Source organism: Lonchura striata, chromosome 11, assembly GCF_050655825.1.
Source record: "Lonchura striata isolate lonStrDom1 chromosome 11, ASM5065582v1, whole genome shotgun sequence".
Taxonomy (NCBI): domain Eukaryota; kingdom Metazoa; phylum Chordata; class Aves; order Passeriformes; family Estrildidae; genus Lonchura; species Lonchura striata.
Window position 1 is genome coordinate 23,038,592 of NC_140713.1, and position 131,069 is coordinate 23,169,660.

Consider the following 131,069-nt stretch of genomic DNA (forward strand, 5'->3'; position numbering starts at 1 on the left):
ATTAAGACAAAACCAGTTTGGTTCAGCGGGACCTTCTGCCATCTCAGCATTGCTAAAATTGGCCACATGAAGGAGTGATTTACCCATATTGCAGAGGCATCCATGCTAAATAATCCCTGGAAAAATGAGAGTTCTGACCCATGGTGGCTTTGTTGTGTTTCATTTGGAGAAAGAACTGGAATATTACGTAGGAGATCCAGCCAAGGAGACTGACCCCAAGGCAGGAGCAGTCTGTGGGTGAGTTCTTGGGGGCAACCACCTGAATGAAGATTGCTTGAGCTCAGAATAGCTCTGTGAACGTGTCCTTCCTCCAAAATCCAAAATCAGGATCTCGGATGAGGAACCAGCCTGACTGTCAGCACGAAACCCCAAATTGCTTCCCCAGAAACTTCACACAAACACTATGATTGGGTTATCAGCCCAGCTGGGGGAAAAGCTGTTTGTGTAAAAGCAATATTCAGTTTAATTGGGAGCTAAAACAACTCCATGAACAAGTCCTGCAGCTCGGAGGGGGTTCAGAGTCTGGGATCAGCAGAACAGGGTCCTTTCATTTCTCAGCTGGCTTGAAGGAAAGACAATGAAATAAATGGGAAATGTTCCAGCTCCTCTTGTTCCTCTCCACCCTCTCCCATACCTTCCATCATTGCTGAGCTGTCCCTACGACCTCAGCCCATCCCCATGCCAAAACCATGTCAATTCTCTCTGCTGTTCCTTCAAATCCAGCAGGGATGGGATTTTTTTTCCCATTTTAAGGAAGCAATAAACATTTTTAATCACATTTTCGGGCAGCGCACCTGAGATTTCCACAGTGTTGCTTGTAGTTGTCCTTGCCAGGCAATTTTTGTACCCAAATCCCCACGGACACAGTGAAGACCTCAGGGAATCCTCCACCACCACAGCCCCTGGTGAGCCAGGAGAGATCCATGGATGTGGCTTTGTCCCGCCCTGTGCCTGCCCGTCCCTCCTGTCTTGCCAGCAGCAGCCTTGGTGCAGGAAACTCAATCCCAAGGCATGGTTTGAAGTGTAATTACAGTTTTTCCAGGCTTTCCCTGTGCCTAATTACGGTGGGCCTGTGAGGTAACCAGGTCTAGGTTTCAGGATTGGAGTAGTTTGGTGTGGAACAGCGATCCCGTGCTTGTTTGCAGGGAGTTGAAGGGAAATTGGCAGCTGCATTTGAGCACCGAGGGACTAAAAACAAAGCACAGTGTGGTTGTTAGTCCAGCTTCATCTCAGTAAGTGCCTTGTGATGCAGCTGAACTCACCTAAAATAAAAGGAAATAGCAGAAAATGACAGAATGGCAATTTTTTTTTTCCTGTGTTCGGCTCCCGTTGTGTCAAACCAAACTATCGCTGAAATCCACCCAAGAGCACCAACACCAAATCCTCTCTGTGATTCCAGTCCTGGATGACTTTTCTGATGCCACCAGGCTGTTTAGGAGGTTCTTGGTGTGGGGACTCTTACTTGGCATCTTTTGTACCCTTGTGAGCTGAAATCACTCAGTGATTTGCCATCTCCTTGAGTTCAGAGTGACCATTCCAGGCTTGAAGCCACCCACACACAGAAAAAAGACCTGGAAGGTTGAACCTGAATCCATAAAAAACCCCAGATTTTTTATCTTTTATCCATTTCCAAATTTCTTCCCATCAGATCCTACGGTGAATTCACCAGAAGGAACACATACAGAGAGAGAGCAAAATCACTTTCCTAAAGTCTGGAAAAAATAATCCATCTATGGCACATCAGGTTAAGGAAGAGACATCTGGCTTTGATTACGTTTTATAAGGTTGATAGCAAATAAGGGTATTAGAGTTAATTTACTTATTTAGAGAGAAACGACTCAATCACAGAAGCCGTGATTGTGCCTGCATGTTTGGAGAGCTCCAAAATTCCCTCCAACCTCCTCTGGGAGCGAAACGGTGCCAATGGGAAAGCAGAGTTTCTTTTCCACTGAGATATTCCCAAAGGGATGCAAAGATTAGAGGAAAAGCAGCAGGAGTGAGCCCTTCCCAGACTTCCTGGCTGCCCAGGAAAACGTGCCAGGGTGTCGTTTAGGGCTGGAGGTGTAGCTGGAGGGTGAGGAAAAAACTCGTGGAAGTGCTGGAATTTATGGAAGTGGAGATCCAAGGAGGATGAGATGCTACAGGTGAGACAGAGGAAAAAGGGAAGATTTGAGGTTGGATTTAAAGGGATTGAAAATGCAGTTTTGCTTGGAAGGAACATCTGGGAGGGGTGTTGATCAAAGCCAAAATGTCACCTTTAAGATGTCACATCCACGTGGCTTTCTGGACATGCCAGGGAGGAATTTTTCCTTCCAAATCCCATCCTGTGGCCGCTGCCCTTTGTGAATCTGTGAATCCAAGCACGGGCTTGCATTCCTCTATGCCACATCTATCCTGAAAACCCCAGAGAGGGAAGATGGGAGCTCCTGTGGAAATCTGCTCCCCTCAGGGGTCACTCCATCCCTGCTGGCACCTGATAGCCCCGAGGAAGTTTTCAAGGGCCCTTTCAGCGCAGCTCTGTCCCAGACACATCCATCCCAGGGCTCTCTGTCATCAGCTCTCTGCTGTTGCTTCAAATCCAGCAAGGATGGGATATTTTTCCCCATTTTAAGGACGCAATAAAATTTTTTAATCTCATTTTCAGGCAGCACACCTGAGATTTCCACAATGTTGCTTGTACTTATCCTTTCTAGTTTGGTTTTTTGTTTTGTTTTGTTTTGTTTTTTCCCCTCTCCTTTTAGTTTTCTCTTTAACTTTTGGTGGAAAAGAAATTGCTGCTGCCACCAGCTGGAGTTTTTGGGGAATAGCCTTGAAACGTTTCCTTCCAGCTGCCTGGACTTTTATTCCTGCTCATTGCAGTTAACTGGAAACAAATTTAAGCCCAGCTTGCTTCTTGGAGGCGCAGAACAAAATTATGTGACAGCTGATGAATTTTTTTCTTGAGCTGGATCCTCCTGTGCCAGGAATTCAGACAAATAAAATCCATTCTCAGATGTAATTTCATCATTAAAACAGTCGTGAACAAGTGGAATTTTGGAGTCAGAAGTGGTCTGAGGAGTGTGGTCCTATCCACATTTTTTTTTTTTTAATAAATAAACCTGGAGAAATAATTGAAATAAAATTCAGGATTATCCCCTGGTAGGTGGTGCTGCCTTTGAGGGTCACGGTTTACGGTGGATTTGGCAGTGCTGGGATTTTGGCAACCCCAGAGGTCTTTGCCAATTTAAATTAATCTATGGCTCTTTAGTTCTTCCTTCTCCCTCTTCCATGATTAATGTATTGATTGAAAGGGAAAAGCTGTGAATTTGGAAATAACCAGCAAAACACTGACGATGGCAGAGGCTGAAATTGATTTTAATGGAGCTGAGCAAAATTTTTCAGCGGATTTCAAGCCAAACTTCCAACTGCAGCCAGCAACAGCAGTAAAAAAACTCATCCAGAAGAAAAATCCACTTTCAATGCAACTCACTTGGATTTTTCACTCCGGATTTACACCACCAACACCGAGGAGCAGAGCTGGAAGAGCCAAGGCAGCCCTGGAAGCCCAAGCCCAGCCCAGGCCAGGTGATTTATGCCCAGAGCTGAGCCCCCAGATGGATGCTCGGGGCTGCTTTGCAGCAATGCCACTCGCAGATAATTTTTGATTTAATCCATGCCCCACAGGGCAGTGGCTGTGCTGACCCTTGGCTTTTAACCCTGAGACCTTGGCTGTTCTGGCTGGAGGAACTACAACTACTGTCTGTCCTCTGATAACCCACCCAGGGCTCGGCTGGGGCTGCTATCTCCCACGGGCGTTTGTTGATAACCGTGTGGAATCAGGGGGGCACGCCAGCAGCCAGAAATGACCACCCCGGCCAAGATTTTGTATTTAAACCCCAATCCAGGCAAGATTTTCTCTGCTTTTTTAGGCCTTGGGTGTATCCAGAATTTTGGGGACGCTCACATTTCCCAGCCGTGTTCAACACTTCAAAAGCTCTGCCCCTGCTCCTATTCCATCATAGGAGAGTCCCTGAAAATATTCCTATGCCACAAATCCCTTTCCCCATCCCTTTCCCCCCATGCACATATCTTATTTTTTATGTTTAATATTTATATGCCAGACCAGGCTTGGTTTCACCATTGTAAAATTTTAAAAACAGCCTCGATTTTAAAATATATTTCTCCTTCTACCAGCTCAAAGTGAATTTGGTTTTTCCAAGCCAAAGCCATCACTGCCTCCTGGTTGCCACTCCAGCTTCTCCCATTAGCCAAAGCATTTTGAATAATACCTTTTTAAAGTTATTAATCCATTCCTTTAATTTGTGTAATTAATTCTTTAATAGCTCTGTATCTAAATCCCATGGAATATTTTCATCTGCCATCCACGTGAGATCCAGCTCCATCCCCTCTCCTGTTTGCCCAGCTTAACAGGAGATGGGAGAGAAGCACTTGGAAGCATAATGAAACAAAAAAGGGGGGAAAGGGATGGAAAAAAGATTAAATATGGCCAGGAAGAGCAGGAATGCCTTGAGAAAGAGAAAACTGCTGGAAAAAAAACCCAAATTATGGTCAGAAAGATGAGGAATTCCTTGAGAAAGAGGAGCAGTGCCTGGAAAAGGAGGCGGTGCTGGCCATGCATTCCCCAGGGAGTGCGTGGTGGAGAAGAACTCGGGTCTCACCTACCCCTCACCTGGGTGGGATTTATCTCCTGCTCCAGGAAAGCCCAGGGATGATGGATTCGGTGCTCTGCTGGGAAAACAGCCCCGCTCCAGGAGCGACTGATGTGCTCAAGAATCAAAGAAGAATCAAGCAATTTTCAAGTGCAAGTAAACAGAAGTCCCATCAAGGACACATTGCAGAGAAACAGAATCCACTTGCTCACAGCCATGAAGATGTGGAAGGAATGAATAATCAGAGAAATCGGGTGTACATCTTAGTGATTCACTTGTCTCTACAGCAAAAACTGAAACGAACAGCAACACCTTATCTGTGAAGGTCCTTCAACTCCTAGTGAGTTGGGGTAGCACCTGGTCAGTTCAAACCTAACTGAGAAGGGCTTGAAAAATTGAGAAAGAGGAGCAGTGCCTGGAAAAGGAGGCGGTGCTGGCCCTGCATTCCCCAGGGAGTGCGTGGTGGAGAAGAACTCAGGTCTCACCTACCCCTCTCATGGGTGGGATTTATCTCCTGCTCCAGGAAAGCCCAGGGATGATGGATTCGGTGCTCTGCTGGGAAAACAGCCCCGCTCCGGGAGCGCCTGGCCACGGCCGGAGCCCGCGGAGCGCCGGCAGTGCGTGGGGGCTGGATGCGCTTGCTGATAAGGGAACGGGTTTTATCTCCAACAGAATTTTAGGCTAATCTGGGCTTTTAAAGAGAAATGTGTTTGGGAGAAGTCTGGCTGAGCCGCAGGTGGCTCTGGGGAGAGGGGGGTGCTGCTGGAGGGATGCTCGGCATTTTTTTGGGGAGGTGGGTTTGGGGTGGTCAGAGCCCAGGGTGGTCCTGGCAGGGCGCCGGGAGGGTTTCCATGGGGATCCAGCTGGATCTGCCATCCCTGGAGTGCAGATAACGCCCAACAGGGGTGCTCAGGGCTTCCTGCTCCGAGCAGGGATGCGCAGCGGCAGATTGGCAGGAGGGAGATAAGGTGCTGCCCTCCTTTTAAAAGGGAGCACAGGCAAAGCTTTCCAAAAATTGGGTTTGCCCAAATCCGCAAAGATCCATCACTCTCCCAGAGCTATGACAGTTTAAAGTCTGCTGTCTCCCCATCCCTCTCCACCCTTCTTATTCCAACATCTGAAGGAGGAACAGAGAGGAATGAAAGTGATAAAAAATTGCTATAAAATGTTTAATATCTATAAATCAAGTCTGCAGCTCCAGCGCTGCCTTTTGCCTTTCCCTCGCAAAGACTGAACGGTTGCACAAGAAAATATCTTCCAGTCTCAGCCATCCTGGCTGCAATCAATAATATCAGGAATTTATTTTGGGATTGAAGGGACATTTCTGTGCTTGAAGCAGGCAGGTGAGAGGCTTCAATTAAAAAATTAATTGAGGTTCATTTCGGTCACAAAAGGTGACATATTTCTTTATTCCGCTCTGTGACTGCAGGTATAAATCAAAGCTTTGGTATAAATAGGTTGGATAACTGGATCCTTGGCAGTGGAATTATGAGGAACTTTCTCACTGACAACAAGGCCTGAGCTCTGGAGTTTCCCAGTGTGCAAGGAGGGCCAGCCAGGCGGGTTCCAGTGTGGGAAATGCTGTACTGAGCTCAATAAACACCCCAGGTTTTATCAGGGGCTGGGGAGGAGAAGGAGGACACAGGGACTGAGGGATCCCTGTGCAGGGATTGTCCTTGGCAGAGTGCTCCATGCCCATAATGATGGAATGTTCCCGTTGGGCACAGGCTCCTCCTGCTCTCTCTGTGACATCGCACAACATCCCAAGTTACGATTTTGCCCTTCAGCAAATTTTATACAAGCAACACAATTACCCAGGATGGAGCAAATCCCTTGTTTCAGTGCTGTTTCTCCAGCTTCAGCTGGATGGGAGTCACCAATTCTGGTGGCAACAATCTCTCTTTCTTCCAAATCGTCATCCCTACATCTTCTTCTCTCCAGGATGTTTTCCCCCAAGGTCATATTCCAGCAGCTCTCTAGGTCATTCCCACTTAGCAACTCTGCAGGAAAGGAAATATTCAGAAATCATTCTGCTTATTTCTTGTCTTGTGTACAAAGATTTCTCAGGGCAGAAGGCAAACAGGTTGCCTAAAATTAAATTTATTTTCTTCTGTATTTTTATCTGTGGTTCTGAATTGCTTTTGAAATTTGTGGCTCACTGTGATGGTAAAAATTAGGGAAGAAAGGAGGTTAAAGTCACCTTTTACCTTTGCATTCCCCCATAGGGAACTTCTGGGGCTTTCTTTGTAGCTCTTTGCTCCATCTCTTCCCTCCACACCTGGAACAGTGGGACCTGGAGTCAGGATTTGGGGTTCCAGATGGAGCAGTGAGATACACAAGTGCCTCGAGGAACAGGAACTCTGACGCAGCTGCGGTGCCCAGCACTTGCCAAGTATTTACATTTACATATTTAAATTTTTTTTTTTTTTTAAATGTCACTGGTAAAGGTAAGCACAGAAGAAAAACTCGAGGGAAACATTTGGCAAAGCATGGTGGCCCAAGGAAAATCCAAACAATAGCCTGGGAGGAACAAGGGCAGGGGCGGAAGGGTAAGGCTGCGGATCCGTGTGCCGTGGGAAGGCTGGGATTCAACTGGAGCTGGCACCTCCTGGAGACAGAACCACAACCCCATTGTGTGGAGGCTCCTGAAGCTCTTGTGTGGAGGCTCCCTGTCCCGTTCCGTGGGGGTGACGTGGTTTTGGCTGGCCCAAAGTCTCCCTCTGCAGACCGATCCCCATCCCTGCCGCCATCGCCGGGTTCCTCTCTCTGCCGGCGGTTGGGATTTGTCGTTGTCTCTTTGGATCTCTGACAACGTGAGGTTTGCATGTTCATTTGCCTGTGCAAAGCCTTTCCTTGGGGCTCATCCATCATTTTCCAAGTTAAAACAGAGCTGCTTGTCCAGAGGAAGTCATTTGTCTCTCACGAAAGAATCGCCCTCCCACCCCCGCCAACCACTCCGTGGTGGTGCAAGCGAATCCATTAACTTCCCTGGAAAATGGATCGTCTGATGTGGGGACTAAACTTTAGACTAACAAACCCCTGGAGAGGACATGAAGGAGCCATCTCTGTCACCCTGCTCAGTGCTCAGGTCAAAGCCTGACCTCTCTTTCCATTAAATCTTTGACTTTTAAGGGAAAACATCACAAACTGGCAGCAGCTCCGGGTTTGGTGGCCGGAGCCGGCGCCCAGATTTCCAACCTCCCAAGGAGGTTCCTGGCTCTCTTTGAAACCCACCTCTGGAGCCGCTGCCTGTCCCCGCTCCCCTCCTGCTCCTCTCAGGGGAAAGCGGGAAGGAAATGCTCCTTGGAGGCGAATGGCTGCAAGATCCCAGAAATAAAGCCTGGGAGCAGGAGGAACCCTGCCCGTGGAGGAAGCAGCCACTCAGCCACCTCGCGGGAGCCGCGCCGCGGGCAGGGCTCCAGAGGAAACACCCCAAATCCCGTCCGAGCTTGTTTTCCGTCTGCTTAATCCCATCTTTTAATATTAACGAGTTTTCCACAGTTCCCCATCCCCAGACTTGCAGGCCTGGAAGAAGCACAGGAGATAAATTATCCCAGCCCAGCAGCCAAGCAGGACCCAGGATAATTTTTTTGTTCAGATAACCCCAGAAATAACATTTCCAAACATCTCCAGCTTTCCTTGGTCACAAATAAAGGAGATATCAACGGCCACACCTTCAAGTGGGAATTCCCATGTGCATCCAGGAGAAATTATTTTTCAGGGAATTTTATCCGCAATTCAGCATAATTTTGAAATTTTTGTCCTGAAAGTTTTCATTCATGTCAATTTTGTCTTTCATACCAGTGGAAAAGAAGAGCATTTATTCCATTAACTCTCACACTGAATGATGATTTTATATTATTTGTGAGTTTCTTTAAAATTTAACAGCCAAAGTTGAAATTATTAATAACCCACAAAGCCAAAAAACAAACAAAATTAGTTCTCTGCTCATCAAACTCTTTCCTTTTCTGGAAAATCACTTTTCATTCTTTGAAACTATTTTTCAGTTTTACTTTGCTCAAGAAACAAACCCCAAAAGGAATTATTCATTTAGGTTTAAAGAAAAGAAAGGAAAGACAAATTTTTCTCCCTCATCTGATTGGGAAGTGAACGGCCTTTTTATTATGTGTGCAAAATAAAATAATAAAATAAAATAAAATAATAAAATAAAATAAAATAAAATAAAATAAAATAAAATAAAATAAAATGTTTTAAAAAAAGAAAATTAATTACTAAAGAAATATTTTTAAATAAAATAAAATATTTTTTAAAATAAAATAAAATCTTAAGTAAAAATAGAGGAGGGAAATGAAAACTGATGAGAAACCCTGGTGAAAAATGAAAGATCTTGGAAAGTTCATTCCTGGTCTTTCTGGGACAGAGCCGTGAAAGCAAATCCAACTGAACTCCAGTAAGGTGGGGAACGCTGCTGCTTTGAGGCAGAGCTTGTAACAGATTCAGATTTAAAGACAACAACAACTTTATTTTTCTATGGCCTTGAGGGGATTAAGAGAGGAGAGGAGTGCTGCTCGCCACTGGGGATATAAATCCTGGCGGGTCACTCCGTAGCCATCCGTCAAGGCAGAGGAAGGGAGGAGGCAGAGTCATTTTCAGTAGTAAATTTGGGAAGAACAAGCACTAATGGCCTAAAATTAAGAAAGAAAAACATCAGGCTAAATAGTAGGAAATGCTTTATAATGGTGAGGTCAGGCAGACAATGGGGAAACCTGTCAGGGGAGGTCAGGGGCTCTCCAATAAGGGAGATGTTCAGGGATGGCCCGAGGAGCCACGGAAAGGGGGCTCTGCTGGAATCTCCTCCCTCGGGAATGTGTGTGATCCCAAGGTGCTGGATGCGGCAAGCACATTTCTCTCCCTCTCAGGATTTTTCATAGAGGTGCACAGAGAGAAATGAAAGAGAAAACAATTTCTATTTCTGCTCCTTGTTTTTCCCATGTGGAATGTGCTTGGAGAATTGTTTAGCTGGGGTGATGCTTGGTTGGATTCTGGTGAGGATTGTTTGAGCCTGATGACCAATCCAATCCAATCAATCCAATCCAATCCAATCCAATCCAATCCAATCCAATCCAATCCAATCCAATCCAATCCAATTCAATACAATACAATACAATACAATACAATACAATACAATACAATACAATACAATACAATCCACCTGTGTCTGGACTTTCAGAGAGGGTCACGAGTTGTGGGGAGTTAGAGTAAGAGAAAGCAGTATGTAGTTTTAGTATCCTCCTTTTATATAGTATATTGATGTATTTTAGCATAGTTATAATAAAGAAATAATTCAGCCTTCTGAATTGAGTCAGACATCGTCATTTCTTCCCATCGGGTTCGCCTGCATTTACAATAGCTGGAGATTTGGGGAGGAATTTCTCCCTGCCAGGTTTCTCACAAGCTTTCCTGCTGTCTCCCACCCACCCAGGAGCAAGGTGCAGGGTGGGCGAGGGGGCTCAGCTGCCGCCGGCGCTGCTCGGAGCAGCAGAGATCCGCCCCAGCTGTTCCCTTCTCCAAAGGAAAACAGAGGCTGTGTGAAGAGGTGGGATCATCCACGCGGGGAAGGAAGAAAGAAGCCTTTCAGCAGAGCCCTCCCGCCGGGACAGCGGGGGAGAGGGAGGCGGGGGTCGGGCCGGGGGTCCGCGCGGATTCCAGCGCCAGGCGCTTTCCTAAGGCTGTCAGGTTGATTTCCTGACGCTTCCCGCACGGACACCTGCGCTCCGTTCCCCACACGTCGTTAGGTTTTTCCAACTTCTGGTGTCCATCATCACCCCCAGGCAATCAGAGCGGAGCTGTGATAAATGATCCGCAGGCAGTTTATTATACACACTAAATCCTCTTCGCTTGGTGCTCCAAGGGTGGGCCTCATACATTTTATTCCTCTTCGGCTTGGATTTGGATCTTGGATCTGTTGGATACCTCTTGGTTAATGTGGGATAGGTGCTGCACACCGTGCATTGCTCCAAGCACAATTATTTCCCATCAGCTTGGATTTGGATCTTGGATCTGTTGGATACCTCTTGGTAAATGTGGGATTGGTGCTGCACACCGCGCATTGCTCCAAGCACAATTATTTCCCGTCATTTCTCTGGTGAGAAGTTGGTAACGCTGGAATTTTTCTGTATTCCTGGAAAATCTGGCCACGTCAGAAATGCCACCCAGCCAAAGCAGGGAATATCACTGCGACAGCCCAAATCTCCCTATGGAATGAGGCTGGAGGATGGAGATGCTGAGATCAGATTCAGGGAAACCAGAACAACTCACTCCTGTCGGAATGGACCATGCAGAAACCACCATAATTGTTTTTTTTTAAAACAGAGATAATTCATAAGTCTAAAAAGTTAAAAGCTTGGTGTGGGGCTGGCCTGAAAGGCAGCACAGGGACATCCATCCGTGTCCCCACAGCTGCCCTCTCCTCTGAGAGTCCTTCCTGCTTTGACGTGTTGTCCCAAACACCTCCCGAAGGTGACTGTGGTGGGCAAGGGATTGTTTCTAATGGAGAAGGTGGAACTGAGTGCTGGAAACACAGAGCAGAGGGCACAGCTCCCAAAAAAAGACTCTCCTTCCTCCAACTGCACCCTCCAACCCCACCAGAGCAGGTTTCCACCAGCCCATTGGTGCAAATTCCACAAAATTCTCCCTCCTTGTCAGGAGGAAAAGTGGGAAAGATATTTCCGCAGCGCTGCTGCCTCTCAGGCATTTGGAGATGCTGCTCCCGATTTTCCCTCTCCAGTATCAGCCTCTTGGTTCCAGGATGCTCCAGAACAAAGCCTTTGAGAAGCTGCCTGCTCATGATTTCTTGCCCAGGGAATTCAGTGGTTTTATGGAAGACAAGGATGGACAAACCCAGAGCACAGAGGGCTCCAGTGCCTGCAGGTCGTACGTAGGCGTGGAAATGGTTTGGCAAGTGACAGGAGGTGAAAAAACAAGCAGGGAGCACGCTGAGGAGGCTGAGGAGAAAGGAGGAACCTCAGAGGAATGGCACTGACTGCTAGACTAAAGGGCAGCTTTCCCCTCTCCAAAAGCTTTGTTTCTGTCCAGCTCCTGAGGGAGGAGAGTTGGCCTGGAGCTCCAGCAGTAACTTTGAGTAACTCCTCAGGAAACAGCTTATTTAGATAGCACTGCCTATTTTCAGAGGAGGGGAGAGAAGGACATATTGCCTGTTACTAATGAATGGCTTTTCCACGACTAATGATGTTTCCAGGGATGGATACTCCAAGGTCTCCCCAGTATCTCCACTAACAGGATGGATTTTGGCACCAGGAAAGCCAAGCTTTTCCACACACACACACACTCTGATAGGAGAGAGTTAAATCTCCTCTCTGCTTCTAATGGAAAATTAAGCAGGCATGACGCATCTGCTTAGAAGCCTTTTTCCTTATCTCCAGGATCAAAAAGAATTCCAGGGCTCCAAGAGCAGAAACTGAGAGCACTTCGTTCCCTGCCAGCGCGTGCAGACTGGAGGAGTTCAGGTTGGACACAAGTTAAGGGTTGGAGTCTCACTGCAATAAAGAGATTGTTTCCACTGCCTGCAGGAGGAACAACTTTGGATCTTGATTTCTCTGCTCGAGCTTGCAGTAAATAAAGCTTTAAGCAGAGCCCATTAAAGCTGTTTCAATTTCCAGGCTCTGGTCTTTCTAAAATTAACTCTTAGATAATTCAGTATACACAAACAACCCTTGGTTGAGGAGGAGAAGGATTCAGATCATCAAGTGTTCATCACGACCTTCTGGGTCAAGGATCTGCCAGGAATATGTCTGTGGGTTTGCTACCCAGCCTGGAAAAGGCTTCAGCGAGGAATTCTCAGACAAAATAAAGATTCTACAGTTAATGGATTTTGTTAAATCATGGAATCCAGATCCTCTTTTGCACAAGAACTGGTGCTCAGCCTCATATTCAGGTTCCTTTCAAGCCTCAATCCACAAAGCCAAACCGTTGGGAGCTCGTTCCACCTCAGCAGAGTTTTAGGATTGAGCTGAAAACCACAAACCCCAATCCCTGACGGACCTGAGAGCTCTGGGCAAGGCTTCTCCTCCTTTTACAAAGCACAGCCCCTCTGAAAGAAAGCAAACAAAACTTAATCGCTGCTACCTTGAAGCAGTCAGCCCCATGTCCCAAGGCAGAGCAGGTCCCTAACTCCGAATTGTTGGCTCTGGGAGTTTTTATCTCGGAGGGGTTTTGCTGCGTCTGGTTGTGCAAGTTTTTCTAACGTCATTTCTGATCAAGGTAGTTCCCAGTAACAACTTTCAGCATATTGCAGGTCAAGGTTAAGAGGGAAAGGGAAATTGCACAGGGGAGGTGCTCCTGCTGCTCTTCAAGGTGGCAGGGCCTGGGAGAGAGGGGATTGCTCAGGAATTAAAGGAGTTCTTGTAAAACCAGAGGAGCTGCTGCAAGGAAAGAGGAAAGCAACGTTTGTGACACCGTTAACAAATGATAGCAATGTGCAGATGCCTGGAAACGAAGCCAATGTCAGCTTTAAACCCATCCGTGGCAAATTGATTTCAAATCATCAGCTCTGCGCTCCAGCAAAGGCTTTTTTTTCCAGCAGGAACAGCCTGTGCAGTTGAAAATCACTTTAACCAAGTCTGGAAAACATCCTGCTAAGCAGGCCCTGCCTCCCAGCAGAGTCCAGGCTCACACAGATTTTGTGCTGGGCAGGTTGGGAGCAATCCTGATGTTAATTAATAGTAACTTGCCCAGAGAATCTGTGCTTGCCCCATCCCTGGTAGCATCCAAGGCCAGGCTGGATGAGATTTGGAGCACCCTGGGATAGTGGGAGGTGTCCCAGCCCGTGGAACTGGGTGATCTTTAAGGTCCCTTCCAACCCAAACCATTCCATGATTCTGTGATTCCCATTCAAAACTACATTCATGGTTTGTAGCATCATCCTCTCCAAGCTCAGGAGACCCACGTGGAAAAGCTGAGCTTGCAGCCGTCAGCTGAATTTCACATCTGAACATAAAAATGAACCCCCAGCTCCTTTTGCTGCCTGTAGCAGCTCGGATTTTTAAGGGGAAAAAGAAGCCCTAAATGAAAACTCCCAGGCACACGGAGGGTTTGCAGCACACGGAGCAAACACAGCCAGAACCTCATGGAAACCCCATCCCAGATGAATCAAACCCTCCTCCAAGCAGCCAAGGAAGACATTAAACCTTCAGGCTGCTGGGGAATTGCCAGAAGCCGGGAATGCCGGCACCAGCTCTAAAGAATAATTGGCAACGACAGCAAAATGTGATGTTATCCTTGCAAATTGTCCCTGTCAGCCCTGATGGGATTTAGGGATCACTGCAGCACAGAGGACAAGCTCCCTCTGCCGAGGCCATGGATGTGGAGGGCAGGATGCTCCACAAGAAAAGGGACACAGCTTTTCCATCTCCATCCTGACACAGGCGTCTTTCACACGGCAGGGCTGAACTGAAAAACAGGACCATAGGAATCATCTGGATGTACTGACAGGTAAAATGCTGTCCCCACTCGGTTTTGGGGAAGAATCCAAACCTTTTGCATTTCCATCTTCCCTTGGATTATAGCTTTATAGCTTGCATCCAGGTGTGGGTTTGTAACTGCAATAAAGGCAGACCCAGCTGCTGGAAAATTTGAAATCCAAACCACTCTGGTGGAAAAAATTCCTTGCTTGAAAAAAGTCCATGAGAATCATCAGCCCTCACCTGCATGGCCTGTGAACCTCACAGGACCCTCCTGTGCTCCTGAAACACCCCAAAATCCTTCCTGCTTCAAAGAACTTCCAGTGATGGGAAATTCAGAGCAACAACACAAAACCGTTTGAAACCAGAGAGGTGAAGGGAAGAAAAGGGAATTTTAGGAGCAGAAAGACCAGGCAGGAGGGAGGATTCAGTTAGGAGAGAAGCTTGGCACAGCTGCCACCTCTGTCTTCAGCCCTGGGGTTGGGTACCCACCTCTTTACCTGGCCAGGATTCCAGCAGGGAACAATGAGGAGATGCCATCATCCACCCAACATTCCCTCACTGCCAAGCAGTGTCTTACAGAGCAGTGGGAAAAGCTTTAAACAGCCCCTCAGAGGTGGTTTGGAGATCAATTTCAAGCCATGGCCTTGGTTGCTTGCCTCCCCAGTTACCTGGAGCAAGGCAGTTGATAAATTTGGGATGTTGAGGCGGTCTGACCTTACACAGCCAAGGCACATCTCCCCCAGTGCCCCCTGCTTTTCTCTCCCACACCCCTGAGAATGCCTTTCCTTGTTTCCCAGAGCCTCCTCATTGTTCCTGGCAGGATGGGCAGAGCACGGGGCACACAATGAGGTGCCCTCTGCTCAGGATGTACGTTGGTCATCCCAGGGCAGGAAAATGCTTACAGAGGGGCTTCCTCAGCCAGCTGCCTCCTCACTTTCCCTCCCCCTTCCCACCAGATCCTCAGCACGATCCTGGTGCTCTGATTACCAGCCACCCCTCACAGGAACTCGCTGCAGGTGACCAAAATGTTCATCCATGGAAGATCCCATGAATATTCAAAGCCCACCACAGGTAAATTAATCTCTCTCCCAAAACCTGCTTCCCACCCAGGGCTGGAAGAGTAATCTAGAGGGTTGGGGAAGAGAAATCCAGAGGTTTGTGTCCATTGTGTCCACCCCATCTGATGACAGGAGCCTCCATCCTCATCAACGTCATGTGTGCAGTAAATGAGTCCTGGAGTCCTTTCATCCCCTGCCAGCCTTTGTCCTTGGCACACATGAAACTCCTGGGCATCCTGAGCGTGGGGCCAGGACTGGTGTCCATCTGCTCAGCAGCCCGTGGAACAAAGACTTCTCTGGGTGTGCAGCTCTGCAAATGACATTAATTAGTCTATAATTAGCTCTTAGCCCCTCATGCTTCAGGACGGTGTGTCCACGTCAGCCCCGTGTCGTGGACATCCTCCCTGGGGGCTTGTACAACACAAGGAATTCACCCTGACATCACTGCTCCTCGTAAATCCCAGATCTGAGACGGCTTTTTCCATCTCTCAGGCCCGAGTTCATTTCCTGCCATGGCTCGTGGTAAATCAGGAATTGGGGGTTTGGGTGGCAATCCCACACACCAGGTTTCTGCAAAGTTCAGGGTAAAATACAGTCTGGATTTTCTCAGGGCAATAAGACTTGCTTCAGAGCTAAACAGCTCATCAATAATTATCTCTAAGTGCAAGCCAAGTCAGCCCTGCCAAGGACAAAAGCATCTACAAGGGCAGGAATCAAAGAATCACTCACTTAGAATCAAAGAATTCCATTTAGCTTGGAAGAAAGCTCCAAAATCACCAAGTCCAACCTATGACCCACCCCCAACTTGTCACCAAGCCCAGAGCACTGAGTGTCACATCCAGGCACTTATTGGGCTCCTCCAGGGATGGGGACTCCAAACCTCCCTGAGCAACCCATTCCAATGTTTGATCCCCTTTCTGGGAAGGAATTCCTCCTGATGTCCAACCTGACCCCCTTCAGCAGCGAGCAGTGCTGATGTGGGGCCGTGTGGATTTTGGGATCACATGGAGCTGCAAGCACTGAGACCCCAAAAACACGGTGGCTGCCTCACCAGAGATTTCCTTCACGCCTCCACTGCTCTCCTCACTCATCCAGAGGGAATTTCCTGGGGAGAATTAATTTCTATCTCAGGGCAGAATGTCCTCCTTCCTCACCTTCCCTTCACCTCACCACCACTGCTCTGGGGGGTGTCCTGAGGGAAGCCCAGGGGACGACCAAGGTTTGATCCCTGTTTGGGGTTGACTTTTTCAACAATACCATCTTTAAGGTCCATTCCGACCCAAACCATAAGATTTCATAAGATCATAAGATGAGATTCCAGCCCAAACCACTCCATGATTCTCTGCAGGGACCGGGGAGTTCCCACTGACTTTACACCATCCAGAAACTTCCCCGTGTCTTTCCAGAGGCTCAGCATCCAAGACCTTCCTTCAATTCATGTGCAGCCACACACCAGATGACCTACAGGGGTGATGGCTCAGCAAAACTCCTGAGTCTGCCCCCACCAGTGGGAAAGAATCAGTTAAAAATACCAGCGTGGCTTGAATCCCTTTTCCTCTGAGGCCTGAATGAGCCTGAGGGAGGAAAGTGCTCCTCAGGGCCCTGACATCTGAATGTGCTGCTGAGGAAGAGGTGTGTATCACATACACAATAATTCACCAGGGTTTGAAGGCTCTAAGTGGCCTTTGAATGACAATTTGCTCACAGAGGCCATAAATACACGCCGTGGTTCACAGGGCTTCAGTTAACATGGGAAACAACCCAAGAAAGGGATTTTGGAATTGTGGCTTTGCATTTTTTCATGTGTGTTCTGTCCAACCCGGGAGCCTGTGGAACAGCGGGGTTTGGGGAGGGGTGATCACTTGACCCAGCAGTGAAAAACAAGATTTTGAGTGCAATTAACAGCTCAGTTCGCTGTCTGTGGTCACTTTTATTTATTGATTAATTGGGTGCAACTGCCTGGTGGAGTTCCCAGATTTTGAGGAGGAAGAGATGTTGGAGAGATGGGAGGAAAAAAACAGGGATAGAGCCTAAAGGAACCTGGAGGATCCTTGTTCCACAGGACACTGCAGGACCCAGCAGGCACAGTCATGGGAAGATGCACCCATGGAAGTCACTGGCCAGCGGTTTCCAAGATGTTCCTCAGGTTTTCAAAAAAATATTTCTTTGCAAGCAGACAATATCTACTCAGAGGAAATATTTCCCCACAGCAGTTGATTGAAACCTCTTGGCCAGGTCCAAAATCCAGGGCAGATTTTCCAGTGATGTCCGTGCACCAGTTTAGACAGGCTGCAGAAAACTTCTCCAGGTCTCCAGAGTGGAAGCTCACCAGGTAACTCCTGGTTTCCATCATGCCCTTGAACCTCAGCCTCTTCCACCCCAGCTAAACCCAAATGGTTTGACTGCAAAGCCACCAAAAAAGGTGTTTTTTGTCCACTTTACCAAAACCCCTTCACTGCACCATGACTTTGTGCATGTGGGATGGAAAGGGGACACAGCCAAGAGACTTTACTGGAAGTTTCCCTGGATTTTTATCCCACTGACAAGAGATTAAACATCCTTTGTGGTGTCCCAGAAAAGGGCTGGAGCTCCTGGGTCTTGGCTAAGCAGAGGAAGACAAGAGCTTTGCAGGGATTTCATCCAAGGCTTTTTTTTTCCCCCAAAGCAAAACAAGAATATTCTCTGGAACCATCGAAGGCTTTTGCAAAGAGAAATAAAAGTTTCCAGCTTGGGTTTGGTTGGAGCCAAACCTGTGTCCTCATCCAGTGGGTGAGGAGCAAGGGTTAGGAGGAAAAAGTGCTTGGCTCTGGAGGAGAAAAGCCTCAGGCAAAGCAGAAATCAAATCAGAAATAATTTTGTACAATCCAAAAGGACGTCTCAGACCCCTCTTCATGATTCATGCCTGCAGCGTTATTTGCCAGAAATTATTCAGAATTACTCTTCTGGCCCATGCTGCTCTTCCCCACCTCTGGAATTCCCAAGTGTCCTGCTCTTCTGAGCATCCATAATCCTGGGGACCCCCAGCACCCACCTTGTTCCCACTCCAGAACCAAAATAACCCAGGAAAAATCCCTCTCTGGCAGATCCATAAGGAGAAAAACAGGGCACCCTTGTTTTCAGTATCTATTCAGTGGCTTAAAAGAGCAGGAAATTTGGGCCATTTGCTTTATCCATTGTATCTTCTGTTATTCATCAATTTTGGAAAACAGCCTCTAAAATTGTTTCCGCCTCTCCTTTCCCATGTAAATCACTCCAAGGTTTTGTGTTTTTGCCTTAAAAAAAGACAAGAAAAAAAAAAATAGCCAAACATTCTGTTGTTCGCAGCGATATTTTTTTCTTTTTTTTTTTTTCACTTCATTCCAATTTAGCAACTCCGTGGAGCTCCCCTTTCGCTAAAAGCCTGGAAACAGAGGAAGCAGTTCCTGCCTGCGGCTGCACGCAAGCAGCAAATGCCACAGCTGAATGTTGTTTTCCTGTCCCCTCTGTCCCCTCTGCCTGCTCCCTCAGCCCCGGGAATAACTCAGACTTCTCCAAGTGCTGACTCTGCTCCAGCCCCCGGGGATGGAAAAGGTTCCCTGCAGCCAGGGCGTGATGCTGCATTTTGGGAATTCAAGGCAGGTATTGAAATGTTTGGGTTGCAGGGAGAAAATCGGGATTTTTTTGGGGTTTTTTCCCCCCCTAGGTGTTTCTAGGTTTGGGAGGAGATGTGGAAAGGCAAATAAAAATGGGATGTGACCATAACCTGATCACGTGAAATGCAAGACACACGTGGAATTCTGGCTTGGATATTTCCTGAGGCAAGAGCCAGGGACCAGGTTTAACTGGGAATCCCAAGGATATAATTTAACTGGGAATCTCATGGACCAGGTTTAACTGGGAATCCCAAGGACCAGGTTTAACTGGGAATTCCAGAGAGCAGGTTTAACTGGGAATCCCAGGGACTAGGTTTAACTGGGAATCCCAGGGACCAGGTTTAACTGGGAATCCCAGGGACTAGGTTTAACTGGGAATCTCATGGACCAAGTTTAACTGGGAATCCCAGGGACTAGGTTTAACTGGGAATCCCAAGGACAGGTTTAACTGGGAATCCCAGGGACCTGGTTTAACTGGGAATCCCTTTGGTTTTCCACCAAGGTCCTGCCCTGCTGACCCCAGACTGGATCAACACATGGATATTTCAGGAGATACCTCACTTGCTGTTTCCCTCCAAGACCCAGCTTCAAGAATCATCTAAAAAGATTTTAAAATATATCATTAAAATCCATTTAAATTAGATTTTGGGAAGGAATCCTTGCCTTCCACTGGCACAGATTCCCAGAGAAGCTGTGGCCTGCTCCTGGATCCCTGGACGTGTCCAAGGTTGGACAGGGCTTGTGGCAACCTGGGCTAGTGGAAGGTCACCCTGCCCATGGAACTGGATGATTTTTAAGCTCCCTTCCAACCCAAACCATTCCATGATTTTATGATTTAGCTGCACCATTTCCTTCACCAAAGTGCAAGAAGATTCCCAGTGCATCCATGAGAAGCCTGGACCTCCTCTAACCTTTCCCAGAAGGATCAGAAGGAAGCTGGAATGATCTCGGGACGTGCAGAGTCAGACCAGCCAGTTTCCAGCAGGTTCACACACAGAGGAGAGGGAAAAAATAATAAAAAGAAATATTCCTGTTGAAACTTTTGCTTCTGGAAATCCCCCGTTTGACCCAGAGTGAGTCATGGGAATTGTTGACCTTGGAATTATGCTGGGAATGCTGTGTGACACGAAAGGAGAGCAGAGCTGGTGTGAGCCAGGAGCTGCTGAGCTCACAGCTCCCACCGTGCTGCAAGTGCAGGGGAGGTATTCCAGAAATTCCAGCAGAAAGGTAACCCCAGGGAAAACAGCTCCTCAGGGGCTGCACCCTGCATGGGAAGAGCCCACCAAACCCAGCTGGAATGGGTAAGAAATAGGTTGCCTGAATAGTTCAGCAGAGTATTCCCATTTTAATCGGATTTTTTCCAGGTTTTGAGGAAGCTCATCTATCATAAATGCAGGTGAACCCAGTGGGAAGAAATGCTGATATCTGACTCCAGTTCAGAAAGCTGAATTATTTATTATAACTATACTACAATACATTAATATACTATTTAAAGGAGATACTAAAACTACAAACCTACTTTTTCTAACTACCAAATCTAACTCACTCACACCTTGAGACCCTCTCTGAGAGTCCAGCCCCAGGTGGGTTGGATTGGATTGGATTGGATTGGATTGGATTGGATTGGATTGGATTGGATTGGATTGGGTTGGGTTGGGTTGAGTTGGATTGGATTGGATTGGATTGGATTGGATTGGATTGGATTGGATTGGATTGGATTGGATTGGATTGATTGGATTGGATTGGATTGGCCATCAGGCTCAAACAATCCTCACCAGAATCCAACCAAGCACTCACCCCAGGGAAACAATTCTCCAAGCACATTCCACATGGGAAAAACAAGGAGCAGAAATAGAAATTGTTTTCTCTTTCTTCTCTCTGTGCTCCTCTATGAAAAATCCTGAGAGAGAGAAGAATGTGCCTGCCTCACTCATCCAATGTCTCACGCCTCAAAGCAAGCAGAGAAAGAAAACCCAGTTAAATATATTTTGGCCAGGAAAAGTTTCTCAATAAAATATCCTGGCAAAGCCAAGCTAATTTTTGGACCAAGCTGACCCACCTAAGGACGTGTGGAATTGTGTAATTAACTAATTAATTGATTTCAGAGTTGTTGCCACTCTGGGAAGATAAGCAGGGAAGGAAGGTGGATTTTAGTTGCTGTCAGGAGAGAAAGATCAGATCCTGAAAGCTCATCCCACGCTGGGAACCCAGTTATGGGAACATGGGCTGGCCAGGCATATGTTCCTCCAGGTTTGGAATATTTGCCATGCACTGAGCTGTGGGTGGTAGGTCACCCTTCCTTCCTCTCAGACGGAATAATCCCCTCTTTTCCTGGAACAAGTGAAAATTAGTAGGAAATTGCAATGGCTTTTTTCCTTAAGTAATTTCTTTGGTTGCCAAGGGGAAAATCCAAACGGTCCAAACATCCAAGTCAGACCTTGGGAAGTTTTATTATGGATTTATCCTTGAAGTTATCACTGTCCCTCCTGATGTCCAGCAGCTCCCAAAGCACAATGGAACACGACTTTTTACTGGAAAATCCCCCTGATTACAGCCATGCTGGAATAAGGCAGGGATGAGAGAGTTTGGATTGCTCAGCTTGGAGAAGAGAAGGCACTGAGGAAACCTTGGAGCCCCTTCCAGTGCTTCGAGGGGCTCCAAGGCTCCAAGGTCCTCTCTCCCCAAAATTGCTGGAGAGGGACTTTGGAAAAAGACCTGGAGAGACAGAACAAGGGGGAATGGCCTCCCACTGGCACAGGGCAGGCTAGTTGGGATATTGAGGAGGAAAGTGGGTATTGGCAACTAGATCAGCTTTGAGATCTCTTCCAAACCATTCCATGATTCTGTGGCGAAGGGAATGAAGCCAGACCCGGCTGAGGAGTTGATGTGTGAGATTTTTGACGTCTCCCTCAGCATGGATTTTATTCACCTCCCGATTTCCCAGGAAGAGCAGAGGTGGGCTGCATACTTTGGACTGATAAGGGTAAAAATGAGTCCCTACGGCCTCAGCCTGACCTCAGCAATGGTGTCTCACTTCTACCTTCTCCTAAAGGCTCTGTGCCTGCTGCAATCGCCCTCCTGGCGTGTCCCGCGCCTCCTCCGCTCCAACCCCGGCCTCCTTCCGAGCAGGAGCAGGAGATAAGTGCTTAATGAGCGAGCAGAGCACATAGTTTCCCTGCAAGAAGCATCTCCCTGGGTTCCTGCCAGATTCTGAGCCTCTCCCCCGTGCAGACCGCCCTGGCAGGCAGGAATTTTCAGCGGATTTCGGAGACTTCCCACCGCGGCACCCAACAGGGAACCCGCAGCTGTTCCTCTCCTAACCCTACGTTTGGGGTGATGGTTTTTTTGGGGGGGAAAAGTCCCATTGGAGGTTTGGGACACATAAAAAAAAGAGATCCCTGGAGTTTAGGGATCTGGGTTTGTTAATTCCTGGAGCAGAGGAAGGCTTGGCCTCCATTCCTTAGGTCACAGCGACAGCGGAGGAAGTCTGGCAGGGCCACGCTGTGGGATGGAGATTGCTCTCCAGGGTGACTCCAAAAGGCAATAAAAAGAAAAGACAATAAGGAGAGAGATAATAAAAACCCTCCAGCTTTTGATTTTCTCCCGGCAATGCCAGGCTTTTCAGGAAGGCCTAATGTTTGCCTACAGATTTACTGTCCCCCAGGCACAGGGGGCAAAGGGACAGAGGTGACGGGACTTGGCAGCTCCAGCCAAGGATTTGCATCGAGCTGAGCAAAAATTGGTGGCTGGATAGAAATGGGGTCAGAATTATCTTTTCCCTGAAGAGCCCTGAAAAAGGAGCAAGACCTTAAATCAGAATTATTCCTGCTGGAGGCAGCTTTTCTTCCTATAACAAACACCAGCTTCTTCTGAGAGGAATAGGAGAGGCCCTGGACAAAGAGTGTCACAACCTCAGGGCATGCAGCTGGAGAGCCACCAGGAATCCTTGGGATGATAAAGCTGAGGCTGGCTATTCCAGGGGCCAACAGCAGCTCCAGTTGCTCACCTTGGCCTCCACCTCAGCAGAATTTCAGTCCTTGATGCAGCCAACACCCAGAGCTCAGCTCAGTCCTATGACCTCACCCTGAGCCCACAAAGAGGGAAAAAAACCTAAATCCAAAATCATCACAGAGCCTTGAAGGTCATCTCTGCTTGGAGAGCTTGGCTGGTCCCATGAGGATCTCCTTGGGGATGAACCAGGATGGTGGGATCTGATTTCCACCCATCCAGGAAACCCCACCCAGACTGGGCAGCAGATGAGGGAGGATGAGCAGCTGGAGCCAAACCTGGACACAAAGAATTCCTCTCACCTTTCCCAGCCCTGGCTCTCCAAACCTGGGTGCTGGACATTCCCAAGGGATGCTCCTGGAGGAGAACCAAGCTTTGCTGATGATGGGAAGGGATGGGCTGGGGAATGGGGTGAGGAAAAACCAAAAAACATCTTCTGAGAGGAGACTGGGAGTTTTGTTCTCACACTTCACCTTCTCTTCTTTCTTCCCCTTGGTACTGGAATGCCCAAGGAGATATACTGGAAATCACTGGAATGTTTTCTTCCAGAGCAATTGGAATATTATGCTGCTATTAAAGAATTATGGAATTCTATTAACAATATGAAAGGAGAAGGCTCAACTCATTTATTTTTTTTTAATTCTCCTCTTGATATAATTTGGTGAAACAAAATCCTTGACCTTCCTCAGAAGGATTTGATTGCAGCAAAGCCATTTCCCATGGAAAGCTGCTGTTCCTGGCTAACTGCAGTGCCAGGGATCATGGAATTACATGGATAATGGCCAATGTCATGGTGCTGAAAACACAGCACACGGAGCACCCAGGATGCTCATTTCTCACTGCCCTGGGGGAAACCCCTCCATCAGCTAAAAAATCAAACATTTGTCCTCACTGAGGTGATGCAATTCTTAGGTTTTTTTCCCTTTTATTATTTTTTTGGTGGCTGTAGTTGTTTTTTTTTTCTTTTGTCAGAGCTCTCCAACCACTGACTCTACCTCAAAAGCCAAAATCTTTCTCCACCTTGACCATGTTTTGGATGCCCCCCAGTGAGGCGACTCCACCGTGCCAGGAGTCATTTGCACACTTTATACACCCTGCCAAAAACGCCTGGATATGGGGAAAATCCTTAAAAAAAAAAAAAAAAAAAAGAAAAGCCAAACAAAACTAAAACTCCATGCCTTTTAGCTATGGATGTGTGGAAAAACACATTAATCTTGCAGAACACGGCCAGCAGACAGGAGCCAAAAGGTTGCCACCGGGGTGTGGTGAAGGGGAGACATTTCCATGCTATTGCTCAGCAGGTCACAGCAACAGGATGCTGATAACATCCTGCAAACTTCCTCCCTCAGCTGGCCTGGAAAAAAATCCCGAAAAGAACCAAGGCCCCGAGGCACATCACAAGCAGCAAACCATTCACAAATCCACCTTCTGGGAATGTTGTGTTTCAGGGCAGGCCGGGGATGCAGAGCTTTTCCCTGGTTGGAAAGAGGACAGCTGGAAAGGAAGGAAAAAAGGGAAAAAATGGAAAAAAGGGAAAACTAGGCAGAGCTCCATGGCCAGCAGGACTTTGGGGTGGTGGCTCCGTGCTGGCACAGCTGTTCCTTTTATTGTTCCAGATGGATTTTACATGGAAAAGATTTTTTTTTAATAGCTGGGTTTCCACTTTTTCCTCCTCCTTAAGAGCTCAAAGATGCTCAGAGTTATCCTCTCAGCCACACAGAGATAAATCCAGAGGAAGGCAAAGCGACAGGAGAGAATTTCCTCAAAAGGCAGGGAGAGCAGGAGATCCCACCATAAAATCCATAAAATTAATTCAATTCAAGCTTTGACAAGAGCCAAGCAGAATTTCTGCAGTGCAGTCGGACTGGTGGCAGGGGGCAGCAAGAAGAAAATGAGCACTGAGGGATTTCTTTTCTCCCTTTGAAAAGGAAAACACAAAGAGAGGCTCAGAAAGAGAAGCGAAACCTGCCTGCAAAGGAAAATGGCTGAGAATAAAAATCTAAAAAAAAAAAAATCTAAATATATCTTGCTTTGAGCAAAATAATTTCCTCCAACAAGGTCACTAAAATCCAATTCTTTCCAGTCATGATGCTCACTTGGTTCTCAGGGAGGATGGGACAAGGAGCTCTGTGAGGTGCCAGGGAAGGGATTTTTGCCTCTGAATGCGACTCAGTTCCCCCACACCCTGCACAAGCCATTTCCAAGCATTTCTTCTCTGTTTTTAACTCTCACCCCCCTCCCCAGGAAGGGAGAGCTTCTTCAGGAGGGTGAGGGACAGCGCTGGTGAGGGATTTCTTCTGCTCTCAGCAGTCACCGGTGCTGGGCCGCTGGTTCAACCACAAACCTGAGCTGTGGGGACACCAAACGTGCCACAAACACAAGGAAAACACAGCCCCACCCCTTAATTTCCTCCATTTGCTTGAAGCGGATGAAAATTGTGGAATTATAGAAGGGTTTGGATTGGAGGAGACCTTCAAACTCATCCAGTTCCATCTCCTGCCACAGCAGGGACACCTCCCGCCGTCCCAGGCTGCTCCAAACCCAGCCTTGGGCACTTCCAGGAATCCAGGAGCAGCCACAGCTTCTCTGGGAATTCCACCCCAGTCCTTCCCAGCCGGGAATTCTTCCCAACATCCCGTCCCACTCAGTTTGAAGCCATTCCCACTCTCGCACAGCAGCTCCCCATCCCTCCCCCCACCCAAGACACCAACTTTGGGTCTCTGCCGCTGAACTTCCAGCCCCGGGGATGAGATTGTTCCCAAAAAAGGGGACCAGCTGGGGACAGCGTCCCTGCGGTTATCTCCCACCCCAATTAACACCTTTGAGCGGCCGCCAGCCGGGCTGGGAAGTCAGCTTTGCTCTGAAGGCCAATCCTGGAGCAGAGGGAGCTTGGCAGCCCCTGCCTCCCCCCTGCCCCCCTTATCTCCCCCCGGAGCTTTCCTGTTTACATTTCCCCTTAGATCCCTGTAATTAATGCACTGACAGCGCAGGCTGCTCGGGAATGCTGCTGGGTGCCACTCGCCGTGAGCAGCACCCCCACACACACCTGGAGATGCCACCAGAAATTTGGGGTGACACCCCCCCCTATAAGGCTGATCACGCCTGGTTTTGTTTCCATTAGGAAGGAAGGACCGGCCCAAAATGCACCCAGAGGGATCTGCCTTAGGAAGGATGCAAATATTCCCGATAAATCATTTGCAAACAAAAAAATTCCCTGTGCTGGGGGTGCAGTTTTGGCCGCACACCCCAAAACTCCAGCTCCAGGCAGCCTTGGCACAAGGGGAGCAGCCTGGGACCACGCAGTGGGCACCGTAAAACCTGGCACAGGGAGACCCCCTGATCCTTTAATCCCTCAGGAGCTGCAGTTAATGCCCAGCATGAAAGTATTCGTAGCCCTGCACGGCACAATGCTGCTTTTCCCAGAAAATGCTCAAATTCTCCCTATTTTCTCTCATTTCCCCCCTTTTACCCTGCAGCAAATAGAAAAGTTCGAGCACTCAGACACAGCTGCTGGTGTCTGTGCCATCCCAGGGTGGGGAAGGGGGGATGGAGAAGCATTAAAAACTCTTTTAAACACTGCTTTTACACATTTTATTCCATTCCTATTTCCCAAACTACCCCTAATTTCCAACAAAACGTGCCCCAGCCATGCCCAGCTCTTGATCTAGGAGTGGATCAGGCTCCAAGACCACCAGGCAGAAGAAGAAGAAAAAGAGAAGAAGAAAGAAAAACCTGCCCAGATTTTGCCATAGGGAAAAAAAAAAAAAAAAAAAAAAAAAAAAAAAAAAAAAAAAAAACCAAAAAACCCACAACTCCATGGCTCCATCCCGGCGTTCGGATCCCAAAAAACATCCCGTGCCATTCCTTGTGACGCCAGCGGGGGGAAACCAGAGCCATAAAACCCCATCCCTCCCCCTGGACTGCAGATCCCTATCGGAATCAAAGGCCGCAGCTGCTGGTGTGGGGCAGGGATGCTTTGGTGGGAACAGCCCCTCGCTGTTATATGGCACCCAGGGGAGCTGGGGCTGTCGCCTTTCCACTCCTCAGGAACCCCAGGGGGAATTTTTGGGAGCTGCAGCACCAGCTGTGCCTGCCCTCATCCATAGCCAGGCAGCAGGGTGAGAGGTGCCGCATAAAAGAGCAGGGCGGGGGCAGATATGGATCTTCAAGGAGGGAAATTTGGCAGGAGGGTGAAGTAAAACAAGGAGGAAAAGAGGGAGAAAAAAGGGAAAAGGAAAAAAAAAGGAAGATTTGAAACCACTGGTTGATCCCACCTGGAGGTTGGGGAGATGAGAAGGGAAGGGTGGGTTGGGAAGGGAAAGGGGAAAAATACCAAAAAAAAGGAAGATTTGAAACCAAAGCCCTCGTTGATCCTACCTGGAGGTTGGGGAGATGGGAAGAGTGGGTTGGGAAGGGAAAGGGGGGGAAAAAAACAAAAAAAAGGAAGATTTGAAACAAAAGCCCTGGTTGATCCCACCTGGAGGTTGGGGAGATGAGAAGGGAAGGGTGGGGTGGGAAGGGAAAGGCACCCCTGGGACGGGGATGGGGATGGGGATGGGGATGGGGATGGGGATGGGGATGGGGTTGTTGTTAACACCTTTTGGAGGTGCACACACAGAGATCACATCAGACAGAGTTCTGCTAAAGGCGTCCTTAAGGAAAATCCATTTGGTTGCAGTGTCTGGGAGCTCTTCTACTTAACTGATATAACCCCAAAGCATCAATATTCAGCCTTTATTAATATGTGGCAGAAGCTCAGCAGAAATAAACCCAAACCTGGAGGGAGGGGTAGAAATTTGATGCTTCAAAATCCAGAAAACAGCAAAACTGCGCTCTGGGTTTGGCCCACAATATTGACTTTTCTACTACCTGAGATTACAGACCTACTCCTGCTCTGTTGCTGCCCTTTATTCCCTCCAGCCCCCATTTTCCTAGCACGCTCAGCTCATTTCTTTTTTGCCTTCCATGCAATAAATCCTGCTCAATCTCTGGGTGTGACCAGCCCCTGCTGCCATTCCCACATTTCTCGCCCGTGCCCAACCCTCACTTGGGGTTCCTTTCCAGCTACCAGAAACCTGAAAAAAAAAATCCTTTTCCTTTGGAAATCCCTCCAGCTGCTGAGACAGAAGGTTTGGAAATGACCTCTGTCCCTGCTCCTGTTCCACATCTCCCCCAGCTGTAAGTTCTGCCTCCAGCAGCACTGACCCCGAGCTGGATCTGCAGCCCCGGGGCTCGCTGGTGCTGTGGGAGGGGAATTAACCTTTTTGCAAGGATGAGTGAGGAAATTGCTGGTCTTGGTTTGCTCTTTTCCTCCAGCAAACCTCGCTGCGAGCTCTGCAGCAGCCCGAGCTCCTCTGGCTGGAAAAATCCTGCTCCTTGCTGCCGGGACAATAAATATTTTCCCTCCCTCCACGCAGCTGGGTTAAGAACCTTGAGGTCAGGCTGGAGGAGCTGAGGGTGCTGGTTGCTCACTGCCCTGCGAGTTTCCAGCCCCATCCCCCCCGCTGCTGCCCATTTAGGATGGCCTCCAAATGTTGGGAATGAAGAGACTCAGATTAGAAGGCTGTGAGAGTAAAACTCTGATTTCTTTAAAATACACTGCTATTTTATACAGAGCTTCGAGAGGACCAAATTCATCGCTCCTGAAGTGAAAACAACTTATACTATTGGTGCAGAGTGCTTGACGCACAGTGATAGAACTTAACTATAAACAATGTGAAAAACAAGAGAGACAAAGAATTATTTGTGTTCTTTTCCAGCTCTTTTCTAGGCTTTTGCCTGGGTAGAAACTCTCAGTTTCTTTCTTTGACTGAATCTGAGTCCCACATCCAAACCCTTTGGAGTCAGCCTGTGAGAACCCCGGGCTTGCTCTGGGGTCTCATGTGGTGGTGAAATTCCTCCTCCAACCCGTGCTCCCAAAGAAAAACTGTGCAGGCTCTTGTTGTCTGGTCTCAAGGCAGTTTACTGTGAGTTATCTAAAAGATTTTCTTCTCAGGCTGTGGCTGCTTGATCAGCAGCCCAGGCAGAGGCACACACACACACTGACATCCTCTCTATCTGCTGTCTTCTTCTTCTCTCCCCACCCAGGGCTGCTGCTATCTTTTCTATGATATATTACATATTACATGTTTATAGTTTTTCCCCAATACCTACTACCTGTATTACAAGGTGCCTTTCTACTCTAAACCAACCCATAAGTGCCAACATCACCAAGAACATGGAGGCAAGGAAGGAGAAGGAGGAAGGACAGGATCAGCCCACTTTCCTCCATCTTAGAACTTCTGACCCCCATGTACAAAATAATAACCCCCCTGCACAGGTGCCAAAACCCCCCTGTACAATACTAAAAAAATTTCCCCTCTGTTTTTTAACTACTTTTACTATGCTATCTTACCCTTTGTGACTGCTTGTTCCACCTCCAAAGTTGGTAACTCATCCCATGGCTCAAACCCAAAATCACAGCTGTTTCCAGCTGCCTGCCAGGGTCTCAAATGCTTCTGACCAAGGTCTGGAACCTCTAAAAATGTCTGAGAGACATTTTGAGCTCCAACACCAGGCAGGCTGTGCCAGGAGAGAGGCTCGGCCAAGGGAGAGGGCGAGGAGCAGGAGCGGGACAGGCTCAGGTGCTGCCCGTGCCCTGCCCGCTGCCCCGGAGGATGGAGAGCATCCTCGGGTGTGCGAGCTCTGATTTCCCTGCGCTGGTTGCTAAGGGCAGCCCGGAGGAGCCGAGCTGCCGGCGAGCCCCTGAGGATGTGGGGAAATTATCCAGCTCGTTTGATGAAATCCTACCCTGGCTGGCAAAGGAAAAATCCGGCAGCACGACAAATCCTGCCTGGGGGGGCTCTGGGATCGGATTAAAAACACGGCGGCCACTTGACGCAAAGAGGCAGCTCGGGATCAATTCGGGCTGCTGGTTCACAGCTGCGTGCTGGCAGAGCCGGGAATTGTTCGTGTCCTTCCACCTTCCTGCCCCCGACACCTCCTCTCGTCCCCGGCAGCACCGCCAGGCGTGAAATCGCCCTGCAAGGTGGGTGAGGGGTGGGCGAGGTGATCCTCAAGGACCTTTCCCACCCAAACCAGGCCAGGATTCTGCGGGCACGGCGCTCAAAGCGGTGCCGGGTCCAGGACCCGCACCTGAGGCTCTGCCCCGGCAGCTGGGTGTGTGCAGTGCAGAGCCACAGACATCCACAGCACCCAAAATGTGCACAGCACCCTTGGGACGTGATGGAGAGCACCCAAAATGTGCACAGCACCCTTGGGACCTGATGAAGAGCATCCAAAGTGTGCACAGAACCCTCAGTGAGCTCAAATTGGCATCCAAAATGTGCACAGCACCCATGGGATGTGATGGAGAGCACCCAAAATGTGCACAGCACCCTCAGTGGGCTCAAACCGGCATCCAGAGTGTGCACAGCAACCTTGGGACGTGATGGAGAGCACCCAAAATGAGCACAGAACCCTCAGTGGGTTCAAACTGGCACCCATAATATGCACAGCACCCTTGGGATGTGATGGAGGGCACCCAAAATGAGCATAGAACCCTTAGAACCTGCTGGAGAGCACCCAAAACGCGCACAGCACCCCTGGCATGCCCTGCAGAGCACCCGGGGCTCCCCGCAGCATCCCGCAGAGCTGCCGGCCCGGCGTGCGGGTGGCTTCGGCTCTCACTAGAGGGAGGCAGCCGCCAAGAGAAGCCGCAGGAGGAGCTACCCGGGCTCCCCCAGCTCCCCCAGCTCCCCGGGCTCCCCCAGCTCCCCCAGCTCCCCGGGCTCCCCCAGCTCCCCCAGCTCCCCCAGCTCCCCCAGCTCCCCGAGCTCCCCCAGCTCCCCCAGCTCCCCCAGCTCCCCCAGCTCCCCCAGCTCCCCGAGCATCCCCAGCTCCCCCAGCTCCCCCAGCTCCCCCAGCTCCCCCAGCTCCCCCAGCTCCCCCAGCTCCCCGAGCTCCCCCAGCTCCCCGAGCATCCCCAGCTCCCCCAGCTCCCCGAGCTCCCCGAGCATCCCGAGCATCCCGAGCTCCCCGAGCATCCCCAGCTCCCCCAGCTCCCCCAGCTCCCCGAGCTCCCCCAGCTCCCCGAGCATCCCCAGCTCCCCCAGCTCCCCGAGCATCCCCAGCTCCCCGAGCTCCCCGAGCATCCCCAGCTCCCCCAGCTCCCCCAGCTCCCCCAGCTCCCCGAGCATCCCCAGCTCCCCCAGCTCCCCCAGCTCCCCGAGCATCCCGAGCATCCCGAGCTCCCCGAGCATCCCCAGCTCCCCCAGCTCCCCCAGCTCCCCGAGCTCCCCCAGCTCCCCGGGCTCCCCCAGCTCCCCCAGCTCCCCCGAGCTCCCCGAGCTCCCCAAGCATCCCCAGCTCCCCCAGCTCCCCCAGCTCCCCCAGCTCCCCCAGCTCCCCGAGCTCCCCGAGCATCCCGAGCTCCCCGGGCTCCCCCAGCTCCCCCAGCTCCCCCAGCCCCCCCCGCTCCCCGAGCATCCCCAGCTCCCCCAGCTCCCCCAGCTCCCCGAGCATCCCCAGCTCCCCCAGCTCCCCCAGCTCCCCCGAGCTCCCCGAGCTCCCCGAGCATCCCCAGCTCCCCCAGCTCCCCGAGCATCCCCAGCTCCCCGGGCTCCCCCAGCTCCCCCAGCTCCCCCAGCTCCCCGGGCTCCCCCAGCCGCTGAAGAGGGACCCCTGGCAGCCTTCGAGGATGGGCTGAGCTCCTGCTCCTGCCCCAAGCGCTTCCCAGCTCTGAAGATCCCCGGGATGGGATCTGGGCAGGTTCATGGAGAGTCCGGCTCGATTTTGGGGAGCTGGGGTGTCCCCGAGTTCCTAAATCTCCCTCAATTCCCTCATCCCTCAAAAGGCTGGAAAGAGGCAGCGCCGCTCAGCAGGGATGCTGGTGAGCATCCTCAGCCAGGATGAAAATCGGGACATTGAGGGGTTGGCCTCAATTCCTGCTCCAAATGGGTTTGGTTTGGGATTTGCAGGCTGGAACGGACCCAGGTTTGGCACAGTCCTGGCTCCATCTGATCCCATTTCCGTCCATCCCTTAAAGAGCAGAGAAAAATCCCTGGGAATCAGCCCCGTGTGGGTTGAAGCAGGAATTCAAATGCTTTGGGATCCAAGTTGGTTTAGAGCAGCATAGGAAAAGAGCATTTCCCCTAAATTTGTTATAAAAGGATAAATCTGTTCGAGCCGGGTAGTAAATTTGCTAATTGCCAGCCAGAGCAAGCAGGAAAGGAGGAATAGGGGTGATAAATCCATCTTCTCATTGCACCAGGACTTCCTGAAGGAAAAAGAACTATGCAGCTGCTGGGAAGTGGCTTTTTAAAGAAGGCAAAATTGGTAGAAAATCAGAAAATTGAGGGGCTTGCCTCAATTCCTTCTACAAATGGGTTTGATTGGGGATGGGTTTTAGCTGGGACATTAAAGTTTGGAAAGGTTTGTAAAGAGTTTTATTCATAGATAGACAGGTATTGTGTTAAAGGCATAAAATATGGATGGATGAATGGATGGATGGATATACAAAATCCAAAAATAAAATATAAATGTGACCATTCTCCCCAGGTTTTCAGGAACAAGGAGCAATTTTAAAAACACAATATAATTTCTACATTAAGAAAATCAGAAACTTAATTGCCAGACTGTTACACTTTTAATGATTAGATGATACTCAGAGGGGTAAAGAATAAAAAGTTACAGAGACTTGATGCAAAAGCCCTTTTTTAAGCTAAATCCTGAGTGTTTCTGAAGAAAAGCAGATATTTAAAAATCAATAGGAGTAGATGGTTCCACTTCCCCTCTCGCCTTAGGGAAAGGAAGCGCCCAGGAAAGGAATAAGTTAAATTTTTAAGGAAGTCTGACAAAAGGTTCGATTTTGAAACTCCAGCGTGCCTTTTCTAGGCTGATTTAGGGGAAAAAGCAGAATTTCTGCTTTCTCATTAGCACTCAGGGGGACATTTCTGCTGCTCAGCTGCCAGGGCTGCACCTCCTCCAGCTGAGCTTGTGCAAAATCCCTCCTCCAGCAGCTTCCCAAGGGAAAGGACCTCTGGGGCTCCTCTAATCAACATCCCTGCAATTAACAGGGAAATTTTCAACCTGCACAACCTGACCTTGAGTGTTCTTAGGGCAGCCACCACCACCTTGAGTTTTTCCACGCTTTTGGAATAATCTTCCTCTTTTTATCCAATTATTGTTTGCAAAAAGTGCCTGGTCCCACCAATATTCCAGATATTTTCAGAGGTGCAGCCAGCACAGCTTTGACCTTCCCCAACGCTGCTCTGCCTTTCAACACACAGAATTCACAGCAGCCCGGGCTGTAATATCACCAAAAAAAAAAAAAAAAAAAGTTATTTTCTCCCCACTAAAGGCAGAACAAAGGGGGTGCAGAGTCAGAGTTTCTCAAACCCAGCCAGGCTGTGCTTGTCCCCAGCTCAGCAGCGCATCCCACAGAAAGAGGAAATGGTTTGGAGGCTGCAAATCTTCTTTTTGTTGTTGTTTTTTTGCTTTTTTTTTTTTTTTTTTTTTTTTTTTTTCAGATGAACCGAGTGTAAATGAAATGCTGACCAACAGGGAAGGAGTTTTTGCACTGGGAGAAAGTTTAGCAGTGGTCAAGCAGTTCCCACGGGTGATTTTGTGCAGGAGGGGGATCAGCTGTGCTGCAGGGCACGAGGTTTTGGGGAGGAAATGTTCCTCCAGTGCTGCCCTGGGGTGCCCAGACAGCTTCAGAGCCAGAAGCTGAGAAAACCAGCGCTGGGATTTAGTGCTGCAATAACCAGAATTGGGAAATTTTTTTGCTTTAGAAAGCAGCAGGTGAGTCCTGCAAGCAGGCAGCTGAGCAGAGGTTTGAGATTAAACCCTTGTGCCCAAAGAGCAGGATTTATTTATAATAAAAGGTGCACATTATTATTTATTTGCAATAAAATGTGTGCTTTATTTATTTATAATAAAATGTGAAAATAATTTCTTTTTAATCCAGCGCTTTGCCTGAATTGCACCTCAGATCAGAAATGAATTTTCAGTAGCAGCCCCCACGGGTCCCCCCAGATTTGCAGCCCTGCTCAGGTGTGCTTTGGTGAAGGAGGAGGACAGAGAGGCAGCAGCACCCAGGGGTGCCCCAGGCAGCTGGTCTGGCGCTGTTCCCATCACCTGTGGGATGGAGAAGGGAAGGGCTGCCCAATTTTTTTTTTAATTTATTCATTTATCAGCTCACACAGACACTTCTCTGCTTTTCCAAGCAGCAAACCCCCGAGGAGGGGAGGAGAGCAGAGCAGAGGGGACACCCCCACCCCCAGGATAGGGACAAAATCCAGACAGGGGCAGCAGCAATCCCCTCTCCAGCCGCCCTGGAGCAGTCCCCACTCCACCAGGAAGGATTTCTGCACTCCCACTTATCTCCCTGCAGCTCCAGGATCAGGGAATTTATGCTCCACTGCAAGTCTTAAAGAAAATCTGCCAGCAGCCATTAACTCTGATAAGGCTCCCCCCGGGCTCAGGCAGCTCTGCCTCAGCAACTGCCTCTTCTTCCAAGCGTTTCCAAGAGCTGCAGAGCACATTTCAAATGAAATCCAGGGAATTTGCTGCCCTGCCTGCCGCTGGGAGCAAAAAGGAACAAGCAGCTGGCTCAGCAAACACCTACAACCCTTGTAGGTTCCAGCCTCACACGGCACACGAGCTGCTCCAACCACTGAAGCATCAAGAAAAAAAAAAATAAAATTATAATGATGCTGCAGCAAGAGCATTTCCTTTCCTCTGCTCCTAATTAGCCTCATTAACAACAGCAAGGTGCACTGTGCTGTATTGGAAGGGTTTGTGGTTAAATAGGTGTGTGGGAGAGGTGTCTGTATAAAGGTGAGCATTGTTTGCTGAGTAAGAAATGGAAATAGGATTTTAAAAGGTGTTTTAGGAGTAGGGCTAGTGCTGTTGTAGGTAAACTGAATAATTCTACTAATTGACTATGATTTCTAGAGATAAAAATACATAAATATAAAATATACCTTTCTAAAAAAAAAAAATCCCACGGCAGAGAAGTGTTTTTGCTGAGGGGATTTTGCTGTTTCCATTCCAGGCAGAAAATTCGTGAGGGCCAAAAATGAGCCCCAGTGTGGGAGGGACCAGCTGGAAAAGCATCAAAGCCCATGTCCCTGGTGCCTGGGACATCTCTGGCGTGTTCTCTGTGACAAAAACGTGCAGCAGATTTAGAAATTATACCCAGATTTGTTCTTTGGTATGACCCGAGAAGAGGAATAAGCTCAGGGGGGGAAAAGGAGGTTGGACTTTTAACCTTCAGAGGTTCTTCTCAACCCTAAAATTCTGTGGTTTTATGAAAAGGGAGCCTTGGAGATGTGAGCATAATTAATTCCCCTTTTCCTGAGGAGTGGGTCTGCCAGCTCCTGTCAGGATGTGGCCCAAGGTGTAGCAGCAAGGTTTCCTCAGAGCTGCAGAGCTCCCCTGCAGCAGCAGCAGCAGCAACGTGCATTAAAAAAAAAAAATTTAAAAAATCAGTTTTTTGTCCCTCCAAGGCAGCCAAATCCCTCTGGCTGGGAAAGAAGTGCCCGCGGGTTTCAGGGTCCCTGATGGAGGGAAAAGCCAGGGCTTTTCTGCGCTCGGAGCAGCGATTTTTGGGGCGTTTGCAAGGCAGAGCAGCTCGGGGCGAGCAGCCACTGGGTGGCAATCGCCATCCGGCTGCGGCGCCGGGATACCAGCATCGCTCCCCTCCGCCCCGCATGCAAATACGGGAACATCTGGCAGCGAGGACTTGCAAAGATAGCCCTCAGCTAAGCAAATACAGGAACAGGGGTTCAACCAAGCTGTCATGTCGTTAAAGCGATTTTTTTTTAATATATAATTATGCTTTTTTTTTTTTCCCTCCAATGCTCATTTGCCTGTTGTTGTTCGCCCCGCTGCATCTTGCTGGGTTTTATGGGCTGTCTGCAGGGGCTGTGGGGTGGCACAGGGTCACAGAGCCGTGGATTTGGGTTGGAAGGGACTTTCAACATCATTCAACTCATTATTCAATCCCAGCTCTGTGCCACAGGCAGGGACATCTCCCGCTGGGCTGCTCTGAGCCCCATCCATACCCATCTTCATCCTGCCAGGGAAAAGTGCTCCTCGTCATTTGAATTATCCTCAAAATTCCCAGTTTGCTCTCCCTGGCTGCTTTGGACAGGGTTGGGTGTCCCTTGCCCCAGGCTGTGCCCAGGATTGGGCTTGGCAGCATCCTGGGGGCACTCAGGCAATGCTCAGGAGGCTGCTCTGAAAACGCAGCCAAGGCATTTGTGCAACTCCTCCTCGCTCTCTGCAGGCTGGTTTGGGGTTAGGCTGAAGGACTGGGAAGGAAATCTGTGGTCTGGGAGTCTGGAGCCTGCTTAGGGTGGGAGCTGGAGTGGATTCACTGAGCTCCTGCCCAGGCTTCCCGTGCAGCAATAGGAAAATCCCTTTGTGTCCCCTGTCACAGCCAGCGCCGTGGGACATCAGCACAAATCCTGGCCCAGGGAGGAATTCTGAGGGCAAGGGAATATCTGAAACACCCAGAGAGCTTCAGCTGTACTTCCAGCAAGTCTTGTCTCTTATCCTGCAGAACAACCCAGTTTAGACCCAAACCCTGGTGATTCAAGCCTAACTCAGCAAGAGGCAAACCACCACACTGAGCATCCCTTGGGCTGCCTCTGCCCAGGTATGCAGAGCTGCAGCTTCCAGAGCTGCTTCAGCACCAGTGTTCCTCTGAGCCACACTGACAACAACCCTGCAACCACCACCTCCATCCCTGAGCCACACTGACAACAACCCTGCAACCACCACCTTCATCCTGAGCCACACTGACAACAACCCTGCAACCACCACCTTCATCCCTGAGCCACACCAACAACAAACCTACAACCACCATCTTCATCCTGAACCACATCAATGTCAAACTTTCAACCACCTCCATCCCTGAGCCATACCAAAAACAAACCTTCAACCACCACCTTCATCCCTGAACTACATCGAGGACAAACCTGTAACAATCACCTCCATCCCTGAGCCACACAACAACCCTGAAACCACCACCTCCATCCCTGAACCACACTGACAACAAACCTGTAACAACCACCTCCATCCCTGAGCCACACTGACAACAACCCTGCAACCACCACCTTCATCCCTGAGCCACACTGACAACAAACCTGTAACAACCATCTTCATCCCTGAACCACAGACAACAAACCTGTAACAACCATCTTCATCCCTGAACCACAGACAACAAACCTTCACCACCTCCTTCATTTATCTCTGCCTCACAGAGATGCCTCAACCAGAGCTGGGATTGTGCAGCCAAGGCTGGGTTTGGAGAGCCCCAAGATGTTGGGTTGGTGGCCATGGGGGACACTCCAGAGCAGGCACTCACAGCCACCTCTTCCCCCTGTCCCCAAACCACTGCCCAGCGGGAAGGAGGCGATGGGGCAGCATCACTCGGGTGATTCCAGTGAGTAAGAGGCTGTGGTTCCCCTCTGGTTTTGTGGGGCCAGGCACCATGGTTGCGATGCTGCGATAGGTCCTGGGAGCCACCACTGTGGTCAGCACTGAAGAAATAGTGCAGTGGAGCAGGCAGAGAAAGTGCAGTGGGTGCTGGAGTGAGGAGAACCAAGGAACTGCTGCCACGGGACAGCTCAAGGTACCTGGGACTGGGGCAGGAGCAGAGGAAGGGGCCTGGTGGGAGAGGGAGCGGTGGGGTGGTGGTGCTGGACCACCCCAGGGTGGCTGGTGCTTATCTGAAATGGGAAAAAGGGAGACTGGAAGGAAGGGTGGATATGAGGAGGAATGGGGAGGAAAGTTGAAGTTGAAGAAAGTTGAAGAAAGTTGAAGAAAGGTGAACAGAGCCAGGTGAGACAGCTGTGCAGTCACCTGCAAGGTGCATCTCTGTGGGCTTGGATGGACTTGCCAAAGGAGCCAGCAATGGACTCGATGCTGCCTGGAGCATCCAGTGAGGGGGCACGCACAGCCCACTCCAGTTCAGGGAAGGAACCACAGGCTGCCAGCCTCACTTCTTCTGGGAGGTGGTCAAAGCCAGGCTGCCTCGTTCCTCAGGCTGGGTTCTCCTCTCCTGGTCACAGGTGGCCCCGCTGCCACCCTGAGCACACAAACAAAGCACGTGTTTGTCATCACCTCAGAGACAAGAGCCTATTTCCAACTCCAAGAACAACATTAACCATAAAACCATCTTGTTCTTATTGGATGAAGACACCAAATGAAGGATTTGCATGGGTGTGGCATTCCCAGAAGGGGTGCGGCAAACATCTCCTCTCTCTGTGCTCACGGAGACAAATGCCCTAAATCAGCTGTCACATTTCTCATGCTAAGTGTTAAAGAGAAAACTATCTCCATGGCTTACAAGAACTTCGCTGATGACCAACATCTGCTCCCAAAGTATGGCTGCCAAAGTTTCCAGGAAACCCTCCAAGCATTTTTTGTCATATTTACTCAGTGTCGTAGCTCAGTGCTAGTGGCACTTTTTAGGAGAGTGTCTCAAGGGATTAAAGCCCTGGTTTTAAAACCATGCAAATGATCTAACAGGGGTTAGGTGGAAGACATGTTTAGGCACGAAGGGACTTTGTCCTGCTGGATTTTCAGACATGGATCTGCAGATGCTCAACCACAACAAACTGTTGCTCAGGCTCCCCGGCCTAGAAGATGACAGAGGTTGATTGCAGATCTGGTTTCTGGCCAACTGCTCCTCCAGTTCCATCTCCAGATGTTACCTCAGGTAACATCAGCTGGTCATGGCTGCAGAGATGGCCTCACAGGAGGGGGGTACAATTGTTTTTCTCAACCAACCTGACCACCACCTCCTCCCTGCTAACATCCTGGAGATGTTATCTTAATTGGCATCAGCTGGTTGTGTCTGCAGAGAGGTTTTATGGGAACCAGGAGCTCTGTGTGGCTGTGCCCATGTGGAAGTGAGGGCCCTCCTGCAGTTTCATGCAGGTGGAACCAAGAGCAACGGGAGGCACCAGCACCGAAAGTCCTGTCTTGGTTTCAATGGTGAACCACATGGTTTTGTTGTATTGTTTTTATTCTCAGGCCCAAAAATGACTCCCATCTGGTTATTTCCCCCGAAACCATCACGAATCGGCACTCAGCCAATCGGAGCAGGGCTCCTCGCCCAAAATTCCGTTCTTCCCTTTTATGGTCATAATCTGGTCTCTCCAAAGATAAAAAAAGGTAGGTACGGACCACGCCAAGATGCAGGCGGTTGGTTCCACATGACAGGTTGTTCCGTGACCTGCTCCCGTCAGGCCACCGCAGGGCCAGAAAAGGGGAAAGAGCCCAGCGGGCAGAAGGTGATAATAACACTTTTGGGCTCAAAAAAAGCAGAGTGCCAGCAGACATCCGAGGTGGTGGGACACAGGGAGTTCTGGGGGATGAGGTGTCAGCTTCCCCGACCACCCCTGCTAATGACCACGCTGATTGGGGCCTGGAATACAGCACTGGGCACCATGGTTGGCACTGGGCATGGTTCCGTGGTTCTGGGGAGACTTTCAAGGCTTGGCCCACAGTTGGGTACTTGTTGCTCTTGTTGTCCAGCTGGTGTGGGTGGGGAAATCTAATGGAGGTAGCTTGATCCAGTGAGGAAAGGGTTTTCCTCCTCCCAGCCACGATCATGGGAACTGCCAGACATTGATTTCTGTTCATGTGCTCATTTTGATGGCATTTCCTGCCCTCAGCCTCTAAGGCCTCGGCATGCAACACCTTGGGCCCACCTGGATCAATTCATGATCAAAGCCTGATCCAAGACTCGTCTGCAAATTCAGACCTGGCTGATGACAACAGAGGTCAAACCCCACCGCCAAGTGCCAGCCCAAACCTTCCCAGAATCTGAGGTGCTTGGATCTTCAGGTGTTTTTTGAGCTCTTGCTGGTTCCCAACCAGGAGATGATACATCAGTCTCTGCTTGTCTCATCCTGCACTCAGAGGAGGCCGATAACCACCGAGCCAGAAAGGAAACTACTTTCACACCCTGACCCTGAGCAGCCTCCCTGAGGGCCTTTAGGAGCACTGGATTCTGACAGGATTTGCAATTATTTGCTCTCTTCAAGCAGGATTAGCTACCAGAAGCAGCCGTGGAGGATCAGGGACCCAAATCCTGGACTCAGACCAGGCAACTCCACCAGATCCACATCCACCCACCAGTACTCACCATGCAGCTGCCTCCTCCTGCCCTTCAAAAAATGCAGAACATTTCCCAAGCACAATCCCTCGTCATGGTTTGTGACTCTCTTAATTCCGTCCTCAGACAGAAATAGAAACAAAATACTGGAAGAGGCAAAGCACCCTTAGAGCAACATTTGACTCCTCTCTGAGCCAATCCTTAATCTGGGCAGCCCTGTAAGATAAACAGATAAACGCCCTGGAATGTGTTTATTCCCAGCACCCCGAAGTATTTCCTCATACTGATCATATTTAAATCTCTTCTCCTGGCATGAGTGCATTTGAGTATTTGGTTAGAAGGTGGATTCATCTGCCAAACAGAAAAAAAAAAAAGAGGTGGCATTGCTTAAAGAGGATTTCATGGAAGTCGTCTTGGGTTTGGGCTGAGTTTTTGTCACTTTAAAGCACTGTAACCAAGGCAGGAAATTTGGTATTAATGAGCAGGAGAGCAGCTCTGAGTTTCATCAGCCCTTCTAGGGCAGCACAGGCACCCCAAAGCTGTGAAGGAGATCTCATTTCTCTCATGTGCTGCTTCTGACAGTCCTGTCATGTAAAATTAGAACACGGGAAGTTTCAGGAACGAATTCTCAAATGTGCTTCAGTTGCAAGAAGTAGAAGAAATTAATACCATGGGGAAAATTTCCTCCCAGGCTGAAACTCTTGCTTGACAAATGAGAGAAATGCTCTGCAGAGTCATGGGCAGAGAAAGTGGGGAAGGGTGGAGGAGGCCGAATATTTAATCTAATTTTAATCTCCGAAATTCTTGACTCAGACTTTTGTGGCTCTTTATACCAAGAGTGCAACTCCTGCTTTGCCAATTCCTGCTTCTTAAAGGGATGCAGGGACAGAAGGAGCATTTCTGGGCAGCCAAATCAGCCCCGAGACTCGTCTGCAAAGCCTGGGTAATGCCACTGTATAAATTCATGAGCCCATTCCTCTGGGGAGCCGGGCTTTAGTGCCAAAAGATATTGCAGAATTACAGCAATCAGAAAACAATAAAGAGCTTGGGAAAACGCTGATGAGGGAAACAGGAGAAATTAGGTAGTTAGAAAGACAAATGAGAAGGAATAAAACCCAGGTATTAAATAATTGGTGGGAGGCAGGAGGCAGATTAAGAGCTGTTTTCATGGCTTGGAACCCCGAGCACAAGGAACCATTAGATGAAAGGAATAGATGGGAAATCAAACTCCCCCAAAGGGCAGCACTTGCACTTGGCAGAGGTAATTAGAGCAGGGAGTTCAGGCTGAAGCCACCATCTGAAGAGGTTCACTAGAGCAGCGAGAATTCCATGTGCTCTGCCATTGACAGCAACAAAAGCAGCTCTGAAAGGGCTCTCAGAAGCCCGGCCTGGCCCCCTCCTCTCTCGCTTTTTTCCTTTCAACATCTGCAGGGAAGCAGCTGCTGGACCACAAGACTGAAGCAAGAGCCTGGTGAAGTCTTGGCATTGGCCAAGAGAGACCTCAACCACAGCAGGCACTGCTGGCACCCATGGGAGTCTTCCCCCACAGCCAGCCTTGACCCACTCTGGCCTGGAGATATTTCAGACCAAGCCCATTATTCATCCCTACGGATGACCTAAACTCAGCAGGTTTCTGGGAATCCAGCCCTGTGACAGCTCATTAATGTTTAACTCCAGATCAGGAGGTTGCTGCTATCAGGGCACAGGGGAGGCAATCCTCCCCTGAGCTCTGATAAGAGATAGCACATCTTACTCCAGGAGTTAAATAATCAGGGATTAAATAATCAGGGGCTAAAAAACACACCGGGGCTGATGGAGTTTGTAGCCTGACTCGCTCGTTCTTTGCCTCATATTGATACAATCCTATAAACCAAAGAAGAAAAGTGAGAGTCCCCTATTGCAGCAGTGGTTGACAGGACCAGAAGGAAGCACAGGTGATTATTCACCCCTTTAGGATGAGTTGTACAATACTTGTTAATTCTCTTTCCCTGTAAATCTCCAGCTCCCAGAGTCCTGTCATTGCATGAGAATATCACTCTTCCCTTTTTTGAGAAACAAGAACTGCCAAGGCTCCCTGAATGGAGGGACAAGACACAAACGGGTATTTTTTGCCAAGATTATGCCTTTTAACCCAAATTTTTTGGGTTCTCTCGAGGCTGACTTGTGGCATTCTGAGACACCTTGATTTTTTTTTTTTTTTTTTTTTGCGTAATTCCTGACCTTGGCAAGAGCACAGTGAGATGGTGGCCAGCAAGATAAAATAATGGGGGTGGTTTATGCTGCCTGTTTAATTCTGCCAAACTTTATAAACAGCTTGACCTCAGCAGGCAGGAGCTCGAAAGCGAAAATAAAAGCCAGGACAAAGGTCACTTATTCCATGCTGGGAGGGGCAGAATTTGCTTGGCTTTCACAAATACTCTCCCAGAAGTTTTATGAATGACTTTGTCAGATTTCTCAGCTGGGACCAGTCCAGATCCAGCACTCGGGGATCCCAAAGTGGGACAGACACAGCAGGGGCATCCCTATGCCTGCATCATGGGTTGAAAATGGGATTTCCTCCCCACTTCATTCCAAACTTCCAGCTGAACAAGTATTTTAAAGGAAGAAGGGAATGGATGCAATCTCTGCATTTCCAGCCTCTCTACCTCTCCAAACATCAGGAGGTGACATTTGAAGGAGAACAACCCAAACACTGAGGACCTTGACATTCAAAGCTGCATTGCAGATGTCCTTCTCTAAACAGTATTTTTAGTTCAAGAGCAGCGGCTCCATCTGCTTCTTCCTCCTTTCCTATAAGTTAAATAAAACCCAAATTCCTGGAATCTCAGCTCCTCGTTTATTTAAGTGAGCTACAGTTTTAAAATCCCATCACGTTTTGATTTTTCTCCTTCCAGTCCCATCAGTTTCCTTTACTACTAATGGCCAATTTTCCAGCAACCCCAAGTACCTGGAATTTAGGATGTCATTTTCTCCTCTGTTATTTCCCTCTCTCCAATCAGCAAAACATTTTCCTTTAGATGAGGAGAAAATGTCACGCTGTACAGGGCTTCTATCACATCCTGGGGGCCAAAGGACACCTGAAACCGGGTTTTTTACATGGGGTAACAATTTTTTTAGCTCATGACCCATGGTAAAAAATCACAGACATTTGTAGATGTGCCTGATGATATCCCAGCATCTGCCCCATCCCCTGGAAGTGCCACCAGGTCTGCCTTGGAGATTGGCATTTTGTGACATGTGCCTGCTCTAGGGCCACTTCACAAGTTTTGCCTTCATCTTCTGTGGGGTTTTTCTGTTCTTTGGAAGGTTTCAGGCAGAAATAGTGTTTCCCCAAGCCAAAAATAGGCTTTCAAATGTGTAATTATTTTCAGGGTGCCTGCAGAGAGAGAGAAAGCTGCTGTGAAAACCATGGTGCACCAGGGACATATCCTTCCCCCACTGCTTTGGGCCAGCAAGTGGAAACACCAATAAATCAAAGGAAAAAAAGAAAAATTGATGGGAGTAGTACCCCAAAAACTCTCATTCCCCATAGTGCTGGAAGTCTGCTTGGTTTCGAATTGAATTTTTTGAGGCACACGAGCATCTTTGAGAGGAAGCACAGACACTCCTTACACTTCCCAGCCCCGCTGCTCTTCGGCGGGGTTTGACGCGCCGTTCCGCAGGTTTGCTCCCCGCTTCCACGGCACCACCACCCAGGCCAAGGCAGGCAGAGGCCGAGCAGAGCCGTTGGAGCCCTTGCAAAGGCCCTTCAGCCCGGCTGGGTTGTGTTTCCTTTCCTGGGAGGGCAGTGGACACGATGCCAAGAGCTCACAAGTGGAGTTGCACAACCCCAGGCCAGCGCCGGCTCCCAACCGTCAGCGCTCGGAGGCGGCAGCGGCGGCGGGAGGGGGGGGACGTGCAAAGCCTTTTGTGCCCCCCCCAACCCTCCCCCAGGCTCTTTTTATACTTTAGAGAAGTTGGGTTCATCCCTAAGTTCCTCTCCCACAGATTGTTCCTGTTGCTGTCGCTGCTCCGACCTCACAGATCATGTGGCTCGGGGTGACCTGGGCGCAGCCAAGGCGGTGGCTGGGAGCTCCTGGTGGGGACACTGGGGACACTGGGGATGGAGGTCCCTGTGGCTCCACAGCCTCATGCTTTTTGCCTCTTCACCACCTCCTCATTTCAGCTTTAGCTAACTTGCCACGAAGCTGTGACTGAATACTGTGGAGCTCTTATTGTTTCACTAAGGTGTAATGATTTTCCTCACCATCACAGCTGCTTATTGCATGCAAAATTCACAACGTTCTAGGATAATAAAACAGAGATAGATCTCGGCTTTGAGGCTGTGGGCTATAAAAAATCATGGCAGATTGTCGCCCTGATTCTTAAGATTTTTCTAAAGCCTTCTGAGTTTACATTCTGTTAGAAAATTTTCTCACAGGATTTTCTATAAACAATCTATTGTTTTGCATTCCTTCATAGGGGTGGAGAAACTTGATGTACTAGTAGTTTGTCCAATGCCTTTGGAGAGGTGACACATTCACTCTCCAATCCACTGTCACCTTTGGAAAAGTATAAAAGTTGGAGTCAGAAAATCAACCTTCTTCTTTACCTTGCAAATAGCAGTGGCTCACGCTGTGCTTTCACGCGTCCTATAGCGACAGCAAATAATCCATGTTTACTTGGTGTGTTGTTTTCTTCTTTAAACTCTCTGTCATCATCTTCAAAAGTCAAAGAAACAAGGATTAGACAGAATTAAAACTTGGAGACAAGCAGGATTCCGATTTATTACAATATCCAGGCTATTCTGTTCAAGAATAATTTAAAGATCCCAATCAACATTTATTAAACCTGTAGAAAGCTTTTGAGCACAATTGACAGCACATCCCTTTAGGGAACTCACTCCTGCTTTAACTTCCTAAACACCAAGCTCTCTCTGCTCCTCTACCACCTCTACCTTGGCAGCTGTGCCAGGGAAACCTCTGGCTTCCAGCACCCCAAAAAGCTGCTGGATGAGCAGAGAGAAGGGATTTCATTTTTGGAGAGCATCCCTTGAACACGCTTGGCAGGAAGGGCAGAGTCGTGGTTAATGGTGAAGCTTTCCCTCCCACTGCTGAGTACCTTCCAGATTTTATCGGCTGCATCGTGGCTGGGTTCAAATTCCCGGTTGTTTGGGTGCAATAAACCCTGATTTATTTGTGGGATCGGGGATTGCTTGAGGATTCAGCCAGGAAACTGAGCTGCAGCCCTGCTTTGATGCACACCTGGGCACGGCCACCCCTCTCGGTCCCAGGGCCTGCAGGGGACACGGAGCTGGGAGCAGAAGGGAATAAACTGATGGAATGAACACCCATGGAATAAACTGAGCTCAAAGGGACCCACAAGAGGCAGCGAGCCCTGCTCCTGACTCTGCTCTGGACAGTCCCAAGAATCACTTCAGGCTCTTGAGAGCATTCTCCAAACCCACATCCCTGCTCCCAGAGCTTTAAAACCCAGAGCAAGGGCAGGCAGACCTTTGCTGTGGAACAGGTGATTAGCAGGTGATTAAGCAGCCGTGATTAAGCAGCTGATGGGATCCTTGGGATGGCTCTGGGGCAGCCATTCCCCCCAGAGCTCCATTTGGAGCTGCTGGGCTTGGATGGGCACTCAGGGGTCTTTTCCAAGGTTTCCAGTGCTGGTGGCCAGCGATGAATCTCATTCCCTTTGCCTCCCACCAGCTCCCAGGAGCACAGAGTGGATTTTAACACCAAAAAATCTATTTGTCTAGGGAAAAAAACCCCAAAGAGCAGAGCAGACAGTGGAGCCCTGCAAACCAGCAGGTGCAAACCAGCCCATCCCATCGAATATTTGGTATTTTCCATGCTGGTGACCACTTCCTGCATTAACTGGATGGATTGACAGCACAATTCCTGCTGGAGGGAGCAGTCGGCGAGTCAAAAGAGCAAACTTGGTCATTGTATAAAACCGGATGAGCAATCGTGGTGAGACTCTGACCGTGCCGTTACATTTATGGCTGCAGCACGTGGACAAGGGGATCAAGGTGTGCAGGGAGGAGGGACAGAGCCAAAACAGCCCCAAATCATGAAAAAAAACACAGCAAAAGGATGGTGGATGAGTTTTTTGCCATCTCCCAGTGATGCCTTGTGAAGTCTCAGTGAAGAACAGAGTTACAGAATAAAGCAGGGATTTATTAAAGGATCTCCTCCATGGATCCACCTTGGGCAGCACCAGAGCCCAGCCAGGGCTGCACCCAAGATGAACCAAAATGGTCCCAAAATGAACCCAAGGTGAACCAAAATGAGCCCAAGGTGAGCCAAAATGGTCCCAAAATGAACTCAAGATGAACCAAAATGGTCCCAAAATGAACCCAAGGTGAACCAAAATGGTCCCAAAATGAACCCAAGATGAACCAAAATGGTCCCAAAATGAACCCAAGGTGAACCAAAACGCTCCCAAAATGCCCGAGCGCTCCCGGGGCTCTCCCTGGGATCAGTTCTGCTCCATTGGCAGCTTGGAGTTCATTGTCCCATTCCAGCTCCAGCCCATCAGTCCCACCCTGCTTGTTTTTCTCTCTCCAGCCCACGCTGTTTGTGCTCCTGGGCTGAGGTTTGGATCATTTGTCCTTGGTGCCCAGCTGGAGCAGGAATTGTTTTGTGTCCCTGCTCTGTGCACAGAGCTCACCATCCCCTAAATTTGAAGCCCAGACCCACACACCAAAGCAGCACAGAATGTGAAAAATATAAAATTAAAACCTGAGGTATCACCAGCCCCTAATCGAGCTATGGGAGGTGGTGATGGAGATCTGCTCCTGGTGTTGCAGAAGGCACCAGAAGGCCCAGCTGGGATTGTCACTGCATTGGGAATTTATGGCCGCAAAAAGAAAATCATGGAAAAGTCGTGAAATCAGAAGTTTCAGGGCTTGGAGAAAGGGGCAGGGAGATGGCTCCCAGTGGAACGGCCTCTCTGCTGAGCCCCTGAGGTTTTCCATCCTCTGAGCAGCAGAAAGCACATTCCAAAGGCCCTGTGGAGCTGCTTCCCAGGCTGCCAGAGCCCTCCCTCACTGGGATTTTCTCCGCTTTCTCCACATTTTCCCTCAGTAACAGATCTGGTTTGTGCCCATCTGGTTTTTACGGAACCTTCCAGTGGAGAAAGAGCAGTGAGGATCTGGGGGAGTGATTTTCCACAGCCCTGCTGGATCCAGCCAGGAGCTCTGCCTGGGGAGGGATGGAGGATTGAATTCTCCATTCCCTCTCTCCCACCTTTTGAGGACTTGGAGCCACTTTCCTGCCTTCACATTCCTGGGATGCACATCCCTGGCAGAGGAGGGGATCTCCCAGGAGAGGATTCCCCATCACCCTCTGAGGAGGCTGGATCTGCAGAACAGGGGCACCACCTCCAGCAATTGGGGTTGATCCCCAATTCCACGTTCCTCCATCACTCAGAACCATGGAAAATCGCACCTGCTCGTGCATTTGTATTTTTTGTTCATTTTTTCCCCCCTCTAACTGTAGTTTTCCCAGTGACTTCTCTCAGCAGTTCTGCCAGGCTCGTGCCAGACTATGTTCTCAGTCAATCAGCCCTAATTAACACTGACTCTAATGGTTCCGTGGCTGTGTAATCTTCCTGTTCAGGCAGAATATTCCTTCCCACTGTTCATTTCCCAGGCTGTGCTTGTTTTTAGCGAGATCTTTTCCCCTATGAAGGGAGAAATCCAGAAGGATTTGAAGCTCCTAATTTCAGAGATTTGCTTAGAAGTCGTGTTTTTCACACTGTGCTATTTATTACAAACAGAAAACCACATTTTTTTCCAAGCAAATACCAAGAATAAGCAGCTAAAAAAGAAAACAGCACCCTGAACAAGCCCCTGTGATGTTTTAGCAACACTGGAATTGGGATACTTGCATTTTGTTAAGGTGTGAGCAAAGTTTATTAGCAGCAAAATAATTCCCAGGCTCTCTATAAAACCCTCAGTACAAACATTCCCACTTCCAGTGATCCAGGGGGTTGTTTTGGGGGTGGAATTCAGAGGAATCCACACAGAGAAATGTTTTTAGCCCCTGGAAGCACTAAGGAAATATTTAATACACGTGGAGGGAGGGGTTTTGCTGGGGAAATGCACCAGGGAATGTGGGATTCATGGCAGACATCAAGGAATGCACCAGGGGTTGTCTACAAGCCTTGATGATCCACATAAATAGAGGGAAAACCCTCTGGATTTGTTATTGGTGAGCTTAATCTCATCTGTGCAGGGTTTATGGGTTACAGGGGGGATGATTTAAGGATTATCACAGCCTGGAAAGGGGGGTAGTGTATAATTTATGGAATGGTTTGGGCTGGAAATGGGCAAGGACACTTTCCTAATCGATCAGAGATCCCACAAGTTTGTTGGGAGCAGCACAGTGTTCCACCCAACCTGCTGGAGAGACGGTCACGAGTTGTGAGGAGTTAGATATGATAGTTAGAAAAAGTAGGTTTGTCGTTTCAGTGCTTTAAATAGCATATTATAGTAAAGAAATCATTCACCCTTCTGAGCTGGAGTCAGACATCAACATTTCTTCCCACCAGGTTCACCTGCATTTACAATAAGCTGGGCTTGCTCAGCCTGGGAAAGGGAAGATTCAGGGTGGTTTAATTGTGGCCTGAAGGGAACCCACAGGAAAGGTGGAGAGAGATTTTGGGCAAGAGCTGAGTAACAGGAAAGGGGGAATGGCCTCACACTGATGGGGCAGGGTCAGATGGGAATTTGGGAAGGAATTGTTCCCTGGAAAGGTGGGCAGGCCCTGGCACAGGTGCCCAGAGCAGCTGTGGCTGCTCCTGGATCCCTGGCAGTGCCCAAAACCAGGCTGGACAGGACTTGGAGAAACCTGGGACAATGGAAGGTCTCCCTGCCATGGCAGGGGTGGAATGAGATGAAATTTAAGATCCCTCCCATCCCAAACCAACCCATGGTTTATGATCCCACTCCCAGTGCTGCTCTGGCTGTATCCCCTCCTCACCTCACTCTCAGGCCCCCCTCCCTGGCCAAAAGCCACCTCAGAGCCAGCCCAAATGGAGTTTCAGTGTCCCTCGGTGCCAAGCATCCCCCACCCTGCCCACCCTGAGCAGCCCTGGCGCGTCCCGGCCGGGAAAGCGGTCGGAAAATGAAAATGAACTTTCCCTCAGCAGCAGAAACTCCGGGGGGAGGTTTGATTATTTTGGGTGGCAGCTGCAGCCAAGCAGAACCAGGAGTGGGCTGTCCCCACCTTCGAGCAGCACCCGCTGTGCTCTCACCCCTCTCTAGCGTGGTTCCTGCCAGCACCCAGCCCTGCCCGGGGAGGCTTTTGCCACTCATCCCCAGCTGGGTGCCACGAGGGAGGCACCCAAACCCCACCAGCACCATGCCCTGACTCCCCTCAGCACCCCCAGCAAGATCAAGGAGTGATCAGCACCAGGCACAGCCAGAAAAATTTCTTTATTTCCTTATAAGCGCCATAATTTCCACTCAAATCTCATTTTTTCCACCCCCACGCTGTGGCTTCGGGCACGCAAGGAGTGTTTTCTTGAGAAAGCCGTGGCTCAGGGGGGATTTTGGAGGGTGGGTGACCTGTCCTGAGCTGTCCCCACAGAGGGGTGGAATAGGGAAACGCTCCTGAGATGCTGCACCCAAAGGTGGAGCCGGGTTTTGAGAAAGATTTTTAATTTTCTTTCCAGTTTCGCACTACCTTGCGGCTTCGTGGGAACTCATCTTTGGGCACCGAGCATTTTCATTAAGGAACAAGAATCCTGGTGTTTTTTACAGCCCTTCCTCATCACCCAAACCCAAAGGGAAGAACGAAGATTATCACCCAGGAGACAACGAAAGTGGAGCCTTCCTAAATCTGGGCTTTGCAGCTCGTGGCTCCCTGCAAGAGCTGCAAAACCCCTGGGTGAGGATGGGATGAGGCTGGGATGCTCCAGTCCCAGAGCCTGGCAGGGCTCTTCTGCCCTGAGAGGCATCTCCAGCTCTGTTTGGGCCAAAAAAATGAGATTTTGGGGCTGGGAAAAGCCCCACAGTCTATGTAACCACCCCCCTCATGTTTCCTAATTGCCTTTCTGCAGGGGTTATTATTGAGTAATGTCTATTTGGGTGAAAAATTGCACCATAAACAGCCAACAGGGAAGGAAATAAATAATTGCTAATAAATGTCAAAGTGGATTAGCAAAGCAGAAAAACCAAGAAAGAGCAAATTTTTTTATTTCTTTCTCTTTTTTCTTTTTTTTTTTAATTTTTTTTTTTTTTTGCTTGGAAAACAACTCCTTGCAAAGATTGGGTTTAATGAAAACTATTTCAGTGCCATGCAGGGGAGCTAATGCTTTGTCATTTCCTCAGAGTGGGTTAAAATCTGTCTCACTCCCCCACAGTCTACAGCCAGCCTGGAAAAACAGTTTTTTCTTCTGTAAAACAAGGAAAAAGCATAAAAAATGGATGTATTTCTCCCAAGCACACCAGAAGCTTGGAATATTGGATGCAAAGAGCTCAAGCATTGAGAAAATTGGGAAATTTGTCAGGTTTAGTGACACTCCAGGGTTTGAAATTTCACAAGATGATGTGCATCTCACTGATATTTAGCAAAAAATCAACTTCCAGGTCCATTCAAAAGTGGGGGGAATAGGACTGAAAGCCTTAAATAAAGTGTAAAACCAGATGTAAATTAGGAAAAAGTGAAATATCAAAGGTGACAATGATTCTCCTTCCCAGCCAGGCAGTGTTTGGGAGTTTTCTGTGCAGCCCCTTTCTGGAAGGAGACACCAGCTTTGCTTTGGCCACCACAAACCTTTGATTTACAGACTCATTAACATCCCTGCAAGGCTGTGCTTGCCAGGCTGGCTGCTGGGAGCTCGAAAAGTGACTTATGGAGAAGGGAAAAATGGGAAAAATAAGAAAAATCTCCTCCTCAGCTCTGCCCTTGGAGCAGCAGCACCATCCCAGGGTGTCCCCCTTCAGCAGGCAGGGCTGGTTCCTCTGGTTGCTGCAATGATCTCAGCTTTTTAACCTCAAAAAACTGATTTTTATTATTTTTTTTTAAACCAGAATGCAAAGAGGCAGCCCCATTTTGAGCTACTTCAGCACAAATCCTGGGCAATCCTTTTTTTTTTTTCCCTTTTCATTTTCTCCTCTTTCTCTCAGAAACTCACATTGCCCTGCTGTTGTACTGAAGCAATAAAATCCTCAAGAGAGCAGAGGATGCTGAAATGAATGGCCAACCCCTCTGTTATTCCTCGTGGCTCCCCTAACTCCTGCCAGCTCAACTTGTGGTTGAGATTACAGCGATAAATCACAAGCTTCTCTTTGAAATAACAGCTCTGATTTCACCCAGGCTGAGGAAGGAGAAGGAGCCACTGGGTTGTGCAAGGTGGGGGGACGGGCATGGGATGGATTCCCCTCGGTTTGGTGGGGAATAGAGAGGTCCCAAACCCACATATGGGAAGGAACAGAACTTTCATCTTCGTTATTTCACTTTTTCCTAATTTAATAATCTGCTTTCACACTTTATTTAAGGCTTTCAATCCTACTCCCCCCACTTTTGAATGGACCTGGAAGCTGATTTTTGCTAAATATCAGTGAGATGCACATCATCTTGTTAAGTTTCAAGCCCTGGACAGTCACTAAACCTGACAAATTTCCCAATTTTCTCAATGCTTGAGCTCTTTGCATCCAATATTCCAAGCTCCTGGTGTGCTCAGGGGATCCCACACAAAATTCCAGGTGTATTCTCATGGGTGGAAACATCAGAAAGGGATTTTCATGCTCCAGCTGCTGTCCTTGTGTAAGGATGGAGAGTTTAGGCAGGATGGGGCTCAGCTATACTGGAATGCTGGGCTGGACCCTCTGTATGAAGCAAAGGTGCCAAACCTGCAGATTTCTCCCAAAAAAACCCCAAAATTTGTGGATACAGCACAGCTTCAGCACTTTTGAGGCCCCAAAATGCAGCTCCCTGCGAGGGTGGTGACCCTCTGTATGAGGCAAAGGTGCCAAACCAGCAGATTGTTCCCAAAAAACCCAAAATCTGTGGATACAGCACAGCTTCACCATTTTTGAGGCCCAGAATGCAGCTCCCTGCAAGGGTGGTGACTCTGTATGAGGCAAAGGTGCCAAACCTGCATATTTCTCCCAAAAAAACCAAAATCTGTGCATACAGCACAGCTTCAGCACGTTTGAGGCCCAGAATGCAGCTCCCTGTGAGGGGGGTGACTCTGTATGAGGCAAAGGCGCCAAGCCTGCAAATTTCTCCCAAAAAAACCCCAAAATCTGTGCATACAGCACAGCTTCAGCACTTTTGAGGCCCCAGAATGCAGCTCCCTGCAAGGGTGGTGACTCTCTGTACGAGCCAAAGGTGCCAAACCTGCATATTTCTCCCAAAAAACCCCAAAACCTGTGGATACCACAGAACTTCAGCACATTTGAGGCCCAGAATGCAGCTCCCTGAGACAGTGGTGTCCCTCTGTATGAGGCAAAGGTGCCAAACCTGCAGATTTCTCCCAAAAAAACCCCAAAATCTATGGATACAGCACAGCTTCAGCACTTTTGGGCCCCAGAATGCAGCTCCCGTGAGGGTGGTGACCCCACAAAGCAAAGGTGGCCCTGAGGTGATGGGGAGACCCTCACCAAACCCATGCCCAAGAGGGCTGCCCCATCCCTCCCGCTGATCCCCCCCAAGCAGGAACAACCCCAAAGACACCCTCAGCTTTTCAGTTAACCCAGACAGAGTTTCACCTCACGCTTTGGCATCCTCAGAAACTTGCACCACACCCCTATTTTTAGCCTGTCCCCCCCAGCTGCTCTGGCTGGGAGACCCTCGCAGGACTCCTGTGGCCAGGCGTTATTTTGGGGTGTTTTTAGTCGTGTCCATCTGTGCTGGGCCAGGCTGGGTGAAGGAACGTGTGGTTTGAGCATCTGTGAGCAGCGCAGGCCGGGCAGGAGGAGCAGAAACGGCTCCAAGGGCTTTTTGGCCGTGGCCAGCAGCAAATGTGGAAGTGGCTCCTCCATCCTGGGGTCGGGGAGGGTTAAATAAAGAAAAGGGTCGCTGTGCCCGGTGGGTTTTGGTGCAGCTGAGCCCGACCTCACTAGCAGGAGGGGAGAGGCTCAGCAGCTCCGTGCCCAAACCCATCCGTGCTCCTAATGGGGCAGAGAGAGAAGACAAAGGGTTTCTCCTCTTCTGTGTCACCCCAATATCTCCTCCCGCAGCTCCTGGCTCTGCCACAGGGTCTTCAGCATCGCTGTTGAATCACCCCAGCCCTGGTACAACCCTGGGTGCTGGAGTTCACCCCAGTTTTGCTGTCCCGAGGGGCAGATCCACAACTCCCCAGAAGCCACGGCCCCAGCGCTTCCCTTTTCTCAGAATAAAGGGAGATGTTTCTCCAAGAACAACAACAACAACATTAAAAAAGAAACCACGGCCCCAAAAAAAGCAACGCTGGAACTTTTACTTTCCCTGTGCCTTTTGCTAAATTTCAGGTGGGATTTGGGAAGTTGCTGCAGGTTCAGAGGCTTTCGACTTCGTGTTTTCACTTTTTAACGCCCGCTGCGGTGACTGAGATCTGCCTACCTCTCTCACACTACCTTTGCCTGGAAATACCCATTGCTACATGGAAAATATTAAATAAACATCTCCAAAGGAGCCTCTGGTTTATCTGATGGTCTCACCAGGGTCACTGGTGGGACCAGGAGCCCATGGGTTGGAGGGAGGCAGCTCTGATGCTGTCAGGGACATGAGCAGCTTCTCCAGAGGTGGTGGCGACTCCAGGGGTGGACATGGAGTAGCCACCTGACCTTGCTGATCTTGGATTCTTGGAATGGTTTGGGTTGGAAAGCACCTTAAAGATCATCTCATTCCAACCTCTGCCACGGGCAGGGACAACTTCCACTATCCAAGATGGCTCCAAGCCCTGTCCAACCTGGCTTTAAACACTTCCAGGAATCCAATCCTGGATCTGAATCCTGGATCTCTTCCACCGGGCAGCCACTGGCAGAACAAGAGGACACAGTCTCAAGCTACATCAGGGAAGGTACAGGTTGGATATTAGGAAAAAAATTTTCACTGAAAGAATAATAAAATACTGGAATTGTCTTCCCAGGGAGGTGGTGGAATCACCATCTCTGGATATGTTTAAAAAAAGACTGGACTTGGCACTTGGTGCTATAGTCTGGTTGTGGTGTTAGGGCACAGGTTGGACTTGATGATCTTAGAGGTCTCTTCCAACCTCATTATTCTGTGATTTTGTGTGAATCCCTCATCATCCAGCCTCTGTGGGGACACTGAGCCAGCCAGGGTTTCAGCCTCAGCCAGGCAACGTAGCTTGGATTTCAGCACCACCTTCCACCATCATCCACACAGGAGAGGCCCATGAGCTCCTGAGTGGAGTCTCCACGCCAAAACTGCTCACCCAGAGCTGTCCCATTCAAGCCCCACCATCTCAGCTGGCCACTTCCACCTGGACATCACTCCAGGTGATGGCATGGAGCATCCAAGCCTGCCCTAATCCCACCCCACACACCAGAGCTGAACTTTGGTCCACACCCTGCCGACTGCCCTTCCCCTCACCCTTCCCAACCGGGGCTTGTCTTCAAAGCACACAGCTCGGGATTTATAAATAAAAGAAATAAATAAGGTCTTTTTTTCTGTTCAAATTTAGCCCGGGGCAGACAATGTGTCCGCGCGGTGAAAGACTCGGTTTCCTGTCTGTTTGTCGGGGCTCCTTAGAAGCTTCCTCTGCATAACAAGCCCGGCTGGAGGGCGGAAAGGGTAAGGACCGAGCTGAAAAGTGAACAGTGGGATTGCACAACACCCCTGGCCACCAGCAGCCTCCAGGCTCTGCGATCCAGTGGGATCTGGAGGATGAGGCTGTGGTGTCCTCCATGCGCCCACCTGCCCCGGCTGGCTGGAGATGCCCGGGCAGCATCCGCAGGGCAGCACACCGGGAGAGGCGCACGCCCCGGCCCAAAAATAGTTCTTGGGATCCACAAAATGAGTCACTTGATTTCTCGCCCAAAAATATCTCCCTGCTCAACGCTCGGGGCTGGAAGGAAAAAGCCGGGCGGCGTCCGCGCCCGGGCGCTGCTCGGCGGTGCCGCAGCCGGTGCCGGCGGATCCGCAGCCTGGAGGAGGTTCGGGAGGTTGATCCCTGCTGGGAGTGTGGGAAGAGCAGAGCCAGAGCTGAGAATGATGATGCAGCGTTGTTCTTGTGGTATTTCTGGCCCAGCCAGAAGTGGGAAGTATCAGAAATCTCACGAGGCGCGAGTCGGCCTTGTGAGATTTCCAGCTCTTTTGCAAACCCCCTGAGGCCTGGATTCATCTCTGACCTGGTTTGCTCTCTCTTTTCTTGCTGTTTATTCCTATCAAACACCCTTTTGCCCTGAAGGGATGCTCAGTTCTGTCTTCCACCTGGGTGTAGATACAAGGGCATGGAAGAAGGACAAGGATTAATGTTCCATTCTACCCTGCAACATCTTGCACCAAAAACGGCGGGGGGAAAAGGGACAATAACAGCATGAAAAAGGAAATAAAGCAGGAAAAATAGATTTCCCTTATTCCCTGGCACACTCAATATGGCAGAATTACGACTCCTCCCCAGCCCTGCAGCTTGTCTGACACAGCATTTATTGGTTAAGGAAAGTTTGGGATGCCAAAAAAAGCTCCTTCATTAAGGACTCCATTAAATATGTCTTTTTCCACATGAATGTCCCCAAGCTCAGCTCCTGCACCCATGCCCAGCAAGTTGGGGCTTCAGGGACATGGGATCAGCATTCCAGGGTTAGCCCAAGAGAATCCATTTCCAAGCATGACTGGAGCACCAGCTCCCCTCCACAAAACACTTTTATTTCTTTCGGGTCCAAAGACTTGGACAAAATACCTTGGGGAATTTTCCTTGGAGAATTTTGTTTGCTCCAAGCCCCATCCAACACTTCCAAGAATGGAGCAAACCTCCTGGGAGGAGCAAACATGACATTAAAATCATTTAGGTCAGAAAAGATCTCTAAGATCATTAAGCCCAGATGTTTAATGAGCCAAGGCCACCACGAATAGAGGTGACAAAGGAGAGGCTCAACCCCATTAGAGGACACCAGCCAACCCACCCACAAGGAAAAGAGGTTTGGCAGCTCTCAGGACTTTTCCCCCTTCAAGATCTTGTTCCAGCCCTGGGAGACACCAAACCAACAGGGGGTTTTAGGGCCAAGCCTGGCGCTGACAGGAAAGCAGCTCACGGTCCACTTCTCACCCGTAAATGTAAATGAGCCCCGAGGCCACTCCTGCACCCACTCCGGCACTCATCATTTTTTCTGCCAGAATTTCTGCAAGGAAATTCTGTTTTTTATAGCAGGGGCACCCCGGGCTCGGCGTGCCACGGTGCAAAACCCAGGAGCTGAAATCTCACTAAGAGCAGAGCGCTGCAGATTAATGAATTAATTCTTGGCAGAAGCCAAAGCCTGAACTCAAGGCTTGTTTTGTCACAGGGAATGGATCTCATCCTGACTCAACCCAGCAGGAAAAGTCCTATTTGACTATTTAGAAAGCTTCAGTAGAATAAAATAAATATTTATTTAGTGACTCTTATTTTTCCCTGCACGTGGGTTTTGTGCACTGCAGCTCATTGGTTTAATTTTTTTTTCTACTTGCTTTTGAAAATTTGGTCTCAAGCCAGAATTCCTCTTAAACTCCAGATTCAGGAGGAGGCTGTAATACAAGCACATAATAAATATCTGAAAATGAGAGGGGCTACAGGATGGGGAGGACTTTTTTTTCAGCTCATTTCAGTGAAACTCCAGGTTTTGCTTGTACAGAACTGAGAGCAGCTCCTGATGTTGGGGAAAGGAGTTGGGGAACTCTTTTTGCAGCTCTGTGAATATTCAGAGCTTAAGAACTTGCCTTTTGTAGGCAGTGGAGCTACCTCAGAGCCAGATGAGATGATCACACCTGCAGACTCCGAAGCTGAAGCATGTGATGCAAAAATGCTGGTTTTGGGGAGAATTGGCTCTGTCCCAAATCCAGCCCCCCCAAAAAAAAAGATGATTTAATGTACAGGACAGCAGCTCTGACTCTGCCAGCCTCCACTTGTAACCAAAAAAGCCCTACTAAAATAGGTAAAACAGCAGGAAGGTAGGGAATGGCAGAGATATGATCAGCTCACCACTGTTTCTTATCTCAGCAAAGAACAGAGGGGTGCTAAATCAGCTCAGATTGGGGTCACAGGTCCACGGGCCACCGCAGGAACAATTCCTGGAACCCCAGGGTTACCACATCGTGCCCAACTGACAGCTCAGGCTGGAGGTGAGCCTTTACAGCACGCCAATAAAAGGGAAAACAAACGTTACCATTCATTCCCATCCTCCTGTTTCAAGATCTGGCCCTGCCCTGAAATCAGATCCCATCTCTGGCAGCACCTCAGCGTCCACCGGTGACGGCCACACAAATCAAGAGTGAATTATTAAATTCTCCGGGCTGCTTTCCAGCCTCACCTCTCCTGATAGCCCTGCGGGGCTGATAAGGAGCAGGATGTCTCAAGGACTGGGCTGTGATGAATCAGCTCCTCCTGAACAGCTCCTGGTTGTTTGGAGAGGAACAAACTCACCCTGAGGCAAGGTGAGAACCGGCCCCGGGGTATTCAGCTTCTGGAAAATGAGCCTTCATGGGCAGGCAAAGATTTTTCTGCACCTGAGGTTGGAGCTTCTGTGTAAAAATGCTCCAGAAGCTGCAGGCATCGTTTATTGCCTTCCTTTCATTTCTCACTTTAGAAAGAGGCTGCTACAAATTCCACCAGTTTCATTAAAATTATAGGGAAATCCTCAGTTTTCCACTGCTGTGTTGAAGTGTTTAAACTCTTCAAAACGTGGCTGCCCCATCCGTGGAAGTGCCCAAGGCCAGGTTGGAAGGGGCTTGGAGCAACCTGGGATGGTGGAAGGTGTCCCTGCCATAGCAGGGGTGGGGTGGGATGAGCCTTAAAATTCCTTCCAACCCAAACCTTTCTGGAATTCTGTGAGTAAGAACCCAAATTAAGAGACAGGACCAGAAATAACACAGTGACACTTTTTCCTGCAGCAGCTCAAAAAGATGATGTCACTTTACCAGAAATACGGAATAATTTCTCAACAAGGCAAAACCAAGGCCAGGTTTTGCTTTCACATCAAGACCTCTGCAGTTTCAAATTCACAGCAGGAAGAGTTCCAGGCCAGGGAAAATAATTTGGGACAGAAGGGATTATTAAAGGTCATCTAGTTCAAACTCGATGGCCCAAGGCCATCCAAATGGGATGGGTGCTGGCCAACCAGCCTGGCCAGACACCTGCCTGCCACACAAAATCCTCCCTGGTACTCAAAACCCTCCTGATACCTCTTGGCTTCATGACTCACCCTTACAGCAAGAAGCTTCACCCAGAAAATCTGGGGGAAATTAAAAAATTGTGCCTTTTCTAAACACCCCAAACCATTGCCCTCCTTGAGAACCAACTTGCCCTGAGCCATCTCTGCTCTGTATTTCATCAGAGGGCAAAGCCCTCAGCCTGAGAAGGTGGGAAAGGACATTCCAGAGGATCACAGTCCTGAGGGCTCACACTGATCCTGCCCTGCTCCAGCTGGCACTCGATGTTTCTCCTGGGGGAGTTGCACCCCATGACTTTGAGTGCCCAGCACAGCCAAGCTGTAAAACCCCTCGGTTTCTCACAACCCACAGCAAGGTTAAAATTACCCCAGAATTTCCAGACTCTTGTCGAGACCGAGAGTTTCCCACATCCACCCCGCGGGGAGAGCCACCCAGGGTGGGGACAGGGATTTGTTTCCCCGCCATTCAGCCTGATCTTGGTCTCCTGCCTGATCTCAGCCCCACAAAAGGAGAGGCAGCACCGCCACTGGCTGTGGGCAGGAAAGAGGAATCGAGCAGGCACCGTGCAGCAGAGATGCTCCTCAGGAGGAACCCAGGAGACTCCCCCTCTTGCAGGAGAGACTGCTGCTGTGTCCTGCCCAACGGGTGGAACCCCTCTCTCCTTTCTGATCCCATCCCCATGTCATCCAGCTCTTTCTTGGCCATCACTCCACAGGGGTTGGTCCCCACAGCCAGGAGCAGGTTGAGGGCATTGAAGTTGTCCATGGAGCAGCCACAGCCCACGGCCCAGGCTTCCCTCAGGTTTTGGGGTTCAGCTCAGCCACGCTGGCTCCTTCCCCTTCCAGGGATGTGTTGGACGATGTTTGTAGGACCACAGCTGGGCATTTGGCAGGGTAGATGTTCGCCCTTCTCCTGAGCTGCAGCAGCAATGAACCTCCCTCCAACCACCACCATCTCTCATTTTCACCCACCTTTTCCGTCTCCTGCTCGGTGGTGAACCCCACAGACCACCTTCCCCACCTTCCCCACCACAAGCCTCCTTCCTCCAGGCTCTCCTTGCCCTTGCTGCTGGCACCACAAGTGAACGTTTCCTGCTGAATTTTCCCTTCCTTGCCTTAAATGGAAGCAAGTGGTCCCTTCCCTTCTCCACCTGAAGAAAGAGGCTCTTCTCATCTCTCCTTGGACCAGGTCTCCTTCAGACCTCACCATCTGCCCAAGGAAGGACTGGAGGCCACATTGGTCATGAGCATTTGGGACCAAACAGAGAAAACTTTGGTTGAAGCAGCAAAGCAAATCAGCAAATTTGAAATATTTGGTATTTTTACCAAAGAGGTGTCCAGACCCTCCTCCAAAAACAAAACCAGACTGTGTTTCTGGGACAGAGGTGTAAAAACATTCCCCAAAATGATCCCTCTTGCTCTTTTCTAGCCATGATCCCTGGGAAGACCAACCTGCCTTCTGCACCCTGCAGACCTGTCCATGAGCCAGATTTATCTCGGAGAGAAGTGGTTACTCCTCAAATACAGAACAGAAAGACACGGGCAGGGAATCACTCGTTTCAAACCACTGCTGCTTCCACATCCCTCAGTCCTCACAGAAGAAGCCCAACAGAAGAAAAAAGCAAGAACCATGGGATGCTCGAAATTGATATTATTGAAACAAATTGCTCCAAAGACTAAAAATCTTGTAATTCTTTTGGGGTTTTGAGTAGCTGGGTCCAGTGGAAGGTATTTCAGCCTCTAGGGAGAGGTTGGAATGAGATGAGCTTTAAGGTCCCTTCCAACCCAAATCCTTCCATGTTTCTGTGATTTGCATTTCTCTGAAAAACACCCAGCACAGAGTAAGGAGGTTTTACATAACCCATGTGAATTATTCTCTCAGCAAGAGCTGGAGCAACTCTTCTGAACACTCAACTACATTCACACATTGGGGTGAAAAAGAAGGAAAGGGAATATTTTTCCAGCTTGGAGTATTTTTTTTTAACCACCACATTGCAAAGATCTCCTTGTGCAATGGCCTGAAATGCCCTTTTGCTTCTTCCCATTTCCATTTGAGGGCTGAGACCAAATCCCTCTAAGGAAGAGCAGCAGAGGCCCAGGTTACCTGGTGGCTCTGGGTTATCCAGACCCACACAAAAATCTCCCACTGACTTTTATGACTCCTGGATGCATCCAGGTGTTTTGTCATTACAAACAAATCACCTGCAATAAAAATATGCCAGGGCAGCACACAGCCCCTGAGCACATGCAGACTGAGGGGGAAGGGAGGGGATTTCAGCCTGGATGTGGTTTCAGGCTCGGTCTCATAACAAACCCAAAGTTCTGAACAAATATCGCCGTGTTTCTCCTCATCCCTGTGCTGTCTCTGCTGCTGGGGCTCGGGTGGAGCCTCTTTCCAGGACTTGGGGTCTGGTGTTCAGGCAGAGACCTGCAGAGGGAAAGGGCACCTGGCAAAAGCTGATTCTGAAAATTAAGTGGCTGTCACGTTTTCTGGGGTTTGGGATCCCATTTCCTCTGAACAAAAGCTTCCTGCAGCCAAGTCCAGCTGGAGGAATTCCTGCAGCTTCAGCCTCCCCACCCTCAGCTCTTTCTCTTTTGATCGAGCTGCGGAGCTGCCTTTGGCCGATCCTCATGTTGCCTCCACAGCTCTGACCTCATGGTTTGGCCCTGGAACCAAGTCCCACCATCCACAACTGAAAAATGTCACGTGAAACCGTGTCAAGAAAACGGTCACAAAATGGAGCAAAGCCCTTGAGATCCACCAAAGGCAACACTTGGATGGGTTTTCCTGCCAGGTTTCCATCACAAATCATCATCCTTGGCCATAAAACCACCCAAGGGGGTATAAATGTTATTGTCTTCCCAGGGAGGTGGTGGAATCATCATCTCTGGATATGTTTAAAAAAAGACTGGACTTGGCACTCGGTGCTATAGTCTGGTTGTGGTGTTAGGGCACAGGTTGGACTTGATGATCTTAGAGGTCTCTTCCAAGCTCATCATTCTGTGATTCTGATTAAATGCCTTTGGAAAAGGAGGTGGGACCCTCCATGCAGCTCTCCTGCCTTGCCAAGGAGAAATCCTGCTGGCCCATGAGGAGGGGGCTGCTCCCAGATTACAACACGCTGGCAGGAAGAGCCCGGAGAAGCTGGCTCTGGACAGGCTGCTGTGCTGAAACGGGGGCATTGAGCAATCAAACCAGTTGGAGAGGCTGGTGTCTAGAAATAAAAAGTGACTGTTTGTTTTCTAACGCCTCGAGAGGCGCCTGGGGGGCCGGTGCCAAGCGGGGGCAGGTTGGAGGAAGCAGCTGGAGCTGGTGGCTCTTGGATTCCCGAGCAGTTCAACTGTGAGCTGGGACCTGCCACTGACTTGTGGTTGCAGAGCACTGGATGGAGACGCCTGCAGAGCTTTTCCTCTTTCTCCAGGTTGAGCTGGGGTAAATCTCAGGATTTAGCTGGGACAAACCTCGCCCTCCTCCTCCCCAGCCCACCAAACTTGGTCTTCACACAAATTTGGCACTAGGTAACTCCTCACATTGGGTTTCAGGCATGTGGGAGTGGTGGGCAGACACTTGTTGGACTCTTGGATGCTGAATTCTTCTCCTGAAGCCACCTTCAGTGGCGCTTTTGGTATTTGGTGAGGGGCGTGTCCTGGGAAACTCCAGCACCACGTGATGAACAAGATTAATACAACCCAGGATATAAACCAGCTCATTTTCTCCCAAGGAAAATGCTTCCCAGAGGCCCAGCTGCCTTCCAGCCACAAATCTCAGGAGAAAGCTTGGCTTTGGACCCAAATTACAGCCCTGAGTCAGTGAACAAAACATCAAGGGGCTGCAGTATTGATCACATCCTTTGCAGCACCCAGAAATCAAAATGTTCCTCTACCATGGAGTAGACATCTTTAAGTTGGAAAATCTTAGAAAATTTCCCCAAATTTCCTGCCCTGGTCCAGCCTTCCCTGCCAGATGTCAGGAGGATTTGGTAATTCCAAATATTCTTGAGGGAGCCCTGTATGTCCTGCAAGTTAAGGTTTCCTTCATGGAAACCAAGCTCCACTCCTTCCCATGTGGAACCTTCTACTCCTGAAGGCAGGAATTCAGCCTGGGCAACTCCCAGAAATTCCCTTCCATTCCCACAGGCCTTCCTGGGAAGCAAGGAGATGCCTTGACATCAAGAAGGAGTTTGATGCTGCTGCTGCTCTGACTCCAAGCGTGGGAAACCAGCAAAAAAAAGCAGCAAGAATTTTGGGCAGGGCAGTCCGAGCATCTCATTTACGCTTCAGTATCCTCCTACACCAGGAGGATCACTCAGCGGAGGAGATGCAGGGGATAAATCACCCCCAGGGTTTGGGGACAGCATCCTCAGCCAAAAACTTTTGGGACTTGCCAGCAGACAAGACAGAGAGGAGCCAATGCTGGCACTGAGGTTTCGCTTCAGGGAGGTGACAGAGAGGAACCCAAATGAACAGAAACCAACGAAAGTATTTGAGTCACCAGTCGCCCAAAACCACCAGGACAGGGCACAGCTGCAGCAGCAGCGCCCTGGGGCTGCCCGGCACCGGGCAAGGTGCAGGGATGGGTGCCTGGGATGCAGGCACTGCCTCTGGACTGGGGCTCCTCCAGACCCCACCAGATGGGGATGGCAGTGCCATTCCTGCCTGGCTTGCAGGAGAACTGCAGGAATTCCTTCTGGAATTTCACAAAAGCCGCGGTGACTCTGAGCCGGGACACCCCTGTGTGAAATCAGTGCACTTACCTGGAAATCTGTGCTGGAGCTTCAGCCTCGGAGGCTTCCTCATGGTGGATTGCAGGATGGGGAAATCCAGGTTAGACCTAAACCCAAGCCAGATCCAAGCATTAAACCTAAGCCCAAAACACTTCTGCCAACCCCACCTGAGCCAAAACAGGACCCCTGCCCACAATCACATGCCCACCTCATTACCCTTCTTGCATCCCAGTCCCTCCTCACCCACCAGGTATTTCCTCTTGGAATCTCTTTGGGATGGAAGCCATGGCGCTGGTTAAGGTCCCAAACCGAGCTGTGGGCTCTGAGACACGCTGACAAAACTAAAAATAACCAGTGCAGCACGAGGCACCTCAGCTCCCCACGGCTCTTCCGCGGTCTGGGGTGGAAATTGAAAGAGCCCTGGGTAGGAGCAGGTGGCTCCAGGCGAGCTCAAGGTGGTGGTTTCTGGGGAAGGACTTGGCCCTGCACATCTGGGGAAACCACGAGTGGGGTTTCTGCTGTCCCAGCTCCATTCCAGCATGTGTTGTTCCAGCACAGCCCACAGCAGGTGCCTCGCTCCCACCTCCACCCTGCCAGGCCCTCAGGTGATGCCTCAGGTTTTAATTTTATATTTTTCACATTCCGTGCTGCTTTGGTGTGTGGGTCTGGGCTTCAAATTTAGGGGATGGTGAGCTCTGTGCACAGAGCAGGGACACAAAACAATTCCTGCTCCAGCTGGGCACCAAGGACAAATTATCCAAATCTCAGCCCAGGAACACAAACAGCGTGGGCTGGAGAGAGAAAAACAAGCAGGGTGGGACTGCCTGGGCTGGAGCTGGAATGGGACAATGAACTCCAAGGTGCCAATGGAGCAGAACTGATCCCAGGGAGAGCCCCGGGAGCGCTCGGGCATTTTGGGAGCGTTTTGGTTCACCTTGGGTTCATTTTGGTTCACCTTGGGTTCCTTTTGGGACCATTTTGGTTCATTTGGGTGCAGCCCTGGCTGGGCTCTGGTGATGCCCAGGGTGGATCCATGGAGGAGATCCTTTAATAAATCTCTGCTTTATTCTTTAGCTCAGCTTTCACAAGGCATCACAGGAGGTGAAGCTTCCTCACCCTCTGAGGGAGCAGCGAGGGCTGGAGCAGGATTAAAGCTGTGGGCTGCTCAGGAAGAGCAGAGAAAGGCTGAGCAGTGCTCACAGAGCACCCACAGCTGCCATCCCCACCCCAGTGGCACAGATCCCACAGGAGCTTACAGGAGTTGGGGTCTCCTTTGCCTTTAGGATCTTGGTGCATTCTAAATTGTGGTGTGCAGCCAGTTCTCCCCACAAGCACGGAATCCAAGCACTGAAATTCCTGCAGAGGATGTGCACAAGGGCACAGGCAGCACCATGAGCATCCCACCACCAGGGCTGGGCCAAGGATGGAGGAATTCCCTCAATCCTCATGCTTGATCACAAAGCTCAAGTTCTCCCATCTCAGGGCACCCCCCTAGACCAGAACCCTGAGAAATCTGGATGGAGAAGTGTCCTGGTTTGTGCTGGGATAAAGTTCATTTTCCTCTCAGTAGTATTGTGCCTCACCTGCTTCCCTTCACTTTTACTCCTCTTTCCCTTTCATTGCAATTGCTATACTTGATATTTTTATAATTGGAATCCCTGAATGGTTTGTGCTGGAAGGGACCTTAAAACTCATCTCATCCCACCCCTTGCCATGGGCAGGGACACCCTCCACTGTCCCAGACTGCTCCAAGTACCTTCAAACTTTGCCTTGAGTATTTCCAGGGATCCAGGGCTTTTCTGTGTCTCACCTCCCTCGCGGGGAAGAATTTCTTCCCCAAGAATTTTCTTCCAAATATTAAACTGATGTCAATCCACAAAGCTTTTCTTTGCAACTCCCCTCCTATGAAGGGGTCACATGGAATGAGGGAGGCACCCGGCTGCCAGCTGGGATTGCACCACAACAGGACAGTGGGGAAACACTCCCCTTTCCCATGGGAAAAGGCAAAGAGGAAGTTCTTGGACACAGCCATAAAAAACTGCCCCCACCCCATGGCCTTGGAGCGTCACACGCAGCTCAGGGCTGTGGCAGATGAGCAGGGACACATCTTCCTCCTCCCTGGAATGGGGGGGCTCCAAGTGACCCCATTTCCCTCCCTCCATTGCATTACAGCATTTTGACTCCTTTTTTTCCTGCCTGGAGATGAATCCAGGAAGTCCAGGAAGAGGAAGGAGATGAGTGAGGCTTAACACAGACCCCACCACCAAAACCAAATTAGGGGCAAGGCAAAGGTCCCAGACTCCTCCCAGCAGCTCCGAGACCCCACTCCTTGCACCCAAAAACCACATTGCAAGAGGAATACAAAATATAGCACTTTAATTGCAGGGAGATATAAAAATTTACCCAAAAAAATTAATAAATCTCAGGCATACAATAAATAGGCAGCTTTGGTGGCACGCACACACGTGCAGTCCTGCTTTGGGAGGCACGAGCAGCTCCCCAGAGCTGGGGGCACACACAGAGGCTGTGAAAATGAGGATTTACACATGGATGACGCTGCCTGGACACGCTTGGGAGAGCCCCACACGTGTGTTTGGGAGGGTGAAGCCAAGCTATTCACACTATGCTGCAATCTTGAAAAATTAAAATTCTATATATTTATAGAAACTCTGGCTCTGGTCAGGAAAAATTAAGATTCCCAAGTTTTCATAGTCAGTATTTGCATATAGAACCTCTGCATCAGTTTCCAAATTTCAATCCACTTTGGTGTGAAAGAGAAACACATAAATCTCACAGCAAAAATAAAGAGAGATCTCAGGAGTTCTCTTTGGAAGGCACATCCTGCCTTTCACCAGCAGGAGTCTTTGAAGGGGGAAAGCTGATTCCTGGATATAATTTCCTAAATTTGAGCATTCTAAGGCTTTTCCAAAAGTCAACTCTTATCAAATTGCTGCTCTCAGCAAGGTCTGAGTTGCAGATTGTTGGGGCAGGTGGTTACAGCTGTTGATTTTTAGTTCTGCCTGACTGGCCATTAACAAAGGCAACACAAAGCAAAGCCAGCCCTGACCTTCCTGCACAGCTTGGATGCTCTAGACAGTCCTGGGACTAAAACAGTCACTTTTATCATCATAAATCATTTACAGGACAAACACTGAACATCCAACCCGTTTGCTCACGGCAATTTCCACCTCTGGATTTCTACAGACTGGAAACGGCAAAGAACAAAACCCAACTTTCCAAAAGTAAAAAAAAAAAAAGAAAAAAAACTAAAGGACTCTTTTGAGTGTCGCATTTTAGGACACTTGGGCACTGATGGGATTAATGTGGGCGTGGGTGAGCCCAGGCCAGCAGGCTGGGAGGGGGACAGGGCTCAGACTGCGATCTGCTGGTTCTCTCGGAAGAGCGGCCGTGTTGTGCAGACGTCCTGGAAGATCCGGTAGCCCTGCTCGTGCTGGGGCTCCTCAGCCACGGGCAGCATGGGGCTGGAGCTGCAGCTCTTCCCAGCCTCGTCCACCACCTGCCTCAGGTACAGCTGCTCCACCTGGGGCAAAGGAAAAAGGTCAGGGATTGAGTGAGGAGTGTTCGCTTTGGGCATCTGCTGCTGCTCCATCCAGTGGAGATGGGGTGGGGGGCACACAGCAGAGCACAGCGGGGCAGGTCCTGCCAGCACAGCAGGTCTGGCTCCACAAGCACCTCCAGGAAATAAAGGAGCAGCCCCAGGAGCTCCTGCCAGCAGGGATATTGAGGTGCAAGGACAGGCTGGGGGATGTCCCAGCACATCCAGAGTGATCCGCTGGGGCAGACATCCCAGACAACAGGAGGTGATGAGGTCAGGAGTTGTGCAGGAGGCACAGGACCATCTCTGGTCTTGTAAAATCCCCACAGGACCTCACAGACCTGGTGGGTTTCTGCTTGCTCGAGAGGGGATGCCACAGCCTCCCTGTGCCCTCCCTGTCACATCCCAAGAGGCTCCAGAAACCCCTGTCCTGAGCCTTTTCAACCCTACAGCTGCTGCAGCTTCTCCAAGGAGACTCTGACCAGAGCCACGAGGGCTGACTGCACATCCCATCCCCTTCTTCACCCTCCTAAGATCTCCCAACCCCACTGCTGCCAATCACAGCTGCTGGCCACATCACTGACGGATCTGAAATCCACCAGTCCAGGGATTTACTTCCCCATTTCCCACAGGAAAAGGCACAAGTCCCAACACCAATGCAGGATCAGAGGTAGGAAACACTTCCCTGCAGCTCACAAAACTCATGCCATTGGGGAGTTTCATTTGCCAACCCAGCTCCAGGAATTTGACCATCAGCAGCCCAAGCAGCTCTCAGGAGGTTGTGGAAAAGCACCACACTTCCACCCCAATCCAGGCACCCAAATGCCCCGTGGCTGCAGGGCGTGGAGCTCTGCTGGCAGAATTCCCACCCTGTCTGGGTCCCTTTTCCTGGCAGCCCCCCGTACCTGGACAAGGATGAGTTTACACCTCAGTGGCACGGCATCTGGGAACTCCTCCCCGAAGCACAGCATGACCCTGCTGTCTGGGAAGCGGCCCTGGTTGTTGTAGTACTGCTGCAGCTCTGCAAGGACAAAGGAAAACTTGGGATTTGCCCTCCAGAGGCTGCCAGCCTTCGTTACACGGCCCTGCCATCAAACACCCCGCAAGGAAGCTGTGGGCTCAAGCAAAGCCTCCAGTTTTGGGATTTGCCACGTGATCCCAAACGCCACACTGTCCTTTCCTAGGCCTGGTGGTGTCACCTGCTCCTCCTTGGGAATGCAGCAGCAAGGGATTCAGAGTGCTGCAAGGAAAAAGGGCTCCACCCTTCCAACCCCACCACAGGGCCCAAGGGGGTCTCATGCCGAGTTCAAGCTCCAGAAACCCTCTGTGCATGGTCCCAAGGCTTTAGGATCCCAGAATTACCTCAGCTTTTCCAGGGAGCTTCTGGCCAGAGTCAAATCCCTGTTCTCCCATCCTCTCCTCCACCCTCCTGAAGGTTTCCCCACCCCAAACTGCTGCCACCCAGCCTTGTCCACCACATCTGCTGGCTGATCACCTTCAACCAACCAATAAAGGGATTTATTTCCCCACAGGCAAGAGAAGAAACCCCAACACCAAAGAAACCAGGAGGCCCCTCACAAACCTCGGAAGAACAAGTTGGTGTCAAAGATCTTCACCACCTCCTCCCGGTCCAGTTTGTTGGGCCTGTCCTTGTAGGCCATGGTGTTGCCACTCCAGAAGACCCTGCCCTGGCACAGCCTCTTGATGAAGATGCCCTGCTTGTTGCTGTGCAGGAGGACACCCCTCTCCAGGTGCCCGAAGAGCTTCCTGGTGATCTGCTTCTGCCGGTCGTTCTGGATGGCGTCGGCTGAGGGGAACCGGACGTGCTCCAGGGCATCGGGGGCGTAGAGCTTCTCCCCGTGGCCCGAGGGCTGCCCCAGGGAGATCCTGCAGCCCTCGGAGCACGAGGTGCTGACGTGGCCCACCAGCCTCCCGCTGTAGTAGAAGCTGATCACCATCTGGGAGTAACCTGGGAGGCGATGGAAGTGCATCAGGAAAGGACCAACCTGCTCCTCGCTGCCCTGCCCACGTCCCCAAATCTCCTGGGAGCGATTCTCTCTTGGTGGAGGGACATCTCCAGGGCTGGCCAGCAAGGGACAGCTCCCAGTATTTACAGGATTGTGGAATGGTTGGGGTTGGAAGGGACGTCTGGGCCAGTCAAGCCCCCTGCCCAGGCAGGGTCACCTGGAGCAGGTGACACAGGAACAAATCCAGGTGGGGTTTGTTCCAGGAATTCCTCTCTGAACGTTCCACAACTCCCTGGGCAGCTGTTCCAACACTCTGACAACCTCCACGGGAAGTTTTACCTCGTGTTGAGGTGGAACTTCTGGTGGTTTAGTTTGTGGCTGTGAAATATATTGAACTTGTTCCTCCTGCCTTTGCTCCACACCCTCCCCATGCCACAGGCAGATCCCCCCATTCCAAAGGCTGCCTGATCCCACCATCCCAAGCAACTGCTGCTCTCTGCCCCCATGGCACCCAGGATTCATCCCAGCGTGGAAATGTGGATCATCAGGAGGGTGCAGCACCTCCTAAACCCAAAGCTATGCACGCTTAAAGGTGGGGGACAGAGCCAGAGCCACCTCCTGCCACCAGCACCGGAGAGGAGCACCTGGTGGCCAGGTGAGGTGCCTTACCTGAGTGATACTGCTCGTAGCTGGAGTATCCACTCATCAGGGGCAACGCTGCGGGCACAGAAAGCCAAGCTGAGCCTGAATTCCCAAATCCCAATCCCCCAGCTCCCCCCACCAACCCCTCCATTTTCTATCCCACCCCCAACATGGGAAATGCCAGCAAAAAGCTCCCAGCTGCATTTCTTGATGGGTGCTTCCAACATTCGTAATGAGGAAGACAAAATAAACTGCTCCCCATTCCGTATCCCCGCACAGGAAGATTTTTCCTGCCCCAAAAAAATCTCCCAAATACCACACAAGCTGCTGGCTGCTTACCAGGGCTGGGCTGCTGCACCCACCAGTCGGGGATTGGGGGGTTCCTGCAGGTCTCCTGGGGGGGTGAGGGGCTCCTCTTGATGATGCCCAGGTATTCATCCACACAGGAGGGCTGGGGGACAGCAGACACCAGGATCAGAGCAGCTCTGATGCCTCCAGCAAGAGTGAAACTTGAAGTCTCACTCAGGTGAAACGTGGATGAAAAATTAAACTCTACAATTCTAATAGAGATTTGTAGGGAATAGTTATGTTTATTTACAGTGTTTTGGACGTAGCTTGGGACTTACTGTTTTTTAATGAGCATGTGTACTTTTGCTCTTACTAATTTCTATATGTATAGAATTTTCTAACAGGTTAATGCATATTCATTCTGCTGATTTCACATTACACTTATAGTTAGTTCCACTTGTACTCAGTTTTTGTCAGAAAGTATAGAAAGAACTCCTGGGTTACTTTGCCCTGTCTGTTTCAAGGTTTGAGGAGTCTTTCTTATCTTATTTTTTAGTGTGGAAATTTGTATTCTTTTTCTTTAGCTGGGGTAGTTGTGTTAGTGTCGTAGTTACTAGACTAAGCAATATATTTAGCAAGTTTCAAGTGGTACATTTTACTAAAATTTCAATGGATTTCTACCGTGTTAAATTTTCACTCTGTCTCACAGGGTTTACAGTTTTCCCCAATGCCTATTACCTATATTAAATGGTGCTTTTCTATCTTTTATATGGTACATTACGTATTACATGTTTACAGTTTTCCCCATGCCTATTACCTATATTAAATGGTGCTTTTCTACTCTAAACCAATCTGTGAGTGCCAACATCACCAAGAACATGGAGGTGAGGAAGAAGAAAGAGGGAGGACAGGGCAGGCCCAGATCCCAAATCCATCTTAAAACCTCTGACCCCCATGTACAAAACCAAAACCCCCCTGTACAGCACTCAAAAATTCTTCCCTCTACTTTGTGGCTACTTCTACTCTAATATCTAAACTTTTGTGACTTCTTGTTCTTCCTGCAAGGTTGGTAAATCATTCCATGGTTCAAACCCAAAATCACAGCTGTTTGCAGCTGCCTGCCAGGGTCTCAAATGCTTCCGACCCAAAACATCCAAAAATGTCTGAGGGACATTTTGAGTTCCCACACCACCTGAACGAGCTGCAAACCCAACGCTGCAGCTTTGCAGAGGAAATTTGGGCAGTGCTGTCCCAAACCAGACCCTCACCTCTTTGATGAGGTCCTCGATGGCAGAGGAGCTGCAGTCCATGTCGCTGACATCAGCCAGGCTGCTCCCGTTGGCAACCCCTGCTTTGCCTGGAGGGAGAGGTGGGGCTGCAGTCAGCACAGCCACACATGCCAAGCACAGCTCCTCTGGAAGGGTTTTGGAAACCTTTCACCCAGTGAAAGTCAGGAAAGCAGGAACCACAGCAGAGCCATGTAACAGCACCTTGGAGAAGCTCACAGCCCCTCCAGAGCTGCTTGTTTGGGGTAAAAAATCACTTTACAACTCATTTTTCCCCCCAGCGCAGGGACCAGCAGCAAGAAAAATCAAAAGCCTGCCTGGTGACAGAGAAAGAGCTGGAGCAGAGGAGAGAGTTTGGGGTTTTTTTGAGCACCCCAGAGACTGGGGCTGGGGCTGCTGCTTCTCTTTTTTCCACCAGCCCTCCCCAGTGCAGTGCTGCTGCTGGTGGGAACCTGCAGTGCCATTTGCATAGTGGCAGCACAGCCCCTGTGTGAACGGGCTGGAGGGGACAGAGATGCTAAAGGCAGATTTCCTGACTGCAAAACTCATTCTTTTTTTGGTTTTTTTGTAAGTTTTTAACTTAAAAAGGACAAAGCACACAGCCTCCCCTAACCACAAATAGAGTTAGTGTGAGCTGAGCCACACCGGACACCAGGGCAGCTCTCTGCAAAATTATTGCTCCTCCAGCAAGAAAAGGGATTTATTGCAGCTCCCCACCATCCTCAAGCAAGAAAAGGGATTTATTGCAGCTCCCCACCATCCTCACAGAGGGGTTGGGAGGAAAAAAAGGTTGAGGCTCATGTCCCTCCCCCAGGCAGGGAAAGTGGAATTTTCCCCTACAACATCCTTAGGGAATGGGAGCTCCCAGGAGGCTGCAGCCGTCCTGTATCTCCTAGGGGTTTAAGGTGTTAAAAAACCCAACCTAACCTTTCTCCAGGTTAAATAAACCCAACCTAAGCTTTCTCCTCCCCTCCCTGCCACCCCGGGGGACACCAGCAGAGCAGGTGCAGGGGCTGGCCAGGACGGCTCGCTCAGGTGCAGGGCTCAGTCCTCTCCTGGGCAACTCACACTTCTGCTCCTCCTCTGGCACAATCCTGTAGACCTTGTAGGGCTCGGAGATGTCCAGCTGGGACCTGTCTGTCACCTCCTCAAAGTCGGGGCTCTTGTTCAGGGCGCAGCGAAGCCGCGTCTTCCACGTGGCCGGCTCCGCTTTGTCGCCTTCCTTGAACTTGCCTTTGAAAACAGCCCAAGCCTAAAGCAAAGAATGAACAAAAAACCCTCACAAAATCCTCCCCGTGAGCCCTACAGAGCCTCTCAGGGAGGAAGAGCTGGGGTGGCACATTTTGCATCTTGCACCCCTTCTCAAGCATCTCTTGGGGATTTGCTGTTTCACTCCTAGACTGCACAGCCACCACACCTGGGGGGGTTTTGGGGTGCAGAGCAGCACTGCCTGCCTCAGAAATGCAAAAAAAAGGCTTTTAAAAGCCAGGTTTTTCAAAAAGCAGAGGGCAAAATCATCACCCGTGACTTCACTTCTGCACCTACGGGTCAGGAGATGCTGGGAGCACAAGGAATATCTGCTCAATTAAAAATCAAGATAAACCTCATTTTTCAGCTCCTGGCTGATAAGTTAATAAATAAATAAATAGGTTTTCCCAAGATCAGAACTTAATTTGTGCCTTTGGTAGAACAACGTATTTTACCACTGAAGGAAGAATGAAAAATGTCGCATATTTTTTAAAATATACATATTGATTTCTTTTATAGATATTTCAAGGCTATCCTCAGAACTCAGTGCTCCCAAACCATTCAGTAATTTCTTACTGAAATTAACTCCTTCACCAGTACAGATACTTGGAAGTGGGGTCAGAGAGAAGGGAATTCCTAGAGAAGACCTGAAAATTTTGCTTCAGGATAGAATTTTCCCTTTTCCAAAACTGGAACCCCACCCTTCAGTGAAATCCTTCCTGCCTACCTACAAAATCTTTTTAGTTTTTTTAATATAAATCCAGCATTTTATCAAGAGAAGTGGATGAGAAGTTTAGAGCAGGTCAAAAGCTGCTTCTCACATCACACCTGGATTCAAACAGGATGAAAACAAACCTAAAACTAGTCCTAATTTTTAATAAAAATTAATAAATCATCAAGAGCAGCTGATAAGAAGTTTAGAGCAGGTCAAAAGATGCTTCTCATGTCAAACCTGGATTCAAACATGCTGAAAACAAACCTAAAACTGGTCCTAACTATGGATAAAAAGGAATAAATCATCAAGAGCTGATAAGAAGTTTAGAGCAGGTCAAAAGCCACTTCTCACATCACACCTGCTTCTCACAAACAGGATTCATCCTGTTTGAGTCCTGAAACCTAAAACTGGTCCTAATTTTTAATAAAAATTAATAAATCAAGAGAAGCTGATGAGAAGTTTAGAGCAGGTCAAAAGCTGCTTCTCACATCACACCTGGATTCAAACATGCTGAAAACAAACCTAAAACTGGTCCTAATTTTTGATAAAAAGGAATAAATCATCAAGAGCAGCTGATAAGAAGTTTAAAGGAGGTCAAAAGCCGCTCCTCACGACACAGGAGAAAACCTAAAACTGGTCCTAATTTTTGATAAAAAGGAATAAATCATCCCAAAAAAAAAAAAAAAAAAGAAAAACCACCCTGCGAAACCAAGTGCAGCATCTCCTGCAAGGTTCAAAGCCGTAAAACCCAGCGAGAGCGTGGCACAAAACCAACAGCACCAAGAGAAGGCATCACCAAGCCGTCCCTACCTTGAAGATGGAAGCATCCACCTCCTGGTTGTAGTCCTGCTTGCCGGCGTGCTTCCAGGGGATGCGGAACATGGACTTCTCCTCGTTCTCCCACACCAGCCCCGCGTAGAGCTCGCTGTCGATCTGCTCGATCAGCCACTGCCGCAGCCGCCGCCCGCCGTTGCGGTCACACATCCTGCAGGGATCATCCAAACCCCGTCAGCTCTCCCATTTCCATCCCAGCACAGAGATTTGGGATGGTTTTCCCCCAGCTCAGCTGGCGCCTGCAGCTTTTGGAAGCCCCCCGTGCCAATGTCTGCCCGTGGAATGAGATTATCTTTAGCGTCCCTTCCAGCCCAAACCCTTCTGGGATCCCACGCTTCCATAATTCTGAGATCAGAACATCTCCACCCCACATCTCCACCCTACCCCCTGCTTCTTCTAAAATAAAAAAAATAAAAAATTTAAAAATCAAGGCAATTTCCTTCTGAGTTACTACAAACTCTACCAAAGTTCCTCTCCCAAAAGAAGCTGACTCAGTGCTCTGCTCATTCCTATTTTGCTGCAGGATAAATCACAGAGGAAGCAGAGGGATGGATGGGGATTCAAGCCCCCAGCTCTGCTGTCACCCAAGCAAGTGACACCGGGCAGGCCATGCTGGGGGACCAGAGCTGTCCCTGGCTGCTCTTGGCACAAGGATTTGTCCCAGATGGGGCTGCAGCTCCTCTCACCCAGCACTATTTGGGGAGCAAACGGCAGCTCCAAACTGCATCCCAAATCCTCACAGGGATACGGAACACAAAGTGCCAGGCTCAAGCCTCCCCGTCACCTCCATGCCACGACAGGAGCTGCTGGCCTGGCAGAAGTGATCAGCAGCTCCTGAATCAACTTCCCAGGCATTTTGGGCTCTGCATTTCACAGGACTGCCTCTCCCTTGTTCATTTGTTATTTACTGCCCCACTGGAAGAATTTTGGGTGGAAAACAAGGATGCTCCCAGCACAACCTGAGAACCAGTGGTGCCTGCTTTGCCATGGGCTCCCACCAGCTCCACCAAATTCCATCCCTTCTAGACAGCCCTGGCTGCTCAAGCCCTGGTTTTTAGGGATGGCCAAAGCACCACAGAGGGCACAGCTCTGCGTGCCAGCTGGGTGTCCCAAAGGACATGCCACAGCCCATCCCTGGAGGAACGGGGGCACATGCAGTTTCTCCGGGGACTCCAGCACCCAACTGAGTGATGCCAAAACTGAGAAATCCCGCAGAAACAGGACGCTTCTTCTTCTAGAAAGCTCCTTCCCAACACCGCCAGAGGCCGGAGCTCCATCTCCCTCCCCGAGAGGGAATCACACGCTCGGGACACATCAAGGAGCCCCGCGGCTGCCCCCCGCCCATCCCGGGCTCGGGGACCACACGACGGGGACTTCCCGCATCCCTTCCCGGGAGGGCTCGGGACCTGCCCCCGCCTTTCCGCCGCTCGCTGCCGGTGCCTTGCCGGTATCCTCTCACAGGGGATGCCGGTACAGGACGAGATCCTGCGGCCGGTCCCTGCCCTCCTCCGGGGGATGCCGGTGCCGGTACCTGTCCCCCGGCCGGTCCCTGACCTTGCCCGGAGGATACCGGTACCTGCTCCCTGCTCCCCGGCCGCTCCCGGTGCCGGTCCCTGTTCCTGCCCTCCCGGGAGGATGCCGGTACCTGTTCCCTGTTCCCTGGCCGCTGCCGGTGCCGTTCCCGTGTTCCCCGGCCGGTCCCGGTACCTGCTCCCCGACCGCTCCCGGTGCCGGTACCTGTTCCTACCCTCCCCTGGAGGATGCCGGTACCTGTTCCCCTGGCTGCTCCCGGTGCCTGTTTCCCGGCCGGTTCCTGCCCTCCCCGGAGGATGCCGGTACCTGTTCCCTGCTCCCCGGCCAGTCCCGGTGCCGGTCCCTTTTCCTGCCCTCCCCGGAGGATGCCGGTACCTGATCCCTGTTTCCCGGCTGCTCCAGGTGCCTGTTCCCCGTTTCCCGGCCGCTCCCGGTGCCTGTACCGGTTCCCCTCCCTGTTCCGTTCCCCTTTCCGCGCTCCCGGCGCCGCGCCCGCCGTTTCCCCGCGCTCACCTTATAAAGCAGCGATATTGCGTGGCCACGCCCACCGCCACGCCCTCTCTAAGCTCCGCCAATCACCGGCTCCTCCCCTCTCCCGCCCTACCCAATGAGGAGGCGGGGCCGCGCGGAGCTGGCCAATGAGGAGCGTCCCGGCGGGGCGCGCGCCGCAGTTTCTCTTAAAGCGCGGCTTTCCCCGAAATCAGCTGACCCGGGGGCGGGGCCTGACCCGGGGGCGGGGCCTGGGCGGGAGGGGGCGTGGCCATCCCGCCCCTATCCCGGGTCTGTCCCGGGCCGGTCCCGAGTGATCCAGTCCCAGTTCCAGCCCAGCTCCCCAGTGCCAGAGCAGTGCCAGGTCAGCCCATCCCCAGTCCCAGTTCCAGCCTGGTTCCCCAGTGCCAGAGCAGTGCCAGGGCCAGACTGGTCCCTCACCAGTCCCAGGTCAGCCCAATCCCAGGTCAGCCTATCCCCATCTCAGACCAATTCCCCAGTCCCAGACTAATTCCCCAGTCCCAGACCAATCCATCCCCAGCCCATGATCAGTATATGCCCAAATAAATCTCCACAGTCCCAGATCAGTGTAGTTCCAGACCAGTCTCCCAGTTCCAGACCAGTCTCCCAGTCCCAGATCAGTTTCCCCAATCCCAAATCAGTTTCCCCAATCCCAAATCAGTTCCCCAGTCCTGAATCAGTTTCCCCAATCCCAAATCAGTTTCCCCAATCCCAAATCAGTTTCCCCAATCCCGAATCAGTTTCCCCAATCCCCAATCAGTTCCCCCAATCCCAAATCAGTTTCCCCAATCCCCAATCAGTTCCCCCAATCCCAAATCAGTTTCCCCAATCCCAAATCAGTTCCCCAGTCCTGAATCAGTTTCCCCAATCCCGAATCAGTTTCCCCAATCTCCAATCAGTTTCCCCAATCTCCAATCAGTTTCCCCAATCCCCAATCAGTTCCCCCAATCCCAAATCAGTTTCCCCAGTCCCAGACTGGTCATTCTCCAGTTATCCCAGGTCATTCTATCCCCAATTCCAAATCAGCCTTCCCAGTCTCAGACCAGTATTCCCAGTCCAAGACCAATCCATCCCCAGTCCATAAACAGTATATTCCCAAACAAACCTCCCAAGTTCCAGACCAGTCTCCCAGTCCCAGACCAGTCTCCCCAGTCCCAAATCAGTTTCCCCAGTCCCAGACCAGTTTCCCCAGTCCCAGACCAGTCTCCCTAGTCCCAGACCAGTTTCCCCAGTCCCAGACCAGTTTCCCCAGTCCCAAATCAGTTTCCCCAGTCCCAAATCAGTTTCCCCAATCCCAAATCAGTTTTCCCAGCCCCAAATCAGCCTTCCCAGTCTCAGATCAGTGTCCCCAGGCCCAGCCCAGCCCATTCCCAGTCCCAGGCCACTTTCCCCAGTCCCAGACTGGTCCATGCCCAATCCCAGTTTAGTCCAGGGGGTTCCCAGTTCTTTTCTGGATCGAGGCCAGTCCTGGATCGTTCCCTCCCTGCCTGCCCAGCAGTTCCCAGTGTTCCCAGTACAGATTTGGTGTCCTGACTTTGCCCCAGCCCAGCCAAACCCAGCCAGAGCCACCAGAGCATGAAGCCCCATCTGCAGCCTGACTTCAGAGGGGCTTTTTTGGGATTACCAGATTACACACACATTTCTTGGAAGAAAACCATAATTACTCCCACGTGGGCAATACAGAGAAATGGGAAATGGATGGAGCTGCACAGATGGTTTAATAAAAATAACGCTCTGAGGTGCACAACCTTTCCTGGCATTTCTAATAAAGAACGGCTGGAATGAGCCTTGATTTTAAGTTTTTTAAGCACCCCCCCACTGATCCTCATTGGATCCCCCCCAGGAGATTTGGAGTGAGCCAAAAAACATCTTCTGCCATCAGATACAGTCAGGAGGATTCATGTTCTTTTTTGACCAAAAATACAATTTTAATCTTTGCTTATCGGTGGGGTTTTGCATCACCACCTCCCCTTGCCAGACAGAGACCCTCCTGTAAAAACCTTTTTTTTTTGTTAAAATTCTGGGCAATTTGTGATATTTTAAAGGGTCTGCACACAACCAAACTCTCCATCCCCTCTGGGGATCCACTGCACTGCAGTGAGGTGACTTCATCATCCCCACCTTCATTTTGGCTCTGCAGCTTCAGGTAAATCCAAATTCCCTGCGGGGAAGATAAAAAATGAGCCCCATTAAAATAGGGTTTCAGGCAATTGAAACAGGCTGGGAGCAGAGCCCATTTCCCCGTGCCAGAGGCACCAGGATTTTGGGAAGGCTGATGTGGGATAGTGTTGCTTTAATTTTTTTACCAAAACAAAAATTAAAATTAAATATATATAAATTATTACAAAAATATAAACTCAAAAAACTCTAAAAACTCATAAAAATTCAAAACAACAGGGCAGCAGAGCCCAGCAGCCAAGCGTGAGGTGCTCTTGGCAATGGCCAAAAAGTGGAAATCCAGCCCAGTTTTGCCTGTTTGGGGTTTGCCTCCCAGCTCCCAGAATTCCTAAAGCCACCTCAGGTCCTGCTGATGGAAGCCAGAGTGGAAAAACAGATATATTCACCTGGGATAGCCCTGAAAGGCAGGGAAATTTGGGTGAGGAGGGGATTTTGGGGCTTGGCTGTGGCTGGGATGTCAGGCACGGCGGGGGTGCTGCTCTGGGGAAGAATTCCCTGGGATTCCCCAAATCTGGGGGATTTTTCCAGCTCTGCCTTTGGTGCCGTGGTTCCCTGGGGGTGTTTGAAGCTCGGGCTGTGGAGTTTATCACACCTCCTGCACCTCTAATCTCTGCTTATCACCCATCTCCAATGACTTCCTATTAACTCCCCTGCCTTCTCTTTTCTCTTCCTGCCTGCAAGTTCCATTTTTTTCTGCTTCCTAAAATGAAAACAGAGCCTTTAAATCCAATATTGATCCCTGAGCCCACCCCATCAACAGCCTCCAGCTCATTATTTGCTTTCCCTTTGCTTCCATGTGGAATAAAACCCACAGGGACCCTTTTCTCCATCTAAATAAATGGGGAAAAAACCCTTTTTTTTCCCCCCCCTGGAATTCTATATCATGGCTAAACGTGGAATATTTAAATCTTTTCATCTTGCTGGTGGTTCTCATCAAGAAAATGGGAAGCAGGGTGGTTTTTTCAGTCCATCTCTGTATTCCCACCAGGAACACCACAAATCAAGTCCAGGCACCCTCAGGATTTAATCACTCTCTTCTTTATTAGGAGCTGAGTCACCCCTGGTGCTGTCACACCACAAGTACCCGAAAATCTCCATCAAAGAGAATTCCTAGAAATGTTTTGAATCCCTTTTTTCTTAGAAGGAGTTGCAGAGCAGAGATTTTTATTTGAGTGGACAAACAGGGTAATTATAATAAAAGGCATGGAAGGGTTGGAGGTTTCCATGTGGAAGGGCTGAATCCACGGGATGGGACCCTCCTTGTAAGGCAGATGGGAGAAATTCCTGACAAAATAAAAACTCTGGAAAAGCACAATCCGAGTTTGGGATGAAAAACTGGACATGGGCACGGGGTTTGGGTATTAAAAAGGCTTTTGGAGAGGGACAGAGTTAAATTGGTCCATGGGTAAAGGTAAATTTAGATTGCCTTTTTCCCCCTACCTGGGGCTGGGATAAGGAAAATGCCAGCTAAAAGGAAAATTTGGATTTACCTTTCCCCTCATCTTTGGGATTGGGATGAGGAAAATGCCAGCTGAAAGGTAAATTTGGATTTACCTTTCCCCTCATCTTTGGGATTGGGATGAGGAAAATGCCAGCTGAAAGGTAAATTTGGATTTACCTTTCCCCTTATTCCTGGGGTTGGGATAAGGAAAATGCCAGCTAAAAGGTAAATTTGGATTTACCTTTCCCATTATTCCTGGGATTGGGATAAGGAAAATGCCAGCTAAAAGGAAAATTTGGATTTACTTATAATATTTGTGTTGAACAGTGTGTTTTTAGCTTAAACTAATAGAAAAATGCCAACACTACAGTGAAACATGGAGGGTGTGAGGAAGAAGAAAAAGGACAAGACATACCTAATTTTTTTTGTTGTTGTTTCTTTTTGGACTCCTAATTTAGAATCTTAAAATTTTACTTTTGCACCCGTGCCACACTTAATTATTCCTTATATCAAACACTCAGAGCTGGTAATTGATCCTGTAAGATTGAAAACTCTTTCCATGGCCAGAGATCACAGCCAGTGTCTCTGGGGGCTCTGTCCAGGGGGGTTCCTGAGCCCTGCCAGGGTCCCAGGGCAGCCAGAGGGAAGCTCTGGATTCCCAGAGCCCAGCAGCTGCTGCAGCTCCTGCTGGTCCTGGAAGGGGTTCCTGCCGTAATCCCGGCGGATCCAGGCGCGGTACTGCCGGGGAAAAAAGGCAGAGGAGGATTTTGGGGTGAGCTGGGCAGTGAGAGAGCCCAGAGAGAGCAGGGCTGTAGCAGCTCCAGTGGAAAGCAGCGAGCAAAGCAATTCCTGCTGCGTCCCCAGCACAGCCGGCGTGCAGGAAGCTCCCAGTCCCACCGAGCACCCCACAGATGCTCTGGGATCCCCATCCCAGCACCCCCACATCCCCAGAGCTGGCAGCACCCTCGGCTTCCCAGCCCACGCTGGCCGCAGCTGGCACAGCAGCTTTATTTATTCCTGCTTGCCAAGAAGCTGCTGCTGCTCCCCGTGTGCTTGAATTCCCGTAAGGAATGCTTCCCGAAGCTTTTTTTTTATTTTCTTTTTTTTTTTTCCCCCACTACAAGCAGCACGGCCGAGTTGGTCCTTGCAAGGTGAGGCAGGTTTGTTGTCAGAGCACCTCAGGAGGTTTTGAGGAGCCTCTGACCCCACTGATCCCCATTACTGCTGGTGGCCAGGGGCCAGCTGGCAGCAGGCTGAGGGCTGGAAGCCAGGGATGATCCAGAGAAACCATTCGCGTTATTGCTGGGATGAGGAAACAGCCAGACAGTCCCAAATTGCAGCACGGAGCAGCGTGGGGCAGCTCTGCCAGGATTCACCACTCCAGGCTCACAGGGAATCTCCCTGAGGAGCTGGGATCCAGCTGCTCCCGCGTGGAAATACCGGGATGAGTGACAGGAGCACCCCCAGCAGCACCAACCACCCCGAGGAAAGGATGGAGGGCGCCTGTGGGTGCGAAGGGTGCGGAGAGGGACCGAGAATTGGAGCCCTGGGATGGGGACAGGGATGGGATGGGATGGGATGGGATGGGATGGGATGGGATGGGATGGGATGGGATGGGATGGGATGGGATGGGATGGGATGGGATGGGATGGGATGCAGCCAGGGCATCCAGAGGGAGAGGGAAGCAGCTCCCGTGAGCTGCCCAGCCTCGGCACCCCCAGGCTGAGGTGCCCTCGCTGTGGATTTGGGCTCCTGGATGGGCAGGAGCCACCCAGCTCCCAGAAAATGTTGGGATGAGGGGCAGCAGGATTGGCAGCTCAGCACTGGATCAGTCACAAGAGGAAAAAAAAAAATGTTTTAGACTGACCCTGGTGATATAATCCCCTCCTGCGGCCAGGGAAAATCAGCTGGGACAGGGGGGATTTCCACTGGGAATGTCTGGATTTCCCAGCTCCACCCCCTCCCACAGCAGGGCTGTCACACCTGCAGGCAGGGACATCCCTGCCCAGGGCAGCCCTGAGAGCCACACCTGTATTCCTTGAGGAAAAACACCCCTGGAACGCGAGACCCACAAGGTTTGGGACAGGATTTGGGGCAAGACCCACGCCAGGATCTCCTGGGGGGCACATCCCTTCTGTGCCAGCCGTGCAGAGGGATGGAGCGCCGTGGGAAGGGCGCCCTGGCACCCAGCAGGGCTCAGCACCCAGCCTGGAGCTGGTCCCACCGCCCAGGGAAGAGGGCAGGGCTGGCTGGGAGATGGGGGGAGCTGCCAGGCATTTCCTCCTAAAGCCAGAGCAAGAAGTGGTTCCAGCCCATTTCCTCCAGTGCTGAGCACCAGCCCATCGCCCTCCTCCTCCTCCTCCTCCTCCTCCTCTCCCAGCCATTCGGGTCAAAGGCAGCCTGGCCACGGTGTGCCAGCACCATGGGGGACAGCTCTGCCACCAGAATGCCCATCGGTGCCCTCTGTGCCATCCACACTGCGCCCACTGACTTCCTTTTCTAACCTTACCCCTCATCCTGCTGCTGCCCTCGGTCCCTTCCTTCTTTTTTTTATCCCTCCAGCCCAGGGAAGCCCCATTTGCCAGCTTGAAACCACAGCTGCACACCCCATCCCTTCCTCCCAGCTCAGCTCCCTGAGGTGAAGGAAACTGAGGCACCGCAGCCCCAGAAGGTCCCAGAAGGTCCAAGGAGGTCCCCAAAAGGTCCAAGAAGGTCCAAGCTGTTCCTCACAGCTTTCACCACCAAGGATTGAGGCTTCCCACCCACGAGGGCCGTTCTCTGGCCAGTGCTGACATCACAGGGAGCACGGGTGGGAGTTTCAAGGAAAAGGCAACTCTTGCTAAATCCCACGGACAGGAAAACACATCCCAGCACCTCCACCCTCAGCTGTGCCTTGGCTGTTCCAGGGAAAGCGTTGCAAAGCCACTGGCAAAAACTGTGAGGTGATGGAAAAGCGGCTCCCAAGGGAAAGGGAGGGAATTGTGGCATCCATTGAGCCCAGCGTGGATTTTGGGAGCAGGAGGAATCGGGGGGATGGAGGGAGGGCACGGCAAAGCCCAGAGCAGGGTCTGTGCTGGGCCAGAGCGTGGGAAGGGCTGGGGAGAGCTGGCCCAGCCGGGGGAAGCCCCGCAGGGAATCTCCAGCCCCGCGGGTGTTTTGTCATCCCCGGGAGCGTTTTCCAGCCTCCTCCAGGGGCGTTTCTGGTGACACCGGGGCAGAGCCACATCCCTCATGTGACAGCACCCGGGTGTGGGTCTCAAATTCAGTCAAAGAAAGAAACTGAGAATTTCTAGCCAGGCAGAAGCCTGGGAAAGAACTGGGAAAAATTATAAATTATTCTTTATCTCTCTTGTTTTTCACATTGTTTATAGTTAAGTTCTATCACTGTGCGTCAAGCACTCTGCACCAATGGTGTGAGTTGCTTTCACTTCAGAGCCAATGGATTTGATCCTTGCGAAGCTCTGTATAAAAGAGTGGGGCATTTTGAATAAATGGGAGTTTTACTATTACAGCCTTCCGAGTCAGAGTCTCTTCATTCCCGCCCTGCCTCGACAGCAACACCCGGGGAAGGGAACTTGGCACTGGGATGGGGCTGGCCTTGGGGACAGTGTCACAGGCTGTCCTGCTCGCCGTGCGAGGGCAGGAATCCCCTCCGAGCGCTCCGAGGGTCCCGCTTGCCGCGGGGACATGGCGCGGTGGCTGCGGAGCACGGGCGGCTCTGCCAGCGGGGCTGGCACCGGGCTGAGGGGGCACAGGGGCTGTGACATCCCTCGCACACGTCCTGTCCAGGGTTTCCCTCTCCTTGCAGAGGTGTCTGTGCCCCATGGGAAGTTTGGGAGGCCAGGGATGGGTGGAGGAGCAGAGTCCGGAGTGGGAGGCTGGAGAGCCAGGTGGGAGCTGTGATTTAAAAGCCTTTTTCTTGTCTTTTTAAGGTCTTTCCCTTTGCCTTTCAAGGCCTTTCCCTCTGCTTCCGAAGGTTTTTGGGTCAAAAGTGCAGCTCTGACCTCTGCACTGAGTGCTCTCCCAGCTGCTGGGATCCAGCTCGGCGCTGCTCCATCCTCCCTGCCCCGGCCAGCCCGAGCTCCTGCTCTCCCAAAACCTGCTGCCCCAGCTCGGTTTGGGGAGGAAATGGGAGATTTCTCCACCCACACCTGCTCCTGCCTCTGGGAGCAGGGCACTGGCAGATCCCAGCGTGCCCAGGCATCCCGAAACTCCTCACAAGAGCCTTCCTCCCTCTCCGTGCTGCATTCCCGGGAATCGGCCCAGCTCCTTCCCGAGCTCCCCAAGGGCCAAACTGCTCAACCATCCCTCCCGCTGCATCCCAACTCGAGAAAACAAGTTCAGCGTTTTTCAGACCTTTTTAAAGCTTACTCACACGATATCACGGCGATTTTTTTTTTTTTTTTTAATTCCTTTCTGTTTTTGCACACAAATTCCCCAAATCCCGCTGGGGCAAACAGAGAGCTGCGTGCAGAGGAGCCGTGCCCGGTTGCAAAGCCTTCCAAAACACCCCTCAAGGGGACCTTACCTGGGGGAGCAGGGTGCTCTGGTACTCCTGCAGCTGCTGCTGGAAGCCGGAGTTGGGGCTGGCGTAGGAGCGCACGGCTCTGGTGGCAGCCAGGCAGCTCTGCCAGCCCAGCTCTGTCACTGTCATCAGGTATGCCACCAGCACCGTGCTGCTGCGGGACACCCCGGCCAGGCTGGGCGCCACAGCGGGGGCATCAGGGAGGGGATCCCGCAGGAATCACCCCTGGGATGCAGAATCCCTCGCTGGGGTGTGGGCAGAGGGGACAAGGAGCTTTCTCACACTGCTGTTGTCACCTCCCTGTCCCCTCCTCACGCCTGTCCCACATCCTGGATGCTCGGGTGGTCAGTGCAAGGATCCCATCCCTGAGGATCCAAAGTCCTTCCCATGGCTCTCCCTGCTGCTCTGTGCCTCCTCCTCTCCTTCCTCCCCCTCCTCAGTGATGCTCAACACCAAGGACAGTTTTTGGGAGCCCACACCTGATGCCGCAAGTTTTAGCTTTTCTATTTTTCACATTCTGTGCTGCTTTAGAGTGCAGTTCTGAGCTTCACATGAGGGGATGCTGAGCTCTGTGCACAGAACAGGGAGACAAAACAATTCCTGCTCCAGCTGGGCACCAAGGACAAATGATCCAAACCTCAGCCCAGGAGCACAAACAGCGTGGGCTGGAGAGAGAAAAACAAGCAGGATGGGACTGATGGGCTGGAGCTGGAATGGGACAATGAACTCCAAGGTGCCAATGGAGCAGAACTGATCCCAGGGAGAGCCCCGGGAGCGCTCGTGCATTTTGGGAGCGTTTTGGTTCACCTTGGGTTCATTTTGGGACCATTTTTGTTCATCTTGGGTTCATTTTGGGACCATTTTGGTTCACCTTGGGTCCATTTTGGGACCATTTTGGTTCACCTTGGGTCCATTTTGGGACCATTTTGGTTCACCTTGGGTTCATTTTGGGAGCGTTTTGTTTCATCTTGGGTTCATTTTGGGACCACTTTGGTTCACCTTGGGTTCACTTTGGGACCATTTTGGTTCATCTTGGGTTCACGTTGGGACCATTTTTGTGCACCTTGGGTTCATTTTGGGCCCATTTTGGTTCATCTTAGGTTCATTTCGGGACTATTTTGGTTCACCTTGGGTTCCTTTCAGAACCATTTTTGTACCATTTTGATATGAACCTATTTCTGGAGGTACCCAAAATGAACCTTTTGAAATGGTCATTTTGGGTACCTCCAGCAAGAGCCTGGCTGGGCTCTGGTGCTGCCCAAGGTGGATCCATGGAGGAGATCCTTTAATAAATCCCTGCTTTATTCTGTGACCCTGCCCAGCTCTCCTTCCCCAGGCACCACCCCCAGCTCCCAGAGGACGGGTGGGGTGGGGGGTCACTGCAGCTCTCACCAGTGCACCAGGCAGGCTCCCCCTCCCAGCCGGCACTCGTGGATGAACTGGATGCACTCCTTGAAATGCTGCAGCCTGCAGGGAGACAGGCACAGGTGAGGAGGGAAGGGCACGCCGAGCCCTGGGGCAGTTTTGGGGCAGAAAAATCTGTTTTTCACCACTTGTCCTCCCTGGCCACCCAGCCCTGGGTTTTCCAGGAGGAGAAGTGTTGAGAATTTTAGACTTTTTGTACTAGAAGGCACTGACCCCCAAGAGAACACAACATTTGACCTTAAACCATAGGAAAAGCTTCCAAAATTAAATACTAAAACTAAAGTGATGAGTGTGTAGTTTAAACTAAAGGATGTAATATCACATAGTAGAAAACTTAAAGGTTTTAGAATGTAGTAATATATGTAAAACAACATAAAAGCTTTAAAAATAAAAACTAGTCCTTCACCTTCTTCTTCCTAAGTTTAAGTAGTATTGTGTAATTAAATAAAAAATTCACATCACAAGTCACAAGTATTAAGTTAAAAATTAGTTATTAAGTTAAAAATCAGTTATAAAATAGTTAAGTTAAAAATAAAAATAATTTAAGTATAATTTCTTAATGAAAGAATTTATCCTTAAGAAACCTTCTAAGAAAAGAGACACAACTCCATTTTTAACTCATTAAAACACTATCAAACTCACAAGTTGTGAAACTGGAATGTAAATAAAAAACAATCAACATCTCAACCCAAACAGAAAAATACCATCTCACACATTTAATCCAAAAAAAATAAATAAAATTAAAAAAAAAAAATCCAGAGAGAAGAGGGTCGCTTTGGCAGCACCTCTGCTGCGGTGCTGGACTTCCTCTGCTCTGCGTGACGGGGTGGGCGTGAGCCCACGGAGCCTTCCTGATTTCTCAGCAGCCAAGGCTTGACCTCCCACAGTCATTCCCACTGGTGCCTTGCCACGGGAGCTGCTTTCCCCCTGGGAACTCTCCAGAACCTCCTCCATCACTGCTAGCCCATGGAAAAGGCTGTTTGTTCCTCAGCCTGCCCTGGGAGCGCTGGGCTCGGCGCTGTGCAAGGAGCCGAAAATGAGTTTATGCAGGAATTGCAGGGGTTCTGCTTCCCAGGAACAGGAGCAGAGATGAGGGAGTGTCTGACATCGTGATCGGGTTAAAAATCCCGAGCCTCTCATTCCTGGAAGGAGATGTCAGTCCAAGGAGCCTCCAGCAAATGGAGCATCAACATCTGGGAGGATTTTCTCTGCCCAAAGTGACGCCTCAGTTTTTAGGTTTTATATTTTCCACATTCTGTGCTGCTTTGGTGTGTGGGTCTGGGCTTCAAATTTAGGGGATGGTGAGCTCTGTGCACAGAGCAGGGAAACAAAACAATTCCTGCTCCAGCTGGGCACCAAGGACAAATGATCCAAACCTCAGCCCAGGAGCACAAACAGCGTGGGCTGGAGAGAGAAAAACAAGCAGGGTGGGACTGATGGGCTGGAGCTGGAATGGGACAATGAACTCCAAGGTGCCAATGGAGCAGAACTGATCCCAGGGAGAGCCCCGGGAGCGCTCGGGCATTTTGGGAGCGTTTTGGTTCACCTTGGGTTCATTTTGGGACCATTTTGGTCCACCTTGGGTTCCTTTTGGGACCACTTTGGTTCATCTTGGGCTCATTTTGGTTCACCTTGGGTTCATCTTGGGCTCATTTTGGTTCACCTTGGGTTCATTTCGGGACCATTTTGGTTCATCTTGGGTTCATTTTGGGACCACTTTGGTTCACCTTGGGTTCATTTTGGGACCACTTTGGTTCATCTTGGGTTCATTTTGGGACCATTTTGGTTCACCTTGGGCTCATTTTGGGATCATTTTGGTTCACTTGGGTGCAGCCCTGGCTGGGCTCTGGTGCTGCCCAAGGTGGATCCATGGAGGAGATCCTTTAATAAAACCCTGATTTATACTGTAACTCTGCCCAGCCTCTGTTCCAGCTCAGCCTTCCCAAGGCATCCAAATCTCGTCCCAGAGGATTTCCCTGCTTGTCCTGCTGCTCTCCACAGAGCAGACATCATCCCCCAGGGCCTGCAGGTGCTGCCCACTCAGCCCCAAACTCTGCAGATCCCAGTCCTCCCCTTCAGCCCCTCGGCAGGAGCAGCAGGAATGTTCTTGCCTTGCAAGGACACGATGCTCGTGCCCCCAGCCTGCATCCCTCTCCCAGCCCACCCCAAAAGGAATTTGGCTCCCCCCATCCATCCTCACCCACTCCACGGGTGTTTTTCCCACAGGGAAAGCTCTGCCTGTGCTTTTCCAGCCTCCAAGCGTGGGATCAGGGAGTGGAATTAATGCTGAGAGCTGCTGAGCTCCCGAATCTCAAGCAGGGACACAAAGTTCACCAAGATTGTGAAATCCAAGGCATAAACTGACGAGCAGAAAATAGTTTCTTGAATAACTCTTCCTTCCTGCAGGCAGCCTTATCTTCTTTTTTTTTTTTCCTCCTTTTCTTTATCTTTTTTTTTTTTTTTCCTTTCGTAGACACGCCACAAGCGCAAAGAAATGAGCAAAGGGGGAAAAAATAACAGCCAAAAATCCCAGTTCTTGCTGAGGCAGGGTTTTCTTGTAAAGCTTCTCTTTCCGCTCAGCCAGAGCATGAGCAAGCAGGATTCCACCCCCGGGCACGGCTGCTCCCAAGGATGCTGGAAAATCCAGCACCTCCACAGGCAGGGCCTTGGAAATTAAGTTTTGATGCTTTTTAGGGTTTGATTGGAGAGAAAAATCCCATGGATTTGCCAATTTGCTGGTGCAAATGGATAAATTTGGATAAATTATGGGTGCCCGTCACCCAAAGCAGCAGCATCCCACAAAATCCTGGGAATTCCTCCCAGCAACTTCATCTCCACAATAGTATTCCAAGAGTTATGAGCATGGGTGCTTTATATGGCAAAAATAATTTATACTTTAATAAATTTCTCTTTAATTAAAAAAAAAACAAACCTTGAAGACTGACACAAATCATCTTTCTAACGTTCCAATTTTCAATCCTGCGTGGTGGAATAACTCTGAAACTTGACGAAAAATTACATTTCCTGACTGCAAGCACACATTAAAACTAGATTTTAAGCCCTAAAATGTTCTTTACCACACAAAAATGAGCCCGAGCTCCTGGAAAATTCGGGGATTATGTGAAATTTCACAGCGTGAATGGACTAAACCTTCATCCTGCAGAAGAGCTGAGCTTTTATTGACCAACAGCTGCCAACAGGAAAAAGGATGGGAAATCACTTACAGGTTTTGACTGGATGAATCTGAGGCCGAGATACACAGATAGGTCATGTCCTGCAATACCAAATAAAACAGCCATGAAATACCTGCAAGAATCACAAAATCCTCCATTTCTCCCTCTTTTTTTTTTCCTTCCTCGGTTGGCCTTGAGGGGAGAAGAAAGCTGAAAACCACTTTGGGGTTTGCCATGGATGGGTGCATCCATCCCACCCCGTTGATTTCCTCTCAATCCCACAGTACAGGATTTTGGGGGGCAACTAAAATATTCAGGAGCCCCCCAGAACAGAGGCAGAGAGCCCCAAATTCCACCAGGAAGACGTGCACTGACAAAGCCACCCTCATCCATGAGTTATTTCCTCCTCGTCCTTTTAATACCCCATAAATCATCTGCTGCCTGCTGGCCGAGGTCAGATTGCTTTCCTCTCCTTAAAACATCGCTTCCTCGATCCTCCCTGTTCGGAGCTAAATTTAGATCCTTTTTATCTGAGGGTTGGGACTTTTTTTAATCTTTTCTTAGCAAAATTGAGGGGGGAAATCCTGCAGCTAGAGCGCCAGGGATTGCCCCATCTCCAGCAGGTCCCTCCTGGCTCAGGCAGCCCAAACCCCTGGACCCCTCTCCAGCCCAGGAGGTTGGAAAAATTGGAATATTTATGGAAGGAAGGGGCAGAGCGGGATGGGCACTGGGATAATTCTGTGCTGGGATGACCCACAGGGTTTCCACGCATCACCTCATCCACAGCTCCACGCCTGGTGCCATCCCAACGTCTCCCCACGCTGGGAAGAGCCATCAGGCCACTCCAAATCCACCGTGGAGAAGCCAAAATGTACTAAAGACACCCCAAATCCATCATGGAGAAGACAAAACTACCTCAAGGCACCCCAAATCCACTGTGGAGAAGCCAAAATTACCTCAAGGCACCCCAAATCCATGGTGGAGAAGCCAAAATGCTCTAAAAACACCCCAAATCTACCGTGGAGAAGCTAAAACTACTTCAAGCCAACCCAAATCCATGGTGGAGAAGCTAAAACTACCTCAAGGCCAACTAATCCACCTCGGAGAATCCAAAACCACCTCAAGGCACCCCAAATTCACTGTGGAGAAGCCAAAATGACCTCAAGGCACCCCAAATCCACCGTGGAGAAGCTAAAACCACTTCAAGACATCCCAAATCCACTGTGGAGAAGCCAAAACTACCTCAAGCACTCCAAATCCACTGTGGAGAAGCCAAAATTACCCCAAGCCACCCCAAATCCATGGTGGAGAAGACAAAACAACCTCAAGGCACCCCAAATCCACCATGGAGAAGCCAAAACAACCTCAAGGCACCCCAAATCCACCATGGAGAAGCCAAAACCACCTCAAGGCACCCCAAATCCACCATGGAGAAGCCAAAACCACCTCAAGGCACCCCAAAGGGTGACCCCCACCCCCAGGCCGGGATGAACCCGCGGCTCCTCACGGGGCCGGTGCCGGGTTTGCGGTCACGGCTCGGGGCCGTGATTGACACATTGCAAAACCCCCCGGGCCCTTCCGCTTCCCCTGCGGGCTCTGCTCCAGGGTGTAAACGCTGCGTGTGCTCTGCTCCGGGGTGTAAACGCTGCGTGTGCTCTGCTCCGGGGTGTAAACGCTGCGTGTGCTCTGCTCCGGGGTGTAAACACTGCATGTTCTCTGGGGTGTAAATGCTCTGAGCACTTTGCTCCATGGTGTAAGGGCTGCATGTGCTCTGCTCCGGGGTGTAAACGCTGCGTGTGCTCTGCTCCAGGGTGTAGGAGCTGTGTGTGCTCTGCTCCAGGGTGTAAACACTGTGTGTGCTCTGCTCCGGGGTGTAGGTGCTGCATGTGCTCTGCTCCGGGGTGTAAGTGTTCTGTGCGCTTTGCTCCATGGTGTAAGCACTGTGTGTGCTTTGCTCTGGCGTGTAAGCATTCCAAGAGCTTTGCTCCATGGTATAAATGCTCTGAGCACTTTGCTCCATGATGTAAGCACTCCGAGCACTTTGCTCCCTGTTGTAAGCGCTCCAAGCACTTTGCTCCCTGTTGTAAGCACTCCGAGTGCTTTGCTCCATGGTGTAAGCACTCCAAGCACTTTGCTCTGCATTGTAAGCGCTCCAAGCACTTTGCTTCATGGTGTAAGCACTCAGAGCACTTTTCTCCATGGTGTAAGCACTCCAAGCACTTTGCTCCCTGTTGTAAGCACTCCGAGCGCTTTGCTCCCTGTTGTAAGAGCTCCGAGCGCTTTGCTCCCTGTTGTAAGTACTCCAAGCACTTTGCTCCCTGTTGTAAGTACTCCAAGCACTTTGCTCCCTGTTGTAACAGCTCCGAGCGCTTTGCTCCCTGTTGTAAGAGCTCCGAGCGCTTTGCTCCCTGTCTGCCCCAGCCCAGTCCCCAGCCCCGGCCCGTCTGTCCTTCCCTGCGGCTCTGTCCCTCTCCCGGAACTCCGCAGGGAACGGCCCCTGCTGGGCTTTGTTGGGGCTCCCTCCGTGGTGGCCCCAAAAGCAGGAGGGGTCCTGGTGGTGCCGGTCCCTTCCTGCAGCATCCCAACGCTGGGGTGAAGCACCCCCAGCACCTGGAGGAGGTGGGGCTGCTGGGGAGAGTCCAGGGATGCTCCAAAAGCTGGGAGAACTGCTCTGGAGCCAGGCTGGGAGAGCTGGGAATGTTCCCCTGGAGAGGAGCAGCTCCAGGGAGAGCTCAGAGCCCTGCCAGGGCCTGAAGGGGCTCCAGGAGAGCTGGAGAGGGACTGGGGACAGGGGATGGAGGGACAGGACATAGGGAATGGCTCCCACTGCCAGAGGGTGGATTTAGATGGGATTTTGGGAAGGAATTCCTCCCTGGGAGGGTGGGCACAGGTGCCCAGAGCAGCTGTGGCTGCCCCTGGATCCCTGGAATGCCCAAGGCCAGGTTGGACACTGGGGTTTGGAGCAGCCTGGGCTGGTGGGAGGTGTCCTTGTCCCTCACCGGGCATCCAGCACCCCGCGGCCGTGCCCCTCGCTCCTCCTGGCGCACGGAACCATCCGGGCAGGATTTGTGCGCCCCGTCGCACGCCTTTGGCACCACCTGCCTCAGTTTCCCCAGCCAGCATCCCGCGGCGCTGCGGGGATCAGCGAGGCCGGAGGAGCGGGGACAGCTCCGCTGCGGGTCCCGGCCCCGCCGGGGCTCCATTCGCGGGGCGCCGCCGCCCTCTCGTGGGGACCCCCCGGCAGCACCCAGCACCGGGTCCCGCCTGCCCCCCAAAAACCACCGAGAGATGCCCCCAACACCCCCTCCCCAAATCCACCGCTGAGCTCCTTTGGGCAGCATCGCCTGGCATCCATCGGTGCAAATCGGTGCAAATCGGTGCAAATCCAGCATTGCTTCTCCCCAGGCCAGGAGAAGCTCCTGGATGTCCCTTCCCAGCTCCTGCTGCCCTGGGTGGTCGCCAGGCTCCCCAGCCAAGCACGCACCTCCAGCACGGGCGTGGCACGGTTGTGGATGGACAGGATGTGGGTCACCCCGTTCCTCAGCAGGTTCTCGTGGTCCTCCGAGTCTGGAAACGGGAGCCACGTGGGAATTACCTGCCCTGCTGGGACCCACCGGCCACCCCCCACCCCCTGACCCCCATTCCAGCCCTGCCCGCTGCCTCTCATCCCCCACACGGTGCAGGGAGGAGACTGGATTCCTCCTTCCAGGCAAAATCCCCCTGGGATGCACTGGGGACTCAGCAGGTTCCTAAAGCCATCCCCAAAAATCAGAAATTGCTCTGAGAACTCAGACAAGGCTGTTGTGTGCTTGCTGATGAGGAGGTTTTCAGATAGGCCATGAATTTCCAGCATGGCTGGTGACCACATCTCCCCAGTGGACATCATCCCTTTCCTGGGCTGGACTGAGATCACTGGGATGGGGATTTGGGGCAGCTCTGGAAGATGCTGAGATTCCCAGTTGGGAGCACATGGAGTTGCCAAGGAGAGGAATCCTCCAGCCCTTCCAGCTGCCCAAGGATCCCAAAGCACCACGGAGGGGCAGGGAAAGACACTCACCATGAATATTCCCCAGGTAGAGGCCGGTGACAATCTGGGAGGTGACAAAAAGGAGAGAGAATTCAGATGGCACCAGGAACAAAGTACATCTGATGTGGTGGGAATGAGCTCCAGCAGGACCAGGACACCTGGCACCAAACTCCCCGGGCCATGCCAAACCAAGCACCCAAATCCACGGATCATCTGCATAAACAGCCAGGAAAAGCTGAGCCAGGAGAGCAGAGCTCAGGAGAAACTCAGCACAGAAATGGGAGGAGTTTGGATGTGATCCTCTGGAGTTTCAAAGGTTGCATCTGCCAGCTGGGGATGGATGGATGCTATTTATAGCAGGATTGATATTTATTGCAGTTAAGAGATGTCAAGGCTGCAAATTTGGTCTCCAACTGGCTGCGGCAGGGTTATGAAGGAGAAAAGGGAGAGTTGCGGGTGTTTAAGGGGTGTAAGAGCCTGCCAGAGCATTTCCAGAGGCAAAGAAAGACAGAGCTGATGATCAGCTGGACTTGCTGGTGCCCATCTGGCAGCAGAGCCCTGCTTTGAGGAGTTTCAGGGTTTTCAGCAGCACTGGGTCACATCCAGCTGCACTCCTGGGTGCAAACTCGTGGATTCAGCACAGCACAAGTTGTGAAGGGGAATGCAGAGCCCTGCATCTTATGGAGTCCAAAACTGGATCCTACAAAAGTGTCAGCACCAATCCAGCCCTTGGCAACAACAGCCTGGACCCCCCGAAAGGGTTTGGTGGCACTGGGGGGCTGTAAAAGGCACTTTGCCTGTCAGGCTGAGTTCACAGGGGGTGAATCCTCGGAGTTAAACCACATCAGAGCCGTGCAGAGGGAGTTTGCCCTGATCTGATCTCTCTGTTGGTGTCCCAGAGTCTAATTTTAAACTGGAGGACTCACATTCCAAGCGGTCGTTTAAGGACACCAACAGAAATCGATCCCCTCCTCCAGCCCTGGAGGAAAAAGCAGCACTGAAACCACACTACCCCCACTGCTGGGGCACACCCCGAGGGTGGAAAGGGAGGAATTTCCCTGCAGGGACCCCTGTTATCCCTGAGGATGAAAATGCCAAGGTTGTACCACCCCAGGGATGAGCACTTAATGCCAGCTGTCACTTTTCTGACACCTGCAGACCCTGAGCTCTTCACCTCGGTTATTAACCTTGGATTTAAATCCCTGTTTGTTTTCCTAATTCTCTTGAAGTGCTTAGCATTCCAAAGGGCTGTGGGAAAGGTGCAGATAGCCATATTTAGGGATCTGGGAAGTGCTGCAGAAGGGCTGCAGAAGAAGAGAACGTGCTGGCCACCATCCCACTGTCCCCCTGTACCTTGCTCATTCCAGTCCCCATGGATTTTCTCTGCCCAGGATCAGGATTCCAGTGTTTTTTTCAGTCTCCAGGGCTACCTGCAAACAAACACCCGAAATTCCCAGGGAGGATGGTGAGATCTGACCCCCTCCCAGAGCAGGAGGAAGGGAAATGAGCCAGGAAAGGAGCAGGCAGAGCCCTGGCAAACTCAGCTCACCTGAGGCTGCTCCGGCGGGTCCCGCTGCTGCTCTGGAGGGAAGGGGAGCAGAGAGTGGCTGGTGCCAGGGAGGGGAGGATGAAATAAGGATCTGGGATCGTGGCAAGGCTCAGGTTTCTCTCCTGGCCTTCCTGAGGTTCCACAGCTTTTTGGAAGGGCAGTCCCAGGAGGAAATCCCTTATCCCAGCAGCACTGAAACTCCAGCATTTGCTCCCAAAATACCAATTTTCTAAGCACAATCCCCTGGCAGCTCCATGTCCCTCACCCAGGTCGGTGCCACCAGGCTGCCAGAGGCAGGAGCTGTGCAAAAAGCAGGGAAAAGCAGAATTCCAGCCACCACCAGCCTGGGATTGTCACCCTCATCCTTCTCAGCAGCCCAGAGATAAATTTATCACTTAAGGGATTTTTTCAGGTGTAGGAAGAGGAATTCATTGCTTAATTCCCACCAGATTACCTCACCTTGAAAACCTTCCCAAATTTCTGAGTGGAAGGGAAAGAGGTGTCAGCAACAGCCCACCACAGCTCCTAAACCACATTATCAATTTCCTGATGGTTTCCTGATCCATCAGGAAAAGAGCAAGCTTGGTTTAAGCTTCAGAAGGGCAGGGATCAGAGGGACCAAAGATCTTGGGAATAAAAACCATGGATGTCCATGTGTAAGCACACAAGGAGCTGCATCACAACTCAGAAAAATTCCTTCATGGATCAGCTCTGCTCACAGAGACACTGGGAAAATCAGGGAGTAAGAGCTGTTCAAAACCTGCAGAGTCCAGCTCAGCTGAAGGGAGAAATTTGGCAGCAGCTTTCTTAGCCCTGAAAACACTAAGCCAGGCAGCAAATCCTGTTCATAAACCAAATATCCCACCCCAAGAAACCCACCCAGAGACCAGCAACAGGCAGCTCTCAAGTTAACCAGACATTTATTAGCATTTCTGGAGGTGGAGAGGGTGTTCCAGTACAACAAGCAACGAGGTCACACACGGGTGATGGAATCATCTCATATTCAAGCAGAGCAGGTTCCACTGAGTTGCTTTATTTCTTCCATTCGTTCTTGTCAAAATCCCACTGGGCTGTGATACCCTGCACGGGGTTCACCCTCATGTCCAACATCCTCTTGGTCTGAGCTGACACCCACTCGTCGGAGAAGGTGTGCGGGACGGGGCCGTACACTGCAGGATGGGAATTATGGAATTATGGAATTACATCCTCATGGCGCCTCAGCAAGTTGGGAATTTTGGGCTAAGTTTTGCTAATAAAAGGGTTTTTTCCCCCTGAAGTCATCTCACTGGAGCAGGGTGCCCAGAGAAGCTGTGGCTGCCCCAGCTCTGGAAGTGTCCAAGGCCAGGTTGGACAGGGTTTGGAGAAACCTGGGACAGTGGGAAGTGTCCCTGGCCATGGATGGAGGTGAAATGGATCTTCATGTGTGCATCCTCATGTCCCTGTGTGTGTTCAGGATCTTTTCCATCTTCAGGATCCCTTCCAACCCAAACCAGCCTGTGAGTCTGTGATTTGTTCCAATCCCCACTCCCTGCATGCAGTCTCTGCTGCATCCAGCCCAAACCACACTCCCACATGGATTCTCCAGTGGTTTCCTCCATCACCAACATAGCAGCTTCCTGCTTTCCTATTTTTGGGAGCCTCAAGGCAGGGAGAAGCTCCTTTAACTGCTGCTCTGCCTCCTGGCAGCTGGAGGCTCCCTGGAGGTTGAATCCTTAGCTGGGAATGCAGCCAAACGTGGCAGAAACCCAAATGTTCACTACCCGGTGCACCAAAAGAGGGGAAACTCTGGAATCAGGAATTTCACCACTCAATCCCTCCCATTTCCCATCCTCCCAAAGCTCCACTCCCTTTCTGTGAGTCAGCTTCCTGAATATTTCTGCTACATCCCCACCAGCTACAGCTCCAGGATGGAGTTTTCAGGCAGCTCCTGCTGGCAATCCCTGCTCTGGCTGTTCCATAAAGCATCCTGACCCCACAGAATTCCCATCAGGCATTTCCTGATCTCCATGGAAGAGTTACTTACTGAAGTGCTTCTGCCAGATGAGGATGACTCCAGTGAGACCAAGGAAGAACAGAACTCCCCCCAGGATGGTTTTCCACTCGTTTGTCCCTTTGTTCATCTCTGCGTAGGTCTCATTGAATTTTATCCGATACACTGGGGGGAAAAAAAAGTATCAAATCCTCTCTTTTAACTTTTCCTGGGATTTGTGGTGACCATGAACTCTGCAGAGGGAGGTGAACCAAGCCTGAGGCTGCCCAAAAGGGGGTGGATGCTAAATTAGGTTTGGCACACACCAAAGCAAATCAGTTGTTTCACCCCACATCAATTTTGGTCTCCATTTTACAGATTATCCTAAAGTTGGCCACAAGTTACAGTGTAGACCTGAAAGAAGAAAATCTGGGAGTTCTCCTTCCTCCCCTCCAATTCCCAGTGTGGTTATTGACCCCAAAGCTTCCTAGCACAAATAATTCCCACAGGAATGTTTCAAGCTCAAAAGGCTTCTCAGCTGCCACTGAAATCCACAGGAATTTAAAATCCAAAGCAACAGAAAATTTGGAGCAATTCCTCAAAAAGTTTTAAACCTTTCCCCGACCAGGCTCTCCCTTTATACCATGAGAGAAGTTAGAAAAGATGAGGCAGATTTATTTACAAGTCAAAACACCCACGGGGAGCCTTCATTAGCTGGAATTTGGTTCATTCCAAGGTCAGTGGTTATTAACATTCAAATCCAGGTTTGTGTTTGGGGCTCACTTCACACAGCTGGACTAACAATAGCATGTTAATCTGAAGAGATTTTTTTTTTTCCTGGCTGGTTGAAAGCAGATGGGAATCAATACATAAATAAAAATAATTATCATTATTTATTAATTATTCATTAATATTATTAATTATTTGTTGTTGTTGTTGTTACTATTGTTATTGTTATTATTATGTTTCTGGAAGAGGAAGGAATGGCTGAGTGTGCTCTCAGATATGGAACAGAATCCACAGCAGGGGCATTGCATGTTCTTTAAGAGCACTGAAGATCTTGGGAAGAAAAAGCATGGAGCACACAAGGAGCTCCACCATAATTAATAAAATTCCTTCATGGATCAGCTCTGCTCACAAACTCTGGGAAAAACAAGGATAAAGGGCATTCCAAGCATGGCCTGGAACAAAAAGCTGTCTAAAGACTTCTGACATGGGCCTGGAGTGCCAGGACAAGGGGAATGGCTTCGAGCTGAGTGGGTTTAGGTGGGATATTGGGAAGGAATTCCTGGCTGGGAGTGTGGGCAGGCCTGGCACAGGTGCCCAGAGCAGCCCTGGCTGCCCCTGGATCCCTGGAATGTCCAAGGCCAGGCCTGGAGCAGCCTGGGATGGTGGAGCTCCATCTTCCAGCTCCCTTCCCAGCCATGGCGGGAAGGTGGGAATGGTGATGCAGGGCCCCCAGACCTACGTTCCACTTTCTCCTCCACGGACAGGGCGCTCCAGGCCGCCTTCTCCTTCTCCTTGAGCGCGCGCTGCTGCGCCGACAGCTCCCGGACGAACGCCACCTCGGGCAGCGGCACGTCCCGCCGGTCCGCGTACACCGGCAGCGTGTACTCCTCGGCCTTCACCACGCCCGCTGCGGCACCGGGCACGGGACAGGGGACACGGGACAGGGGGACATGGGGACAGGGGACAGGGGGACACGGGACACAGGGACACCGGGACATCAGGACACAGGGACACCAGGACAGGGGGACACGGGGACACCGGGACACACACGTGGGGATGGACATGGGGACACCGGGACATGGGGACAGGGGACACACACGTGGGGATGGACACCGGGACACGCACGGGGACGGGGGGACACACAGGGATACAGGGACACACACGGGGATGGACACCGGGATACAAAGGGACAGGGGGGGACACACAGGGACACCGGGACACGCATGGGGACAGGGGGATACACACATGGGGACAGAGATACAGGGAGACAGAGACATGGGGACACAGACACAGAGACACACACACAGGGACATGGGGACACGGGGACACACACAGGGACATGGGGACACACATGGGGATGGACACCAGGACACGCAAGGATCAGGGGGACACACAGGGACAGGGGGACACACACATGGGGATGGACACGGGGACACGCACAGAACGGGGGAACATAAAGGGACAAGAGGATACACAGGGACAAGGGGATACACACAGGGACAGGGGGACACACACAGGGACACACACATGGGATGGACATGGGGACACACACAGGGACAGGGGGACACACATGGGGATGGACATGGGGACATGCATGGGGATGGGGGGACATACAGGGACACAGGAAGACACACACAGGGACATGAACACGGTGACACAGGGACAGGGGGACATACACAGGGACATAGGGACACACACACACACACACAGGGGCACACATATGGGGACACATGGACATAGGGACACACACAGGCACACAAGGCCATGGGAACACACACAGGGACATGCACAGAGCGACACAGACACATGGGGACACGGGGACAGACACACACAGGGACAGAGTGACACCGGTCACAAACAGCTCTGACTGCTCACGATCAAAACCCAGCAGTGCGGGAGGAGGAAGAGTTTGGCAGAAATTCCCACAGCACAAACAGGAATTGCAGAACGCTTTGGGAAGCACCTGGAAGATCACCCCCACTGCACCCCCTGCCATGGGCAGGGACGCCTGGCCTGGGCACTGCCAGGGCTCCAGGGGCAGCTGGGGGGCTCAGGGACCCTCCTGGCCCTGCTCAGCTCCTGCCAGGAGGGGACAGCCGGGGGGTCGGGCTCTGCTCCAGGAACAGGGACAGGAGCAGAGGGAACGGCCTCAGGGCAGGCTCAGGGTGGGCAGCAGCAGGAATTTCCCCATGGAAAGGGGCTCAGGGATTGGAAGTGCCCAGGGAGGGTTGGAATGCCCATCCCTGAGGTGTCCCAGGAGCTCCTGAGGTGGCACTCAGAGCTCGGGGATGGGGCACAGCTGGACTTGGTGACCTTGCAGCTCTTCTCCCACCTGCACAATGCCACGCCTGTGATTCCTGCCACCTCCCCAGCTGGTGGAATGGTTTTTATTCCCCATGGTTTTTACTCCCTCCAGCCCAAGCCTGCCCACCCGTGGCAGCTCTCTGCTCCTCCCCTCCAGGCTGTGCTCCATCCCCTTCCCCACCCCCGACCCACCGTGTCCATGTGCCCCGAGGCACAGGGAGGTGGAGATGGATCTCCTGCCGACCAGGCTGAACACTCTGGAAGCCAACATCCTGCAGGGGCAGGCAGCAACAGTCAGTGCCAAGGTGAAATTAAGAACATTTCCCACGAGTTTATATTAAACAAAAATCTATAAAGCCTAGAGATTTCCTGCTCCTTCTGCAGAGGACAGCACAGCCCTCCATGCTGGAAGGGATATTTAGTGGGAGATCTGGGATGAGCATTTCTCTCCCTGTTTTTAACCCCAGCCTCCAGCACAGGAGGCAAAGGACATTCCCTGATTTAAACCACCCTTTTAGGACGCTGTCATTCCAAAATAAACCATTCCTGGGCGGATTCCAGGAGCCCCAAGCCCATCCCGGAGCCACCGCAGCCACCCCAGCGCAGGGCGCGATCCCAGACAAGGCATTCCCACCGCACTGATTCCAAGGATTCCAGGCCCTCCGCTGACCCCAGCCCAGCCCAAGCCGACCAAACTCTGCCGGCTGCCCTTGTCACCCCAGTCCCGCCCGACATGTCGCGACAGCGGCGACAGAACCGCGCAGGGGCAGAGTGGAACCCGCGGGAGGGGTCGCAGCGCTGCCCCCTCAAACACCCCCCCCACCCCACCAGTCCGGCGGTGGGTGGGGATGGCGGAGGCGCTCGGTTCTCGCCCCCGGCCCGCTCCCGGCCCATGCCCGCCCGGCGGTGGATGGGGATGGCGGAGGGGTTCGGTTCTCGCCCCCGGCCCGCTCCCGCCCGGCGGTGGGTGGGGATGGCGGAGGCGCTCGGTTCTCGCCCCCGGCCCGTGCCCGCCCGGCGGTGGATGGGGATGGCGGAGGGGTTCGGTTCTCGCCCCCGGCCCGTGCCCGCCCGGCGGTGGATGGGGATGGCGGAGGCGCTCGGTTCTCGCCCCCGGCCCGCTCCCGCCCGGCGGTGGATGGGGATGGCGGAGGGGTTCGGTTCTCGCCCCCGGCCCGCCCCCGGCCCGCTCCCGCGGCCCGCCCGCCCGGCGCGGCCTCACGACCTGGCGACCGTCCTCTACGGTGGCGGCACCGGAAGGAGCCGCGCCGGAAGTGGGGGGGCAGCGAGAGCGCGGGGCCGGAGCGCCCCCCCGCGCGGGGGCTGACGGGATGCGGGCGGACCGCCGCTGGAGGTCTGCCCCGATTCCCAAAATCCCGGCGTTGTTAAAGGCGGGAAAGAGCTCCGGGATCGGCCAGAGTGCCGACCCTGTGACCCCACCGTGTCCCCAGCCCAGAGCAGCACCTCAGGGATTCCTGGGACACCTCCAGGGATGGGCACTCCAACCCTCCCTGGGCACTTCCAATCCCTGAGCCCCTTTCCATGGGGAAATTCCTGCTGCTGCCCACCCTGAGCCTGCCCTGAGGCCGTTCCCTCTGCTCCTGTCCCATTTCCCTGGAGCAGAGCCCGACCCCCCGAGTCTCTTTCCCACTCCCTCAGGAATTCTCCAGCCCCTTTCCAGCTCCATCAGGATTCTCCATCTCCCTCAGGAATTGTCCAGCCCCTTCCAAACTCCCTCGGAATTCTCCAATTCCTCTCCAGCTCCCTCAGGATCCTCCATCCCATCCCCTTCAGGATCCTCCAGCCCCTTCCCAGCTCCTTCAGGATCTTCCAGCCCCTTTCCATATCCCTCAGGATTTTCCAAATCCCTCAGGAATTCTCCAGCCTTTTCCCAGCTCCCTGAGGAATTCTCCATCCCCTTCCCATCTCCCTCAGGAATTTTCAAGCCTCTTTCCCAGCTCCCTCAGGAATTCTCCAGCCCTTTCCCAGCCCCTCCAGAGCCAGGCACAGCTCCAAGCTCCGGCCAGGAGAGCCCGGAGCCGGCCAGGGCCATTCGGGGTGTGCCTCTTACACAGAAACCCTTTTTCCTTTATTCTTTGGGATTCCTCATCCCTGGAAGTGCCCAGGGCCGGGCTTGGAGCCACCTGGGACAGGGAAAGGGTTGGGGTGGGAGTGGAGGATCTCCAGGGCCCTTCCAAGGTGAACCATCTGCGATTCACGGGGCTGGACTGGATCATCCCAGAGCTTCTTCCCACCCCAATGATCCCAGAGATCTTTTCCTGCTCAGTGATCCCAAAGATCTTTTCCCACCCCATCATCCCAGAGATTTTTCCCACCCCACCACTGCAGCCGTTCCTCCCCGGTCCCGTGGCTCTGCTGGCACCAAATGTTCCCACCCCACCCTGCCCACCCCAAACCCCCCCAGACCCACCACAAACCCCCCCAAACCTCCCCAACCCCCCACAAACCAATCCCAGACCCACCCCAATAACCACCCCAAATCCACCCCACCGATTTTGGGATCCTCCCTCATTGTGGGACCCCAAATCCACCCCAAACCCCCCCAACCCACACCCACCCAAACCCCCCCCGGACCCACCCCACACCCACCCCAAACCCCCCCAAACCCATCCCAGACCCACCCCAAACCCACCCCAGACCCACCCCAAATCCACCCCATCCATCCCACCAACTTTGGAATCTTCCCTCATTGTGGGACCCCACCCACCCCAAACCTCCCTAAACCCCCCCAAATCCCCCCAGAACCTCCCCAAACTTCCCCAAACCCTCCCACACCCCCCCCAAACCCCCCAAACCCACCCCAATAACCACCCCAAATCCACCCCACCGATTTTGGGACCCTCCCTCATTGTCGGACCCCAAACCCACCCCAAACTCCCCAAATTCACCCCAAACCCACCCAAAATCCACCCCAAGCCTCCCCAAACCCACCCGAAACCCACCCCAGACCCACCTCAATAACCACCCCAAATCCACCCCATCCACCCCACCAACTCTGGGACCCTCCCTCATTGTGGGACCCCAAACCCACCCCAAAACCCCCCAAAAAAACCATCCCAAATTCACACCCCCCCCCCACCCCACACCCCACTGTCGCAAAGCCGGCCGCGCTTGGCGGCACGTCCCGACACCCGCGGCGCTTGACGGCAGGGCCGCACCGGGACCGAACCGTGCCGGGACAGCGGGGCCGAACCGGGGCCGAACCGGGACACCGGCAGCACGCCGGGCCGGGCACCATGAAGCTGACCACTCAGGCTTACTGCAAGATGCTGCTGCACGGCGCCAAGTACCCGCACTGCGCCGTGAACGGGCTGCTGGTGGCCGAGCGGCCGCCGGCGCCGCAGCCCGCGCTGCTGGTGGATTGCATCCCGCTGTTCCACGGCACGCTGGCGCTCGCCCCCATGCTGGAGGTGGCGCTGACCCTGGTGCGGAGCTTCCCGGGGATCAGGGATGCTGGCTGGGGGTCTTTTTTGGGGGGGTGCAGGGAGGTGTTGGCGCGGGGATGAGGGATGCGATGTTGCCGGGGGGGTTTGGGGGTGCAGGGAGGTGTTGGGGCAGGGATCGGGGATGAGGGATGCTGGCAGGGGATTTTTTAGGGAGTGCAGGGAGGTGTTGGGGCAGGGATGAGGGATGCGATTCTGCCAGGGGGGTTTTTGGGGGTGCGGGGAGGTGCTGCCCCGGGGATCAGGGATGCTGGCTGGGGGTCTTTTTGGGGGGTGCAGGGAGGTTTTGCCCCGGGGATGAGGGATGCCATGCTCCTGGCAGCGGTTTTTTTGGGGGTGCAGGGAAGTGTTGGCGCGGGGATGAGGGATGCGATTTTTTTGGGGAGTGCAGGGAGGTGCTGCCCCGGGGATCAGGGATGCTGGCAGTGTTTTTTTGGGGGGGCAGGGAGGTGTTGTCGTGGGGATCAGGGATGCCATGCTGCTGGAAGGTGTTTTTTGGGGGTGCAGGGCGATGTTACAGCGGGGATGAGGGATGCAGTGCTGCCAGGGGTTTTTTTGGGGATGCAGGGAGGTGTTGGCGTGGTGCTGGGAATGGAAATGCTCCAAAAATTGGGGGGGTGGGAATACCCACCTGGAGAGGAGCAGCTCCAGGGAGAGCTCAGAGCCCTGCCAGGGCCTGAAGGGGCTCCAGGAAAGCTGGAGAGGGACTGGGGACAAGGATGGAGGGATGGGACACAGGGAATTGCTCCCACTCCCAGAGGGTGCATTTAGATGGGATTTTGGGAAGGGATTCCTCCCTGGCAGGGTGGGCAGGCCCTGGCTCAGGTGCCAGAGCAGCTGTGGCTGCCCCTGGACCCCTGGCAGTGCCCAAAGCCAGGCTGGGAGCAGTCTGGGATGTTGGAAGGTTTCCCTGCCATACAATGGGATGATTTTAAGATCCTTTCCCACCCAAACCATTCAGGGATTCTTTTTTCCATATGCTTCAGGTCGTGTGAATGAAGTAAAAAGTTGGGAGTTAAAACATCCAGGCAGGGAAAAGCCAAATCTCTAAATTTTGGTGGATAGGGAGGAAAAAAGTTAATCCTGGAAGTCATGAATTGCTAACAAACCAAGAAGAGTAAGACACATTACCAGTGCTGCCTTCCCAGCTCTCAGCAAGAAATGAATTCCCCAAGATTTCCTCCCCCTGACGTTTAAAAAGGAATTACCTTGAATTCCTGCCCCGAATCCAGCAGATTTTCAGCCAGGGAAGCAGCATTTGCTCTGGGCACCTCAGCAGGAAAGGGGAACACAGCCTTCCCTGGGGACAAACAGTCCCTGGCAGTGCCCAGGGCCAGGCTGGACGGAGCTTGGAGCAGCCTGGGATGGTGGAAGATGGAATGGGATGAGCCAAAATCCCCTCCAACCCAAACCATCCCATCACTGTGAGCAAAAGAAGCTCCGTCCCTTCTTGATGCCATTAAAAACAGCAAATTTCTGGTTCCTCCAGACTCGCCTTTAACGTTTCCCTCAGTGCTTTTCATTCCGGTACAGATTTTATTTGGAAGCAAATCCCAGTTATTCCTAAATAAATTCCAGGTTTTTCCCAGCTGTGGCAATGTTGACATCTTTGTGGAGCCTGGAAATGATGAAATGCAGCCAGAGGCGCAGGACAGGAGCTGAGCCTGAGCCCTGAACCGTTTGTTTTACCATAAACCACCCAAAATTTATCATTTAAAATCTATTTACAGCAGTGTAGGAGTAGCAGAGCACTGTGTGCTTTCATTAAATCACGATTAAATGTCTTTCCACTGAATTTTGATGAACTTTAGGCCTTCAGTGCAGCTTTTTAGTATAGATCTTGGAGCAGGATCAGATTATTAGGAAATAAATCCCGTTTCTTGCAACATCTGCAGGAAAAAAATTATCCCAGAGCCAAAGGAATGGCAGGATTTTATTTATTTACTCCCAGTTTTTGGTACAGAAATGCAAAGATTGGAAATTCTTGGTTTTTCCCACAATAATTAGGGCTCTGAATGGTTACAGCCACTGCTGTGATCCTTTAAAAAACAGAATCTTACAAGAGCCCAGGGCCTTTTGCTGCTGTTTTGGGTGTAAACAAAAGCAGAGGTGTCAGTAAATCCTGTCAGAGCAGCTGTGAAAATTGGATTTCCTCACGGAAAAGCTTGGGAGGAGGCGGTTCCACATCTTCTGTAGAAGCTGGTCTGTGGATCCAGAATAAATCTGGGAGATCAGGGTGCTTAAACTCCATTTTTGTAGCAAAGCAGCCTCATTCCTAAAGGATTTCAGAGCTGTGGCAGGATTTAATGGGATCTGCTTCTTTCCACGTTCAGTTTTTGCTGATTCTTGGTCGAGGGTGGCCCTGTGGGAGGGGTTTTGGAACCAACCCCACAAGTTCCACCTCCTCTCCCCTGCCCTGAGTCCTCCCAGAATGGGACGGGAGCAAAAAAAATCTCCAGATTTCATCTGGGAATAGAGGAGATACATCCAAGCTTCAAGGCTTTGCCTCCTGAAACTTTCAGGGGGTACAAGGGATGAAAAAACCCCACACCAACACCTCCAGAGGGTGGTTGGGCACGGAATTCCCCAGGGAATGTTCACATTCCAAGGCTCCAGAGCTCCAGGAGAGTTTGGACAGCGCTGCCAGGCACAGGGAAGGATTTTGGGGTGTCTGTGCAGGGCCAGGGCTTGGATTGATGATCCTTGAGGGTCCCTCCCAGCCCAGGATATTCCAGAATTCTCTGATTTCCTGGGATTTGGAGCTCCAGAGGGCAGAGCAGCAGCTGCCAGGTTTAATTTGCACTCTGAAATCCTTTCCCAAGCCGGAGTCGTGAAGAAAAAGTGAATTAAGTTGCACTGGAGCCTCTGAATTTCTCTGCTAATTGATGTGGTTTTACAACCACAGCTCCAAAAAGGGGAAACCGAGGAGCACTTCCCTCTCCTGGAACGGCACTCAGCTCCTCCTCCTCCACCTCCTTTTCCTCCTTTTCCTTTTTCTCCTCCTTCTCCCAGGGTTTTCCAGCCCTGGTGGCTGCAGCAAACCAAAGCCACTTTGGATTTTTCCTTGGCAGGACTGGATGTGACTAAAAATATTTCTAATATTAAAAATATTTCTAACATTGAAAATACTTCTAACATTGAAAATATTTCTAATATTAAAATTATTTCTCACAGGAGCTAATTGCTGTGATACCTGTTGAGGATCAGTGCTGGGCTTGGAAAATTACAGCTGGAAACAGCTTTTGTTCCAAAATTAGGTGTTTTTTTTTCCCCCCCCTTTGTTTTATGCAGAAGCAATTTTTAATTACCAGTTAGGAAAGTGAGAACTTAAAATCATTCTCTTCTTTCTTTTTAAGACAATTTTTGGTATGGAACAAAAATGGCTTTAGGAGTGTGGTTTTTAATTTTCAAATGGATGGAGTTGGGTTTTTTTTAATAATAATAATTATTATTATTAATAATATTTTTACTGCCTGGGCTGCTGGCTCTAATGCCAAGCTTTCAAACCACTCACAATTAAAACCAGAGTCCTAAGCCCTCAAAATGGGTTTGGAATTGAGACAGCAGCTCTTGCAGGGCTGCACAGCTTTTTTTTTTTGTCACTTAAATCCGTGTGATCCCTTGGATTATTCACATGGCTGCTTTGTTTGGTTGGTTCTGCAGTCTAATACAATAATTATTGCTGAAAATGAGATTGATTTGACTCCCAGGATGCCACAGGTCAGCACCAGATGTATTTTTGGAGGCCTTTTTAATAGAGCTGGGGAGGGTTTTTTGAGGCCATGTTCTCTAGGGACTGCAAAGGAAAATTCGAGCTGCTTCCTCCCCTTCTGTCTTTGTATTTTGCTGACTTGATACCCTCAATTCTAATAAAAAACATCATATATATATATATATATATATATATACACACCATGTATATATATAGATAGATATTTTCAAAGCCAGACTCAGCAGGAGGAACTCAGCTCCAGTTTAAAGCAGCAAGAACAGCAGTGTTTAAATTCATTTAATTAAAATGCAACAACCAACAAAACTACCTATGTTTTGTACTTGTGTAGATCAAAAATTGTCTAAATTAAAACTCGAGCTGCTTCCTCCCCTTGTGTCTTTGTATTTTGCTGACTTGATACCCTCAATTCTAATAAAAAACATCATATATATATATAGATATATAGATATATATAGATACCATATATATAGATACCACAATGTGTATATATATATGTATATATATACATACATACACCATAGTATATATATATATAGATAGATATTTTCAAATCCAGACTCAGCAGGAGGAACTCAGCTCCAGTTTAAAGCAGCAAGAACAGCAGTGTTTAAATTCATTTAATTAAAATGCAACAACCAACAAAACTACCTGTTTTGTATTTGTGTAAATCAAAAATTGTCTAAATTATATGCCAAAAGTACATCTGGTTAAGCATTTACATGGAGGTGTTAAATAAGGAAGATCTCTCAAAGGAAAATCATTTTATCTCAGTTGAAAAGCTGCTAAATGGCACAAATTTCTGCCTCACATTCGCCTTTCACCTCAAGCTTTTATTTTCTATTGAAGGCCCCAAATGGTTGCATTTTCCCCTAGAAATGGGACATTAGAAATAAAACCTTTCTGCAAGGACAGGGCAGCCACACATCCACGAGGGCAGCATTCCCTGGAGTGCCTTGGCAGGAAATTGTCCCAGCCATTGGTGGGTGAGACCCAAACCAGGCTGAGTTTAATTGTCCTGTCACTGGGATTTAGGCCAGCCTTTGACTGAGACAGCTCCTTGCTCTTTTGCTCCATTTGGTTCATGCTTCCCATCATCTCCAAATGCTCTGTTGGGTTTCTCCATCCCAGCTCAATCAACCCAACTGTGAGCACTCCCACAACCAGACAGAAATATGGATTTATTTCAAGAGCCCCGTGGCAGAGATGGAGCAACACTGCTTTATTTGCAGGACAGCCACGAGATTTCCTTCATCCTGGCTTGTTTAATTTCTTTTTTCTCCTTGATCCTGGAGGGTTTTCCCCCTAGGATTTATTGTTCCCGTTGCTTTTCCAGATTGATTCCTGGTGCAAGGAGAACAGCTACGTGATAGCTGGATATTACCAGGCGAACGAACGCGTGAAAGATGCCAGGTGTGTTGGGCCAATATTTCCTTCTGTTTGCTCTTTTAGCTCGTACCTTGGACTCTGCCAGCAGCAATCATGCCCAGAAATCAGGCGTGTGTGATTCCCTCTGACAACTCTCAGCTGCTCCCACATTGTCCCCGTGGGCCTTTGGTCAGGTGCAGCAAGTCCAGGCTCTGCAGAATCCCTGCTCTCCTCCCGTGGCTGCTATAAAAGGCCACTCTTTGAACCACTGCCAGCTTCTTGAATTGCAGTTGTCAGGGAAAAAGCCAAAATCTGCAGAGTGTTTGCTCGTGCAGGATGGATCTTGGAAAGTCTGACGGCTCCCAGGATCTTGTAGAAAGTCAGGAGTGACCTGATTCTTTCTACATTTCTTCATCATCGCTGAGTTTTTTCCAAGCAGTTTTTTACTGGTGGTAAAGAAGTGGAAGATGAATTCAGTCAGGCAGTGATATCTCTTATTTATCACTTCTTTTCCTCAGGATTAGTCTTTTTTTTTTTCCCTGCTGGCTGACTCAGATTACTCACTAAACAATAAGGGACATTCCTGTGGAGCCACAGTTTAATTTTAGATCTGTGCATTCCACGTTTTCCCCTCTATCTGTTGGACAAATCCAGGATTGGGACTAATTAGAATAAGAGCAACTTGTTTCAAGTATTACGCCCCATCCCTGGAAGTGTCCAAGGTTGGATGGGGTTTGGAGCAGCCTGGGATAGTGGAAGGTGTCCCACCCATGGCAAGGGATGGAATGAGAGGATCTTTAAGGTCTCTCCCAACCCAAACCATTCCATGATGCTCTGATTCCAGTTATTTGTTAATATATATTCAAACTCAATTATGTTTATTAAGGAACACTTGTGACCTCTACGGTGTCTAACAGGAATAAAAGCATTATTTGTCCTTTCCTTATAAATCTGCTGAACACGTTTTTAAGGAGAGGTTACAGTTTTTCTCTTTGGGGTTTAAATGAATATCACAGGCTTGATGGTTTTTTAAAAGTCCAGTTTGATTTCTGAAGGTAACTGGCACCACACAGAGATTGTCATGGCACCACATAGAGATTGTCACCTTTGAAATGTGGGAAAGGTTATCAAGGGTTTTCTGATTTTTGACAAGTTTTCAGTGCAGACTGGGGAGAAAACTCATTTCTTTTTCAAATGCCTGCCAGGGCAGGGTCTTTGGTTTGGGGGAAGAAGATATGAGGACACCAAATGTTGATTCTGTGTCAGTCCAAAGCCATTCCTAAACCCAGCTGAGCTCCAGTGGCTGCTGCAGAGCCTTATATCAGCTGTGCCATCAGCTCCTTTATTTTGTTCCTGTTTGCAAGCACCCAGAGTCACTCTCACATCTCTCTGAGCTCATTTCCTGCTGCTTTCAGCTGAAACTCGTGGCTCCCATCACTCAGTTCCTTTTCCTTTCTGCTCCAGCCCAAACCAGGTTGCAGAGAAGGTGGCCTCCCGGATTGCCGAGGGTTTCACGGACACTGCGCTCATCATGGTAAAGAACTTCCTTCCCCTCACCCCCCTGTGTGTTCTGAGCCTGCTGCTGGACCAGGGAAATGCTCTTCTCTGGCTCCTTTCATGAGGAATTCTGTTTCTCTTCCCCTCCAAAATGCTCTGGGGAGGAGATGCAACGAGCAGCAAAGTACAGAGTAAATCCACAGAGAGACTGTGCTGAGCTCTCTGCCACCTCAGAGGAACTGGAGGCCTTCTCTACATGTTCAGGCAGCAATTTCTGGCTGCAGCCCACCTCATGCAACTTAAATTCATGTATTTAATGTCACAAACAGGGCTTTTCCTCCTCACTGCTGTGCCAAAGGACATTGGCAGCTTGTATTTGGCAGTTGGAGAGTAAAACAGTGGGTGGGTGTAAGATGCCCTGTTTTTACAAACCAATTTTGGGTTTATTTCATCTCTTGGGATGCTGAGGAGAAGACTGAGGTGGCGTTTCCGTGTCCCACCCCAGGTTGACAACACTAAATTCACCATGGAGTGTGTGGAGCCTGCCATCCACGTGTACGAGCTGCACGAGAACAAGTGGAGGTGCAAGGATCCACACGTGTGAGTGACACGGGAGCTCCAGGGGTTTGGGGACAAACAGGCTGTCCTTGTGAGGATTTCCCCAAAGGTTTGGGGACAAACAGGCTGTCCTTGTGAGGATTTCCCCAAAGGTTTAGGGACAAACAAGCTGTCCTTGTGAGGCTTTCCCCAAAGGTTTGGGGACAAACAGGCTGTCCTTGTGAGGATTTCCCCAAAGGTTTAGGGACAAACAAGCTGTCCTTGTGAGGCTTTCCCCAAAGGTTTGGGGACAAACAGGCTGTCCTTGTGAGGATTTCCCCAAAGGTTTGGGGACAAACACGGGTTTGGGGACAAACAGGCTATCCTTGGGAGGATTTCCCCAAGGGTTTGGGGCCAAACACGGGTTTGGGGACAAACAGGCTGTCCTTGGGAGGATTTCCCCAAAGGTTTGGACACAAACAGGCTGTCCTTGTGAGGATTTCCCCAAGGGTTTGGGGACAACCACAGGTTTGGGGACAAACAGGCTATCCTTGTGAGTATTTCCTCAGAGTTTGGGGACAAACAGGCTGTCCTTGTAGGATTTCCCCAAAGCTTTAGGGACAAACAGGCTGTCCTTGAGATTTGCCCATGGGTTTGGCGACAAACAGGTCTCCTTGTGAGGATTTCCTCAAAGGTTTGGGGACAAACAGGCTGTCCTTGTGGGATTTCCCCACAGGTTTGGGGACAAACACGGGTTTGGGGACAAACACGCTGTCCTTGTGAGGATTTCCCCAAAGTTTTAGGGACAAACCGGCTGTCCGTGTGAGAATTTCCCCAGAGTTTGGGGACAAAGAGGCTGTCCGTGTGAGGATGCTGCAGCAAGGCTCCATTCAGAGGTTTTTTGTGGTGATTCCAGTTGATGCCTGGTTCTTTTCCATCCCAGTGACTTCTGTGAAGACTGGACCGAAGCCCAGCGCATCGCTGCCTCCCTCCTGGACAGCAAATCCTACGAGACACTGGTGGATTTTGACAACCACCTGGATGACATCCGCAACGACTGGACAAACCCGGAGATCAACAAAGCTGTGCTGCACCTGTGCTAGGAGGGATCCTCCTGACTGCCCCGTGGCCATTCCCACTCTGTACTGAAGAGAGAAAAATGCTATTTTTGAATGTAAATAGAATTAATATTCAGTACCTTGTGTGGAAAGCTGACTGATTAAAGAGGAGTGGCCTGTCCCGTGGCGCGGTGCTGTGTCCCTAAAGCCACGGAATGTTGGTGGTGACATTCCCTGGAAGAGCTGCCAGCTGTCCTCGTGGACACCATCCCACTTGTAGTGAATGTTGCTATTCCTTGGAAACCAGAACTGCTTCTGCTTGGTCCCCATTGTTCCTATTCCAATGTTTTGACTTCAGCTTTTCTAATCTTCAGTGAGGTTACTTTTTAACGATTTCTGGAAATACCTTTCCAAAAAAACAAAAAATCAATCCTATCCTCAGATGAGAGATTTTAAGGGCAAGTAGATCAAATGGGAGGTGAATGGTTTCTTCTGGCCTGGTTTGGAATTGTAACTCTCTTGGCACAGTAAAATGCAATCTGCTGAGGATGTTCCATGCTCATGTGTCACCTGTTTCGCAGTGCTTTAGCATGACAGAGAGTTTTAAAGCAGTATTCCCAAATGATCTGGTGGTCCTGCTCTCTGTGGGCTTGGCAAGCGCAGTTACTGCTTGAATGTGTTAAACCCAAAGTAAATTATTTATAAAAAGGACTGGAAGCACACTACTGAGTTTGAATTCCAGTTGGAGTCTACAGTAGTGAAATACTTTATTGAATTTCATGCATTTTGAGGGGGGAGTTAATCAGCAGATCTCACTTTCCACATGATCCAAGTACATGGAATCAGGGAGCCTGGATACAGCCTAGTTCAGCTTGCCTAGTCTTTCCCATTAATATTTATTTCCAAAGAGAAGTTTTCTGGACAATGCAGCTTTATACCAGCCTGGAAGAGCTCTTTGTTGCCTCTCTCCTAACTGTAGTTAAACACAGTCTCAACCTGCAACAATTCCTCCAGATTTCCTTCTCTTCTTGCCCAGAAATATTGTTACAAGGAAGATCCAAATATCCACAAAATGTCTCCAATCTTAAGTGTTAAAATCACAGCAAAGTTTGGGCTGGAAGGGACTTGGAGATCATCTCATTCCATGGGCAGGGACACCTTCCCCATGAGCCCCACCAACCTGGGCTTATTTCCAAGTGGAACTGTCAGAACCTCACTATTTTGAGTTAATAAACCCAAATTTTACTCTTGGTCTTGGAGAGGGATGGGGCAAGGCTAAAACCCCATTTGCAGCAGGGAATAGAGCCTGGATGCCCCCAGGCTGTGGAGTTCCAGGTGAGGTTCCACGGGGGGAGGTGGGAGGGAGGAGAGGAAGCTTTGGAGGAAGCTTTGGGCACTTTGGTTTTTATCTCCCTGCTGTGCAGGGCTGAGGTGTGATTACCAAAGGCTGGCACCGAGTCAAGAACCTTCCCTGGGCTGAGTCAGGCTTGCAGGAGAGGGAAATGTTTTCACTTGTTGACAGAAAACACGTATTTAACTCCCCAAAGGACTGAGATAATGCATTCCAGTGGCTGCTCCACTCTGTTTCTGTAGGAAAAGATATCCCAGGAGCAGAATGCAAAGAACCCGGGCTGCAGGAAGAGGATTTTGTACAAACACCCAGTGAAAGCCAAGGTATTGTTCCAGAGGCAGATCTTTATCTTAGCCCGATTCCTCGTGTGGGGTTGTCAGAAGAGCTGCTGCTCTCCTGAGCCACAGGAAATGTGTTTCTTGTTCTTTGTAACAGCATCTCCTATTCAAGCTATGATCATAAATATGCAAATTCAGGCTAATCCTGCTCCCCCTGTTAGGCAGTTTGTCTCCTCAGTGTGTAACCTGCTGGAATATTCCCTGTGACTAACCTGGGACACACTGCTGGAAGGGGAGCAGCTTTTAATGCTTTATTTTCCCCTTTTTTTAATCTTCTTTTTGCTTTCAATTGAGGATTTTTTTGCCACCAGCAGAAGCCCAGGCTGGCTTTAAGCAAAGAGGACAAGCCTGCAGATCTTATCTCCCCTGGCCTATTTGCACTGAAGCAGCAATTCCATAAATCCAGGAAGCCACCCTGGCTCTCCTGGAAGAATGAGGAAGCTGCAGGGCTCAGGGAAGGCTGTGTTCCCCTTTCCTGCTGAGGTGCCCAGAGCAAATGCTGCTTCCCTGGCTGAAAATCTGCCTGATTCGGGGCAGGAATTCAAGGTAATTCCTTTTTAAACGTCAGGGGGAGGAAATCTTGGGGAATTCATTTCTTGCTGAGAGCTGGGGAGGCAGCACTGGTAATGTGTCTTACTCTTCTTGGTTTGTTAGCAATTCATGACTTCCAGGATTAACTTTTTTCCTCCCTATCCACCAAAATTTAGAGATTTGGCATTTGCCTGCTTGGATATTTTAACTCCCAACTTTTTACCTCATCCACACGACCTGAAGCACTTGGAAAAAAGAATCCCTGAATGGTTTGGGTGGGAAAGGATCTTAAAATCATCCCATTGCATGGCAGGGAAACCTTCCAACATCCCAGACTGCTCCCAGCCTGGCTTTGGGCACTGCCAGGGGTCCAGGGGAACCACAGCTGCTCTGGCACCTGTGCCAGGGCCTGCCCACCCTCCCAGGGAGGAATCCCTTCCCAAAATCCCATCTAAATGCACCCTCTGGCAGTGGGAGCCATTCCCTGTGTCCCATCCCTCCATCCTTGTCCCCAGTCCCTCTCCAGCTCTCCTGGAGCCCCTTCAGACCCCGGCAGGGCTCTGAGCTCTCCCTGGAGCTGCTCCTCTCCAGGTGGGCACCCCCAGCTCTGCCAGGCTGTGGGATTCTCATTTCCCCAATTTTCCAGAGCAGTGACAAAGCTCCCCACAAGCAGATGGGTGACAGGAGCCAGGGAATCCCTGCCCAGCTGTTTTGGGGCACTCACAAGTGAGGTCCCTGCTCCCAGGGAGTGCCAGGTCCCACGTTCTCCCTGAGCTCATCCCTCTGTGTGTGCAGACGAGGATTTGGGGGAGTTTTTCCCCATCCAGCAAGCAAAGCAGCCTGCTGCTGGCATTTTCCCTCTTCCCATCTGCTCCTGGGATGTTCCCTCCCCGAGGGAAGCCAGCAGAGACGTAACAGCTCCGGCTCTTGGAGCTGACACGGGAGCAGGTTCAGAGATCACCTGGCACAGCTGGAACCAGCAGCAGACAGATGTGCAGAGCCCACCCCAGCTGTGAGGGGCGGCCCCCTGCCCCCAAGAATTCCTTCAGCGAGTGGCAGGCGAGGAGAGGTGACAGTGGCAGATGCAGGAAGCAGTGCCCGGCTCTCTCCTCCCTGGCTCCCGGCCTAATCGCTGCTCTCCGATCTGGGAAGTGTCTGGAGATGCCGCTGGAGGAGGGCACTGCCAGGGAGAGCCGGGATAACACTAATGGAGGCTGAGTGCAGCCTGGAAAATGGCCTCGAGGGGAAATGTGCTGGGCTTTGTGAACTCTGCTTCTCCTTTGGGCGGAATTCATCTCCCGGAGCCGAGCTGGAGCACCCACAGCAGCCCAACCCTGCTGGGCTGCTCCCCTCCCATCCTGCCTGGGATCTGCTGTTCCCAGCTGGACCCGAACACCTCCACACGTCCCAGTCCTGCAGCACATCCCCCTCCTCGCTTCCCCCGGCCGCTTTCCGCGTGCCCAAGGAGCCGCCGAGGGCTTTATCGATTTCCCTTCTCGATTTTTTTTTTTTTCCCTGTCGCTTTTAGACCACATTTTCACCCAGCCTTCTCCTTCGAAAGTCCACCCCAGCTGCTTCCCTTCCTCTTGGCTTGCCAGAGGCAGACCTGGAGCGGACGGACACGGGGGGCTGCCGGGGGGGACAGTGTGGCACTTCCAGCCTGCCGGAGCTGGGATGAGGGGAGCAGGGATCTCTGCTCTTAAAAACACCTGGTAGGTGGTCAGGGGGTGAGGGGCACCCCGGGAGCGCTTCCAGCAGCGCTGCTGCAGCGGGATGCGGGCAGGAGCCGTGCCAGGCACGGCCCGCTCTGCGCACGGCGGAGAAACGCCGCCGCCCTTCCTAGAAATGCACCCAGGAGCTTAAGAGATGGACCTAATTGAGGCACTCTGGAGGTTGTAGCAGCAGGGGATAAAAGGGAAAGCTGGGCCCAGATTAAGCGCAGCGGGCCGGGAAGCGTGGCGGCCGTGGTCGGGTCCCTGAGCCAATTCCCGGCCTCCCGTGGCCTCCCGGCTGGATCCGTGCTGGGGCAGAGGTGTTTCGTTCTGGATGCAGGAGCTCCGTGCCTCAGGTAGGTGCTGGCTCCCCGCTTCCCTCCTGACCCCCTTTTGCAGCAGCTCAGCCTCATCCCGCTGGATTTTCTCCGGGGGCGCTTCCAGCCCACGCGGTTCCTGCCAGTCCTGCCAAGAGCCGCTGCTTGGGGAATGCTGGAGCTGCTCCAGTTTCCCTGGAGCCTGCATCTTCAGCTGCCTCCTCGTGACATCCTCCTCCCTCCCTCCCTCCCCACGCCTGGCATCCCCTCCGGGCACCACTCGCCAGCCCTGCTGACTCTGGAGCTCCAGGAGGGAATTTCTTCCCCGCTCCCAGCACTGGTTGCCACTTCCAGCTCTGGCTAGCCCCGGGCGGGAGCCTGCAGCCCCTTCCTGGGGCAGCTCCAGAGCCAGGCTGGGGAGGGAGCAGCCCTGTGCCCTGCTGGGGCCAGAAGGGACGGGGGCAGGAGGGGACAGGTGGCCTCGTTAGCACGGGGCCAGGGTGATGTGCCACCTGCGTTAGCAGACCCTGGCACTCCGTGACCCAGAAAGCTGCTTCCTCCCCCTCCCTGCTGAGAGGGGAGCCCAGCTGGTGTTTGCAGGAGCAGCTCCTGAAGGGAGCCAGCAGAGCTGCTCCGGGCTCTCCGGCCAAAGCTTTTCTCGTGGCCGGCCTTTGCACAACGCGTCCCTTGTCCCTGCGGTTCCTCTGGCGCCTGGGAAGCAGCAGCAGCTCCCCCTGCCCTTCCCCCAGAGGCAAGGGGGGAGCTGCCCTCCATCCTCACCCTCCTCAGGGCCTCAGCGGGGTTGGGAACAGCGGGAGAGGAACCAAAGGGACGCAGGCAGGGCTGGAAAGCAGCCAGTGACCACCTCGGGGGACAGCCAGCTCTGGAAGGACAATATTCCCCCAGGGAGTGAAACCTCCTTCCACCCTCTGAGCCCATCCTCTTCCTCCCCTGGCCAGCTGGCTCTTGGTGGGCTTTGGCCACTTGCCCTGACACTCAGCAAGGCCCAGCTCAGAGCCTCGTGACAGGAACCAGGAGCTCCTGGTGACCCTGGAAAAGGGGTGCTGAGCCCACTGGGCTGCTCCTGTTCCTGGCACTCAGCTCCTCCTAACCCTGCTCGCCCAGCAGTGCCCAGGGCCCCACGCCAGAGGGGCTCCAGGCCATCCCCAGCCACCTCAAGGTGGACAAGCCCCACTTTATAAAGCTTCACAAAGGTTTTTGCTTTGCTCACCAGCCCTGGGGAGGACAGGAAGGGGTGTTTGATGCTGTTTGTGCCTATCAGGTGTCAGCAGAGCAGCTGCACCCGCAGAACTAACCACAGGTATTTTAGCAGCCTGGTGTTTATGGTTCCCATCCCTGCTGCTGCAAGACAATCACTTTTTTGTCACTGCTGTAGCAACAACTGCTGCTCCGGGCCAGGCTAATTCCAGCCCCCGTGGGTTTGGGGTTGTTTGTTCTCACCCAGCAGCAGCAAACAGGTAGTTTTGGAGGCAGGCTGTAAAATAGCTCAAGGTGAAGGAGGGATCTGTGCTGCTCTGACTGGATTTGTGCTGCCAGGGAACGATCCTGGGGTGCTGCGTGCTCTGAGTTTGGGATGGGATCTGGAAAGATCAGCTTTGCCAGGCTCTGCTTTAGGACTTGTCTCTAAATCTTAGACTTTGCAGCTGAACGGGGAAAAAAATCCACATAAACCGATTAATGTGTGTGTTTTCTGAGGGGGAAAAAACGGAGCTGTGGGTTGCAAACGTCTCTGCCCAGGACTGTGCCCGCAGCTGGAGCTGCAGCCTTGCCCCTGTGCCACCCTGGAGCTTTGCAATAACTCAGTTCTTTGACAAATCAAAGCAGTCAGATTGGGAAGGAAATCAGCTCTTCCCAGATTTCTGATTTTCATCCAGCATGGCAGGACCAAACCAGCAGAAAGTGGAGCAAAACCACCCAGCACGGTTTGCTCTCCCTGCCGCCCATCCCAGCCAGGCTCTGACCCCATCGAAGACCTCCCAAACCTCTGGGATCAGCTCTCTCCTGGTCCCGGGGTGAAGTTCCAAGCTTCCCTTCCCTTCCCTTCCCTTCCCTTCCCTTCCCTTCCCTTCCCTTCCCTTCCCTTCCCTTCCCTTCCCTTCCCTTCCCTTCCCTTCCCTTCCCTTCCCTCTTTTCCTTTCCTCCTTTTCCTTTTCCTTTTCCTTTTCCTTTTCCTTTTCCTTTTCCTTTTCCTTTTCCTTTTCCTTTTCCTTTTCCTTTTCCTTTTCCTTTTCCTTTTCCTTTTCCTTTTCCTTTTCCTTTTCCTTTTCCTTTTCCTTTCCCTTTCCCTTTCCCTTTCCCTTTCCCCTCCCTCAGCCGGGGTATTTAATGCTTTCCCTGCATCCCAACCTCTGCTTTTCACCGCGCCTGGAGCGCAGCCGGCGCGGGGGCCTCGCCTCTCCATTGCGGAGGAGCGGGAACGTGGAAAAGCCTCTGGAAAAGCTTCTCCTGCTAATGGCAGTGCGGGAGAAGGCGGCGGAGGCTCAGCCTCCCCCGGGCATCCTCCCAGCGGGGTGGGACCCGACCCGGAGCGCTCATCCTGGGGATGGTGAGGAAGCCGCCGCTGCCCTTCCCGCTGCCAGGCTGGCTTTGGGGCTGGGAAAGGGAAAAGATCCTCCCTGGAAGCTGGGAAAAGTGGAGGCGCTGCCGGAGGTCGATGTGTGTTGGCATCGGGACCTCAGGGTGCCCTGCTGGCTTGGGTGCGGGCACTCACCGGCCCTCCCGGGGCACTCGGTAGCTCAGGCGGGCTGTAGGGATGCTGGGTGCGGCTGTAGGGATGCTGGGTGCCCGGGGGCATCGCCCGCAGCTCAGGGCACTCCTTTTTCTCTCTCTCTCTCGGCTCCGCGCTGCCTTGTGCAGCGGGGTGAGAGCAAAGCAGCGTTTCCTCATCACCCGAGGGCTTCGCCGGGCACGGAGCGGGGGCTGGATGGGGAGGAGCCGCTCACCTCATTAGCCTGGTTCCCGACCGACCTCGCCGAGCCCAAAGGCGGCCGGCTGCCACCTCCTGCGGGCACCCCCGTGCCAGCCTCCGGCACGCAGGAGCTGCGCTGGCGGTGGGATGCGGGCACCGGGCACAGCGGGTAAGTGCCGCCCCTCGGAGCCCCGGCTCCGTGCCTTCCTCCCCGCCCGGTGCTGCCTCGGAGTGTCCCCCCGGGCCGGGCAGCTCGGTGCCCGCTCCAAGGGATGCCCGCGATGAGTGTCCGGGGCTTTTTGGGGCGTCAGCTCGCCGGGATGCGAGCGTTGCTTTGGCCTGGAGCCGGCACACGGCAGAGGAGCTGGAGCCCCGGCAGCCAGCGGCGGGAATGCCGCTGGAATGCTGCTGCCAGGGGGAATTCTCCACCCGAATTCTGGCCCTCGGCCATGGGGAGGGGGAGGCTGTGTCCTCTGCAAGGGGTTGGGCCAACAGGGGGTGATCCCAGGGGATGAGATCCCAGAGGATCAGATCCCAAAGGATGAGATCCCAGAGGATCAGATCCCAGAGGATCAGATCCCAGGGAATGAGATCCCAGAGGATCAGCTCCCAAAGGGTGAGATCCTAGAGGATCAGATCCCAGAGGATCAGATCCCAAAGGGTGAGATCCCAGAGGATCACATCCCAAAGAATCAGATCCCAGAGAATCAGACCCCAGAGAATCAGACCCCAGAGGATCAAAGCCCAGAGATTCAGATCCCAAAGGGTCAAATCCCAGAAATTCAGATCCCAGAGGATGAGATCCCAGAGGATCAAATCCCAAAGGATCAGATCCCAGAGGATGAGACCCCAGAGGATCAAAGCCCAGAGGATCAGACCCCAGAGGATCAAACCCCAAAGGATCAAATCCCAGAGGACACCCCCTGTGCACAGAGCTGGCTGTCCCCAGCATGACCCTCCTCTGCTGGTGTGCGAGCCACCAGCAGGTGCCAAAACCCACCAGATTTGCCTCAAAACAGATTTCCTGACATTTGGGCAGCCTCCAGGAGAGCTGCAAAGTGAGGTCCTGGGCAGGACTCCACTCCCCAGCCCTGAGGGGGGGTCACAGCTCAGGCTGCACCTGGGGAACTGATAAAAATGCAGAATTAAAAGCAGAGATAGCAAATTTTCACTTCCCCTTGCTGCCTGCTGCTGACCCACCTCAGGGCTTCCTGTGAAGGCAGAGGTCAGGCAGGGGAGCAGGGGCTTTCCTTGGCTCTCTGTGTGGCCCAGAGCTTGGAAGAGCCAAATGAGTCACTGACCCTCATCCCAAGAAGCTTTTCCCAGCAGCTGTGGGAGGAGGGGTGAAGATTTCCCAATAAAGGGGCGCTTTTCCGCAGAAAAATTGTCAGCATCTTGGAAAAAAACTGATGTCCCACAGTGGGAATTATCCATCTAAACACTCTGGGGACATCAGGGGTGCCCAAGAGGAGCGGGGTGATGTGAATTCCAGCAGTGCATCCCGGCAGCTGCTCCGGCTCAGCCCGAGGGAGGCAGCCCTGGGATCATCCCTCGGTTTCCTGTGCGTGGACTCGGGGTTTTCTCTGCAAGAACCCATCCCAGTTCCTCCTGCTCCCAACCTCCTCATCCTGAAATATCTTCAGCCCAAACCCCAGGAGCGGAGAAGCTGGGATGGGACCGCTCACCCAGCAGCAGGTTCCTTCTCCACCCTCCCAAAAAGTTCTTCCTGGAGCTCGCAGGCCCATGTTGAGTCGCTGAGGCGCCGTGACATCACCGGTGGTTTTGCGAGCGAGCAGCCGCGTTTCCTGTGGCTCTGGAGGCTCGCAGGGAGAGATGTGAGCTCTGGGCTCCTCTCCTTCCTCCCCCCCAGCACCGCTCCCCTCAGGCCTCTCTCTCCTCCCCAGCGCCAGCGGCCAGGGCCGGCGGCGGAGCTGGAGAGCCGCGTCCCGCTGAGAGGATGAAAACATGGGGCTCAAGTTCTCCTGCCTGAAAGGTCAGTTTGGGATGGGCCTTCGGGCTGCTGCTGCTCCCCGGAGACACCTGGGGGATGGTGGCTCCCAGAGGAGATTTAGGTGTGGGTGGGATGGGTGTGGTGGAATTTCTGACGTCTCACGGGCGACCTGTTGCGCCTGGATGGTCCCAAAGAGGATTTTCCCTGCTTTATTTTTTCCCTGCTTTATTTTTTCCCTGCTTTATTTTCCCTGCTTTATTTTCCCTGCACCTTTTGATCTGGAGAATCCAGGGCTTTCCTTGGAGGCAGGAAAGGGCTGCTCAGGGACACGTGGCTGGCATGCAGGGGTCAGCCCAGAGCTTGGGTTCCAGCTCCCGGCCTCCAGGCTGGCCCCAAATCATCCCTCACTGCTCCACCCTCCCCAGGGATGCTCCAACCAGGAGCTTCTTCCCCAACTTGAATTTTCTTAATGGATTTAGGCCGGGAATGGCGTCAGGGATGTCTGCACAGGGGCAAAGTGGGAGCTTTTAGTGCTGCTGGCCTGGCAGGGCGAAGGCTGGATATGGCATCTCCCATTAGCTCTGCATCCCTCTGACTCCTGCTAATCATCCTCGGGGTCGTTAGGGATGGGGCTTAATGAGGATCCCTCTCCAGGATGCAGGGCCGCCTCTTCCCTGGCTTTTCCCAAGCCCAGACTCTCTGGGATTCTGGCTGTGATGGGCACAGAGTTGGATGCATCAGCCAAAAATGAGCTCTGCCCCCTCTCCACAACAGGGAGGCTGGGGGGATTTGGGGTCTCACAACCCCCCCTGTCCAACAAGGGGGAGTTGAAGAGGGGAAGCAAGCAGCCAAGGAATCCCAATCCTGCCCCAAATCCAGGACAGAGCCCCAAAATATTCCCCCATGCTTCCAGACCCCTCTGGTGAGCTTGGAGTCTGGAATAAAAGAAAAGACCCTCCCCCTTTTCCAGCTCCCTTACATAAGGCAGGGCTTTATCCTTAATTAAAAAGAGATTAAAAATATCAGTGTCTGTCCCCTCCAGGCATTTTCTTGCTTGGGAAGAGCTGAAACCTCCCTGGATGCAGCCTGTGCCGCACGGGGCTTTTCTCCTGATTAAAAAAGCAGATTAAAGCGATCTGCTCCCCTCAGGGCGGGTGGGCTGGGCTGGTGGTCGAGGGAGGGGTGGGATCCACCTCTGAAACCCCCCCAAAATCCAAGGTGGACGCAGGGGAGGAGATGTGAGGATGCTGTGGATTCTCCAGTGGCTCGTAAAGCGCTGACACCGAGAAGGGCGGGGAGCCGGGGGGATGCTGAACCCGATGCCTGATCTTTCTTTTATCCCCCAAATTTCCCCAGGCTTGAAGATGTGCGTGAGCAGCGGGAACGGCAGCGAGGGGACCCCAGCGGGACAGAAGCACCTGCACGTGCCCTCCATCATCGTCACGCCTCCCACGCCCACGGGGACCACGCTGTCCCGCGAGGGCCGGCGCGGGGAGAGCCCCTCGCCCTGCAGCCCGTGCTGAGAGGGGACACGGGGGGACCCCCAGCCCGGCAGGAGCTGTCCCCTCTCCTCGGGATGGAGCCCCCAGGCCACGGCCGGGCCGGACGAAGCTGCCAGGGACACGCGGGGCACCCACGCGGGTGGGTTTGGACAGCAGGGACCAGGGTTTGTTCCTTTTGCTATTCCCCCCACGGCGAATAAAAACCCGCACCCCCAGTTCGGTTGTGGCAGCACACGGGGGATGGGTTGTGCACCCCGAAACACGGCAGCATCGCCCCCACGGGGTCACCCCCGTGCCCGTGGGCGGGCAAAAGTGGGGCTCCACAGCTTTCCACGAGGGATTGAAGGATCCACTGCAGCAAACAGCAGCGGGATAATGAACTCGGCGTCGTCACCCCCATCCCGCCGGATCGGCCGCATCCCGGGAGGGAGCCGGGGGCGACGCTTCCCGGGGAGTGGCGGCACCGGAGCCGGCGGGAGAGGCGGGAGTGTGAAAGCAGATGGAAATTTCATTTTTTAATGACAGCAGCAGATGGCAAAAGACACGCCAGGGGAGGCGCAGCGTGGGGGAGACGTTCCCGGAGCGCCCAGCACGTGCCGGCGGCACCGGGGGCTGCTTTGGGGACCCTCCTCGGGGATTGGGGGTCCCCAAGGCTTGGCTCCCACCCCAGGGTGGGGGTAACGCTCATCCCAAGGGTGGTGGTTGCTCCACGGGTGATCCCAGGGTTGAGCCCGAGGTGGTTTGGGAGAGGGACTGGGGTGAAGTGGATTTGTCTGGTGTGGGGGAGTTCCATGGGGACTTGCAAATGGGATACAGCTCCCCCCAAATCATCCAGAAATCACTGGGATGAACTGGGTGTGGGGAGGAGGATGGATGGATGGATGGATGGATGGATGGATGGATGGATGGATGGATGGATAGATGGATGAATGGATGGATGGATGGATGGATGGATGGATGGATGGATGGATGGATGGATAGATGGATGGATGGATGGATGGATGGATAGATGGATGGATGGATGGATGGATGGATGGATGATGGATGGATGGATGGATGGATGATGGATGATGGGTGGATGGATGGATGGATGGACGGACGGATGATGGATGGATGATGGATGGATGATGGATGGATGGATGGATGGATGATGGATGGATGGATGGATGGATGGATGGATGGACGGATGATGGATGGATGGATGGATGGATGGATGGATGGATGGATGATGGATGGATGGATGGATGGATGGATGGATGGACGGATGATGGATGGATGGATGGATGGATGGATGGATGGATGGATGGATGGGGAACAGAGAAAAGGGACAGGTGAGTGATGGCAGGTGCCGGAGCATGGGTGTCTGAACAGGGGCCACTGAACAGACAGACAGATGGGCAGATGCTGGGGCCTGGGCACCACCCAGGGACAGCCACGCCCAGTCCCTGTCACCCATCCCGGTCCCTGTCACCCATCCCGGTCCCTTTCACCCATGCCGGTCCATGTCACCCATTCCGGTCCCTTTCACCCATCCCGGTCCCTGTCATCCATCCCGGTCCCTGTCACCCATCCCGGTCCCTTTCACCCATCCCGGTCCCTGTCATCCATCCCGGTCCCTGTCACCCATCCCGGTCCCTTTCACCCATCCCGGTCCCTGTCACCCATCCCGGTCCCTGTCATCCATCCCGGTCCCTTTCACCCATCCTGGTCCCTGTCACCCATCCCGGTCCCTTTCACCCATCCTGGTCCCTGTCACCCATCCCGGCCCGGCGGTCGCGCGCGTTCCCGCGGGGCGCTGCCGCTCTCGGCCGCCAGGGGGCGGCAGTCGCGGGCGCCGCCACTCCCGCGGCGCCCCGGCAACAAGTGCCGCGCGCTGATTGGCCGAGCGCCCGCGGGGAGCGCCGCGATTGGTCCCCGTGCCCCCATCCGGACTTCCCCCGGCGGGGCAGCGGCCAGAGCGCGCCGCGCGCAGAGCAGCCAATCACAGAGGCGTGCGCCACGGCAACACAGCCAATCAGCGCGCGCCGCGCCTCGCCGGGCCCCGCCTTTCCCCGAAAACCGCGAAAATGCGACGGGAGGCGGGAAAGGGGAACGGGGGGCGGGGCCTGGGGCTGGGCGGCCAATGGGGAGCGAGGGCGGGAGAGGGCGGCCCGGCTCGGGCCCCGTGCGGGCCCGGTTCCGTCCCGGTACGATCCCGGTACGATCCCGGTCCGGTCCCGGTCCGCTCCCGGTGCGGTCCGGGTACGATCCCGGTCCGGTCCCGGTGCAATCCCGGTCCGGTCCCGGTTTGATCCCGGCTGGATTCCGGTTCCATTCCGGTGCGATCCCGGTTCCATCCCGGTCCTGTTCCGGTTTGATCCCGGTCCGGTCCCGGTGCGATCCCGGTTTGATCCCGGTTCGGCTCCCCCGGGCCCATGGAGCCGGCCGAGGTGGAGTTCCTGGCCGAGAAGGAGCTGGTGACGATCGTGCCCAACTTCAGCCTGGACCGGATTCACCTGATCGGGGTCGGCGGGGCCGGGGCTGGGAGGGGACCGGGACTGGGACGGGACCGGGGCTGGGCAGGGACCGGGACTGGGCAGGGACCGGGGCTGGGAGGGCCTTGGGGGCAGGGATTGGGTCTGGGGAATGGGGTTGGAGGGATTGGGATTGGGGTGCGGGAGCTGGGGGGGTTAGGGTGGGTCTGGGATGTTTGGGAAGCTGGGGAGGAGACGGATTTGGGATGGATTTGGGATGGAGGGATTGGGGAATGGCGGGCAGAGGGGGGATGGGGTTGGGAGGAGAGGCAGGGCAGCCCCCAGGAGGTTGGGGAGGGGGCTGTGCTGTCCCCCCACATCTCGGGGGGTCTGTGCAGCCCCCGAGCCCTGGTGGGGGTGTCCGGCTGTCCTGGGCACTGGCCAGAACCTGGGGAGCCTCTGGGAGCTGCATGTCCAGGGAGGTGGAATTTGTAATTCCTGTGAAACCCCTTGGAATGAAAGGAAACTTTGGTTATTCCTTCTCCAGGGAGATGGGGGAAAGTCTGAGAGCAAGAATTCAGGGAAGTGGGAGGAGGAAATGCAGGATCAGATGTTTGACCCAGGCTTTTCCAAATCCTCTGGAAACTCTGGCCACATTAGCAGGCAGGCTCTGTGCAGTCCAAGCTCTGGTTGGAGCCCGCCTCTCATCCTTAATTTGTTTTCCAGGGAGATCTGGGTCCCTTCAACCCTGGCTTGCCAGTGGAAGTGCCCGTGTGGCTGGCCATTAATCTGAAGCAGAGGCAGAAGTGTCGGCTCATTCCCCCGGAATGGATGGATGTTGGTGAGGATGGAGGCTCTGCCTTCAGCTCTGGCCTTCAGTGGGTGCAGTGGAAGCATGAAATTAAAAATAATCCGTTTTTCACCATTAGTGGGGAGCTTAATTGAAAAGCACAAAGCAGCTGGGAGAGATGGATCTCATGTCCCACCACTGGGATTTTCTTTACTCTGAGGGGGGTGAGGCTTGTTCAGAAGAAGCTTTAGGGACTTTGGGTCACAGAATCTCAGAATTTTTTAGGTTGGAAAAGATCTCCAACCTCACCAAGTCCAGCTTGTCCCCATCTTGTCACCAGCCCAGTGCACTGAGTGCCACCTCCAGGGATGGGACTCCAAAGCTCCCTGGGCAGCCCCTTGCAGTGTTTAACCACCCTTTCAGTCCAGGAATTCCTTCTGATGTCCAACCTGAACCTCCCCTGGCTAAATCTGAGGCTGTTTCCTCTCATCCTGGCACTAATTCTTGGGAAAATCCCTGTGAGGAGATAGGGATTTTGGTTGGATGGATGGATGGATCCTTGGAGGCATCCATGTCCCTTGTGTGCCTCCCGAGCTGATCCTACAGAAACAACGTGGCTTTTTCCTGGGGAGAGGGGGAAAAAACCACACAAAATCCGAGCATCCCTGGTTGCATTTTAGGTAAACTGGAGGAAATCCGGGATCAGGAGAGGAAAGAGGACACCTTCACTCCCATGCCCAGTCCCTACTACATGGAGCTGACCAAGCTGCTGCTGAACTAGTGAGTAGGAGCTGAGCTGGGCCGTTTTCCACCCCACTTGGTTGCGAGCACTGAGGATTTTTCAAGCTTTGCTTGGCAGCAGCCCCGCAGGGCGGTGGGGAAAAGGGAGAGTCGAGGGAGTTTCATCCCTCAGCCTTGCCAAGATTTCTCAGCAGCACTTCTCTGATGGTAACTCTGCCTCTCAGGAGCTTGGGGTGGCTCCTTGCGTGGCCTCCTTGTCGGGGCTGTGCAGTTTTAGGGAGCACAGCTCGGTGTGGAGGAGCCGCAGCACATTCCGGGCTGCAATCTGCAGGCTCCAGCCTCCTTCCCTGGCTCTCCTTCAGGAGGAAAGCTCCTCTCCCCTCAGCCTGGGGAGCAGGAGGCCAGGGAGATTCCCAGCCTGAGCTCCTGCCTGCTCAGGCATCTCACTTGTAAAACGTGCTGGCTGCTGTTTGTCTCAGCCAGGGCTCTGCTGGCTTCTTAAGCCCTCGATTAAGCAGGGTGGGCACTCCAGTTCTGGATTTTTGAGGCTCCTGGCAGGGTGGGCACTCCAGCTCTGGATTTTTGAGGCTCCTGGCAGGGTGGGCACTCCAGCTCTGGATTTTTGAGGCTCCTGGCAGGGTGGGCACTCCAGCTCTGGATTTTTGAGGCTCCTGGCAGGGTGGGCACTCCAGTTCTGGATTTTTGAGGCTCCTGGCAGGGTGGGCACTCCAGCTCTGAGAGGGAGAGAAATGTGCTTGCCACAGAACCCCATTCTAAAAAGCCCAAAATTCTACTTTTCCACCCTTTGTTAGTTCAACTATCACACCACTCAGACCCTTGTGGTTTGCAATTCCTCTTGTGGAGTTCGCAGCTTTTTCCACGGGCTAAAATCGAAGCCAGGGGTGTTTTTTGACCTCGTGCCAAGGTCTCTGAGCCCCCTGCCAGGGTCTGGAGGGATGTGCTGGGCTCTGCCACCTGCTCTGAACCCTTTCCCTTCTCTTTCCCCGTGCCAGTGCCTCTGACAACATCCCCAGAGCGGACGAGATCCGGACGCTGGTGAAGGACACGTGGGACACGCGCGTGGCCAAGCTGCGCCTGTCCGCCGACAGCTTCGTGAGGCAGCAGGAGGCTCACGCCAAGGTGTGCCAGGAGCTCGGCCCGGGAGGGAGCCAGGGAGCCGGGGGATGAGGGATGGGCTGCCTGGAAAAGGCTGGCTTGGCCTGGGCCATGGGTTGTGGGGGTGTCACCGAGGAGCTGGGGTTGCGTCGGAGCCTCGTGGAGCTGCCTGTGCCTCGTGGGAAGCTGAGGAGTCGTGGAATGGTTTGGGTTGGCTCTTAAAGGTCTCTTCCCACCCCCCCTGCACGGCTTTCACCAGACCAGGCAGCTGCAAGCCCCATCCAGCTCCTCCTTGGGCACTCCAGCCATGGGGAATGCTGCTGGAATGGTGCTCGGGTGCTTCTCCTGCCCAGGGCTGCAGCTGGGTCAGTCCCTTGGGGTGTCAGCAAAGGGAGCTGGGAGCTGCTTCCCAGCACCTTGTCTTCCCAGCACCTTGTCTTCCCAGCACCTTGTCTTCCCAGCACCTTGTCTTCCCAGCACCTTGTCTTCCCAGCACCATGTCTTCCCACATCCTGTTATTTCCCCCTTTTAGCTGGATAACTTGACCCTGATGGAGATCAACACCACCGGGACTTTCCTCACCCAGGCCTTGGATCACATGTACAAGCTGCGGATGAACCTGCAGCCTGGCGAGGGCTCCCACTCCCAGGATTTCTGACCAGGGGGATTTGGGAAGGAGCTGCTGCCTCTGGGCACCTCAGGGACCTCCCAGCCCCCAAATCTCCCCTCAGGGTGGGCCGGGAATTGCTTGAGAGCTGCTGGAGCATCCCCAGAGCTGCTGGAGCATCCCCAGAGCTGCTGGAGCATCCCCAGAGCCTCGGTGCAGGCCAACCCCATCCCCAGGGGGATTTTTGCCCTCCCTCCCCAAGGATTTTTACTCTCCCCCCCGGGGTTGTCCCCATCCCCCTTTGGGGCATTTTTGTCCCCCCTCAGTCCTATTTTTGTCACCCCCCCAAAACCAACACCCAGCTCCCCCAAAACACAGCCTGTGCATGTCCCCACCCCACAGGGACATCTCGGTGTCACCTCCCACCCTCAGGGGTCCCACCCTCGTGTTCCTCCCCCTTCCCCTATTCGCAGCTCTGGGATGTGGCACCGAGGGTGACACGGGACACGGGGTGAGCTTGGGGACATCAGCTGTGTGTCCTCCCCCTTGGAGTCACCGTGTCCTGTCCTTGTCCCCGTCCAGGTGTCCCCCCCAGTCTCCAAACTTGGTGTCACCACGTCCCCTCAGCCGGGGCACAACTCGTGTGACCCCAGCTCTGTCAGCACGCCCTGCCCATGAAACACTCCCCGTGTCCCCTGGCATGGTGGCACCATGTCCCCTGTCTGTGGCACAGAGTCCCCGTGTGGCCCACTGTGTGGCCCCATGTCCCGGCAGGGCACCAGCACTGCCCAGCTGTCCCCACCACCACGTCCCCTTAGGGCAGGAGGATGCTCCAACTGTCCTTGTGTCCCCAAGTGCAGGTGACACTGTCCCCGTGTCCCCTGGGGTGCAAAGAGGGCAGTGCCACTGTCCCCGTGTCCCCTGGGGCACAAGGAGTGGGTGGTGTCACTGTCCCGATGTCCCTTGGGGCACAAAAAGAGGGCAATGCCACTGTCCCCATCATGAAGAGTGGGCAATGTCACTGTCCCCATGTCCCCTGGGGCATGAAGAAAAGGCAGTGCCACTGTCCCCATCATGAAGAGTGGGCAATGTCACTGTCCCTATGTCCCTTGGGGCACAAAGAGGGCAGTGCCATTGTCCCCATCACAGAGGGCTGTGCCACTGTCCCCATTACAAAGAGAGGGCAATGTTATTGTCCCCATCACGAAGAGAGGGCAATGTCACTGTCCCCATGTCCCTTGGGGCACAAAAAGAAGGCAGTGTCACTGTCCCCATCACGAAGAGCGGGCAGTGCCACTGTCCCCATCACAAAGACAGGGCAGTGCCAATGTCCCCATCACAAAAAGGGCAGTGCCACTGTCTCCATCACTAAGAGAGGGCAGTGCCACTGTCCCCATCACAAAAAGAGGGCAGTGCTGCTGTCCCCATGTCCCTTGGGGCACAAAGAGGGCAGTGCCACTGTCCCCATCACAAAGACAGGGCAGTGCCAATGTCCCCATCACAAAAAGAGGGCAGTGTCACTGTCCCCATCACTAAGAGAGGGCAGTGCCACTGTCCCCATTACAAAGAGAGGGCAATGCCACTGTCCCCATCACAGAAAGGGCAGTGCCACTGTCCCCATCACAAAAAGAGGGCAGTGCTGCTGTCCCCATGTCCCTTGGGGCACAAAGAGGGCAGTGCCACTGTCCCCATCACAAAGAGGGCAGTGCCACTGTCCCCATCACTAAGAGAGGGCAGTGCCACTGTCCCCATCACAAAAAGGGCAGTGCCAATGTCCCCATCACAAAAAGAGGGCAGTGCCACTGTCCCCATCACTAAGAGAGGGCAATGCCACTGTCCCCATCACAGAAAGGGCAGTGCCACTGTCCCCATCACAAAGAGGGCAGTGCCACTGTCCCCATCACTAAGAGAGGGCAATGCCACTGTCCCCATCAGAAAGAGAGGGCAGTGCTGCTGTCCCCATGTCCCTTGGGGCACAGAGAGGGCAGTGCCGCTGTCCCCATCACAAAGAGAGGGCAGTGCCACTGTCCCCATCACTAAGAGAGGGCAATGCCACTGTCCCCATCACAAAGAGCGCAATGCCACTGTCCCCATCACAGAGAGGGCAGTGCCACTGTCCCCATCACTAAGAGAGGGCAATGCCACTGTCCCCATCACAAAGAGAGGGCAGTGCTGCTGTCCCCATGTCCCTTGGGGCACAGAGAGGGCAGTGCCACTGTCCCCATCACAAAAAGAGGGCAGTGCCACTGTCCCCATCACAAAGAGCGCAATGCCACTGTCCCCATCACAAAGAGGGCAGTGCCACTGTCCCCATCACTAAGAGAGGGCAATGCCACTGTCCCCATCACAAAGAGGGCAGTGCCACTGTCCCCATCACAAAGAGGGCAGTGCCACTGTCCCCCACTGTCCCCGTGCCCTGGACACCCCGGTGGCCGTGCCCCGTGGGTTGGCACTCCCGGAGCGGCTCTGGCCGCAGCCGTGCGGCTTCTCCCGGGGCTCTGGGCGGATCTCCGGCCTTGTACTTCAGCGAGGCAACTTCTGAGGGCAGCACAGGCCACACGCTGCCTTGAAAGCCGTAAATTTCGAGGCGGTGCTTCCATGGATTTTCTCAGAGCCTGGGAAAAAAAAAAAAGAAAAAAAGCAAAGGGAAGATGTGCCGGCAATGAGGTGTCTGCTGGGGAGATCAGATCCATCTGCTCTTTGGAGAAGGACAAAAGGAAATGGTTTTCCCTCTCGGATACCAGGCTGTGGGGAAATACCAGAATATCAACCAGCTTTATTTTTGTAATGTTTGGGGGTTTAAAGTGAAACTGTCTGTAAAAAAAAAAAAAAAAAAAAATGATAATAAAGAAAATAATTGCAGCTGAGTAACGGCATCAGATGAATCCCGGGCTGTGTCACAAACAATGCTTGGAAAATCCTGCAGCTCCCCTTTGGCTCCGGCCCCGTTTCCCTGCGGCAGAGCAAGGGTGGGATCCAGGGAAGGATCCAGCAGGATCCAAGTGGGATCCAGGGCAGGATTCAGGCAGGATCTAGGGCAGGATGTAGGCAGGATTCAGGGCAGGATCTAGATTGGATCTAGGGCAGGATCCAGGAGGTATTCAGGCAGGATCCAGGCAGAATCTAGGCAGGATTCAGGCAGGAACCAGGGCAGAATTCAGGCGGGATCCAGACAGGATACAGGGCAGGATCCTGGCAGGATTTGGGGCAGAATTCAGGTGGAGTCCAGGCAGGATCTAGGGCAGGATCCAGACAGAATCTAGGCAGGATGTAGGCAGAATTCAGGGCATAATTGAGGCAGGATCCAGGAAGGATCTAGGCAGGATTCAGAGCAGAATTCAGGCAGGATCCAGACAGGACCCAGGCAGGATTTAGGCAGGATCCAGGAGGGATTCAGGGCAGGATCTAGATTGGATCTAGGGCAGGATCCAGGCAGGATCTAGATTGGATCTAGGGCAGGATCCAGGCAGGATCTAGATTGGATCTAGGGCAGGATCCAGGCAGGATTTAGGCAGGATTCAGGGCAGAATTCAGGCAGGATCAGGGCAGGATCCAGGAGGGATTCAGGTAGGATTTAGGCAGGATTCAAAGCAGGATCCCGGCAGGACCCAGGGCAGGATCCAGGGTAGGATCAGGGCAGGATCCAGCAGGTCCCAGGACAGGATCAGGGCAGGATCCAGCAAAACCCAGGTCAGGATCCAGCAGGTCCCAGGTCAGGATCCAGCAGGACCCAGGACAGGATCCAGCAGGACCCAGGACAGGATCAGGGCAGGATCCAGCAGGTCCCAGGACAGGATCCAGCAGGTCCCAGGACAGGATCCAGCAGGATCCAGCAGAACCCAGGGCAGGATCCAGCAGGTCCCAGGACAGGATCCAGCAGGTCCCAGGACAGGATCCAGCAGGTCCCAGGACAGGATCAGGGCAGGATCCAGCAGGTCCCAGGACAGGATCCAGCAGGTCCCAGGACAGGATCCAGGGCAGGAACCAGGACAGGATCCAGGCAGGATCCAGCAGAACCCAGGACAGGATCCAGCAGGTCCCAGGACAGGATCCAGCAGGTGCCAGGCGGGCTGTGGCTCAGCAGGGCTGTGCTGACGCCAGCTGTCATCGCTGCTGTCACCCAAGGGTGCCAGGCTGCAGCGCTGCCCTTCCCCGAGCATCCGGGCCGGGCTCCCGGTGCCATCTGTGCACCCAGGGCTGGCACCGCGGCACGGACGGCAGGAACGGCGGCAGGAGCT

General features: G+C 51.9%; 5 protein-coding genes across 16 annotated transcripts; 2 read left to right on the forward strand and 3 right to left on the reverse strand.

Annotated features, from left to right (window-relative positions):
- Positions 1–65,299: 65,299 nt before the first annotated feature.
- On the reverse strand, positions 65,300–75,496 carry IRF8 (interferon regulatory factor 8). The gene is made up of 9 exons (XM_021537941.3): positions 75,385–75,496; positions 73,453–73,627; positions 71,748–71,931; positions 70,662–70,750; positions 69,445–69,556; positions 69,133–69,180; positions 68,079–68,465; positions 67,402–67,517; positions 65,300–66,481 (listed from the first exon to the last, which is right to left on the reverse strand). The coding sequence occupies exons 2-9, from the start codon at positions 73,624–73,626 to the stop codon at positions 66,311–66,313; spliced, it is 1,281 nt and encodes a 426-aa protein (XP_021393616.1). The 5' UTR covers position 73,627; positions 75,385–75,496; the 3' UTR covers positions 65,300–66,310.
- Positions 75,497–76,385: 889 nt separating this feature from the next.
- On the reverse strand, positions 76,386–94,322 carry LOC110474486 (dual specificity protein phosphatase 22-A). Of its 11 annotated transcripts, none has more exons than XM_085589923.1 (8): positions 93,838–94,322; positions 93,642–93,718; positions 92,319–92,352; positions 91,746–91,828; positions 88,313–88,362; positions 85,056–85,130; positions 83,667–83,838; positions 76,386–77,680 (listed from the first exon to the last, which is right to left on the reverse strand). In XM_085589923.1, the coding sequence occupies exons 2-8, from the start codon at positions 93,660–93,662 to the stop codon at positions 77,459–77,461; spliced, it is 657 nt and encodes a 218-aa protein (XP_085446049.1). In that variant the 5' UTR covers positions 93,663–93,718; positions 93,838–94,322; the 3' UTR covers positions 76,386–77,458. The 11 variants fall into 11 exon arrangements, with proteins under 11 accessions (XP_085446049.1, XP_085446055.1, XP_085446050.1 ...); XM_085589928.1 differs by lacking the exon at positions 76,386–77,680 and adding an exon at positions 78,714–79,876 and having other exon boundaries at positions 83,667–83,702; XM_077786235.2 differs by lacking the exon at positions 76,386–77,680 and adding an exon at positions 78,714–79,876.
- Positions 94,323–94,740: 418 nt separating this feature from the next.
- On the reverse strand, positions 94,741–100,101 carry COX4I1 (cytochrome c oxidase subunit 4I1). The gene is made up of 5 exons (XM_021537951.2): positions 100,065–100,101; positions 99,032–99,111; positions 97,275–97,442; positions 95,861–95,992; positions 94,741–95,006 (listed from the first exon to the last, which is right to left on the reverse strand). Exons 2-5 carry the CDS (start codon positions 99,108–99,110, stop codon positions 94,870–94,872), a joined length of 516 nt encoding a protein of 171 aa, XP_021393626.1. The 5' UTR covers position 99,111; positions 100,065–100,101; the 3' UTR covers positions 94,741–94,869.
- A 1,882-nt stretch (positions 100,102–101,983) lies between these two features.
- EMC8 (ER membrane protein complex subunit 8) lies at positions 101,984–121,339 on the forward strand. The gene is made up of 7 exons (XM_077786385.2): positions 101,984–102,285; positions 107,370–107,446; positions 108,866–108,935; positions 109,404–109,498; positions 110,379–112,167; positions 119,576–119,664; positions 120,979–121,339. The coding sequence occupies exons 1-5, from the start codon at positions 102,097–102,099 to the stop codon at positions 110,536–110,538; spliced, it is 591 nt and encodes a 196-aa protein (XP_077642511.1). The 5' UTR covers positions 101,984–102,096; the 3' UTR covers positions 110,539–112,167; positions 119,576–119,664; positions 120,979–121,339.
- Positions 121,340–123,265: 1,926 nt separating this feature from the next.
- GINS2 (GINS complex subunit 2) lies at positions 123,266–129,537 on the forward strand. Of its 2 annotated transcripts, XM_085589932.1 has the most exons (8): positions 123,266–123,628; positions 124,304–124,418; positions 125,048–125,147; positions 126,122–126,248; positions 126,757–126,978; positions 127,018–128,243; positions 128,509–128,778; positions 128,940–129,537. In XM_085589932.1, the coding sequence occupies exons 1-5, from the start codon at positions 123,539–123,541 to the stop codon at positions 126,880–126,882; spliced, it is 558 nt and encodes a 185-aa protein (XP_085446058.1). In that variant the 5' UTR covers positions 123,266–123,538; the 3' UTR covers positions 126,883–126,978; positions 127,018–128,243; positions 128,509–128,778; positions 128,940–129,537. The 2 variants fall into 2 exon arrangements, with proteins under 2 accessions (XP_085446058.1, XP_085446057.1); XM_085589931.1 differs by having other exon boundaries at positions 126,757–128,243; positions 128,438–128,778.
- The last annotated feature ends 1,532 nt before the right edge of the window (positions 129,538–131,069 follow it).

Bases quoted from the DNA above. Each gene is read 5' to 3' on its own strand.
- IRF8 (XM_021537941.3), bottom strand. From the start codon at position 73,626: ATGTGTGACCGCAACGGCGGGCGGCGGCTGCGGCAGTGGCTGATCGAG. The intron at 67,518-68,078 runs GTTTGTGAGGGG...TTGTCCTTGCAG, and splicing joins CACCAACTTGTTCTTCCGAG to AGCTGCAGCAGTACTACAAC. The intron at 66,482-67,401 runs GTACGGGGGGCT...CCTTTGCCCCAG, and splicing joins GTAAACTCATCCTTGTCCAG to GTGGAGCAGCTGTACCTGAG.
- LOC110474486 (XM_085589921.1), bottom strand. From the start codon at position 93,662: ATGGGGACTGGAATGAGCAAG. The intron at 88,363-92,318 runs GTGAGTGTCTTT...TTGGTATTGCAG, and splicing joins CTACCTGGGGAATATTCATG to GACATGACCTATCTGTGTAT. The intron at 77,681-83,666 runs GTAAGGTCCCCT...TCTTCCCCGCAG, and splicing joins AGAGCACCCTGCTCCCCCAG to GGAATTTGGATTTACCTGAA.
- COX4I1 (XM_021537951.2), bottom strand. From the start codon at position 99,110: ATGTTGGCTTCCAGAGTGTTCAGCCTGGTCGGCAGGAGATCCATCTCC. The intron at 97,443-99,031 runs GTGGGTCGGGGG...CCGGTGCCGCAG, and splicing joins CCTCGGGGCACATGGACACG to CGGGCGTGGTGAAGGCCGAG. The intron at 95,007-95,860 runs GTAAGTAACTCT...CCCATCCTGCAG, and splicing joins CATCTGGCAGAAGCACTTCA to TGTACGGCCCCGTCCCGCAC.
- EMC8 (XM_077786385.2), top strand. From the start codon at position 102,097: ATGAAGCTGACCACTCAGGCTTACTGCAAGATGCTGCTGCACGGCGCC. The intron at 107,447-108,865 runs GTGTGTTGGGCC...TTTCTGCTCCAG, and splicing joins GAACGCGTGAAAGATGCCAG to CCCAAACCAGGTTGCAGAGA. The intron at 109,499-110,378 runs GTGAGTGACACG...TTTCCATCCCAG, and splicing joins AGGTGCAAGGATCCACACGT to TGACTTCTGTGAAGACTGGA.
- GINS2 (XM_085589931.1), top strand. From the start codon at position 123,539: ATGGAGCCGGCCGAGGTGGAGTTCCTGGCCGAGAAGGAGCTGGTGACG. The intron at 123,629-124,303 runs GTCGGCGGGGCC...TTTGTTTTCCAG, and splicing joins ACCGGATTCACCTGATCGGG to GGAGATCTGGGTCCCTTCAA. The intron at 125,148-126,121 runs GTGAGTAGGAGC...TCCCCGTGCCAG, and splicing joins ACCAAGCTGCTGCTGAACTA to TGCCTCTGACAACATCCCCA.